We start from the raw sequence: 132,025 nt of genomic DNA, 5'->3' as shown, positions 1-132,025 counted from the left end.
TCCCATACCAACCCCTGTGGTACTCCACTGGTCATGGGCTTCCATTAACAGAACAACCCTCCACCCTCACTGTCTCCCTCCTGTTACCAATCCAATTTTGGATCCAATTTGTCCTGGATTCCCATGGGCACTAACCTTTCAGACCAGTTTCCCATGAGGGATCTCGTTGACGGTCATACTGAAGTCCATGTGGAAACATCTACCACCCCGCCCTTACCTCACAGACAGAAAGCAATGGGTGCAAGTAAATGGGTGTGACTTGGGTTGGCAGGCCATGACTGTACCCTCAGAGAAGAAGATGCAAAAAATCCGCCAGAAATCCAAGGGAAGCTGAGTCCAGCGAGAATGAGGAACTGAAGGAGATTAGTATTAGTTTAAAACAGAAATCACTGGAAAGTTGGGGAGAATGAAAGCTGATAAATCCCGGCGATCAACTTTCCAGAGTTTTAAAAGAGGCGGCTACAGAATTATTGGATGCTTTGGTTATCAGCTTTCAAAATTCTACAGATTCTGGTATGGTTGCTGTGGATTGAGGGCAGCAAATTTGATCTCACTTTTGTTTTTAGAAGGGGGGGGTGGAAGAGAAAACAGAGAATAACTGATCTTAATTTATGTGCTGAAGACTGCAGCAAGGTATTCATTCAGAGCCTTACACACTTCCTCCACCGTCACACATAGGTTACCTGTTGGTTCCCATATAGGCCCTACTCCTTCCTTCGAACTCTCTTTCTCCAAGTGCGTTGTCATTGAAAGGCAGAGCATGCTCAAGATCTGAGTGGCCTACTCCTGCTCCCAATTTGAATGTTCCAATGTTAGTTATTCTCTTGCTCCTTATAATGACAGTGAAGGCCATTCATCCCACTAATTAATACAATCCCATCAATCCCATTAATTCCCCATAAGCTATCCTCTACCACATGCCCATCAACTCCCACCCCGATTGTCTTCCCACTCACTTACACCAGTGATAATTTACAGTAGCTAATTAACCAAGTGACCAGCGTGTATTTGAGATGTGAGGGGAAACCAGAGCTCCCTTGAGAAACCCATGTGGTCACAGGGAGGAGGTGCAAACTCTACACAGCCACACAAAGGTAAGGACCGAACGTGGACTGCTGCAGCTGTGAGGCAGCAGCACCAACACTAGTCCGGTAAATCTCCCTCAAAGCCTCTTTATATACATTTTATCCTCTTTGCAACTCATTTACCCCATTTCATTGAACACCAACGAGTTCACTCTGACAATAGGCCTTTCCAATGTACCGACTGTGGGAAGACCTTTAAAAGAAATAATGACCTGCAGAAACACCAACAGACACACACAGGGGAGAAGCCGTATTCCCGCTCTCTTTGTGAGAAGGGGTTTGCTCGACCGTCTGACCTGGTGCGACACAAACGCACTCACACCGGAGAAAGACCATTTCTCCACTCCCTCTGTGGGAGGAGGTTCATTGATTTATCCTACCTACACATCCACCAGCAATTTCACACCAAGCAGAGTGGGTTCCCCTGCCTGGTCTGTGTCTTCCAGCCTGCTGAAACACAGGGGAGTTCATGTCTTACAGCAGGTGGATTCTGATGTAAGTCACAATCAGGACTGAGTCACATTCATTCCTGGCCCCAAGGATTAGATCCCCTGTATTAAGTCTTAGTTTACTCAAATGAAAAGGAGACCGATATCTTGGAATTGCCCTTTTTTTTTCCCTTTGGGCTTTTTTCTCCTTTTCTAATTCTGAATAATTTCAGTTCTTGTACCCCTGGTCACTCTCATGCGCCTGTCGCATTACCCCATCCCTTTCAGAGAGCCTCTTCCAGGCTTGGCATCAGGGAAGAGAACAGATGATGCCTGAAAATATTGAACACAGTATACAACTCCACTTTCATGGGCTTCACTTGTGCCTCATGATATCTGTGTACCATTAATATGTGAGCAGAGCAAACCTGGAAATCTGTTTTTAAATTTAAATCCTCTCAGCAAATATATTTAACTAGAGAAAAACAAGGGCACCCAATAATCCAACACAGCAATACAAACACCAGTAAGACTTTGTTAATCTGTTGATCAGCTCAGCAGGTATTTAAAAGAAACTCTGAAAGCTGATGAGCTCCGTGGCTGTTCATGTGATCCTCAGTTTTCCTTTGGAAGAAAATCGAGCACACGTTTACCCAATTTAACCTTTGCAGCCATGAACTATGTGTATTTTACATATCCTTCCTTGCCTCTACTACTATTGTGTAGAAAGTGAATGTGTAAGCAGATGACAGAGTGAAATAAGGAATCGGTGTCCATGAGAGATTGTGACATTGAGTCCATGGCACTGACGTGACAATGCTTAGATATCCTTGAACAGGTAATTTAGTAAATAAATGGGAGAGAACTCTGAATCAAGAACATCTCCTATGTTTTGAAGCCCTCAGTGAAAATGCCACTCCCTATTACTTAGTCATGGAAGCTTCTCAGGTCCCAATGCAACTCAACCCTGATAATGTCAACCGAAGGCAGTTCACAGATTTCCCAAAGGGATTTCTCATGGTAGATCTGAATGATTTGGTCTCTGGCTTTGACTTTTAATGGCACTCATGAGGAACTCTAAACCTTCTCCATACAAAGTGTGAAGAGTGCAGATACAAATGAAGAATTAAAAACTCTCCAGCAAGGCACACTGGTCACTCTGTAGTAGATCTCAGATCGTGAACAACTCAATACACAACCTGCAAATATAAAGGAGGCGCACCAGTGATACAGCACCTCTTGATGCAAGTGACTGACATGACCACTTATATTGTAAAAATTATATTATATGGTTGCTGCTCACAACTATATCCAGCAGTGATAAAGTACATTGGAAAACAAGGAGACACAAGAGACTGCAGATGCTGGAATCTGGAGCAACGCTGGAGGAACTCAGCAGGTCAGGCAGTATTTATGGAGGGAAATGGACAGTTGACGTTTCGTTTCAAGACCCTTCATCAGGACTGGTTTTCATTTGGACTGGTCCATCTGGATCTCCTTGGTCCCTTTTTTCTCCCATCTACATCCTGACCCATCCAATGTTACGTGAAAGCACAGGGTGCCAATGGTACCACCTGTGGCTGCTGTATCCAGGCGGGTCAGTCCCAGACCAGCTGCCAATCTGACATACTTAGTGACAGATGCCAACGCACCAAGACTTCAGCCTCTGGAGTCCAGCAATACAGCAGAGCCCACAGTGCTGGGATGTGAAGGGGGATTCCAACCTGAAGCTTAGGACGTAAAGGGTAAGTTTCTTTTATTTATACTCTTCTTTGTCAATGTAATGTGAAAGGTCATGGCTGTCACGTGACACCATTGAGCACTGGTCGAAAGCGACACCACTGTCAATCAAGGTCTGGCTCCACCCACTCATTAGCACACACTCTTGACCACTGGCTCCTGTACACACCTTTTGTACCTGGCCGTGCCCTATTGGACCTGTTGAATTACCTGAACTGGCTCCACCCCACTGTCTAGCACTATAAAGAATGCCACATGTGCGTGATTCTCTCTGATTGCTGCAGGAGTCCAAACCATGCCGAAGGGACCATTGGTAAGAGTGTGCACTTCCACAGGGGTTTAGGAGCATCCTGAGTAGATTCCCAGTAGCGTAGAGCTGATGCTTGTCCAGAGTCAGGGTGTTCAGGCATCGTATTGTGTTTTCCCTGATCATTTGTAACCAGTTTGCTGTGTGTGTGTGTGTGTGTGTGTGTGTGTGTGTGTGTGTGTGTGTGTGTGTGTGTGTGTGTGTGTGTGTGTGTGTGTGTGTGTGTGTGTGCGCGCACACGCTTCACCATTTCGACTTCCCCCACATTTCGCGATCACCCGTGTGCAAGTGTGCATCCATTCCCATTCATTCTGCTCCCACATTTGTCTTTGTGATTAAATCATTTTTTAAAAGCGCCAAAGACTGTGTCCAGAGTCCTCTACCTTTGAGATCCCAAAGAACCTTTTCTCACAACAGTCAATAACCTTAATTTTTTTCTTCAAAAGAACATTTCCATCTTTAACAGCATTTTTATTTTTTTTAAATAGTCAGACAGCACAAAATCAAGCCCTTCAGCCCAATATCTCCATGCCAACCATCAACTGGCCATCTATACTAATCCAGCAGTTGACTCTGTAACCTTCTATGCCTTGGCTATTCAAGTGCTTGTCCAGATGCTTTTTAAATGTTGTGAGTACCTGTTCCACTACTTTCTCAGGCCTCCAGGTTTAAATATTTCTGAATATGAGAAACATTTAAGAATTGCTAGAAGGCCTTTATATCCTGACAGGTGAGGCTTTACCAGGGCATCCCAGGGGCAGGGACTCAGTAGTCTGCTGCCTGAGGTCAGGTGCCACTGAAGTCTGCCCAGACACTTCCCAGGTGTGGAGAGTTGCCTCACTGGGCCCCTCTGCAATCACCCTTAGCTCTTTCTCACCATCCCTCTGGACCCACCACTGTCCCTGAACCAAGCAGCTATTCATTCAGGACTGGACGAGCAGGAGGTTCTTCCAAAGCAATTATGGGAAAGATTCTGTTTTAAAATTCTCATCTGTTCCAAACTCCTCCACAGTACCACCCATCCTTCTGCCTTACAGCAGCGCAGGAGGGGGCAGTTTGACCTATGCAGGCCAGCTCTCAGGGAGCAATCACATCAGTCCCAGTCCCTCCTTATTTCCCTGTACCCCTGCAACTTACCCACTCCCACACATGTTCATTAACCCTTCTTTGATTTTTTTTTGAAACCACTCACCTGCACTAAGGGCTAATTTACAGGAGCCGAATAACCTACCAAGCACAGCTCGGGGTGTAGGAGGAAACTCAGATGGTCGCAACGAGAACGTGCAAACTCTGTGAAGGCAGTGCCCAAGGTCTGGATCAAACCCACAGCCCCAGAAGCGAGGCAGTGTCACTAACTGCTGTGCCACCATCTGTGACCCTTCTCAGCACTAAAATCCTCCAAAGAAAACCTCTGCTCCGGTTCTGACTTATTGGTTATCCTCGAATTAGTGAATTAGGAGTCATCCACTCACACCTTTGGCGCCACCATTCAATGAGATCATGGCTGATCTGATTGTAACCTCAGCTCTGCATTCGCACCTGCCGCGTTAACCCTGCAGCCCTTTTGCTTATCAATTATCTATCTACCATTACCTGAAAAGACTACAAGACTGCCCTTTGAGGAAGAGAACTGCAAAGACACACAACCCTCAGGGAAAAGATTCTGCCTCATCTCTCTCTCTCTCAAAAATGGGGACTCCTCAATTGTAAACAGTGCCCTCTAGTTCTAGATTCTCCCATAGGAGTAAACATTGTCTCCACAGATACCCTGTCAAGACCCCTCAGAATCCTCTGACTCAATCAAGTCCCCTCTCACTCTTCTAACTCCAGCTGATACAACCCCAGCTTGTCTAACCCTTCCTCATAAGACAATTTGCCCATTCCAAGTATTAATCTGGTACATCTTCACTGAAGTGCTTTCAACACAAAGATACACCCCTCCTTAAATAAGGGGACTAATTGTGTGCACAGTACTCCAGATGGGGTCTCACCAATGCCAGACTCCCGAAACAGATAAAACACTCTGTGCACTGTTATTGGTTTATTACTGTCACTTGTACAGTGAAAAAACTTGTCTTGCATACCGTTCGTACAGATCAATTCATTACACAGTGCATTGAGGTAGTACAGGGTAACAACAATAACACAATACAGAGTAAAATGCCACAGCTACAGGGAAGTGCAGTGCAGGTGGACAATAAGGTGCAAGGTAAAACAAGGTAGATCGTGAGGTCAAGAGTCCATCTCATTGTATAAGGGAACTGTTCAATAGTCTTATTCAACAAAATGCTCAAAGCCTTCATGAAAATGAGCAACAATCACCACGAACCACAGGGAGGCTCTGGTCGACAACCACTGAAAGTGAAGAGGAGGTACTTGGGAGGGTGCTGAGATCCTTAAGACTGTGCATCAGGAGGAGGAACAGACCACCTCATAAACTACCCACTCACCCACCCCATTGGCCGTCTCCTGCCCTTTCTGCAGCAGAGTCTGCAGTTCCCACAGTAGCCTCACTGGCCACCTCAGAAACTCCTAAACTGGAGTGGAAGTGGGTCATCCTCAATCCTGCCCAAATGTCCCAGTTCCCCACACCGTGCTACAGTGTTAAAATGATAATATATGTCAGTTTTGGAAGTGTTAACATGTCAAAGGTACATAAATACAATGTCAATGCTGTCATTGACCTCATCATCCTGAGTGAGACCCAGTGGGCAGAGGGCAGTCACCTCAAAGAACCAGGAAGTGGCTACACCTTCTGGCAGGGCAAACAGGAAGAAGAAAGCCACCTAAACTTTTCACCAAGCTTCAAGTCCAGGACCTCTGTACCTCCCTCTGCAACTGGATGCTCCGTCAACTGCATCAGTCCAGTTCACTGAGAACAAAGTTGATGAACTAAGGGCAAGACTGACCGACCAAAGAGCTGAGGAACTGTTGTGTACTATGTCTCACTGAAACGTGGATCACACCTGCCTCACCTGACTGTGCTATTCAACCTGAGGGCTTCTCAATTCATTGAATGGACCGTACAGCATCTTCAGGCAAAGTTAAAGGCGAAGGGGTCTGCTCCATAATCAATAACTTATGGTGCTCGGACGTGACGGTCCTGGCGAGCTCCTGCTCACCCAACCTGGAATATCTAACAGTGAAGTGTCGACCATTCTATCTGCCAAGGGAGTTGACTTCAGATATCCTGACGGCAGTCTACATCCCACCACAGACAGGCATGAATCCTGCACTCAATGAGCTATATTCCATGGTCCACAACCTTGAGACAGGATACCCTGAGGCCCTCTTCATCATCGCAGGGGACTTCAATCAGACCAACCTCAAGAGTGTGTTACCAAAATACTATCAGCACATCTCCTGCTCCACCAGGGGTGCCAGCACCCTTGACCGCTGCTATACAACCAAAGATGCCTTCCGAGCCATCCCTCGTCCTCACTTTGGGAAATCAGACCACCAGGCTGTGCTCCTTCTCCTTGCATACAAACAGAAACTGAAACGGGAGGATACGGTACAGAGAGTTGTGCAGTGCTGGTCTGAGGAAGCAGATGAGCTCCTATGTTACTGCTTTGAGACAGTAGACTGGTCCATGTTCAAAGACTCAGCTGCCAGCTTTGATGAGTATGCCACCACCATCACAGACTTGATCAGCAAGTGTGTGGAGGACTGTGTACCAAAGAAGACAATACGGGAGTTCCCAGACAGAAAACCATGGATGAACTGGGTGATCCACTCCCTAATGAAGGCGAGGACTGCCGCACACAAATCTGGGGATCCTGATCGGTACAAGAAATCGAGGTATGACCTCCGGAAAGCTATCAGGGATGCCAAGAGGCAATACCAACTCAAAATAGAGTCCCTGACCAGCCATCAGTTATGGCAGGGCTTACCTGCCATAACAGGCTACAAGACGAAATCGGGCTGCAAAGTTAATAACAGCGCATCCCTTCCCGATGAACTTAACGCATTCTATGCGCGTTTTGAACAGAAGGGAAGTGGATTGTCACCATCCACCCTGACAGCCTCCGATGCAGCTGAACCTGTGATCACAGTGGAGGACGTAAGATCAGTCTTCCGGAGAGTGAACACGAGGAAAGCACCTAGCCCAGATGGTGTCCCTGGCCGTGTGCTCAGATCTTGTGCTGATCAGCTTGCAGAAGTATTTGCGGACATATTTAACGTCTCCCTGCTTCAATCTCAGGTTCCCACCTGTTTTAAGACGACCACTATCATCCTGGTACTGAAGAAAAGCAAGGTAACATGCCTTAATGACTACCGACCAGTGGCTCTGACATCCACCATCATGAAGTGCTTTGAGAGGTTGGTCATGGCACGCATCCCAGACAACCTGGACCCACTACAATTTGCCCATCGCCAGAACAGGTCCACAGTGGATGCCACCTCCCTGGCCCTGCACTCAGCTCTGGAGCATCTGGACAGTAAAGACACCTACGTTAGACTATTGTTTATTGACTACAGCTCTGCCTTCAATACAATAATCCCAAGCAAGCTTGTCACCAAACTCTGAGACCTAGGACTCAACACCTCCCTCTGTAACTGGATCCTTGACTTTCTAACAAACAGACCACAATCAGTGATAGACAACAATACCTCTGACATGATCATTCTCAACACTGGTGCCCCACAAGGCTACGTCCTCAGCCTCTACTCTACTCCCTGTACACTCATGACTGTGTGGCCAGATTCTGCTCTAACTCCATCTACAAGTTGGCAGAGGATACCACCATTGTAGGCTGTATCTCAAACAGCAATGAGGTGGAGTACAGGAAGGAGATAGAGAGCTTAGTGGAATGGCGTCATGACAACAACCTTTCCCTCAATGTCAACACAAGAGCTGGTCATTGACTTCAGGAAAGGGGGCAGTGTACATGCACCTGTCTACATCAATGGTGCTGAGATCGAGCGGGTTGAGAGCTTCAAGGTCCTGGGACTGAACATCACCAACAGCCTGTCCTGGTCAAATCATGTAGATGCCACAGCCAAGAAAGCTCACTAGTGCCTCTACTTCCTCAGGAGGCTAAAGAAGTTTGGTTTGTCCCCTTTGACTCCCACCAACTTTTACCGATGCACCATAGAAAGCATCCTATCTGGATGTATCACGGCTTGGTATGGCAACTGCTCTGCCCAGGACTGCAAGAAACTGCAGAGAGTTGTGGACACAGCCCAGTGCATCATGGACACCAGCCTCCCCTCCTTGGACTCTGACTTTACCTCTTATTGTCTTGGCGAAGCAGCCAGCATAATCAAAGACCCCACCCACCCACAACATTCTCTCTTCTCTCCCATCGGGTAAAAGATACAGGAGCCTGACGGCACGTACCACCAGACTTAAGGACAGCTTCTACACCACTGTGATACCCCACTGTATTGAACGGCTCCCTTATACGATGAGATGGACTATGACTTCATGATCTACCTTGTTGTGACCTTGCACCTTATTGCACTGTACTTTCTCTGTAGCTGTAACACTTTACTCTGTACTGTTATTGTTTTTACCTATACTACATCAATGCACTCTGTACTAACGCAATGTAACTGCACTGTGTAATGAATTGACCTGTACGATCGGTATGCAAGACAAGTTTTTCATTGTACCTCGGTACAAGTGACAATAATAAACCAATACCCACATCAATCAGCAGACCCCAATCAGTGGCGATTGGTAACATCTCCCCCTTGCTGACCGTCAACACAGGTGCCCCTCAAGGCTGTCTGTTTAGGCCCCTGCTCTACTCCCTATACACACATGACTTTGTGGCTAAGCACAGCTTCAATTCCATATATAAATTTGCCGATGACACCACTGCTGTTTGACAAATCACAGGTGGTGATGAGTCAGCTTACCGGACCGAGGTAGGACACCTGGTTGAGTGGTGTCGCAGCAACAACCTCTCACTCAATGTCAGTAAAATTAAAGACCTCATTGTTGTCTGCAGGAAGGGGAAGGAGGGAGAACATGCACCCATCTACACTGGGGGAATTGGCGGTGGAGAGGGTCAACAGCTTTAAATTCCTGGAAGTTAATATATCAGATGCAACCACAAGAAGGCAGGCCAGCGTCTGCTTTCTTAGAAGGGCAAGGATGTTTGGCTTGTCACCAAACGCTCTAACAAACTTCTACAAATGTACTGTTGAAAGTATCCTGACTAGTTGCAACATGGTCTGATACAGCACTATGAATGTGCAGAAATGTAAGAAGCTGCAGAGAGTAGTGGACTCTGCCCAATACATCACGGGCACGCCCCTCCCCACCATCGGTAGTATCTATATGAGGTTCTGCCTCAAGAAGGCAACATCCATCATCAAAGACCCTCACCATCTTCTTAAAGCTACCATCAGGCAGGAGGTACAGAAGCTTGAAGTCCCACACCACCGGGTTCGAGAACAGCTACTTCCCTTCAACCATTCTGTTCTTGAACCAATCTGCATAACCCTAATCACCACCTCAGTACAGCAACACTATGACCACTTTGCACTACCATGGACTTTGATTTTTTTGTTCTAATTGTGTTCTTTCTTGTAAAAATTGTGCATAATTTATGTTTGTTTTTCTTATCTGATGCTGTGTGCCAGTGATGCTGCTCTAAATAAGCTTTTCATTGTACCTGCGCATACATGTACTTGTGCACATGACAATAAATCTGACTTTGACTTTATCTTTATGAGGTGGATTCTGGTGACAAGATTAAATTAGTCTGGTGTCTCACTGACTCCTTCTATGACCCTCCAGTTCACAGTAATGCAGAACCAACAGGCTATGGTTACACAGCCTAACCTTTTGCATGAGAGACCCAAAGATGGCCATTGGGTAATCCCTGGCCAGAGACCCAGACAGAGGCAAACATATCCAGCTGGGCAACTTCAATGTATGGGTTGGAAAAGATGCAAACTTCTGGAAAGGTGGAATTGCCAAGGAAGGAATAGGGAAATCCAGCTCCAATGGAGTCTCCGGACCAAATGCTTGGAACACAACCTAGTCATAACCAACACCTATTATAACTAACACCAGCTCAGAGAACAAGTACAAAATCCCATGGCAATGCGTCTGACCCAGGCACCTGTGGAGATTATGTCATTTTCCCAGGGAGAGACTCCAAGTACATCCATGTCCCCTGGGCCACGACTGGCTTAATTCACTCTATTATTTCCACCAGAGGAGAGGCAGCTAAAGCCTGCAGGAAAGAGCATTCAAAGAACTCCTCACTTTAGATTCCGTCCTTGAAGTAACAGTCCTCGAACTCCATACATAGAAAACTATCTGGTTCACTTCTGCCGCAAGCCCAAACTGACCAGAAGTTGAAAAGGCCATTTGTCATCTGAAAATCAATTAGGCCTCTGGAGCAGGTAGTTTCCCTGGTGAATACTAAAGCTTGGCAGAGGTGAACATCAGATGAACAAATTCACAGTTTTGTATCCCCAGGTCTGGGATAAGGGGGATAGACTGGGGTGCCTCAGAGACATGGTAGTGTAGCGGTTAGCGTAACACTATTACAGCACCAGCGACCTGGGTTCAATTCTGGCTGCTGTATGTAAGGAGTTTGTACGTTCTCCCTGTGTCTGTGTGGGTTTCCTCCGGGTGCTCCGGTTTCCTCCCACATTCCCAAAAAAAGACGTACGGGTTAGGAAGTTGTGGGCATGTTATGTTGGCGCCAGAAGCGTAGCGACACTTGCGGCTGCCTACAGAACATACTACGCAAAAAGATATGTTTCACTGTGTGTTTCGATGTACATGTGACTAATAAAGATATCATCTTATCTAATCATGACCAAAAAAAGGAGATAAATCCCATTATAATGACTACGGAGGGATCCTACACCTTCCCTTTATCCCTTGCGTCCCTCTTCTTGCCATGGCCCCCGTGAGCACTGAAACAATAGAAAGCAATGAGACAGAATGGAGGCCCAAGCAGGCAGTTCCGCAAACCAACCAAAGTGTTAAAGGGGTGGCTGCGATCACAGGTAAAACTGATTTAGCTCAAACACCAGCTTTCTGCTGTGCCTTTCAACAGAAGGAATCCTCTGGTAAGAAGCAAGGTGCTATACCAAGTGGAGACTGTCCACCAATGCTGCCTCCACAAAATCCTCCAAACCTACAGGTGACCGGAGAAGGCTCTCTCTGCTGTCGACCAAAGGGAAAGCTATCACAAGAGTTCTCCACCGACCCTTTTGGCCGAAGAGCTGCTTCCCGAAGTCAACCTCCGCATGTGGTCCTTTCTGATCTTACATAAGCCTCTAATTCTGTCAGTCAAGTTGGACTGTGAAGAACCCTTCCCAATTACGGGTGCCCTCAAAAATTTACCTCCATTCAACATCTGCTACATGATAGTATGCAGGTGATGACTCTTGGCAAAAGGTCCACTACAAACCCAATCCCAGTGGAGAATGTGCTCCAATTGTTTTCTCAATCATCTCAGCCCAACATTGCACCTCGCCTCCATCAGTCTTCTCACTGTAAAGGAGCAGGATGAATACGAAATTATTCAGCCACGTTGCCTCCACTCCAGAACCAAACTCACTCTAAACTCAATCATCAAGCTGCATTATGTAGGCATCACTTGTATATGCCCATATTTGGAGGCCTTGTTCCAAATCATTGTTGACTCATCCACTGAAACTTGCAAGAGAATGGGCCTTACATTAAACATCTGCAAAACAAAGAACCTCTACCAACCTGTTCCCACTGAACAACAGTACCTCCAGGAATAATAAAGGTCATGGGTAAGACCCTGAAAAACATGGACCGCTTTCTTGGGAGCCACCGCTCAGTGAAGGCGAACATTGATGATAAGTTCTCCACTGTCTCCCCTGCACCAGCCTGGCTTTTGACAATCTGAAGGAAAGAATGCTGAAAGATTAAGACCTCTTATCTGGCACAAAACAGAGTCTATCAAGCAGCAATGATTCCTGCCCTTCGTTTGCTTCGGAGCCCTGATCTACTTTCAGTGGGCACCTTGCAGCATTGGAGAGGTATCACAAATCCTGTCTCTGCAAAATTCTTGAAATCCACTGACAGAAAAAGAGAGCCAACATCAGTGTCCTCTCTCAGGCCAACATAACCAGCATCTGCCAGACAGCAGACCCTCGAAACAGGAACTCTACTCCAAGCTCTGTCATGGCAAGAGATTACGTAGGAGAACAGAGCAAATGATTCAATGGTGTTGTCAAAGCCTCCTCAGAAACATGCAACTTCCTCACTAACTCCTGGTAATTCCTGGCGCTGCCCACGGTTGCTCAAACTGGAGGAGCATGTTAGCTGGCATTGAGCACCCAAAGTCTCTTCATCAGAAGCACACAGAGGTGCTTTACCTCCCACGCTATCCAGGTATCTGCTCTATTAAGTACCTCGTGGCCTACCTGTAGCAAACCCACACTGGGGTCATCAGCCACCTTGTACCCCATAGAACTGGAGTGGAAGTGGGACTGCATAAAAAGAGAATCTTCATATATATTGGACAAATAAAATGTGCAAAATAGTCTCAAGGATGAGTTCATGAAATATTTTTGGACCAGTTTCTTTGATGATGTTGTGGAACCAACTAAGGAACACAAATGCTTTAGATCTGGTCATGTGTAATGGGATTAATTAATGATCACAGGTAAAAGGATCCTCTGAGAAAGAGCGATCACAACATGATAGAATTTTACGTTCAGTTTGCAAGTGAGAAACTGTAGTCTGAAATTAGTGTTTTAAATAAAGGCAGTTATAAAGTCAGGTTTGGCTAAAGCAGACTGGGAAAATAGATTAAAAGGTAAGATGGTAAATAAGAAGTGGTAGGCATTTAAGGGGATATTTCACAATTCTCAGCAAAGATATATTCTATTGAGAATTACAAAATATCTCTTTAAACATCTACTACTTATCTAACAACTTACCTTTTAATCTATTGAATATATCTATATCTATTCTGTCTATACCTCTCGCTGCCTTGGTGAAGCAGCCAGCATAATCAAAGACCCCACCCACCCAGGTCATTCTTTCTCTTCTCTCCTATCAGGCAGAAGATACAGGAGCCTGAGGGCATGTACCACCAGGCTCAAGGACAGCTTCTATCCCACTGTGATAAGACTATTGAATGGTTTCCTTATAGGATGAGATGGACTCTTGACCTCACAATCTACCTTGTTATGACCTTGCACCTTATTGTCTATCTGCAATGCACTTCCCTGTAGCTGTGTCACTTTACTCTGTATTCTGTTATTGCTTTTACCCTGTACTACCTCAATGTATTGTGTAATGATTTGATCTGTAGAAACGGTATGCAAGACAAGTTTTTCCCTGTACCTCAGTACAAGAGACAATAATAAACCAATACCAATATATCCAATGCGGAAATTGTTACTGCTTCAGCAGCTGGGATTATAGGTGGGCAAGCAAAAGCCTTTCCCTAGCATGGGCACTGGGGTGTATATAAATCTTTTGTGGTTTTCTAGCTGCTCATGGTCAGAGTGTTTAAAAACACCCTTTGAACTTTTGTAATCTGATTCATCCGTATGCGAAGGCTGTTATTTCAATACAATGAAGGACTGCGCAAATTGCCTTAAGGAGCTGGTAAGTGGGAGCCAACATAGGTTTTTAACAGAGCAGATCAGGCCTAACGAACCAAACAATTTTTCTATAAAAAGGAAAAAGATTTGAATTCTTTCCGTGGACTATCAAGCATTTGTTTAAAACTGTTCCAGATAAAAGGTTGTTAGCTGATGACTCACAAAGCCAAAGTTTTGATGATATGAAAAGACCAGATGGGCAGAAGAAAGGGACACAAGGCACATATTCAAATTATGCTTGGAAATCAGTTAAGGTGTCCCATCATGAGCTCTGCTGAGATCTCACCTATTTGCTTGATGTATGGCCACAATACAAAAAGAACCATGTCACAGAGTCATACAGCATGGAAACAGGCCCTTCGGCCCAACTGGTCTATGTTGATCAAGGTACCAATCTAAGCTACACACACAAATTGCTGGAGGAACTCAACAGATCAGGCAGCATCGGTGGAAGGAAATAAACAGTCGACATTTTGGGCCGAGACCCTTCATCAGGACTTGAAAGAAAGAGGGCAGAAACCAGAAAAACAACTATTTCTCTCCACAGATGCTGCCCGATCTGCTGAGTTCCTTCAGCATTTTGTGCGTGTTGCTCCAGATTTCCAGCATCTGCAGTCTCTCTTGTGTCACCAATCTAAGTTAGTCCCACTTGCCTGTGTTTATCCCTCTAAACCTTTCCAATCCATGTACCTGTCCAAGTGTATTTTAAATGTTGTTATTATACCTGCCTCAACCACTGGCATATACAAACATGCCAGTGACATAAAGGTTAGCGGTGTGATAAGTTTCATAGACAGGAACATTAAGTAAGAGGAAAAGAAAACTAAGCAGCTGGATTTTGATTGCAGGTAAAGTGGAGGGCAGAAATGGAGAGCTCAGAATATTATTATAAAAGTGGAAAGTTGGGGAAAGAAGAGTCAAAGTGACAAGTAGCCAAATACACTTTTCAGTGTCAGCTAGTGATCAAGTACAAAAACTTCGAATGGAATATTGGCATTCATTTCTAGGGATCTAGAGTAAATGGAGATGTCTTATGTCAGTTATCTAAAGCCACGGTTACACCTTATTTAGAGTACTGTACAACTCCAGGCATCACATCTTTACAGGCATTAGATGGAGCTTAAGGCACATTTACTGGAATGAAACCTGACTCAAAGGCTTTGATCATGAGAAAAGATTACACAAACTGGGTCATTTTCCCTGAGTATCAATACTGATTTATTTGAGGTCCTTGTTTCAGAAGGAATCAATAGGGTAGATGGAAACTTTAAGCACTAGTCTGAGAAAAGGAAGTGAAGCATTAAAGTAAGAGTCACACCTACAGGCAGAAAAATTAAGAAATGCTCGGTCAGGTTAAAAATTATGAAAGTGTGGAACCATCTACCATGGAAGTCAATTGATGGCAAGATAGAGATCAATTGGTTTTTGCTCATCATAAGTTAGAATGGTGATGGCTCCAAAGCAGATGGAGTTAAGACATGGATCAGCTGCAACCTCACTGAGTGCTGGACCAGGCTCAAGGGGCTAAATCGTTGTCTCCTGCTCCTATGTTCAATCTCCTGGATCCGACAGCCTGCTCCAGTGTACTCAAGGAAATCATCTGCAGAGAAATTACTTCAACCCATCATTAGATTAGTTAAGCTCTTCTGAGTTAATCATAGGCAGTCAACACAGATTCATGAAGGTAGTGAAAAAGGCATTTGGTATGCTTGCCTGCATCGAGTATAAAAGTCCTGGTCACCACACAGCAGGGAGGATGGGGTACCAATAGAGAGAATGCAGAAGAGATTCACTGGGATGTTGCCTAGAATGGAGGGCTGTGGTTATAAGGAGAGATTGGATAAGCTTGACTTATTCTCACTGGAACATAGGAGGCTGAGAGGTGACTTTATTGAGGTTTATGAAAATATGAGGGGCACAGAAAGGAAAGATAGAATCTTTTTCCCAGGACAGAAGCATCTAAAACTAGAGAGCATGGGTTTAAAGTGCGAGGGGAGAAATTTAAGAGTTCTGAAGGGTAAGTTTTTCCACATAGAGGGTGGTGAATATTTGGCATCAACTGCCAGAGGAGGTAGTGGAGGCATTTAGTATTGCAGCATTTAAAAGGCATTTGGGACAGGAAAGGAAGGATACAGGCCTAATTCTGGAAACTAGGGTTATAGTGGATAGGCCTCACAGATGAAATGGACTATAAGGAGTTATTTCTGTATTGTATGTTTCTATAATCCTTTGATTAATGTTTGCCGAACTGACGACATTCTGTTTTTGAGATCATTAACAGACAATGCAGGAGTGTCAGTGGACTACCCAACAACTGACAAGGTTCAGCACAAGACTAGTAACAATAGTAAAAGCACTCAAAGTTCAGCATTTAATAAAATAAACAAATTGGCATTTCTATCATGCTTCCACAGCCCGAGGTCCTCACAAAGCACTTCACAGGTTTGAAGAGTAGGCACACCTGTAATCTGGAATTGTAGCATCCAAATGACCTTCTGGTCCCGTCTCCCTCTAACTATTCACCTCACCTACTCCCTGTGGTAGCGAATCCCACATTCTCACCTCACTGAGTAAATTTCTGATTTAATTTCTTGGTGAAAATCTTGATTCGATGGTCTCCAATTCTGCTCTTGTGCTGGAAGATCTCTCGTCGACTCTGCCAAACGTTCTGTAATTTTAAAAGCCTCCATTACAGCACCTCTCAACTTCTGTCTTTTAAAAAAAGGTAACTTAGCCTATGCTGACAGATTAATGGTAGGAAATACTGGCAGAGAGAACTTACTGCACAGAAGTGGGAGGTCATCCATATGGGAAGCAAGTATAATTAGTGAAAATTTCGTAACTGGTGGATCAAAGGCATTTGGACATAAATATTGCAAAGCTGGAGCATACAAACAAAAATTAGACAAAACCAAATAGTAATTCAGCCTCTCTCAAGTAGGTGGAATCATGCTCAAGACAGTGTTTAGGTCAAAGCCCTTCTGGAGAACCATGTTTGGTTCTTGAACTGATCCTCAAATGATACATTGGGTCCAGTGTAACTTTGCTAGATTGACATCGGTGCTTGAAATGTCCAACCTGAGGCTGTGATGCACTTGTGTTTGGATGGCAGAGCCTGATCCAGATACCCACAATGACCAAGTGATTGACAATGTGGTAATGTAAACAATTTTTTTGACATTAGATGGAGCTTAAGAAATGAAAACTTAGAGAATAAAAACACACAACTTTAAGATTAGAGTTAAATATGCCAGAAGAGAAACCAGTATGCATTCTTTCCACAAGAGTATTGGGGAAAGCTCTCCTGGATGAGAGAATTTTTTATCCAGACATCTTGTGGGCCCAAATTTTAACAAGCTGTGACATTCTGAGATAGAATATATCACAAGTCCTTAATCTTCAGGAGGTAAAGGACTAACATGCTACTGAAAGGAAAACCAATTTATTTCAGATGTACAGAGTATCAATAATAAACTTCTCAACAGTTTAACATCAACAGAATCAAACCCTGACTGTCAGAATGATAAGGGATCAACAACCACAACTGAACACAAATCCAGCAATCACTTATGAATTCGCTGGTGTGTCTGCAGATTGCATAAACGGGCAAATCCCTTCCCACACACCGAGCAAGAGAACGGCCTCTCTCCAGTGTGAACCCGCCGGTGCATCAGCAGGTGGGACGACTGAGTGAAACCCTTTCCACACACAGAGCAGGAGAACGGCCTCTCCCCAGTGTGAACTCGCTGGTGTACCAGCAAGTTGGATGAACAAGTGAATCCCTTCCCACACACGGAGCAGGAGAACGGCTTCTCCCCAGTGTGAACGCGTTGGTGAGTAAGCAGGCTGGATGACTGGGCAAATCCCTTCCCACAGATGGAACAGGTAAACGGCCTCTCCCCCGTGTGAATTCGCTGATGCATCAGCAGGTTGGATGAACATTTGAATCCCTTCCCACACATGGAGCATGTGAATGGTCTCTCCCCAGTGTGAACTCGCTGGTGTTTGAGCAGGTGTGATGACTGAGTGAATCCCTTCCCACACTCAGAGCAGGAGAACAGTCTCTCTGTGGTGTGAGCTCGCTGGTGCCTCAGCAGATCCTCTGAGCTCTTACAGCTCTTCTCACAATTAGAGCAATCAAAGGTTTTCCGGTCAGTGTGAACTCGTTGGTGTGACTTTAAGTGGGATAGCTGCGCAAATCCCTTCCCACAAACAAAGCAGGAGAACGGCCTCTCCCCAGTATGTGCTCGCTGGTGTGTCAGGAGGTTGGATGAACGAGTGTACTGCTTCCCACACACCGAACAGGTGAACGGCCTTTCCCCGGTGTGAACCCGCTGGTGAATCAGGAGGTCGGATGACTGAATAAAAGCCTTCCCACACACCGAGCAAGTGAATGGTCTATCGCCAATGTGATCTCGCTGGTGTCTCAGCAGATTGGAGGAATAAGCAAACCCCTTCCCACAGAGGGAGCAGGTGAATGGCCTCTCTCCGGTGTGAAGTCGCTGATGTGCCACCAAGTTGGACGACTGAGTGAATCCCTTCCCACACACTGAGCAGGTGAATGGCCTCTCTCCGGTGTGAACTCGCTGGTGTCTTAGGAGGTCAGATAACTGACCAAATTGTTTCCCACACATGGAGCAGGTGAACCTCTTCTCCTTGCTGTGAGTGCGTTGATGAGTTTCGAGATCAGATGGATCATTGAATCCCATCCCACAGTCCCCACATTTCCATGGTGCCTCCATGATCCAAGGTCCTTGTCTTCCTTCAGGAGACACAGTCAAATGAAGCCTCGATCACACACACACAGAACACAGTTTCTCACTGCTGTGAATGGTTAGATGATCTTTCAGGCTCTGTAACTGATGTCCTTTCCAACATGTGCATTAAATGTGTCTCAGTGTTTTTCCAGTAATATTGATGTCTGAAATCTTTTGCCACAGACAGAACAGATTAAAATTTCTCCTTTTATATTCAAAGAGTGATAATATTGAAAGACGGTCATATTTTGATGTGAAGTTTGGTTCAAGCTTCCCATCTGCAAATTCTCTGCTTATTACACCCTGTAAAAAGGAGTTAATGAAAGTCATCACTGTCCAGAATAAGAAATTAGAACAGACAAGCCTACATTGTATGGAACATTGTTACCTTGCATTCCCCTGTCACAATTAATCCACGTCTCATACATCTCCCTTCACCCTGCACTGAAATTCAAATTTCTTACATCATTTTCTCCACTCTCAGTTCACTTCCCACTGCCAAAGGCATGGCCTCTGGCTGGTTCTATTCCAAACACAGAGGTTCCCATCTAAACAGGCGACAGTTTGAGAACTAACAAAGGTATTCAGGAATGAGACCACAGTGCACATTGTCTCTCTCAGTACAAAGTGAATCAGACCATCAATAGTGATTAGGAAATGGATTTGTACTAATCCATAGAAAGATAGAAAACCTACAGCACAATTCAGGCCCTTCAGCCCACAAAGCTGTGCCAAACATGTCCCTACCTTAGAAATTACTAGGCTTACCCATAGCCCTCTATTTTTCTGAGCTCCGTGTACCTATCCAACAGTCTCTTAAAAGACCCTATCGTATCTGCCTCCATCACCATTGCCGGCAGCCCATTCCATGCACTCACCACTCTCTGAGTAAAAAATTTACCCTTGACATCTCCTCTATACCTACTCCCCAGCACCTTAAACCTATGTCCTCTTATGGCCACCATTTCAGCCCTGGGGAAAAGCCTCTGACTATCTACCCGATCAGTACCCCTCAACATCTTATATACCTCTATCAGGTCCCCCCTTATCCTCCGTCGCTCCAAGGAGAAAAGGCCGAGTTCCCTCAGCCCGCTTTCATATGGCATGCTCCGCATTCCAGGCAGCGTCCTTGTAAATCTCCTCTATGGCTTCCGCATCCTTCCTGTAATGAGGTGACCAGAACTGAGCACAGTACTCCAAGTGGGGTCTGACCAGGGACCTACATATCTGCAACAATACCTCCCGGCTCCTAAATTCAATTCCTCGATTGATGAAGGACAATACACCATATGCCTTCTTAACCACAGAGTCAACCTGCGCAGCCGCTTTGAGCGTCCTACGGACTCGGACCCCAAGATCCCTCTGATCCTCCACACTACCAAGAGTCCTACCATTAATACTATATTCTGCCATCATATTTGACCTACCAAAATGAACCACTTCACACTTCACTGGGTTGAACTTCATCTGCCACTTCTCAGCCCAACTTTGCATGCTAGCTATGTCCCTCTGTAACCTCTGAAAGCCCTCCAAACTATCCACAACACCCCCAACCTTTGTGTCATCCGCAAACTTACTAACCCACCCCTCCACTTCCTCATCCAGATCGTTTATAAAAATCACAAACAGCAAGGGTCCCAGTACAGATCCCTGAGGTACACCACCGGTCATCGACCTCCATGCAGAATACGACCCTTCAACAACCACTCTTTGCCTTCTGTGGGCCAGCCAGTTCTGGATCCACACTGCAATGTCCCCTTGGATCCCATGCCTCCTTACTTTCTCAATAAGCCTTGCATGGGGTACCTTATCAAACGCCTTGCTGAAATCCATATACACTACATCTACTGCTCTCCCTTCATCGATGTGTTTAGTCACATCTTCAAAAAAATTCAATCAGGCTCGTAAGACAGGACCTGCCCCTGACAAAGCTATGCTGACTATTCCTAATCATATGATACCTCTCCAAATGTTCATAAATCCTGCCTCTCAGGATCTTCTCCATTAGCTTACCAACCACTGAGGTAAGACTCACTGGTCTATAATTCCCTGGGCTATCCCTACTCCCTTTCTTGAATAAGGGAACAACATCCACAACCCTCCAATCTTCTGGAACCTCTACCGTCTCCATCGACGATGCAAAGCTCATTGTCAGAGGCTCCGCAATCTCTTCCCTCGCCTCCCACAGCAGCCTGGGGTACATCTCATCCGGCGACTTATCCAACTTGATGCTTTCCAAAAGTTTCAGCACCTCCTCTTTCCTAATATCTACATGCTCAAGCTTTTCAGCCCACTACAAGTCCCCACTACAATCCCCCAGATCTTTTTCGTAGTGAATACTGACGTAAGTACCTCCGCTATTTCTTCCGGATCCATACACACTTTCCCACTGCTGCACTTGATAGGCCCTATTCTTTCGCATCTTATCCTCTTGCTCTTCACATACCTGTAGAATGCCTTGAGGTTTTCCTTAATCCTGCCCGCCAAGGCCTTCTCATGTCCCTTCTGGCTCTCCTAATCTCCTTCTTAAGCTCCTTCCTGTTAGCCTTATACTCTTCCAGATCTCTAACATTACCTCACAACAACTCTTGTTATTCTCACACCTTTCTAGGATCTGCTTCCCTATATGCTCCTCAATATTCCTGTTACTACTGGGCAGTCTATAAAAAAACACCCAGTAAAGTTATTGACCCCATCCTGTTCCTAACCTCCACCCACAGAGACTCCGTGGACAGTCCCTCAACGACGTCCACCTTTTTCCACAGCTGTTTCACTATCTCTGATCAACAGTGCCACTCCCCCATCTCTTTTGCCTCCCTCCCTGTCCTTTCTGAAACATCTAAAACCCGGCACTTGAAGCAACCATTCTAGTCCCTGAGCCATCCAAGTCTCCGTAATGGCCACCACATCATAGCTCCAAGTATTGATCGAAGCTCTAAGCTCATCCACCTTGTTCACAATACTCCTTGCGTTAAAATAAACACATCTCAAACCTGCCTGAGCACGTCCCTTCTCTATCACCTGCCTATTGTACCTACTACTAGCTTTCTCTATTTGAGAGCCAAACACCTCTTCCCCGGTCTCTCCAGTTCGGATCCCATCCCCCAACAATTCTAGTTTAAACTCTCCCCAGTAGCCTTAGCAAACCTGCCCGCCAAGATATTGGTCCCCCTGGGATTCAAGTGCAACCCATCCTCTTTGAACAGGTCATACCTGCCCCAAAAGAGGCCCCAATGATCCAGAAGTCTGAATCCCTGCTCCTTACTCCAATCCCTCAGCCACGCATTTAACCTCCTCCTCATTCTGTTCCTATACCCACTGTCACTTGTATCCAGTGTAGGGTGCGAGCAGAATAATGTTCATGATAACTATACTGATAGCTTATTAATTAACCCTTATTAAACATGGAAGTACCGTTCTAAAATTGTAACATTACAACAGTCTGGAGGTAGAAAGGCACCAGTGAGGGATTCACCAGGAAATAATATAACCTTTTAAAAGAAAGTAACTGGCCACTCTAAAATGGTGACCACTGGAAGGTTAAACAAAGTCCAACACTTACATCACCACCTAGTCAATGAGAAAATTCACAGGAAATACACAAGGAGAGAAGGAGAACTAGAAGATGGCAACAAGGACAATTAATTTATTTTGTTTTTACATTGAGAGTTTAGAATCAGGGCAGTAAGACTCTAACTGGCACTGAATCAGTCAGACTTATGAAGGATTTCACTTGCAGCATAAAGAAAAATGCACGACAGTAAGGCACAAACAGAGAATGAAGTAATTTTACTGATCTTGTTATGCCAATAAGTCATTAGCAAAGCCTTTGGGTAAACAATTGAGTTATAATATTGTGGGTTCTCATTTGTTTCTCCTAGCTGGAGATATCTTTAAATCAAAAAGTGATGCAAGAAACTTGTGAAGGTCTCCTTCCAGAGTAAGGAAAAGCTAAAGAAATTACAATCAGAAATTGGATTCAAAGAATTAGATTGACCTAAACACTCAGACTGAATTTGTATCTTGTTGGAGTGCAATCACCATTGCTCTACATGAGGTTTTATTGATAGACAAACTTAATAAATCTGTGAACTTTGACATAAAATTAGTAAAGCTTTTGGTAAGTTAAAGGATAGAACACCTAATCATAAATTGACAACTACCTGCACAGTACTAAAAGTTCAGACGAGCAACTCCCATCACAGTAGTCAGGGAATCTGAATTCAGCTAAATAACAATCATTAAATCAATTGTTCAAGTTTTACCTGAACAAAAATCTATTATCTTGCCATTAAAATCACCTGGTTCACTTACATCTTTCAGGGAACAAAATCTATTGCTCTTGGCTAGTTGGCCCACATGAGATTCCAAGCCCTGGCTTACCAGAACGGCTGGTCTAAATGACCTAACAAACTACTCAGCATTGAAAACTGCTGTGACAAAACACAAAAAGAGAAACAAACAGAACAGCCAACACCAGTTTCAGAGATGGCAAAACCACTCCCAGCCAGTCAACCTTGCAAAGTCCTCCTTACAAACATCTAGAGACAAGTGAAGGTCAAAGTATCTGTTGATACTGCAAATCTAAAACGAAAACAGAAAATGCTGGCAGGTCAGGCCACATCTCTAGGAAGAGAAACAGGATTCACCAGGACCACTCAGTTCCAGGTCTCATTACACACTTGCTCCAATCATGGACAAATGAACTGAAACCTAGCTGCAAGCTGAGGCTGTCTGCCCTCAATATAGAGTGACAGAAAGCTTATCACGTGAGAGGCCATTCAGCCCAATGAATCCATGCAGGCCCAATGCATGAGAAATCCAACTGGCCCCAGTCCCATGCACTTTCCCGATAGAACTACAAATATTTTCTCTTCACAACTTTTGTTGTTCCACATGAATGTTTAACTGGACGTGTCTCCATTAAACCCCCAGCAGTGCAGTTCAGATCCTAATCACTTGCTGCATGGAAATGTTTCCCCTCATGTCACTTTTGCTTCTTTTGTCTTTCACCTTCATTCCAAGTCTGGTTTCTTGACCCTTGCACCAATGACAGCAGCTTCTCTCTATGTAGGCTACCAACACACCTCATGATTTTAAATACCTTCATCCGATCCCGTCTCAATCTTTTCTGTTCCAAGAGCAACACCAAGTTTCTCCAATCTGTGTAACTGAAGTCCCTTGTCCCTGGAATCATAATAGCAACATGGATTTTCTGAACTCTCTCACCCACCTGCACATCTCCCATAAATTCCACAATACAGCACAATTTTCTAATTTTCTTCCTTGCTCTTGTACTTGAGGCCATTGTTTACAAATCACAAGATCCCATTTCACGACGTTCTCCGTCACTTTCAACAATTTAAGCCCATTTACCTCTTTCTGATCAGATTTACATTGACTCTCTTTATTCTTCCTACAAATTATAACCCTTGCATTTTTCTTTCTTATCAACCTGTCTAAATCCTCCAGGTCTATTATTATCCCCCTCTCAGTCCTCTTGCCTTCAACATTACTGTTATATGAAGATTTAGAAACTGTGCCCTGCCAAACCCAAATCAATTACATCTATCAAGAAAAATTGTGGTTCAAGTACTGATCCCTAGGGAGATGGACCATTTGGAATAAGTACATGGATAGGTTTAGAGTGATATGGGCCAAACATGGGCAAATGGGGCTAGTCTAGTGGGCACCATGGTTGGCAGGGACAAGTTGGGCCAAAGCATCTATTTTCATGCTGTATTACTCAATGGCTCTATGAGCAGTGTAGACTTCCCTCCAGTCCAAAGACATTTCTTCACAACTACCCTATTTCCTGTCACTCAGGGCAATTTTCTGTGAATGCTACCACTCCCCATTTATTCCATATTTGTTTCATTACCTCTCTCAGCACCCCTCTTCTGTGGTTTCTCCTGATCTGAGGCACGTTCTTACTAAGACTTGCTAGTGCAGCCACACGTCCTTCCTCATTCTGCGAGTCCCATTTATTCCATGATGGGTTTACATGTTTACAGAAGATTTTTGTATTCCATTTATGTCTGTCACCAGTCTTTTCTCCGATATTCTCTTGAAGCTTTGCATGTTCATTTTTGATTCCAATTTACCCAGGCCAGATCTGACCTTATCCACTGAAATGAGCCCTTATCCAATAGGTCATACCTTTATTTCCCCAATCACAGAGTAGTCAAAATCCTTATCACAATGTTCAGAATAGCTGCGGACATCTCAACAGCTTTTTCCTACATCTTCCTCCACTGATACTTCATTCCCAAGGACACTTCCTTCCATACTAGATGAAAAACATACTGGTTAAGAATTTTTTTCTGGACACATTCAAAACTTCCTCCCCTATGACTTGTGCCTTACAGTGTACAACTTTAATAATCTGCTATCTAACTATTCAGAAATCCTGATGGCTCAGCATCTGGCTTACTGGGGCCCCCAGTGCCCACTCTCTCTTCTGACTCACCGAGGACCAGTACCCATGCTCCTCTCTGACTCACTGGGGCTCCAGTTCCCACACTCCCCTCCATCTCACCGGGACCTGGTTCCTGCACTCCCTTTAACCTTCCCTATTCACTTGTAAATTTTTTTTACAATACAATGTAACATCTAAAAAACTAATAGACACAAGAGACTGCAGATCCTGTAATCTGGAGCAAAAAAAAGCTGCTGGAGGAACGTGTAAAACTTCAGGAGCTAGGTACTCAGGTGTGCCACAGAAAGTGCGCCACAGAAAGTGCATGTTGTGTCTTTTGATTCAATGTTCTCTTTGCATAGGCCAAAGTCAGTTAGACCAATATGACCTTGGCGATCAAGTGGGTCAGGCAGCATCTGTGGAGGCAGAGGGATCATCGATGTTTCAGGTCAGGGTAGAAACCCAAAACGTCGACCATCCCTCAGCCTCCACAGATGCTGCCTGACCTGCTGAGTTCCTCTGGCAGATTGTTCTAAATTAAAAACCTGTTGGGATGCTTAATATGAACAACATACAATAGTCTGGAAAATCTGGTAGCACCTAAGTTTCAAGTGCTGGATTACTGGAGATCGGATTACTATTTCAAACTACATTATGAAATTTATAGTTCCACTACTCTTCAGCTTTTTTAACATTGCCTCTATTTCCCTGCAAATTTGCACTAATAGGCGGCACTTAGGATACTCTCATTAGTATAAAACTACCTCACTGCTTATTAGTTCTAACCAGATAGATTCATTCCTTGACAAAACAAAAAGGCTTCTGGAGCAGACGGTGTCTTTGGTGAAGTACTAAAGCTTGGTGGAGAGGAATTCAGTCACAAATTTATAGAGATAAAAGAGAAGGAGGCCATGGCATGAGACCTCAAATGTTATAATCATGATCACCTTCAGGAAAGGAGACAAATCCAGAAACAATAGATAGAAGGGACTTTTTTTTCTATAAATACTGGAAATATTAGGAACACTCAGCAGGACAGGCATCATTTGTGGAAACCAGTTAATATTTCAGGTTAAAGCCTCTTCATTCAAATGGAAAATACAGATTTAAAAAGATAGTTTTAGGCTGCAGAGAAGTGGCTATCCCTCCTTCCACCTCCTCTGCAGCTGCCTGTCTCGCATGCCTGACCTGCTTTTCAGCATTTTGTGTTTTTATTTCACATTTCCAACATGTGAAGTTTATTTTCACATTTCTAACATGTGAAGTTTTTTTTTGATTTTCATCTGAGGTCTCCTCACAGGGACAGTTTGATTTTCATCTGAGGTCTCCTGATACAGGGAAAGCCAACAGCAGTGTCCTCCCGAACTGCCTCCTTCTGATGGTCAGAGTTGCTCAAAGTGTAGATTCTATACACCTGAGGGCACAATGGACATGATCTTCATCAGTCATCACAAGCAGGGATTGGGGTCAACCTCCGTACCAATTGAGGGACTGTGAAACATCCTTCTCAAATTTGGTTGCCCACAGAAATTCTGCTCCATCCCACAACTGCTACATGATGCCAAGCAAGGTGTGATCTTAATCAACAGGTAGGTCCACAATCAGGCTTATCTCAGTGCAAGTTGGTGTCAATCAAGGCTGTGTCATTGCCCCAACACTCTTTTCAATCTGAGAAAATCCATTCCTCTATCCATGCCAATATATTACTCCTAACACTCTGCACTCTTACATTATGTGGTAACCTTTTATGTGGCACCTTATCAACTGCCTTCTGGAAATCTAAATACTCTGCATCTACAGGTTCCCCCTCACTCACCCTGTCTGTTACATCCTCAAAGACCTCTGGCAAATTTGTCAAAACACCATTTTCCTTTCATAAAACCATGTTACTCTGCTTCATTGTCTTATGATTTTCTAAATATCCTTCTAATCTTCATCTTAACTTTGCCACTGTGCCTAGTTTCCAGAATAAAGAGCTTCAGCCTGTCCAATTTCTCACAATGTCATCCCAATGAACCTTAAGTTGGACTTTTATCCGTTCCTTGTACCTTTTTTAACAACATGGAGGCTAGAACTGTGCTCTATGCAAGACCAAGACCCAACCAGCCAAAGTTGAGTATTGGGTTAGTGGTTTATTCTTTTATTAATGGTTCCTAATAAAAGCAATGTGATCAAAATACATAGCATGTAAGTGAGTTCCAGTAGGTGAAAAGGTGGTTCACATTTTAGGGGGGCTGTCTTGGGGGTGGGGGGGTGGTGGAGGGGGCACATCTTGGAACAGACTGCTGAGTTCAACCTATGATCGAGGGTTTGCCCTAAAGTATTGATACCTCTGTCTTGTTTTCTAATTTGATATTTCCCTTGGTGAGAATGTTTAAGAACAATCTGGATTCCTTCAACAGCAGAAGGGTGTTTGAGGAAAAACTATTTTATACACATGATCTGCCTACAGAAAGGTGGAAACCTTCAGAATCTTCAAATGAGGATTAAGTAAGCACCTGATGGAAAGTAATTGGCAGGGCTGTAAGAAAATAGAGGGAGAATGAGGAAAGCAGGATTAGAAAACATAGAAATAGAATCTGGAGTAGGCCATTCAGCTGTTCAAACTTGCTCTACTGATAATCTGCCTCAATTCCAGATTCCACTCATGGTTAGCTTGATTTTCCTTTTGTATTTTTACACCAAGCAAGAATGCATAACTATGGTAATGAACTTGGTAAAAGGCAGATTTTGTTCTTACAGTTTTTCCAGACTTTTTTAAAATCCTTTTATCAACTAGAAATAAAGTAGCTCCTGGTAACGAAAGCAAGAATGTGATCTGGCTTTTGTGAAATTCACAAACCCTTCAAGCTTTTCACTCAACAACCTACATTCATCTTGCATTTTTTTAAAGCATTAATTGGAGTAGTGTGCGGTTCTGGTCACCAGACTATTGGAAGGACAGGACCACACAGGAGAGAGTGCAAAGGAGATCTACCAGGATTATAGAATGTTTCACTTATGAAGGCAAACTGGATAGGATGGGTTTGTTTGCATAGAAACATCGAGCTAGAGTTATACAGCACGGAAATAGGACCTTCGGCCCGACCCATCCATGCTGACCAAGGCACCTTCCTGAGCGAGCCCCATTTACCTACATTTGGTGCATGTCCTTTTAAATCCAAGTGCCGGTCCAAATGTCTTTTAAACATTGTAATTGCACTTGCCCCTACCATTTCCTCTGGCAGTTTGTTCCACATATCCACCACCCTCTGTGGAAAAGCTTGCCCCTCAGGCACCATTTAAATTCTTCCCCTATCACCTTAACCTACGCTCTCCAGTTTTACACTGCCCTACTGTGGGAAAAAGACTGTGACCATCCACTTTATCTGTGCCCCTTGCAATTTTATAAACCTCAGCCTCCTTTGCTCCAGGGAAAACAGTCCCAGCCAATCCAATTGCTCCTTATGACAAGCCCTCCAGTCCAGGCAACATCAGTGTGAATCTTTTCTGCAACCCCCCTAGCTTAATCACATCTGTCCTGTAGTGTAGCGACTAGAACTGCAGCTAATATTCCAGGTACTGTCTCACCAACCTCTTGTACAGCTGTAACATGATGTCCCAACTCTTGTACTCAATGCCCCGTCTGATGAAGGCAAGTGTGCCATTTGCTTTCTTCACCACCTGTCTATCTGCTTCGCCACTTTCAGAAAAGTATGTACGTGTACCCCTAGGTCTCTCTGTTCTACAACACTCCCAAGGGCCCTGTCATTTACTGTGTATATCCTGCCCTGGTTTAACTTCCCAAAATGCAACACCACACAATTGTCTGAGTTAAATTCCATCTGTCATTCCTTTGCCTAATTTCCTAGTTGATCTAGAACTTGTTCCAAGCTTAGACGACCTTCTTCACTGTCCACCACACCACCAATTTTGGTGTCATCTGCAAACTTATTAGTTATGCCACCTCATCCAAATTGTTAATACACCCTTGGTGTGGAGGAAGTTGATGGGGACACCTGACAGAAGGTACACAAAACTATAAAGGGCATAAATAGGATGGATAATGAGAAACTTTTCCCCATACCGAAGATGTCTAAAATTAGAGGACGTAGGTTTAAGGTGAAGAGTAAAAGGGTTAGAGGGGATCTGGGGAATTTATTTTTCCCACCCAGTCTGGAATCTGGAATGCACAGCCTGATAAGGGGGTGGAGGCAGGTAGTCTCACAACATTTAAAGGGTATGTGGAAGAGCACTTGAATCATCAAAGCATTGAAGGCTACAGACAAAATGCCAGTAAGTGAGATTAGTAGTGATGGGTCCACGATGGTGGACAAAAGGGCCTGTTTCTGTGCTGTGTAACTTTACGACTCTAAAATCAAAAAACTGCAGGCGCTGGCAATCAGAAAATGAAACAGAAAATACCAGAAACACTCACCAGGTCAGGCAGCATATGTGGAAAGAGAAACAGTTAACTTTTCGGGCCTGAGACCTGGCGTCAGAACTGGGAAAGGCAGAAAAACGTTAATTTTCAGCAGGAGAGAGGGTGGGGGAAGGATGGGTAGAACAAAGGGAATATCTCTCACTGAGGAGTCCAAAATGGTTACTGGGGACAGTCCCAATCACATTATGTTTCTTTATCTGTGTAATGTGTTGTTAATAGTGAGGCTGTGGGACGTTCCCAGTGGGCCACACAATACAAATAAAGACAGAGTCAAATGTTGACAGGGAGAAATGGCCAATCCTGACACAACCTGAAAGAGTGAGCTACCTAAAGTTGGAGAGATGGCAACATGCCTGGATGGGAGAAGTGCTGTTTGTCAAGCTTGCATTGGGTTTTCTTGTGACCGTCCAGGAAGCCACAGGTTGAAAGGTCAGAGTCGAAGTGAGATGGAGAATCAAAATGGTAGGCAACTGGAAGCTCATGGTCACTCCTGCGGACTAAACACATGCTCTGCAAAGTGATTACCCAATCAGCATTTGGTTTCTCCGGTGTAAAGACCATGTTGTGAACACCAAATGCAGTCTAGTAGGTTGAAAGAAGTGCAACTGCTCCGCCTAGATGGACTGTTTGGGTCACTGCTTGGTGAGAAGGGGTGAAAGTTCCGAGGCTGGATCTCCTGTGGTTGCATGGGAAAGTGCCATAAGGTTAAGAGTGGTTGGTGGGCTCAGAAGAGTGGACCAGGGAGTGGTGAAGAGAGTGATTGCTTCAAAATGCTGAAAAGGCAGGGGAGAAGAACACGTCTTCTTTTCTTAATTTGCATCTTCTCAGTGCTGCATCTCAGCTCAACAACCTTCCCACTGTAGTGGGGCAAGTCTACAGTACAAATGGGAAATTGTACACTCCGGAACCTAGGTCACTTCAGCCTCAGTCACTGAGCTGCAGTATACACATGACATTTATGTACATGAAGGTTTAGAGGCTGAGCTCCAAGTCATTGTCAACTGTTTCATTCGAACATACGAGAGAATGGGCCTCACATTTAAATTCACTAAGTCAACAATCCTCCACCAAACTGCCTCTGACAATAAAGGTCCACCACAAGACTCTGGAAAACATATGGACAACCTTCCATTTGACATGAACCATCTCTCTACAAGGGCATACATCAATGATGAAATTCACCACTGCTTTCAGACCACCAGCCATCTGGGGAAAAGAACATTTGAAGAAGCCAGACACAAGGCTTATATCATGTTGCAGTGATCCTTGCCCTCTCTTATGCTTCCAAAACCAGGCATCTCATAGCTCTGGAAAAATGCTGCCAATGCTGTCTCCGTAAAACCTCCAGCTCTACTGTATGGGAAGAGAACCAAAGTCCACATCTCCCCGAGCTCAATATTCCCAGTACTGCCCCATACCTGGCTCAGTCTGCAGATCCCACACTGACTTCAACTCCAGTAGTTACATCATCTTCTACCCCAAGGGAATCCCAAAGAAGATGATGGATACTGCTCTCATTATTGGGGCACCTCTACCGTTTCTTAAGTTAATTCGTTCCTTAACATTTCTCTCTCCAGCAATGCAGTATTCTCTTGAATCAATACAGCTACCCCAAGCCTCACCTTTGTTCCATACCTTTCCCTGCATCTATTAACATTTACTACCACTCCTATTACTCTTTAGAAGTCAGGTCTCCATTACCAGCACCATACCACAAGTCCAAACAGCTAAATGCTCTTGCAGCTCTCCAACCCTGTTTAATATTCTTTGTGTACTTTCTTACATGCCATGCACTGTAAACTTATCTTACACATTCTTGCATTCTTAGTCTGCTCAAACCTAAAGTCGAAATATTTCTTGTCCCGGTGCTGTCACTCCCAATCCTTTGTGCAACTTTCCTTTCACCTTTTTAAACTGCATCTCCCTGCCCATTCTCATACCAGGTCAGTATAAACCTCAACCCACCCCATGGTATTAGTAAACTATAAGGACTTTGGTCCCAGCTAGGCTGAGGTGCAACAAGTCTGCATTGTAAAGTCATACATCCCAAAACTGATCCTGGTGCCCTAAGACTTAAAAGCCCTTTCATTTGTCCCATCAAGGCAACATTTGACTGCGTGTGCCATCAAGGTACCCTGGTGTAACTGAAGTTCATGGGCACCAAAGGAGAAAAATTTAACTAATTGAGTCATACTTCATACAAAACAGACGGCTAAGCTTGTTGGAGGTCTTGGCTCCAGAATATCACACAGTGTGCTACCCCCAACCACCCTCCCTGCTTCATCAGCGGCCTCCCTTCCATTGCAAGGTTATGAGCAGAAATGTTTGCTGACGACTGTAAATCATTTGATTTCATTCATGACTTGATATAAAATGAAGTTCTTATTGCTGGCATGCAGCAAGAACTAAACAAACAGTTATGGTGGCACAGAGATGCAGCAAGGGGACCTGCTGCCTCACAGTTCCAGTAATCCGGGTTTAATTCTGACCTTGGGTGCAGCCTGTCTGGAGTTTGTACATTCTCCCTGTAACCACATGGGTTTCATCCGGGTACTCTGGTCTCTTCCTCCCCCAAGATGTGCAGGTTGGTAAGTTAATTGGCCCTGGTTTGCAGGTGAGTGACAGAATCTGGGGGGAATTGGGAAGAATAAAAGTGGGATTAGTGTAGAATTAGTGCAACTGGGTGCTTGACGGCCAGTGAGGACTTAGTGAACAGAAGGGCCTGTTTCCATGCTGTATGACTATAACATTCAGACATCGCTGATAATTGACAAGTCCCATGCTGTGCATATCTCCAAAGAGAGAATCCAACCACCTACTCTTGATATTACCATTATTAAACGCTCATCATCAACTTCCTCAGACTCATTGTTAGCCAAAGACTTAACTGGATCAACTACAAGAACAGGTCAGGGACTGAATATCCTGTCACAAGTGACTTCCCCCCGCCTTCCCAAAGCCTTTCCACCATCCAGTCACAAGTCGAGACACTGCTGGAATACTCTCCACCTTAATCATCCACCAACAATACAGGCAGGGTAACTGCATCCAGGCCCAAGTAGACCACTTGTGAGTTTCCCCACCACCACTCCAAACAACTATTCCTTCCAGCAACAATGTACCCTGGTTGCAGTCTGAATAATCTGCAAAATCCACTATAAATAAATCACACTATCTGCAAATACTAAAGCCATAGCTCCCACCAAGAGACAGATGGATGGGATAACCACCAGCTGCAGCTCCCTCCCAAGTCGCACAAAATGCTGACTTCAGATCTACACTGCCATTACCTCATCATTGCTGGAACTCACTACCCAACAATGCAGTAAGAGGATCTTCAACTGAAGAAACACGAGGTTAAGAAAGGCATCTCGTCACCACACTCTCAAGAGCAGTTGGGGAAGGACACGAAACCTGGCCTTGCAGCAATACCCCATCCCATAAATGCAAACTAAAATATCTTCTCACACTTCCCACTGAACTCATCAATTCAGTTATGTCTGATAGATCTCCTTCACTACTTTCTCCCAGGTCTTTCACTTTTATACATTTAGCTTCCACCACCCCCCCCCCCACCCCACACACACAGTTTCCACCCCTAAAACCTTTACAGCTTGAGGTTTTTTTTCCTCTTTGCATATCCAGTCTGTCTGTGCTTTGCTTCGCTTCGTTCTTCCCCTTCTAACAAGCTGCCTTTTTCCAAAAGCTCCCAGTTCTGATACATTTTGGAATAATATATATCAGCGTCATCAACCTTGTAAAATGTTCCAAGAAAATTTAGAGGAACCAATTAAAATAAAAATTGACACCCAGCTGCATAAAGAAATACAAGAGCCATTTGAGAAAAAAATCAAAACGCTACGTTTTAAAGGGGAAGTTAAAAGAGAATGAATCAAAGTGAAGAATTTGGGGGAGGAAATTTTAGAGTTTTCGGAGTTCCCAAAATAGGAAAATTAGTATTCTTTTCTAAAAGCAAGAATAAGAGGTTTTATGGCCATTTACTGGATACAATTTCACCTTAATTCCCATACTCTGCCTGGTCCATCGCCATTCTTTTTTGATTTAAGGACGCTCCCTGCCCTCGTTTGCCTCCATTTAAGGACGCTCCCTGACGTTGAGGCTCCCGTTGCGCATGCGCCGTGGGAGCCAACGGTCGTTTCTGGGGATTCGTCAGGAATGAAACGGGAGAAAGGGAAAGCGGCGGCGGGCAATGGGGGAAATATTCATCGTTTCATATTGGGGTCCGAGGGTAAATAACCCAGTTTTATACTCGTCCTTCTGGTCGCATGGCTTGTTTATAGAACTGAAGCCCTGCTGGAGTTTGTTAACCGCCGTGCCCCTCTTACCTTCTGCGTCACTCATTGTCGCCACGGTCCGCGCATGCTCAGCAGATGTTGCCCCCTCCCCCTGTGAATGACGTGCCGGTTGGACCAATGGAAAGCAGGGAGAGGGTCCCGACGGCCAAAGTCCTCCTCCAACCAATCAGGATGGGGGAGGGGGCGGGATCCAGCCTGGGCAAGACCCGAGTTGGCACACACTCTGCAGTTCTGTTGCGGCTTTAAGCAGATGGAAGCTTGTTGAGTGAAGCAAAAAGTTGCATGGTGTTAGGACAGTGATCAGTGGAAAGTCCGCATTAAAACTGCCTGCAGAATCCTCCAAATGCATAAGTAACTAAAGAGGCTTCTCCTTGCTGTGTGTTCGCGAGGGTCCTCTCCTGCTTCCTCCCTGAATCAGAGTCATCATCTCATGACAGCTCCGAGAGAAATAAAGGGAGCAGCACCAACCATTGCATGGTCTTTAATGCCTTTGATTTTGTCAGTCAAGAGGGACTGTGGAGCAGCGTTCTGAAAATTGACTGCACTCAGAAATTCATCTCCATCCTATGTCTGCTACATTATGGCAGGCAGAACGTAATTCTAACCAATTTCTTACAATCGCTGGTTAATTCAGTACAGATCCTCCTCGGGTAACGAACGCCCAATTTAATCGGGCATTTGGGAGACGGCAGGATGGATGGGAGTGGATTTGTCGGCCGCTGCAGGGCTGCAGGTATCTTCTGCCGGATGAGAATGGGGCATTACCGCCTGCATTCTCTCTCCACCCGTCTTCCCCATGCAGCAAAAATCGGGGGCTGGGTCAAGCCGAGCAGAGCAGACTCAGTTGTGATTGAGTCAGTTGTGATGATATTGAGTGTACCCGTTCTAGAGCCCTAAACTTAAGTCGAGACCTTGTCTTATTAGTTATAGGTATCGATCAGTACCCTCACTTTAGGGAGATGATACTGTATTAACCTAATTTACTTAACTACTTTAGTCTCTTTTCTGAAGGAGTTAGCTGTCAATAATCATTATTTCCAGCGGTGCCCCCCCCCCCCCAACCAAGGAGGAGATACTTCCAGCTAACGAAGCAGATTAAACACAGTTATTCAAATGGGGCACGTTTATTAGAGGAGTAAATTCGAACAGAGGTTATAATTCTACAAAGGATTTCCAAACACAAGTACAATTCCTACAAACTAGACAAACATACCAATGAGTTGCAGACGAACAACTCGTCCGTCGCAAAAAGGTCGCTCTGGGAAGAGACCCTTCTCGGGTCGAGGCTGAGGAGCAGACTCTATGTCTTCATCTCTGTAACCCCTCCCCACCCTTACTGCCTTCTGATATTTATATCGGGTTTTTTTTGCCAGTCATCTAGTGAGGACCTCAACTGCATGTGGTGTTTTCTCAACTGTTTTGATCAGGTCAGGAGGCAGGAGGTTTAATTAGGTCAACATGGACAGTGTTGCTTCTGAAGAGGATGGGTAAATAGTACTGGTTAAAGATTCAACATTTAACAGTAAACATCTTGAACTTTAGACAGTTTCTTCTGCTGTCTTAAAAAGCTGAGTTTAGCCTCTGGGGCCTGGATAGTGAATATCCATCACACACCCCTCTTGCTAATCGAAGGTTTCTAGCCCAGCTTGTCCTTGCTGAAACTAGTTTCGAGATCGGTCTCCTGCCAGGATTCCTCCTGGGAGCAGTCTCTCACTTCATCAACTGTTCCAGTAGGCTACCGGTACGAGAGGAGCTTTTCTTGATCGGGTGCTCAGGGGACACATTGAGGACCTCCCAATAGAAGGGTTTCTGGGTGATCATAAATTGATTGCCTGTTCATGTCCTTGATCTCAGCTGTATATATCCCTAAACTCTTCACGGAGTATTAATCATCATTTACTCCATAAACGTGTGACAACAACGCAAGACACTCTCATATAATGTCCATTTTAGTCCATCATATTTTTCTTCTTCTTCTTCGTAAACAGCTCATGCTTATTCCAACTTTGAAATAGTTCAGGCTTTGGTCAGTGTCTTTGTGTATCGTTATTTCTTCTCGTCACCATGGTGACGTCTTACGCTAAAGTGAAGGTGGTCCGTTTCTTTTCAGAGGAGTGTTCATTTTTTTCTCTGAATGTTACACAAGATTCATTGTTTGAATTTTCTGAAAATAAGTCCTGTAAGCAAGTCCACTGATTCTTGTTCCGTTAGGCTGTGTATTGCTGTCTTCTCCTGTTAGGTCTTTTATGATAGTACAATATGTAAAGTCTTAAGAACCTTATTATATAGGTTACCCATGTCAAAAAGTATATATGCAATACCAAAATGGGTGAGCAGAAAATGTTTGTTGTCTCATCTTTTCTCGTGACTGTGTTGTTAGATCGATTTTTGGCAATAGATACATCAAGATCCCCCTCAAGATGAGTCGAGAAACATGCATATCTTTAGGCAATAATGGTGATCAGAATCAGGAAGAGGAGAGGAGCAAGGATGACGTGATAAGCTTATTCCGAGAGCCATCTCCCTCACAAAAATTAAAAAGGGGATGATTCTCTGACAGCGGTATTTCTGAACAGTTTCTATCATTGGAAATTTCCACCATTGGAGTGAACCATTCGGATCATATCAGTTCCATCACGGGAGTGACCTTTATCAGGGCGGGGTTGGACAGGTGGTTTGATTCTTATATCTATCAAAATGTCATGCAAATTATTACGGGAAGAATTGCCTTATGCCTTTTGATGATCGTACCACCCAAGTGAATACATAGCAGTAATTGGCGGCTTGACCTTGTATGGAATGTTATTTCTCTGGGGAGTGGCGTTATCAATGCAATCCCAAGAATTAGCACCATCAATTGGTTTCCAACAGTAAAACTTGTTTTAAGCCCCTTTGCCCCTTTTCTCAACTCGTAGTCGAAGTCTATCGGACATTTAGTTGGCTTCGGGTACGCACCAATAATTTGAGACCAGTTTCTGCTGTAAGATCTTATGAGCAAATAAACAGGAACTATTCTCCACTGTCTGATTAAAGGCGAATGGGAGGTCTGGGTAGATGCAATAGTCTTTGGGACTAAAATCTCTAAAAGTCCTATTAGAGTGGTCATTTTGTATGAAAACATTACCTCCTTCTTCAGTGCATCTTTCCATGTTACCTTGCCATGCAAAAACTGGATCAAGGGTTTCATTGAAACATTTAGAATATAAACCAGTGCTACAAAAAAAATCATCGTGTTACCTTTAACATTTGACAAAGGAGTGGAATAGTGGCCATAGTTGAGGAAACTAAAGCGTTTAAAATGAGAAGTATGGATACGTACTTGTTTTCCATAAAGAGAAAGCACAATGAGGTGTCCGTCTAAAGTGGAGGAATCGTCACTAAGATTTCTCATTATGCTCTAATTTAATGACGTCAATGTCATGTTTCCATGACTTAGACCATTCAACAACACAGCAGTGTCTTTCTTCATGTTCGGAGGGATCCACTTCAAGGGATTCCTCTATTAGCTTGCCTTAAATATCTGGGCTGGATTCCTTTAATCTAGTCATGGTGTCATTAATTATTTTTGTAAGGGATTCCTTTCATTCCCAGGTGTCTATGTTCATTTCTTCCCCAATACGGTCAGAGCGAATATTTAGACGGACGGGAACAATAACCTTGCCGGAAGCGAGAATTAAAGGCTCAAGCGTATCAGTCCACATAGGACCAAGAGGTAGTGGCCATTTGGTTACATTTAAATTAGAATGGTCATTGCTTACAGATCTCTTGGGTCTAGTATTTTCAGAGACATTAAGTTCATGGATATCTGTGCCAAATGAGGTAACCTCTGTGGTAAATACAGGTTCATCTGCTAAAAAGCGTATAGTGAGTAAACCAGCCCTGACTATTATTGTAATAAGCGTAAAGATTAAAAGAAAGGCATAGCATGAACAACACTTCTTTTTTGGAGTCTGAACCTTTCTTATTCCTAAAACAACCCTTCTTGGGTGTATCGCTCCTAAGCAATGCATCTAGGAGATCTTCTTCGAGTGAAAGGGAATTTTTGTGTTTCTTTTTAGACTTAAGCATGTGACTTACCTTCTAAGTCCACTTTACCCATGTCCCGTCAGGATGTGAGGGTTCCATAGTGGATGTATGTGTCGATTTAATATAGAAGTTCCAACTCATTCTGAAGGTATAAATGCCGCTGGGGCAGGTTTACTCTTGTCTACGGAGACAGATCTACCTGCAGACCCGTTTCCCCTACCAATCTCCATTACCACAGTCCCATCATTGATAACCTGGGTAATGAGACAAAGACGTTTCCATTTAGGACAGCAACTAAGATCGGAATTATTTTTATGGATTTTTTTCTTGAACCCAGTCACCCATTTTCGGTAACCGAACTTTCTTGTCAGGTTCTTTTATCATTTCGGGAATCCCCATAAGCTCCCTCAACTCTTGAATAGAGTTGAATCTGGTGAAGGAGATGGTTGGCCTGAATTAGCAATTAGGGGTGTATGCAAATGACCATTATACATTAAGAAGTAAGGTTTAACATTCCTATGCCCCCCTATTTTGTTAGTGGCATATTGTTTACAGGTAGCTGCACTTCGGGGACAAGTGTAGCCCACTTTAGACCTCTAGAGTAGACCAATTTTGCTAGTCTTCTTTTGATCTCCTGATTCCTTCTCTCCTGCACCCCACTGGATTGTAGGTGGAATGGAGTGCTGTACTCCATTTGTATTCCTACTTCTTCGCACATGGCTTGAAAGCCTTTCCCAATGAAGGAACACCCTCGGTCTGCATGGACACAGGCGAGAGTGCCAGCATGCGGGAATATCGAGTTCTGGAGTGCTGCGACGGTAGCGGTGTCACTACAAGAAGCTGCGGGGACGAACCGCGCAAATCCCGTACACAGATCAACTATCACAAGAATATACTTAACTGGTTTCCGATAAGGTGGGTTGCCAGAAATGGGCCTATATAATCATCCTGCCACACCTGCATCGCTGCCTTTGGCTTTATTTGTCTTTTAGGAGGCGGTCCTGTGACTGCTCCCTTATTATAGGCCAGACACTTTACGATTTGCAATAAGTCGCTTGCAATCAATCAACATATCGGGCCACCAGTATAACATGGCGAGTTTTGCATGAGTGGCTTGTCTGTCACTGTGATTGTGTCCAAGTCCTTGGTGGGCTCCTCGAATCAGTTCCTCCATCTTAGTAGCAGGATGTATTTGCTTCTCGTCCTTTTTAGCGCGGCATACCCAAACCTTGCCTTCACCACCAGCCTCCTATTTGTACTACGTTGGGAATCCTTTGGGATTGGGTTTAGTCGTATCTCGGAGTATTCGTAACACATCATCCTGGTTATTTTTTTTATTTGTTGCTTAGTTACTACCACAACCCTGGCCTTCCATACCCTAGCAAGGTCCATGTTGCTTAGTTACTACCACAACCCTGGCCTTCCATACCCGAGCAAGGTCCATCCCGACAGCTTGTTTTTGTTCATCGGCTAATTTATTACCAAAATCGTGTGAGTGGCGGGCAGTATGTCCCGGGATGTGTAACACTTGTACTAATTGGTATTGGTATTGGTTTATTATTGTCACTTGTATCGAGGTACAGTGAAAAACTTGTCTTGCATACCGTTCGTACGGGTCAATTCATTACGCAGTGCAGTTACATTGAGCTTGTACAGAGTGCATAGGTGTAGTACAGGTACAAACAGTAACAATACAGAGTAAAGTGTCACAGCTACAGAGAAAGTGCAGTGAAATAAGGTGCAAGGTCACAACAAGGTAGATCGTGAGGTCATAGTCCATTCATTGTATAAAGGAACCGTTCAATAGTCTTATCACAGTGGGGTAGAAGCTGTCCTTAAGTCTGGTGGTACATGCCCTCAAGCTCCTGTATCTTCTACCCGATGGAAGAGGAGAGAAGAATGTCCCGGTTGGGGGGCGGGAGGGGGGGCGTCTTTGATTATGCTGGCTGCTTCACCAAGACAACAAGAGGTAAAGACAAGAGTCCAAGGAGGGGAGGCTGGTGTCCGTGATGCTCTGGGCTGTGTCCACAACTCTCTGCAGTTTCTTGTGGTCCTGGGCAGAGCAGTTGCCGTACCAAGCCATGATACAACCAGATAGGATGCTTTCTATGGTGCATCGGTAAAAGTTGGTGAGAGTGAAAGGGGACAAACCGAATATCTTTAGCCTCCTGAGGAAGTAGAGGTGTTGGTGAGCTTTCTTGGCCGTGGCATCTACGTGACTTGACCAGGACAGGCTGTTGATGATGTTCACTCCAAGGACCTTGAAGCTCTCAACCCTCTTGACCTCAGCATCATTGATGTAGACAGGTGCATGTACACCGCCCCCTCTCCTGAAGTCAATGAACAGCTCTTTTGTTTTGTTGACATTGAGGGAAAGGTTGTTGTCATGACACCATTGTCACTAAGCTCTCTATCTCCTTCCTGTACTCTGACTCATCACTGTTTGAGATACGGCCTACAACGGTGGTATCATCTGCAAGCTTGCAGATGGAGTTAGAGCAGAATCTGGCCACACGGTCATGAGTGTATAGGGAGTAGAGTATGATTGAGTCAATAATAATTCATAGATAGTCTTCCACATGGACAAGGGTGGAAGTGATTTCCTTCTGTGTTTTCCATCCATTAGTTGACCAGATTGGGAGATGCCTTTCCACTGCATTTCTGACATAATTTGAATCGGTGCAGATCAAAACTAGTTCAACTGTATTCACCAGTTTCAAGCATATTTCTATGGCTCTAGCCTCGAATTGCACTGTATGGCTCCCTAAAGGATGAGCTTGTAACTCATGAGGTTCAAATTCTGTTTCAGATAGGAATCTATCTTTTATAATCCCTGCTTGTAGCCTCCGAGATTCACCTTTCTGGATTCTCATTGCCGACCCATCATAACACCATGTCTCAGAGAAGTGTTTTAAAGGATGTTGTGCCTTATTGGGCCGAGGAGGAGATGGTTCCTCATCATCCATGACTGGTAAGGATTGTAAATTATGACTCTCAGGAACATATTCCCATTGTAAAGTCTCATTTTGTAAGAGTGCTTGCCATTCTCCATACCTAACTGAGGGAGCTCAGTTGGTAATTTGTTATTATTTTTCAGAGATGCAAATAATAGGTTTTTCTCCTTGTAGTGGTCCTACTGCATTGTGAATGGAACACAATAGTGAAACAACATCCTAAAGTAGTAAGTTTTTGTTATGTCAGGGTGAAATTATATGAGACATACTGTATAGGTGCTAGTGTTTCTTCTCCTGCGTTGTAGCTGATGGCTATAGCAGATTTGGGAGAAACACGAATTTGCGGAACAAGAGATTTTGTGATGATTCTTGTCAGGAGGTCTATTGCTAGTTGAACTGCATTCATCGATTGTTCGAGTGCCTCATAATCGTCTGGAGTGAAGCCGCAAGCTTTTTTATTTTTTGGAATACATCTTTCAAATAACAGTTTGGCAAGTTGGACATATTCAGGGATAAAAGCTCAAGTGTAATTTAATAGACCCAAGACTGATTGCAAGGCTTTTAGGGTTTTTGGATATCCTACACGAGCGTTCTTCTATTTAAACTCAGGGGTTAAGCCACATCCTTCATTGGCGATTGTCATGCCTAGAAAGCTTGCTTCTGTCTGGCAGAGCTGAGATTTTTCAATGTTAATTACGTAGCCCCCATCTGCTAGTTTTTTGATGATATTCTCTGTCTGCGTTAGATGTTCTTCTAATGTGTATGATGAGCAGGATATGCCATCTACATATGCACAGATGTCTGGTATCCCCTGTGGAGTCCGAATAAGTCCTGCAGAAAATATTTGCGGACTATTTCAAGAACCTTGGGCCAGTCTGGTCCACTGATATTACGAGCCATCAGGAGCCGTAAAAGCAAGTAATGTCTGTCACTTTCAAGGACTGGATGTGACCAGAAGCCATTATCTGGGTCTATGCAAGATTTATATTTTTTACAGGTTAATCCTTGCAGCATTTGCCGCAATGACTGCTGTTGGGCTGAATTAGGCTCTGTGTGTTTGCTTAGGATGATACAGTTGATGACTAATCGCCATCATCCATCAGGTTTTCCCCACACCAAACATGGGCGAGTTAAACCGAGAAGGTTGTTCCATCAAGACTCCTTGTTTACATCGTGAGTCAACAGTTTCTTGTAGGGATTGTCTTCCTCTCAGTTTGGAAGTGTACCACTGCTTCTGACGAAGGAAAGGGTTGCATCCTAATCTAGTTGATTCAGCATCAACCATCCCACAGTGTTTAGGACGTTGTGCCAGGTGATCATAATACTTGTATAAAAGGTTTCTTAATTTTGCTCTGATCATTTTATCTTGGTGGTGATCTAATTGTTTCTGAATATGGATGTCTCTTTCATCGGGTGCAGTCGGCTCGGCTCCAGGTTTGGTAATAGGGCGAATCCAATGGGAGGCATCGGGTGTTGCTATCAGGAGGGCTGGTTTTGCATGATCTGGGAAAAGTTGATCTAGAGATTTTATAACTGTTTATATCGTCGTTCAATCCCATATATCTGTATGGACACTTTATAGGTTGGACATTCTTCCTTGTTTCTTGTATGCCAATAATTGTAATTTTCCGTGTTGGCTTCCCCAGTTCATTGCCTTTAATAATGTCTACCTTCAGGACAGAGATGTCTGTGCCTGTTTCAAAATGGCAGGGTCTTATTTTTCTAAAAATACAGGTCTCGGCATATGGAAAGGTGAGACTAGGTGTGCCTTTATCCTGATTCTCATTTTGGGCGTTCCCAATGGGGTCAATGCTGGAATTCTGCTGTTCGTTTTTATATTATGTTAACATTGGCCTTTCCTCTCTCCATGTTCTTTTGGACAGTACCTGTATTTACTTTTCCCTGTTTTGAATGGGATGCAGGGGAGGGAGCAGCTTGATGGGGTGAGCCCTGTCCTTTCATATCTTGTTTAGGGGGCTGTGAATAATGAGACGTACCCCGTGGTGACCCTTCAGTTTCGTCCCTGTAGTATCCATAGATCTCCGAAAGTTTCCTCTGTCTCTTAATAAATGTCTTGGTTTGAAAGTTTGTTCCTCAAAGGGTGGAGGCAAAGGTAAAGATCTCGGCCTATTTCTTGCATCTAACTGTCCGGTTTGTGGGCAAGTGTCCCTGCCTGAAGTGGGGGTTCCCTAGGGAATCTAGATCAGGAAGAAAACTTATTCAAAGTGGGCATCCTTGAAGAGACTTTGCAGTGGAGAATACTAGAGAAACAAAGGACTGCAGATGCTGGGAAGCAAACTTCTTCAAAGTGGGTATCCTTGAAGAGATGGAGTCTACAGTCCTTTGTTTCCCCAAAGAATCTGTCTGGGTTGTTGATTACCATGTCTCTGCTGAGGGGCTTGTGTGTTGGATCGCTGTGATTTCAATCGACCCAAGGTTTGAGTTTGATTGTAATTGCCTTGGTTTGACATTTTCATTACGGCTCCTGGGGGAGAAGGAGGTCCTCCACTGCCCCGTTGCTGCCCTGGTGTTGGGCCAAGTGGCAGTCCTGCTGCCGCCAAGTGGGCTTGTAGGATTTCTTCAACAGCCTGAAATCCTTCTTGTGTTGGGTGTTGGTTAAGGGCCATCTCTCACATTTTACGGAGGCGCTGATTGGGGTAAATGGGTAATAATATTGAATGAACTAAGCCCCAATCTGCTCATACCATTTGTTCTCCTTTACTGTAGACTGCTACTCAGCCTTGGTTTCTAACTATATTCCCCAGTACGTTTTTAAGTTCTCTGCAAATGTCACCACCATTTGTCCGTAAACCCAGGCACATATTTGATATGGACTCCCACACTTGTTTGGAGATGGTACCAAGGCCACAGGGAATAACATCAAAAAAATTGCTGGATTTGCTGAGGACTATGTCAGCCTTGAACACTTAATGGTCCAAAAACTTGACGGGGAGCTGGTGCTGGGGAAGCCGCACTGGCTCTGTGTATTGGAATGTGTCCTCATGTTCTTCTCCTTCCTGCTCTACTGGGTCTCACTGAGAGGTTCAGCACATAGTTCCAAGCTTCAGCTCCCCAGACCTCATTAGTACCTCTAGGGTCTGCTGGCTGTGGAGCTATTTGATTTGGTTCAGGAATAAGTACATGGTGTCCCCACCCATTGTTGTCTAGGGAGGGGTCACCTTGTTTCTCTACACAGGTGTGTGGTCCCCACCCAGGAACTTGATTTTAACTTAAAAATGGGCCAATTTGTTGTCTCCAAGCACAGATAATCATGGATCCAGTAGAAACTGTGCTGGTCTGAGTCCAGCAGGTACCAAACCAGGATTGGGTCATTCTAGTCGACATCCTACTCCCTCATCATTCCAGTCTCACACTTGGAGAATACAGTATTCATCATGCTCTATTTGAGGAGCATCAAATCTATTATTCCATTTTCTTCTGATGTACTATTAACACATTCATAATATCAACCAGCAATTGCCTGAGCAATTACTAGAACCAGGATGTCAGCCATTTATAGTACTAGGTGGTGTGTCATAGCACTTGTCGAGCGCACTCTGAATTGGACAACTACTAATAAATACCAACCATTAATATATCTTATAGATATCACTTGTCGAACATGCTCTGAATTGGACAACTGCTCATCAATACCAACTATTATTAATAATATATACTTTTAAAAAATATTTCCAGCCTCAGGTTGGGCACCAGATTGAGTGTACCCATTCTAGAGCCCTAAACTTAAGTCAAGACCTTAAGTCTTATTAGTTATAGGTGTCGATCAGTACCCTCACTTTAGGGAGATGATACTGTATCAACCTATAGTGCAAAGACTAATTTACTTAACTACTTTAGTCTCTTTTCTGAGGGGGTGCAGCTGTTAATAATCACTATTTTAAGGAGGAGATACTTCCAGCTCTGAAGCAGATTAAACACAGTTATTCATTTTAAGTGGGGCACATTTATTTGAGGATGAAATTCGAACAGTGGTTATAATTCTACAAAGGATTTCCAAACACAAGTACAATTCCTACAAGCCAGACAAACATACCAATGAGTTGCAGACAAACAAGTCGTTCATTGCAGAAAGACGGCTCTGGGAAGAGATCCTTCTTGAGTCGAGGCTGAGGAGTGAACTCTATGTCTTCATCTCTGTAATTCCTCACCACCCTTACTGCTTTCTGATATTTATATCATTTTTTTTTCTAGTCATCTAGTGAGGACCTCATCTGCTGTGATGTTTAAACAACTGCTTTGATCAGGTCAGATGGCAGGAGCCTTTGATTAGGTCAACATGGACAGCATTGTTTCTGAAGAGGATGGGTAAATAGTACCATTTAAAGATTCAACTTATTTAACCATAAACATCTTGAACTTTAGACAGTTTCTTCTGCTGTGATTAAAAAGCTGAGGTAAGCAATAAGCCTCCTGAACCTGGACAGTGACTTGCTAAAAAGCTGAGTTTAGCAACAGGCCTCTCAGACCTGGATAGTGAATTGCAGGGTTACAAATAGTCCTCAGGAACTGAACCCTGTCATGACCTGGGGTCTGCCTGTTCACACTGCTGTCAAGCAAAGCTGCACCATCCATCTGCCCATCAATCCCCACCTCACCCGATTCCACCTATCACCTACCAGTTCCCACCTCTTTATACTGTCCATCTTCCCTCTCAACTCTCAGTCCTGATGCAGAGCCTTGACCCAAAAGATCGACCATCCCTTTGACTCCACAGATGCTACTTGACACGCAAAGTTCCTCCAAGCATATTGACTTTTTTTGCTCCAGATTCGGCAGCCCCTTGTGTCTCAAGGCTGCATCATCGCCACAACCCTTTGCTCAATCTTTCTTGCTCCAATCATGCACCTCAGCTCAGAGGAGCTCCTGCTGGAAACAAGCCAATCCACAGGGCAAACCTGTTCAACCTACATTGCCTCCACTCCAGAACGTAGGAAGCTGCTACTCCAGTCATAAAGCTGCCATCCGTGTGATTGCATAAGCGCACATTTGGGGGCTGAGCTCCAAGTCACTGTAAGCTCATTCAGTGAAACACACAAGTAAATGGAGCTTACACAAAATACACTAAAACTTCAATAATTCACCATTCCATTGTTCAGAAATCCCAGTGGTTCAACATCCGGCTCACTGGCAGCCCATTCCCATTCTACCTTTAAACTCACTGGGGCTCCATTCCCATGCACCCTTACACTCATCACATTTTGTTTCCCACACGAACTTTCAACTCACCTGGTTCACTGCAAAATGTATTAGATCACTGACATTGAAAAAAATGTGAATTAAATGCATGTTGATGTATTCATAGAATCAGAATCAGGTTTATTATCACTGACATATGGCATGAAATTTGTTGTTTTGCAGCAGCAGTACAGTGCCAGGTCATAAAATCTATAAAATGAAAAAATAAATAAATATTGCAAACTAAATGGAATAATGAGGTAGTGTTCATGGACCATTCAGAGATCTGATGGCGGAGGGGAAGAAGCTGTTCCTGAAATGTTGAGTGTAGGTCTTCAGGTTCCTGTACCTCCTCCCCGATGGTAGTAATCTAAAGAGGGCATGTCGTGGATGGTGAGGGTCCTTAGTGATGGATGCCACCTTTTTGAGGCATCGCTTCTTGAAGATGCCCTTGATGGTGGGGATGGTTTTGCCCATGATGGAGCTGGCTGTCTATAACCCTCTGCAGTCTCTTGCGATCCTGTGCATTGGAGCCTCCGTACCAGGCTGTGATGCAACCAGTCAGAATGCTCTCCACCATACCATAGAACCATAGAACACTACAGCACAGAAAACAGGCCATTCGGCCTTTCTAGTCTGTGCTGAAATGGTATTCCGCTAGTCCCATTTACCTGCACCCAGTCCATAACCCTCCAGACCTCTCCCGTCCATGTATCTATCCAATTTATTGTTAAAACTCAGGAGTGAGCCCACATTCACTACATCAGATGGCAGATCATACATCTACAGAAATTTGCAAGAGTCTTTGGTGACACATCAGATCTGCTCAAACTCCTAACAAAGTAGAGCCGCCGGCGTGCCTTCTTCGTGATTGCATCAATATGTTGGGCCCAGGATAGATCCTCTGAGATGTTGACACCCAGGAAGTTGAAGCTGCTCACCCTTTCCACTGCTGACCCCTCAATAAGGACTGATGGGTGTTCTCCTGACTGCCCCTTCCTGAAGTCCACAATCAGTTCCTTGGTCTTGCTGACGATAAGTTCGAGGTTGAGTAATGGGAGTAACATCCAATAGTCTGGAAAATCTGCTGGTCCAACAAGATCCCAAGCATGCCAGCTTATCAGAGCTTTACTGTACCTGCAAAACAAAATGACTTGTTACAATTTTTAAAATTCATTTTCAGCACCCTGAACTGTACATAGTTGTGAATCCCTCGGCCTTTTCTTCAGCACTCACTTGTTGGGCTCCACCATCATTGAGAATGAGGAGATTCTTTGGTATTGGGATTAGTTCTTTGATATTGGTTTTAGAGGCTCTTCCTCCTGACAGCAGTTGGATGTTCCACCACCATTCGTGACGAGATGGAGTAGGACTGCAGAGCTTCAATCTGATTCATTGGTTGGAAGATCACAGCTCTGCCTGTTGCGGGCTGTTGTTGCTGTTCAGCACACACGTAGTCCTATGTCGCAGCTTCACCAGGCTGGGATCTCACCATTGCTCGCAGCATGCCCTTCTGCACTCCTCATTGAACCAGGGTTGATCCTCAGGCTTGACGGTAATGGTAGAGAGAGGGAAATGCTGGTTACAGATTGTGGTAGAAGACATTTCTGCTGCTGCTAATGCTCCTAGTGTCACATTGATGCATAGGTCTGAGCTGCCAGTTTACCCTGTTTAGCTCATTTGTGATGATATTGAGTGTACCCATTCTAGAGTCCTAAACTTAAGTCAAGACAAGTCTTATTAGTTATAGGTGTCGCTCAGTACCCTCACTTTAGGGAGATGATACTGTGTCAACCTATAGTGCAAAGACTAATTTACTTAACTACTCTAGACTCCTTTCTGAAGGGGTTTAGCTGTCAATAATCACTACTTCCAGCGGTGGGTCCCCCCTCCCAAACGAGGAGGAGATACTTCCAGCTAACGAAGCAGATTAAACACAGTTATTCATTTTAAATGGGGCACATTTATCGGAGGAATAAATTCGAATAGAGGTTATAATTCTACAAAGGTTTTCCAAACACAAGTACAATTCTAAAACTAGAAAAACATACCAATGAGTTGCAGCCAAACAAGTCATCTGTCGCAGAAAGACGGCTCTGGGAAGAGATCCTTCTCGGGTCGAGGCGGAGGAGTGGATTCCATGTCTTCACCTCTGTAACTCCTCCCCACCCTTACTGCCTTCTGATATTTATATCGTTTTTTTTGCCAGTCATCTAGAGAGGACCTCATCTGCATGTGATTTTTTCACAACTGCTTTGATCAGGTCAGACGGCTGGAGCCTTTGATTAGGTCAACATGGACAGCATTGTTTCTCAAGAGGATGGGTAAATAATACTAGTTAAAAATTCAACTTATTTAACTATAAATGTCTTGAACTTTAGACAGTTCCTTCTACTGTGCTAAACAGCAGAGATAAGCAATGAGCCTCCTGACTCTGGACAGTGACTTGCTAAAAAGCTGAGTTTAGCAACAGGCCTCTTAGTCCTGGATAGTGAATATCCATCAACATTAGTGGTGCTACACATCACAATGGATGGTCTCCACAAAGGCTGGGTGGTACTTTACATCATAGAAAGACACAGCACAGAAACAGGCCCTTCAGCCCACCGAGTCCACGCTAACCATCAACCACCCATTTACACTAATCCTACATTAATTCCATTCTTTTCTCTCCCCACATTCCCATCACCTTGCGCACCCCCCCCCCCCACCCCAAGATTCTACCACTCAGGGGCAATTTACAATGACGAATGAACCTACCAACATGCACATCTTTGGGATGTGGGAGGAAACTGGAGCACCCAGAGGAAACCCACCTGGTCACAGGGAAAAAGTGCAATCCCCACATGGACAGTACCCGAGGTCAGGATTGAACCCGGGTCTCTGACGCTGTGAGACAGCAGCCCTACCAGCTGCACCGCTGTGCAGTCCCCAGTGCTGTCATGGACTGACACATCAGCCATAGTAGTTTGGTGGAAATGAGGTCAGGTAGGTTTATCCCTGCTGTTGGTTCATTCAGTACCTGTGGCAGACCCAGTCTGACAGCCATGTCCTTTGGGGGTCAGATAGCTCAGTCCTGCGATGGTTCTACCAAGCCATTCTCAATGATGGACCATGAAGTCCCCCACCCAGAGTACATCCTGTGCACTTGCAACTTTCACTGTTTCTTCCAAATATCATTCAACACGGAGAAGCACTGTTTCATCAGCTGAGGGAGGATGGCGGGTGGTAATTCAATGCAAGTTTCCTTGCCTGTGTTTGACCCGATGTCATTACACTTTGTAGGAGCTGGAGCCAGTGTTGAGGATGCCTAGGTTGTCCCGCCTGTACACCACGGTGCTGCCACCCAGGTGGGTTTGTCCTGCCAATGGGACAGGACCTACCCAGGGGTAGATGATGCAGGAGTGTGACACATCAGGACTTACAAAAAAATTTGTAAAGGCTAAGGAAAAACAGCCGGGGAATGGGAATGGCAGGATTACTCTGCTTGGATCTGACTCCTGAGCGATAACAATCATATGAGTCTATTCCAACATTATGAAGTCGGATCTGCCATTACATGCACAGCTCTGGGCATCAACTCTTGTAACAGGAGTATGGGCCATGGAGGACAGCCCCCTGCACCAGGAGGTTAGGTCAGAATTGCACCAGATTTCCAAGGGGTAATTTACATTGTGAAGGTTACGTAAACCAGGCTTGTAATTACTGGATATCGATGCTGAGTTAACTGAGCTTTTTTTTTTACTGACTTTGGAAGGTATTGACAGGGTAGATGGAGGCATGGGAGTCTCGGACAAGAAGACTAAATATCGGAATCAGAGGCAGGTTCAATTCACATAGAAATGAGGAAACGTGGAATAAGAAAGGTGCAATCACTACAATGAGGCTCTAAGTTTTCAGATGGTTAAGACTGGATCTCGGGGGAAAGTACCTAAATTGGGAAAAAGGTAATAACAACAGTATTGGGCAGGAGCTGGGGACAGTATATTGGGAGCAGTTGTTATTGGGTTAGTCCACACCTGACATGTGGGAATCCTTTCAAGGCCAACTGGTCGGAGCTCACCACCAACATGTTCCTGTGAGGAAGAAAGACCAGGATGGCAAAGTTCGGGAACTGCTGCAAATCTACCCAAAAAGGGAGAGGAAGCGTATGTAAGGTCTAGGAAGCTGAAATCGGACAGGGCCTTTTGAGGAATGTAAAGGCAGCAGGAGAGAGCTTGAATAAAAGGCTAAAAGGGGGCCATGCAACATCCTTGATTAATAGGATTGCAAGAGAATCACAAGGCATTTTATACATACATTAAAAACAAGAGTGTAACTGGGGAGAGGGTAGAACCACTCAAGGACAAAGGAGGGAACTTATGCCTGGAGCTGGAGGACATGGGCAAGGCAATAAACAAGAAAGTACTTTACATCCGTATTCACCAAGGAGAAGGACATGGAAGATAGCAAGATCAGGGAGGGGTGTGCTGGTATGTTGATATCAAGAAGGAGGTGGTGTTGGGTCTCTTGAAGAGCATTAAGGTGGATTGGTCCCTGGGGCCTGATGGGATCTATCCTAGGTTATTGAGAGAGGCAAGGGAGGAGATTGCTGGGGCCTTGACGAGATCTTTGTATCCTCTCTAGCCACAGGCAAGGTCACAGAGGACTGGACAATAGCCAGTGTTGTTCCTCCGTTTAAGATGAGCAGTAGAGACAAAACAAGAAGTTATAGGCTGGTGAGCCTTACATCAGTTGTAAGGAGATTACCAGAGAAGATTCTTAAGGATAGGCTCTACTCGCATCTGGTAAAGCCTAGGGGTAGTCAGCACGGCTTTGTGCGAGAGAGGTCATGTCTTACAAACTTGATTGAGTTTTTTTGAGAAGGTGACAAAGATGATTGATGAGAATCGAGCAGTGGATGTTGTATACATGGCCTTTAGCAAAGCTTTCGACAAGGACCCTCATAGTAGGTTGATCCAGAGGATTAAGGCACATGGGTCCCGTGGAGATTTGGTAGACTGGATTCAAAATTGGCTTGGCCATAGAGGGCAGTGGTGGAAGGGTGTTATTCTGACTGGAGGTCTGTGACCAGTGGTGTTCCACAGGGATCAGTGCTTGGGCCTCTGTTGTTTCTAAGATATATCAATGACTTGGACGAAAATGTAGGTGAGCTGATGAGTAAGTTTGCAGCTGACACAAAAATTGGCAGAGTTGTAGATAGTGAGGAAGGTTGTCAAGGGATTCAGCAGGATGTAGACCAGTTGGAAATGTGGGTGGAGAAATGGCAGATGGAGTTTAATATGGACATATGTGAGGTGTTGCACCCTGGAAGGTCAACTGTAAGAGGAACGTACACAGTAAATGGCAGGACCCTCAGGACCATTGATGTACAAAGGGATCTTGGGGTGCAAGTCCACAGCTCCCTGAAAGTGGAAGGTCAAGTGGATCGGGTGGTAAAGAAGGCATTTGGCAGAGTTGACTTCATCAGTCCGTTTGCTGAATATAAAAGTCAGGAAGTCACATTGCATAAAGCTTTGATCAGGCCACATTCGGAGTACTGTATGCAGTTCTGGTCGCCACATTACAGGAAGGATGCAGAGGCTTTATGTAGGGTGCAGAAGAGGTTCACCAGGATGTTCCTTGGATTAGAGAGTAGAAGCTATCAGGAGAGTTTGGACAAACTTGGATTGTTTTCTCTGGAGCGTCAGAGGGGCAACCTGATAGAATTTTATTAAAAATAAGAGAGGTGTAGATAGGTTACAGAATCAGTCTTTCTCCCAGGGTGGAAATGTCAAATACTAGGGGAGATAGCTTTGAGGTGAGAGGGGGAAATCTTTTAGAGATTTACATGGCGAGTCTTTTACACAGAGAGTGTTTGGTGCCTGGAATGCACCAGAAGTGGTGGAAGCAGATATGATAGCCACACTTAAGAGGAATTCCGAGAGGCACATGAACAGGCAGGGAACGCAGGGATGTGATGATATTGAGTGTACCCATTCTAGAGCCCTAAACTGAAGTCAAGACCTTAAGTCTTATTAGTTATAGGCATCGATCAGTACCCTTATTTTAGGGAGATGATACTGTGTCAACCTATAGTGCAAAGACTAATCTACTTAACTACTTTAGACTCCTTTCTGAAGGGGTTTAGCTGTCAATAATCACTACTTCCAGTGGTGGATCCCCACTCCCAAACGAGGAGGAGATACTTCCGGCTAACAAAGCAGATTAAACACATGTATTCATTTTAAATGGGGCACATTTATTCGAGGATGAAATTCGAACAGAGGTTATAATTCTACAAAGGATTTCCAAACACAAGTACAATTCCTACAAACTAGACAAACATACCAATGAGTTGCAGAGGAACAAGTCGTTCGTCGCAGAAAGACGGCTCTGGGAAGAGATCCTTCTCGGGTCGAGGCTGAGGAGTGGATTCCATGTCTTCATCTCTGTAACTCCTCCCCACCTTTACTGCCTTCTGATATTTATATCGGGTTTTTTTTGCCAGTCATCTAGTGAGGACCTCATCTGCATGTGATGTTTAAACAACTGCTTTGATCAGGTCAGACAGCTGGAGCCATGGACAGTATTGTTTCTCAAAAGGATGGGTAAATAGTACTAGTTAAAGATTCAACTTATTTAACAATAAACATCTTGAATCTTACACAGTTTCTTCTGCTGTGCTAAGCAGCTGAGATAAGCAATGAGCCTCCTGAAGCTGGACAGTGACTTGCTAAAAAGTTGAGTTTAGTATCCAGGCCTTTTGGGCCTGGATAGTGAATATCCATCACAGGGATAGAGACCATGTGCAGGCAGGCGTGCAGTTTAAATTGGCATCATGCTCAGCACAGACGCAATGGGCCAAATGACCTGTCCCTGTGCTGTACTGTGTTGGGTTCTGCGATCATTGTACGAAACTGTCTCAAGTGAAAATCAGTGGATCACCTCGTGATGGTCTTAAATCTGGGAATGAACTTGCCAACTTCTGAGTTTGACAACAGTAAGATGGAAATAGGGTGCTGGGTGTGCGCAACCAATCAGAGGCGGGCTGGACAAAGAGATAACTGCTGGCAATTGATGCAGAATTCTGGCCTTAACCGAGGAGGAATGGTCTGCTTCATGGGAGAGTTAAGTACCTTTAAGCACTGTCCATGGGCAAGAAGAAGCAGAGTTCCTTCCTTCCAGCCCCAAACTACCTGCTTTCTTGTCCACCAGTGGAGCAACCCAATGAAATCGCCAAGCCAGACCTCCCGAACTAAGGACTTCACTCACGGCCAGATATCTGGGCATTGGACCCATCTCCCTCCAGGTCAGAGAAAGGGGCATCCTGTGTTGGCCACCCCTACCAGCGACTAACTCCACCACCCCAACCCCACCCCGATGTCATACTAAACCACACACCATATGCTCAGTGATCAGCTCCCACACAATACTGCGTGACCCCCAGGTATCCACCATTGTCCTACCGTAACTCCGGAGCCTGCAGGAAACCTTTCTGAAGGCTGTAACAGTGCAGAAATACATGCTCATCATGTCTGTCAGTGGGAGTCCCAAACAATGTAAAAATAGAGTTAGGTATTCCAAGACTGAATTCAGAAAGCAGTCTCCATTTACTTCCTGTAATGCAGAAGGCCATTTGGCCCATTGTGTCCATGCCAGCTCAATCCTATTGGTCCCATTGCCCCTTCTTTATTTCCCGATAGCCCGGCTGTACTCCTGCTGCAAAACAACAAATTTCACGTCATATGTCAGTGATAATATATCTGATTCTGATTCTTTCATATGTCTAGCAACTCCCCTTCAGATCTCTTGCCACTTAACTACACTGGGGAATAATCTACAGGAGTCATGAACCCATCAGCGTGTCTTTGGAATGTGGGAGGAAACCGGGGCACCAGGATGGACAAGTGCAGTAACAAGGGGAAACGCAAACTCCGTGCAGACGGCACCTGAGGTCATTATCAAAGCAGGTCTCTGGAGCTGTGGGACAGCAGCTCTAACCACTGTGCCAACACCCTGTCCTTTACACATATAGGACCCCTGCTCTTTGTGATTTTTTATAAATGACTTGGATGAGGATGTGGAAGTGTGGGTTAGTAAGTTTGCTGATGATACAAAAGTTGGTGGTGTTGTGGAGAGTGTAGAAGGTTGTTGTAGATTACAACAGGATATTGATAGAATGCAGACCTGGGCTGAGAAGCGGCAGATGGAGTTCAACCCGGAAAAGTATGAAGGCAGAATACAAGGTTAATGGCAGGGCTCTTAGCAGTGTGGAGGAACAGAGGGATCTTGGGGTCCACATCGATAGATCCCTCAAGGCTGCCGCACAGGTCGATAGGGTTGTTAAGAAGGCGTATGGTGTGTTGGCCTTCATTAGTTGGGGTATTGAGTTCAAGAGCCACGAGGTAATGTTGCAGTTCTATAGAACTCTGGTTAGACCACACTTGGAGTATTGTGTTCAGTTCTGGTTGCCTCATTATAGGAAGGATGTGGAAGCTTCAGAGAGGGTGCAGAGGAGATATTACCAGGATGCTGCCTGGATTGGAGAGCATGTCTTATGAGGATAGGTTGAGCGAGCTAGGGCTTTTCTCTTTGGAGAGAAGGAGGATGAGAGGTGACTTGATAGAGGTGTACAAGATGATAAGAGGCATATGTCGAGTGGACAGTCAGAGACTTTTTGCCAGGGCGAAAATGGCTAACATGAGGGGGCATAATTTTAAGGTGATTGGAGGAAGGTATAAGGGGGATGTTAGAGGTAAGTTTTTTTTACACAGAGAGTGGTGGGTGCGTGAAACACACTGCTGACAGAGGTTGTGGTACATTAGGGACATTTAAGATAGTCTTAGATAGCCACATGAATGACAGAGAAATGGAGGGCTATGTGGGTTAGATAGACATTACAGCAGGATAAAATGTCGGCACAACATTGTGGGCCGAAGGGCCTGTACTGTGCTGTAATGTTCTATGTTCTAAAACTGCTCCAGATGATTGAGTGGACCTCGTGAAATTGCAGTAACACACAGATAATCTGTTATCCTATTGTTTGAAATACCCAAAGATTCAGCAAAAAGCAACTGCTGGATGAACTCAGTGGATCCATCTTCACCCTTCCCTCCCCCCACCTCGCTCCATCTACCTCTTTTTTTCCCCTTTTTTGCTTCCAACTCTCACCCATTTGTCTCTGTCTCCCAACTCCATAGCACACATTCACCCCCCCACCCCCCCACCTGGCTCCTTCACCCCTCCTTGGTCCACCTCTCACCTGCATACAGTGAATGACAGGGCCGTGGGGAGTGTTGTAGAACAGAGAGACCTTGGGGTACACGTACATAGTTCCCTGAAAGTGGCGACACAGGTAGACAAGGCGGTGAAGAAGGTATACAAAACGCTTGCCTTCATTGGATGGGGCATTGAGTACAAGAGTTGGGACATCAAGTTACAGCTGTACAGGGCGTTGGTGAGACCACACCTGGAATATTAGGTGCAGTTCTGGTGGCCTTACTACTGGAAGTTTGTGATTAGGCTAGAGAGGGTGTAGAAAAGATTCACAAGGATGTTGCCGGGACTGGAGGGCTTGAGTTATAAGGAAAGACCGAATTGGCTGGGACTGTTTTCCCTGGAGCAAAGGAGGCTGAGTGGAGACCTTACAGGTGTTTATAAAATTATGAGGGGCATAGATAAGGTGGATGTCACTGTTTTTTTCCCAGGGTAGTGGCTCCAAAACTAGAGGACATAGGTTTGAGGTGAGAGGGGAAAGATTTAAAGGGATGTGAGGGGCAACTTTTTCACACAGTATGTGGAATGAGCTGCTGGAGGAAGTAGGAGAGGCGAGTACAATTACAACATTTAAAAGATATTTGGACAGGGACGTGGACGGGAAAGGTTCAGAGGGATATAGGCTAAACGCCGGCAGCTGAGACTGGCTCAGGTAGGCACCTTGGTCTGCATGAACGAGTTGGGCCAAAGGGCTGCTGTATAACTCTATGACTCTACCAGCTCATGTCTCACCCTTCTTCCCCTACTCTTTATACTGGCTATCTCTCCTTTCCACTGTCAGTCCTGATGCAAGGTCTTGACCTGAAACATCAACAATTCCTTCCCCACCCCCCACCCCCCGATTTATTAACATCTATCAGGGGAAGTCAATGGGTATGTGAGAGAGATTGGGTTACAGGGAAATAAGTGGGGGATGAGACTGATGGGATTGATCTGAGAGCTGTCATAGGCTCGATGGGCTGAATGGCCTCCTTCTATGTCATAAGAAAATACCAGAATGATCATGGGCCAGTTCTGGATGGGAACATAAGAAATAGCAATAGATATGCATATGTCTGTGCCATTCATCAAGATCATGGCTGATCTTCTACCTTAATGCCATCTTCCAGCCTATCCTATCATCATATTCCTTAGTATTTCATAAATCTATCCATCTCAGTTCTCAATTAGCTCAATCCAGCTCCTTGATGTAGAGAATTTCGAAGATTCACCATTGTCTGCCTGAAGAACTTTATCCTCAATTAAATGTATTTATTTATTTATCTGTTTTGGGAATCTGGGTGTTACTGGCAGGGCCAACATTTATTGCCCATCCATAATTACCCTTTAAGAGTGGTGAGCTACCTTCTTGAACTGCTGCAGTCCTGATGAAGGTGCTCCTACAGTGCTATGGCACTATGAATCCAAGTCGCAATACATTTCCAAGTCAGGATGGGACGTGACTTGATGGAAACTCGCAGATGGTGGTGTTCCCTAGCCCTGAATGGACTTCCACTTGTCCTAAGACTGTGACCTCTGGTTCTAAACTCAGCCAAGAGAATCATCCTCTCTGCATCCAGCCTCTCTGAATCAAGAGCCCATTCCTCAGGTTTATTAGTTCCGTATGATAACTGTTGGTCTACTGTTTGCTTCAAGCATCTTGTGCTGTTTCTGTTAGCAATATCAGTTTTCCAGTTCCATACACAAACACCAAATTCATCTACGCCAGCATTCCATTTAGCCCTTGCCTGATTCCTCATATTTCTAACCTGTTCTTTTCCTGCTGTTTGTCTCTCACGACCCACCATACACGTTGCTTCTTTCATACTTCATCCTTGTGCATAGGCCTCTGATAATAAAAGACAGTACTCCCAGCGAGGATCATCACTTCAGATTGCCTGCCACTCCGAGAGCTCTCCTCAATCCTCCCAATTTATCTTAATTTTCCGCAGCAGGAGTCCCTTCCCTTCCCTTCTGCTTTCTGCTCCGAGAATCCAAATCTTTCTCATTGTCTCGATACTACATGCTTGAGCACAAATTATTCAAATTGTTTAAATGATTGATTTTGCCTGTCCGACTCGACGACCGTTCGTTCGTGAATCGGACTATTCAATGGTGGTAAATTACCCAGAAGGCAGCGGGGGGCAGAATGTGCCCTATCAGTAATTACAGGAGCCCAGTGCGCCGGCGCAATGCTCCGAGCTTGCGCACTGCAACCAGTGAGTGTCGGACCAAGACAGAGGAGGCGGTTTTTGGGGCCATTCTGCGTCGAGGATGGACTGGCCTCATTGGTAGGTTTGCAAGGTTTCAGGACACCTGACGGTGCTGAGTAAACACTCAAATAACGCATATGAAGGCGTCCAGGCCCTGCGTTTCCATTCCAGTCACCGATCTGATCAGCAACCACTGCCTGGGTGAGGGGTAGCGGCCACCATCTTGGGACAGGCTGCGATCAGGGCGCATGTGGGGCACCGCGAGGTGGAGTGGGCGGGGCTTCGGGATCCCTGTTCCCACATGGTCCTAGTGCCCGCAAGCTGTTGTTGGGTGTACCGCCGAAATCGGATCAAGGATCGGGCACTCGGCTCCTCAAACCTGCTCCACCGTTTCATGAGATAATGGGGGATCCGACTACCCGTGGTAACCTTTCACCCCCTTGCTTATCGAATATTTATTATCCCTGTCTTAAAAGCATTCAAAGTGTAGAGGAAACAAGAGTTCAAAAGATTTGCAACTCTGAGAGAGGGGAAAAAGCCTCGTCTCTCAAGTGGCTGATTTGAATAGCGACCCGCAATTTTCAGAGAGACAATGTTGCTATTGGCTTATTATTGTCACTAACTGAGGTACAGTGAAAAACTTGTCTTGCATACCGTTTGTACAGATCAATTCATTACACAGTGCATTGAGGTAGTGCAGGGTAAAAACAATAACAGATTACAGAGTGAAGTGTCACAGCTACAGGGAAGTGCATTGCAGATAGACAATAAGGTGCAAGGTCATAACAAGGTGGATAGTGAGGTCAAGAGTCCATCTCATTGTATAAGGGAACGTTCAATAGTCTTATCACAGTGGGATAGAAGCTGTCCTTGAGCCTGGTGGTACATGCCCTCAGGCTCCTGTATCTTCTGCCTGATGGGAGAGGAGAGAAGAGAGAATGACCCGGGTGGGTGGGGTCTTTAATTATGCTGGCTGCTTCACCAGGGCAGCGGGAGGTATAGGCAGAGTCCATGGAGGGGAGGCTGGTTTCCATGATGTGCTGGGCTGTTTCCACAGCTCTCTGCAGTTTCTTACGGTCCCGGGCAGAACAGTTACCATACCAAGCCGTGAATGCATCCAGATAGGATGCTTTCTATGATGCATCGATAAAAGTTGGTGAGCATCAAAGGGGAAAAGTCAATGGGAACAGATCCTCAAGCTCAACAAGTTTGTGCCAACCAACAAACACGCATTTAATTCTGATTTTATTCTCCCCAGTCCCCTCAGCTCTCTCCAGATTCCCCACTCACCTGCACACCAGGGGCAAATTATAGTAATCAATTAACTTACCAAACCACACACCTCTGGCGTGTGGAAGGAAACCAGAGCACTGGGGGAATTGACAAAGGGAGAACGTCCAAACTCCATATAGACAGCACCAGGACACTGGAGCTATGAGGCAGCAGCTGTGCCACTGTGCTGCCTAGATTCTCCCACGTGATGATACATTCCTGTCCTGTCAGAACCCCTCCGGATATATATATATAGTTCAATCAAGTTCCCTCTCATTCTTCTGAACTGCAGCAGGTACAAGCTTAGCCTGCCCAGCCTTCTTCATAAGACAATAGCCCTTTCCAGGTATTAGCCTAATAAACTCTGAACTTCTTCCAACACGTTGACATTCTTCCTTAAATGAGGAGACCGCTACAGAACACATTACTCCAGCCGTGAGCTCTCCAGTACCCTATAATAACAGAAGCATAACCCATTTATGCTTGCAGTCTGTTTCCTGTGAGTCAGCCAAATCTACTATCACCTTTTACACACTTTTATTTTCCACAATGACATCTTGCAGCACCTAATCAGATTCCTTTTGGAATTCCAAGTACTTGCTTGCCCCTTACCCACATATTAATTCTTTAAAGACCTCCAATAAGTTGATCAAACATGGTTTCCCTTTCACAAAATCACGTTGACTGCATCTGATTACTTCGAATAGATGCAATTTAATCCCACACTTCAAACCAGTGGGCCCCTGGTGGAGATCGGGGCAGATACACTCTTGGTTCTACAACACCTGTTTTGGGGAGTGGCTAAGATTTGAGGCTGGTTTGTAATGATAAGGAGAGGGGTTGTCGGGGAGGGGCGGGGTGGCGGGAGGTGGTTATGGTGACGGTTGTGAGAGATAAACTTTGCAAGGGTTGAACAGTGCGGGTCAAGGTGGGGTGGTATGGTGAGGGGGAAACGAGTGGGTGGGGGAAGAATTGTGATGAGGGGTTTGGTGGGGACAGAATGGGGGAAGGAGGAAACAAAAACGGGTTGAACAGCATCTTGGAAGTAAAGGAATGGTCGATATTTCGGATTGAGACCCTGCATGGGGACTGAGGTGGGGGAGGGTAGATAGCCAGTATAAAGAGGTGAGTTGGGGGGAGAGGGGGGAGGAGAGGCAAGGGCTGGCAGGTGATAGGTGGAACCAGGTGAGGAGGGAGATGATAGACAGATAGGGCCAAGTTGTGGAGGGGAGGGGTGGAGTGGAGTTGGGAGACAGCAGCCGTGGGCGATAGTGGGGGACAGATGAGGAGAGAGAGAAAGGGGGCAGGTCGGGGAGGGGAGAGTGGAGGTAGAGAAAGAGGCTGAAAGGTGATAAATGGAAACACAGGCTGCAGATGCTGGAATCTCTGATAAGTAAGGAAGGCGATAAGTGGAACCAGATAAGGGAGTGAGTGACATTGGGCAGATGGACCCATTTGGGGTAGGGGAATGAAATTGTGTGGTGGGTGGGGGTGGGGAGTGGGTGGGGGGGGAACCACAAGGAGAAAGGAGAACTGGGGGTGTGAGTCAACTGGAATGGGAAAATCCAATGTTCAAACCATTGGGTTGGAGGCTACCCTGGCAGAATATGAGGTGTTGTTCTTTCAAAGGGTGTGGGGTAAAAATGAGGGAAGGTTGCGTGTGGCGTCTGTTGTGGTGATAGGTCTGTGTTGGGTGCTGTGGCTCCCTGTCTTCATTCCACAGTCTTGGCCATGAACCAGAAAGTGTAATGCCCACTCGTGCTCTCAGTTCCTTGTGTCATCAATGGGCTCTAAACTAATGTGTGGCGCAGTGGCGTAGCCGGTAGACCTGCTGCTTCACAGCTTCAGAGACCAGGGTTCAATCCTGACCTCAGGTGCTGTCTGTGTGGAGTTTGCCCGTTCTCCCTGTTAGGTTTCCTCCAGGTGCTCCAGTTTCCTCCCATATCCCAAAGACATGGGTTGGTAGGTTAATAGGGCGCTGTTAATTACATCTGGTGTATAGGGTCAGTGGTAGAATTCAATGGGAGTGATACACAAAACGTGCTGGAGGAACTCAGCAGGTCGGGCAGCATCCGTGGAGGGAAATAAACAGTCGATGTTTTGGGCCAAGACCCTTCATCAGGACTGGAAAGCAAGAGGGCAGAAGCCGGAATAAGAAGGTGGGGGGAGGGGGAGGAGCACACGCAGGCAGGGGAGAGGTGACTCCAGGTGAGAGGGGGAAGGTAGGTGGGTGAGGGAGGGGGAGAGGATGTAATCAGCTGAGAGGTGATAGGTAGAAGAGGCAAAGGGCTGAAGAAAAAGAAATCCGGTCAGAGAGGGCAGTGGACCATGGAATAAAGGATGGGGGAGGGGAGGAGAGGAGATGGGCAGGTCATCAAGGCAGGGGAAGGGAGCTACAGGAATAAGGGAAGACAAAGGGGGAGTTAGAGAAATCAATGTTGAGGCCGTCAGGCTGGAGACTCCCAAGGTGGAATTCAATACGAATTGATGGGAATGTGGAGCAGATAAAAAAGGGATCAGTGTAGGTTTAGTGTTTGTACATGGTTGATGGTTGGTGCTGACTCGATGGGCTGAAGGGCCTGTTTCTGTGCTGTAAGGTTCTGTGGCACAGAATGTTATTGATTGGGTTTGCTGGTTGGTTTTCTTTACTTGATATGGGATTTTGTTGCTTATTTTGCTGCTGTTCAGTTTCAGTTTGTTTCCTCTGTCACTGGTGCTCCACAAGGGTCAGTGATGCCGTTTCCCACTTCATGACCTCAGTCAGCTTCAGGATCACCCTCACTGATCCATTGTGAAGGCCCAATCCCCAGCAAGGAAAATCACCAATTCAGTCATTTTTATTCTCACAAACAGCTGGTCTGAAACTGAACTCAACCAAAGGAGAGGGAGGGAAGAAACCTTGGAACTGTGCAGGGCTTGTTTCAATGTAAAAAGTGCTTAATGAACAGAAATTGGTAAACTAAATTGGTAAATTACTGTCACATATACTGAGGTACAGTGAAAACCTTGTCTTGCATACCATCCATACAGATCATTGCATTTCAACAGTGTGTTGAGGTAGTACAAGGTAAAATAATAACAGAATGCAGAATAAAGTGTTACAGTTACAGAGGAAGTGTAATTCAGGTGGACAGTAAGGTGCAAGGTCACAACGAGGTAGATTGTGAGGTCAAGAGTCCTTCTTATCGTACTAGATTATCTCAATAGTCTTATAACAGTGGGATAGAAGCTGTCCTTGAGCCTGGTGGTACATGCTATCAGGCTTTTGTATCTGCTGCCCGATGAGAGAGAGGAGAAGTGAGAATGTCCGGGGTGGGTGAAGTCTTTGATTATGCTGGCTGCTTTACCGAGGCAGCAAGAAGTGTAGACAGAGTCCATGGAGAGAAGTGGAAGTAGGAGTGGGCTATTTTGCCCCTCTTGCCTGCTCTGCCAATCAACAGGATCATGGCTGATCTGTTACCTCAGTTCCACTTTCCTGCTCTAACCCATAGGAGAAATATATATGGGATAGGAATTGTGATTTGGAAGAACCAAGAATAGGAATTGCTCTGGAAGAACTAGAATTATTTATAGTGTCATAGAGTAATACAGCACGGACCAAGGTGTCTACCTGAGCTCGTCCCATTTGCCTGCATTTGGCCCATATCACTCTTGACCTTTCCCATCCATGTACCTGTCCAAATGTCTTTTCAGCATTGCAGTTGTACCCACCTCTACAGCTTCTTCCGGCAGCTCGTTCCCTATCCCCACCATTCTCTGTGTGGAAAAAGTTGCCCCTCAGGTCCCCTTTAAATCTTTCCCCTCTCAGCTTAAACCTCTGCTCTCCAGTGTTAGACTCCCCTACCTTGGGAAAAAGATCGTAAACTTGCACCTTATCTATGCCCCTCGTGACCTTATGAATCTCTATAAGGTCACCCCTCGGCCTCCTACTTCATCGTTGTCAATCTTTTCTGCACCCTTTTGAGCTTAATGATGTCCTTCCTTCAGCTAGGCATCTAGAACTGCGCACAATACTCCAAGTGTGCTTTCACCAACATCTTAAACAGTTGCAACGTGATGTCCCAACTCTTGCACTCAGTATCCTGACCGATGAAGGCAAGTGTGCCAAACGCCGCCTTCACCACCCTGTCCACCCATGTTGCCACTTTCAGGGAACCGTGTACTCGTACCCTTGGGTCTCTCTGTTCTACAACAATTCCCTGAACTCACAGAGATGACTTTAGTTGTCTTCCTTTACAGGGCACTGGAATGGCAACGTGTGCAGACCCGAAGCTCAAACCAATCATCCTCGCATCAAAGTCTGACACAGACTCTTGATTCCTCAGGATCCCACTCACCATCCAAAGCTTTTGAACGTGGAAGGAGAAAAGGCTGCCTGCACTGACAGTGGGAAGTAATTGAAGCATTAGTTCGACAGGAAACCACTGAGATGCAAACAAACTGAGAGCATCCCGGTGCACCAGCTCTGCCGCCTTCTGCAAAGACGTTGCATCTTTTATGGAAAAGAGTTGCACTGCAGGTTTCTTGGGAGGGTGACACTACAGCGGACTGTGCAGGACCAGAGAGTGACAAGAGGGTATGTGCCACAGGGAGCGAGGGAAGGGATTCAATTTACCCTCAGCTGGAAAGTTGGGCAAGGGGTTTTCGCTGCCTTCTCTTGAAGGGAATTTCCTCAGTTGTCTAGCATGCTGACTCGCCAGCAGGCTCGCAGTGAGGACAGCCTGTTCGTCTGCTCTGTGTGTGGGAAGGGGTTTGCTTGTTCATCCAACCTGTTAGCCCACCAACTTGATCATGCCGACGAGTGCTCTGAGTGCAAGAAGAGCTTCGAGAGCCCCTTGCGGCCGACTCAAGCGCAGCAAGGCCACGCCGATGAGAAACTGTTCAGCTGCTCCCACTGCGGCAAGGCATTCAGGGAATCGTTCAGCCTCGCCGAGCACCAGCTCCTTCACGCCCACGAGCGGCCGTTCAGCTGCGCTCACTGCGGTAAGAGGTTCGGTGAGTCACTGCGCCTCGCCGCCCACCAGAGCATCCACGCCAGGGAGAGGCCGTTCACCTGCTCTGTGTGCGGGAGGGGATTCACCCGTTCCGCCCATCTCTCGACGCATGAGAGCATTCACACAGGGGACAGACCGTTCACCTGCTCCGACTGCGGAAAGGGGTTTGCGCGCTCCGTACACCTTTTAACGCACCGGCGGGTTCACACCGGGGAGAGGCCATTCCCCTGCTCTGTGTGCGGGAAGGGATTCACCCGCTCGACTGACCTCTTGACACACAAGCGAGTTCACACCGGGGAGAGGCCGTTCACCTGCTCGGTCTGCGGGAAGGGATTCACGCAGGCGGCCCACCTGGCGACGCACGAGCGGATCCACACCGGGGAGCGGCCGTTCACCTGCTCCGTGTGTGGGAAGAGCTTCCCTCGCTCGTCCCACCTCTCGATACACGAGCGGAGCCACACCGGCGAGCGGCCATTTACCTGCTCCGTGTGCGGGAGGGGATTCATCTGCTCATCCCACCTACTGAAACACAGGCCCGTCCACACTGGGGAGAAGCCGTTCACCTGCCCCGTGTGTGGGAAGGGATTCACTCAGTCAGCCAGCCTGCAGAGACACCAGCGGGGTCACTCCGGGGAGAAGCCCTTCTCCTGCTCTGAGTGTGGGAAGAAATTTGCTCATTTACCCCATTTCATTGAACACCAACGAGTTCACTCTGACAATAGGCCTTTCCAATGTACCGACTGTGGGAAGACCTTCAAAAGAAATAATGACCTGCAGAAACACCAACAGACGCACACAGGGGAGAAGCCGTACTCCTGTTCCCTCTGTGAGAAGGGGTTTGCTCGACCGTATGACCTGGTGCGACACAAACGCACTCACACCGGAGAAAGACCATTCCTCTGCTCCCTCTGTGGGAAGAGGTTCATTGATTCGTCCTACCTACACATCCACCAGCGATTTCACACCGGGGAGAGGCCGTTCACCTGCCCGGTGTGTGGGAAGGGGTTCACTCAGTCTTCCAGCCTGCTGAAACACAAGCGAGTTCATGTCTTACCACAGCAGGTGGATTCTGCTGTGAGTCACAATCAGGACTGAGCCACATACCTTCTCATTAGGGTTCAGCTGTACTGTGTTGGTTTACTCTGTGAAAAAGGTTATCTTGGTATCAATTGTCACTTTTGGCTCATTTTCTCCTTACTAACCCTGGTTCATTGCCGTTCTCGTGGACCAGTCCAATACACTCCAGAGCACCTCTCCCATTCTTGGTATCCAGGGAAGGGATAAGGAAATTGCCTGGAATTACTAGACACAAATCCCAACCAATGAATCTCTTTAACTAGAACTAAAAATCACGGAAATAACTCTGGATCAGGCAGCAACTATGGAGAGAAACACTAAGTAGTTGCTTTAGGTCAGAACTTGCTGTATAAAACACTTACATGAGCTTAGCATTCTTTCCACAGCATGTCTCTCCTAGTGACATGTGGAGAGAGCATTATGCCATTTAAATCTTCTCAGCAAACATGTTTAACCACAGCTCAATAGTCCAGCTCCACGTATGTGGCAGAAAATGTATTGTCAAACTCTTTGAGCAAACCAGATAAAGAAACCCCTGCAAACCTCATTTTACATTTCAATTCATTCAGCAAATGTATTTTAAAAAAAAATCCTGCCAGCTGTTGAAGCTCCTTCTGCGTCCAAGTTGTTGTCTGTAATGGTAAATAACTGAACACTTGCTGCAGTGTAACCTATGTGGCTGTGAAATGTGTGTGCGTTACAAAGGGCATCGTCTGCTTTCACATGGTTGGCTTCAATTGCGTAGAAAGCAAATGGTGAAACTTGTGCTAGGAGTGAAATGGGGAATCAGTATCCATGTGAGATTGTGACCTCTAGGCCATGTTAATGTTATGACAATGTTCAGATATCCTTGTAGTTATGGTTCGAATAAGTTCAGATCACTACTGTCGTAATTAGTTTGAATATAAATAGCTCTCATTTACAACAGAGCTGGAGGGAAGCGAGAGCTCTATGTTATATCTCCTCCATGTTTGGAAGAGAGGCCCCATTAAGGATCACTGCAAGCTCTTCAGGTTTCAAGTGCTTAACACCATGACCCTGCTCTGAATGTAGTTGATGAGAATTCCCAAACGGACTTCTTATGATAGATCTGAGGCAGTAGGTCTCCGACTTGGATCTTTTGCAATAATCCTAGGCAGCTTGGAATCCTTTCCGCACAAGTCAGGAGCAGTGGACAAATGGAAAAGGTTAAACTCTCCAGCAGTGCGCACTCTGGTCACTCAGAGCAAACTCAGAATGTAAGCCATACAATGCACAACCCACAAATGTGCAGCAGGTGCACCAGTGATACACTGCTCTCCTGATGCAAATGTTGCACTATACTATAAAACTTATGATCACTGTTCTACATCTCTATCCAACTTCAATGCTGAAGCACCTTGGCAAACCTTGTGATTTCACCCCCAGCAACAAGCACTTCATCGTTGAGCCCATCGTGGAACCTGTTGAATTGGACCCATGCTGGTAAGACTGTTTGAGGACATCTTGAGCGAGGTGTGGCCAAAACACTTCAAATGGAGAATGAACCAAGCACTTCCAGGTAACCTCTCACCCTGCTGAAGTGACAGACCCGTCACCTCCGAGCATCCTCTTCCCTCATTCAGTAGAGCATCTGGCAGCTCGCTGCAGTGTCTGGGTTCTGGGTATCAAGTTCAAAAGATCTGTTTTTGGTCCAGTAACTGAAGCTTGTATTTTGGTTGTGCTGTTAGTAAAGTGAGAAGAAGACAGTCTGTTGTGATTTGTTTATCTGGAGTCAGAAACAAGACTCCCTATTCAGAGTCTACAAGGTGAGAAAGCATATCCCAATATTCCAGACTGTAAGTGGATCCCAACATTTTAGAACATTGATTCGGCTTGGTGCGTTTCTGTAAGTCCTGCCTTCACTCCCTCCCACTGTGTCAAAGTCAAGTTTATGGTCATATGCATAAGTACATGTGTGCGCAGGTGCAATCAAAAGCTTACTTGCAGTGAGGAGGTGTAGGATTAATAAACTATAACTGTATTGATATCTTAAGACGGATGAGAATTATGGCTGCTCGAAATACTGATTTAAAAAGTGTCCTTCAGGCCAGAACAGCCACACCACTGCTTACCTGGGCTGGGTGCTATGTGGTAATTGCTGTGTCTGGAACTTAATTGGATTCCCATTATGCTTGACTATGGAGATGATGGTCAATCTTAACGGGAAATGGGAAGGCTGTCTCAAACAATGAAGGTGATACCTGCCTTTGTCTCACCCGATTGCAAAATGATTAACTGAACCTGTGGTGTGAGGCTGCTCTTTGTCCATCTGCAGTAGCCTTTTGTCCGTTTCCTGCTCAACCAAGAACTCCGGCACCTGACTCATTAAAGTGTGCGTGACAATACCTGTATAAATCTCTGTCTACCCCTTTGTACTGGGAGAACTCGGGAAGCGACTCTTAGTGAGTGCTGAAGAGAATTCTCCTAGCGGTGCACTGCTAATAAAGGTATTTGTTCGAATCGACCTCGTGGCACTGTGTTATTTACAGCGGACGGAAAGGGAAATTGATTTCAGGATGACAGCAGCAGCATCAAAGGCACAGAGCATCATATAAGTGGCATTCTCAAGAAAAACAAATATAAATTATACAATTTTTAGAAGAGGAAAAACACAATTAGAACAAAAAAAAGTCCATTTTAGTGCAAAGTGATCAGAGTGGTCATAGTGTTGCTAAACTGTAGTGATTAGGGTTTTGCTGGTTGGTTCAAGAATTGAATAGTTGAAGGGAAGCAGCTGTTCTTGAACCTGGTGGTGTGGAACTTCAGGCTTCTGTACCTCCTGCCTGATGTTAGCTGCGAGGAGATGCCATGGCCCGTATAGTGGGGATCTTTGATGATGGATGTTGCCTTCTTGTAAGAGTGCTCCTTAACCTCTCACACGACCCTCTTGCCACCAAAATCTTGATCGCACAATTCAGCTAATGTTCTTCACGGTTTCATTTCAGCTATTGTTTTCCACCTTCAAATCAGCCACCATCAGCTCTCTCTTAAAAAACAAGCAACCCCGGCTCCTGTCCTTGCGAATTATTGGCCCATCAGCAAACCCTCTTCATTCCAAGGTCCGTGAATGTGTTATCCCCTTCCCAGCCTGTGTTGCTCATCTATCCCACACTTCCTTGTCATTATCCCTCCAAGAGAATTCGGCATGTGCCACAGCAGTGAAATGGCTGTTATCAACATTAGTGGCATCTTCTTTTGACTAAGGTGACGGTAAATAATGTCCTCCCTGTCCTTCTCGACCTGTCTCCAGCCTTTGACCTTCTTCCAAACCTCCTCCATTGCTCAGCTGGGTGGAAGTGTACTTGGTTTTACTCCAGTTTTCTGAATCATAGGGAATCCCAGTGATGGTTTCTCTTCCTCCCTCTGATCCATTACCTCTAGCATTTCTTCCTACCTCTACCCCTTCCCATCCACAGCCTGACCCTTCCAGTAACATCCGAATGCACAGTGGCCCAATTGTACCAGCTGTGGCCACTCTATCCAGGTGAGTCAGTCCTGATCCTGCTGCCAATCCAACGTTCTCAGTGACCGATGCTAATGCGTCAGTGATTTTGCTGTGTTGTCTGAGGCTCGAGCCAATGGTGCTGTGTTATGAATGGGAATTCGCAAGCTGAAGTTTAGAGTGAAAGTAGTAAGTTATGGAGTCAGACAGCAAGGAAACAGGCCCTTCAGCCCAACCGGTCCATGCCAACCAAGATGCCCATCCAAGTTAGTCCCATTTGCCAGTGTTTGGTCGATAACCCTCTAAACCTTTCCTATCCATGTACCTGTCCAAATGTCTTTTAACAGTTGTTATTGTACTTGCCTCAACCACTTCCACTGGCAGCTCATTCCACATACGTACAAGTAAACATGTAAACAAGTTGCCCCTCAAATTCCTATTAAATCTTTCCCCCCTCACTTTAAACCTATGCCCTCTAGTTTTTGATTCCCAATCTGGGAAAAAAAAAATGAGGGGAATAGATAGGACATATTTTACACATGATTTTTTACACTTCTTTAAGATCACCTTTCTGTCTCCTGCACTCCAAGGAAAAAAAGTCCTAGCCAGTCCAACATCTCCCTATAACTCAGTCCCTCAAGCCCTGGCAATATCCTTGTAAATCTTTTCTGCACTTGTTCCAGTTTGATAACATCTTTCCTATTGCAGGGTGACCAAAACTAAGTGTGGCCTCACTAGTGTCTTGTACAACCGCACCATAATCTTCCAACTTCTATACTCTGTGCCCTGACTAATGAAGGCCAGTATGCCAAAAGCCTTCTTCACCACCCTGTCTACCTGTGACTCCACTTTCAGGGAACCATGAATTTGTACTCCCAGGTCACTCTGTTCTACAACACTCTACATGGCTCTGCCATTCACTGTGAAAGTCCTGCCTTGATTTGATTTTCCAAAATGCAACAACTTGCACATCTGAATGAAACTCTATTTGCCATTCCTCAGCCCACTTGCTCAGTGATCAAGATCCCTGGGTAATTTTTGATCATCATCTTCACCGTCCACTATACCACCTATTTTAGTGTCATCTGCAAATTTACTAACTTAAGTTCTCATTTACTTTTTAATTATATTAGTAGTTAATGATGTCTTTGTGTTTTCAATGCATTTTATTTTTTCTTATACAAGTTTTTGCAGTAGTTTTAAATATGCATGAATGCAAGGCCTCAACAACTTTGGTTGGAGGCTTTGCATGCCACCAGGGCACTCTGGAAGTAGGGCCCCAGTGGTAAACTGGCCATGCCAGATGTCTCCTGGTTCAGTCCTCACATCTGCCCAGGTTTAGTGGAATCCAGCTCATTTCACCCCAGTAGATTCCACAATCACACTAACGGTGTTGAGCTCTTTCTACCCTCATTCTGGACCCTCCTCCTCAACAAATTCAAACACAGCTCCTGGAAGGTCCAATGTCTTATGAGCAGAAACAGCTTTTAGTGAACAGGGAGGACTTGAAATCTCCAGCATTTCCCCCAGTTTTACCCCTCTACCTCAGCTTTACCCCTCAGCTTTTACCTTGTACTACCTCAATGCACTGTGTAATGAATTAATCTGTATGATTGGTATGCAAGACAAGTTTTTCACTCTACCTCGGTACATGTGACAATAATAAGCCAACTTCAATAATCAATTCCAATTCCCTCTGTCAGCTCACTTCCACAGCACCCAGGTAACGGCTTTCGAGTTCTGACCCTCTCTTCATCCTCAGGTTTATCACTCCACTATTGATGCCTTCAGCTGCCAAGGCTCACAGTTGTGGGACTTCTTCCCTAAGCTATAGATTCCTTTATAATTACTACTAAGAGCAGAAAGTGAGATATGGGCTGAAATCAGCACTGGAGATATCCCACAAAGATTTGTGCTGAGATATGAACTATTCATTCCCTCAGGAGCTATATTAATACAGAGTGAGGTGTGTATTCAAACCTGCCAGTGGAAAATGTGAAATGCCATGTGTCCAGGACAGTTTTGTTAGGTAATATCTACTTGGCCCAACTAGAGATGGAGCAACACTTGACTTCCTCTTGGGAAATGAGGCTGGGCAAGTGTGGCTGAAGTGTCAGTGGGAGAGCACTTTGGGAGCAGTGACTATAATCCTGTTAAAATAGTTGTGGATAAAAAATAGGACTAGTCCACAAGTTCGTCCTAAATTGGGACAAGGTTAATTTTGATGCCATTAGACAGGAACTTTCAAAGGTTGATTGGGAGAGGCTGTTTGCAGGTAATGGGACATCTGGCAGGTGGGAGGCTTCTAAAAGTGAGGAGCTCAGGGTCAACATGTTACTGTTCGAGTGAAGGATTAGGCTGGCAGGATTTGGTAATCTTGACTAGGGATACTGAGGCTCTGGTCAGGGAAAAGAAGGAGGCATATGTCAGGTGTAGGCAGCTGGGATCAAGTGAATCCCTGGAGGAGTATAAGGGATGTAGGAGTACACTTGAGAAGGAAATCAGGAGGGAAAAAAGGAGACATGAGAAATCTTTGGCAGATAAAGGAGAATCCCAAGAGATTCTATAAGCATATTAAGAACAAAAGGGTAACTAGGGAAAGAATGGGTCCCCTTACAGATCAGTGTGGTTGTCTATGTGTGGATCCATGGATGATGAGCAAGGCCTTAAATAATTATTCCACCTCAGCTACACCTCTTCCCACTCTGTCGCTTGCAAGGACACAATTCCCCTTTCTCAGATCCCCCATCTCTGACACATCTGTTCTCGTGATGAGGCTTTCCATGACGTTCGAGATGTCCTCCTTTTTCACAAAACAGGGATCCCCCCACTGCTATAAATGCAGCCTTCACCTGTATCTCCTCCATCTCCCACACATCTGCCCTCACGCCATTCCCCCCCGACATAACAGGGATGGGGTTCCCTTTGCCCTCACCTACCACCCCACGAGCCTATGCATCCAATATATTATTCTCCACAACTTTTGCCTTCTCCAACGGGATCCCACCACCAACACATCTTTCCCTCACCTCCTCCCCTCCGCTTTCCGCAGGGATCGCTCTCTTTGTGACTCCCTAGTCTACTCATCCGTCCCCATCGATCCCCCTCCAGGCCCTTATCCCTGCAACCGCGCTTTGTTCCACCTGGCCCTACACCTCCTCCCTCACCACCATTCAGGGCCCTAAACAGTCCTTCCAGGTGAGGCAGTCTTTCACATTTGAATCCACTTTTGTCATTTATTGCATCTGGTGCTTCCAGTGTGGCCTCGTCTACATCGGTGAGACCCAGCGCAGGTCGGGGGTCCGCTTCGTCGAGCACCTTCGCGCCGTCTGCTGTACCCGCCAGGATCTCCCGGTGGCCAGCCATTTTATTTCCACTTCCTATTCCCACACCAACATGTCTGTCCACGGCCTCCTCTACTGCCAAGTTGAGGCCAGATGCAGACTGGAGGAACAGCACCTCACATTCCGTCTTGGTAGTCTCCCTAACTTGATTTCTCTAACTTCTGGTAACTACTCCCCTCTGTCCTCTTTTTCCCTTATCCCACCAGCCCCCCAACACCCCATCTTTTCCCTCCCTTGCCCTCTAAATTTGCCCATCACCCACACATTCCTCCCTCCGGTTCCCCTCCCCACCTCCCTCCCTTTATTCCATGGTCCACTGTCCTCTTCTATCAGATTCCATCTTCTTCAGCCCTTTGTCACTCCCACCTATCATCTCCCAGCTCTTGCATCATTCCCACTCTCCTCCCTCCCTCGCCTGCCCATCACACCCGTCACCTGGATCCACCTATCACCCACCAGCTCTTGCTCCAATCCTTCACCCCACCTTTTTATACTGGCTATCTCCCATCTTTTTTTCTAGTCCCGACAAACAGTCTCAACCCAAAACATCGACTGTTCATTTCCATCATAGATACTGCCTGACCTGCTGAGTTCCCCCAGCTTTTTGTGTGTTGCTCCAGATTTCCAGCATCTGCAGTCTCTTGTGCCTCTCTTACATAATTACTTCTCGTCTGAACTTACCATGGAGAAGGTCACGGAAGCTAGGGAATTTGGGGAAGAGAACACTGACCTGAAACATATTGACATTATGGAAGAGGAGATGTTGGCAGTCTTGAGGCACATAAAGGTGGATAAATTCCCAGGGCCTGACCAAGTGTATCCGAGGATGTTGTGGGAAACTAGAGAAGAAATTGCTTGAGGTCCTGGCAGAGATTTTTTTATCTTCCTTCGCCACGGGTGAGGTAACAGAAGACTGGAGGGTGGCTAACATTGTGCATTTATTTAAGAAAGGCTGCAAGTTCAAGCTAGAGAACTACAGGCTGGTGAAACTAACATCAGTGGTGGACAAGTTACTGGAGGGGATTTGGAGAGACAGAATCTATCTGCATTTGGAAAGGTAAGGACTGATTAGGGATGGACAGTATGGCTTTGTGTGTGGGAAATCATATCTCACAGACTTAATTGAGTTTTCTGAAGAGGTGACCAAGAGGATTGATGAGGGCAGGGTGGTCGACATTGTCTACATAGAATTTAGTAATGCTTTTGATAAAGTCCTGCATGGTCGGCTGGTCTGGAAGGTTAGATCACATGGGATCCAGGGTGATCTAGTCAATTGGATACAAAATTGGCTTGGTGGAAGTAGTGGAGAATTGTTCTTCAGATTGGAAGCCTTTGGCCAGTGGTATGCTGTAGGGATCAGTGCTGGGTCCCTGTTGTTTGTCATATATATTAACTAATTGGATGAGAATGAAGGTGGCATGATGAGAAAGTTTGCGAGTGACATCAAAATTGTTTGTGTGGTGGACAGCGAAGAAGGTTGTCTAAGGCTACAACAGGATCTAGATCAACTGGGATAGCGGGCAAGGGAATGGCAGGTGGAATTTAATGCAGTCAAGTGCGAACTGATGAATTTTGGGAAGTTAAACCAGAGCAGGACATGCTCAGTGAATGGCAGGGCCTTGGGGAGTGTTGTAAAACAGAGGGACCTGGGAGTACATATACATAGTTCCCCCAAAAGTGGTGGCACAGATAAACGAGGTGGTGAAGAAGGCGTATGGCACGCTTACCTTCATCAGATGGGCCACTGAGTACATTGACTTGTTACATCACGTTACAGTCGTACAAGCTGTTGGCAAGACCACACCCCTGGAATATTGTGTGCAGTTCTGGTTGTCATACCATAAGAGGGATGTGAGTAAGCTAGGGAGGGTGCAGAAAAGATTCACAAGGATGTTGCAGGGACTGGAGGGCTTGAGTTATAAGGAGAGACTGGATAGGCTGGGAGTGTTTTCTCTGGAGCGAGGAAGACTGAGGGGTGACCTTATGGAGGTTTATAATATCACGAGGGGCACAGATAAGGTGGATGGTCACAGTCTTTTTTTTAGAGTAGAGGAGTCTAAAACTAGAGGGCGTACATTTAAGGTGAGAGGGGATAGATTTAAAGGGTTCTTGACGGGCAAATTTTTCACACAGAGGGTGATGGGTATATGGTACATGCTGCCAGAGGAAGTGCAGAGGCGGGTACCATTACAACACTGAGAAGACATTTGGGCAGGTTTATGGACAGGAAAGGTTTAGAGGGATATGGTCCAAATACAGGCACACGGGACTAATTCAGGAAGGCATTTTGGTCGGCATGGTCGAAGGGCCTGTTTCTGTGCTGTACAACTCCATGACTCTGGGCTGGATAATAACCCGTGCAGATAGGAGCATAAAATTTCTATGTTGGGGGAAAGACTCAGCAGCTGAATTTTGACAATGGGTAATCAAGTAATTATGGACCTGAAATGGAAAAATCAAATGGGAAAGAAATAATGTGTCACTGTGCAGATCTCTATAAACCTAGTGATCAGGTACGAACATTACTAAATTCTACTTCAACCTCATTTGACAAACCCAGCATTCCAGGAATCATTGCAGTAAATCTTCACTCCTTGAGTAGGAAAACCAGACCTGCATGCAATGTTCTAACTGCAGTCTCACCAAAGCTCTGTAGAACTGGAGCAAGACATCTTTTCTCATCAAATTCTCTTGCAATAAAGGCCTTTTGGTCAATTTGCCTTTCTAATTACTAGCTTTACCTGCAGGCACAGTAGTGTAACGGTTGGCGTAATGCTTTACAGCACTAGCGACCCGGGTTGAAATTCAGCATCTGTCTGTAAGGAGTTTGTACGTTCTCCCTGTGTCTGCCTGGGTTTCCTCCGGGTTCTCCGGTTTCCTCCCACATTCCAAAGACGTACAGGTTAGGAAGTTGTGGACGTGCTATGTTGGTGCCGGAAGCGTGGCGACACTTGTGGGCTGCCCCCAGAACACTCTATGCAAAAAAGATGTATTTCACTGTGTGTTTCGATGTACATGTGACTAATAAAGATATCCTATATTAACTTTAAGTGATGTAAACAAGGACACCCAGGTCCTTCTGAACATCAACACCTTTCAATCTTTCACCATTTAAAATATACTCTGCCTTGTTTTCCTCCAAATTTGGATAACCACACATTTTTTCACATAATATTTACAATGCCATGCCCTTTGGCTGCTCCCTAGCCTGTCGGCCTCCACCCGAAGCCTCCCTGCATTCTCACAGCTTACACTCTCTTAGAGTTTTGTATCAACAGAAAAGTTAGTATGCTTGATCACCTCATTCAAGTCATTGTTATAGACTGTGAACAGTGGGGGCTCCCAATGCCTATCCCTTCAACACTCCACTATTCTCAGCCTTACAACACAAAAAGGACCCATTTATTTCTACTTTCCGTCTATCGACCATTTCTCCATCCAGACCAGCTTATCACCGTAACACCATGCACTCTAACTTTCTTTTATAACCTCTTGTGTGGCATCTTGTCAGTGGCTTTCTGAAAGTCCAAATACATGAACAGATTCATCTTGTTTACCCCCATCTGTTCTGCTGGTTACAGCCTCAAAAGAGAAACTCACAGATTTGTCAAATGTGATTTCCCTTTCATAATTCTATGTTGACTTTACTGAGTCCTATTATTTTCCAAGTGCTCCATTACTAGTTAATAATATATCCCAACATTTTCTACTGACGCCAGATTAACTGGTCCAGAGATCCCTGTTTATAATCTTCTTTCTTAAGTAGTATGGTTATGCTTGCAACCTTCTATCCTTTGAGAACTACTCTAGACTCTATATAATTCTGCAATATTGAAACACTTGCTGGAACGTTGTTGCCAGTTTGGTGGAGGTCCTTGTGACACTGGAAGGAATTAAAAGCATAGATTGAAACATTTACTGCTGCTGTGGAAGTCTCAGACAAGGAGGCAAAGCAATAAAATGATAGATGCATTGCAGAGAAATTAGGAAACACTTTATTGCATTAAGGGTGGTAGGAATGCAGTATTGTTTTCTGCAAAAATCAATGCACTGATTTTAAATCTAAGATCATTTGATTTTTTTTCAACCCAATAGCATAAAAGTAGATGGTGCAAAGGCTGTTAGAATTAAGATATAGATCCCTGAATGCTAAAATATTCCTGAGGGATCTGATCCTAACTCCAGTCATCAAGATTTCATGGAGCTTTCACTGGAATACTAAAAGAAAGTTGTCACTTTAACCATCAGTTATGGAGAAGGTACCGCAATCTATCTTCAGAGGAAATAATGGTTAACCCCTTCATGTTTGATTTCATCACAGGAAGTAAACGTGGATTCTTGAAGGGTGTGATCAAATTCTGACGAAATGTCCCATAATTTAAATGTTAACCTCCTGAGTGGTTCCAACGTTTTCTAGTTTTATTTCGGATTTCCAGAATTTGCAGTTCTCTTTTGGATTTTCATTTGGTCAAGTTTGCCTGGCTGACTAGATTTTTGTTTTTGAGTTCACCAGCAAGGTTGATAAGGGAATGACAATGGATGCCCTCTGAATGGACTTCCACTGTCTGAAGCGATAGAGTTCTGCACAAGGCAATTAACAACAGCAAAAGCAAAAAGGTCAGCAAACTTGAATTGCTATCGTGCTTTCATAGTCTTAAACCCTCACAAAACACCTTACTGTGAGAAGGCACACTTATAATCTGGAACTGTACCATCCAATTGACCAGCTGGTCTCTTCTCCCTCTGACTATTCACTTCACCCACTCTGCAGTAGTGAATCCCACATCCTCAGCTCTCCGAGTAAATTTTGTATTTAACTCCTTGGTGAAAATCTCGAGCTGGTGGCCTCCAGTTTTCCTCTTGGATATCTTGTCAACTCTGCCAATCCATTTGCAATTTTAAAAGCCTCTATTAAAGTGCCCCACTTTAGCTTTGTCTTTTAAGAAAAGGAACCAAGGATGTACTGATAAATTGATTGGGAAATACTGACAGAAGGAGTTCAGTACAGGGAAGTGGGAGGCCATCCATTTGGGTAACTTGCTCTTTTATTAGAACTGGCCTGTTCTGCCTGTCATCCATCTGAGCTCAGTTTTTATCTTTCCATTAGTATAGTCTCTGTCCATCAGTATATTGGGTACGTCCCACAGCCTTGCTATTAGCAACACACAACACAGATGAAGGAGCATAATCTGCTCCTAACTGCCACATCACGTCATTTGGTCTTGTCCTATCAGGGAGGTTGCCTTTGTTCTGTTCATACCTTCCCTCCTTCTCTGCAACTGAAGACTAACTTGCTTTCTCTTTCTCAGCTCTAACAAAAGATCTTGAACCTGAAGCATTAGAACATAGATCATAGAACATTACAGCACAGTACAGGCCCTTTGGCCCACGATGTTCTGCCTACCTTTTAACCTACTCTAAGATCAATCTAACCATTCCCTCCCACATACCCCTCCATTTTTCTATCACCCATGTGCCTATCTAAGAGTCCCTTAAATGTCCCTAATGTACCTTCCTCTACCAGCACCCCGGCCATGCATTCCACACATCCACCACTCTCTCTGTAAAAAAACTTACCTCTGATATCCCCCCTGTACTTTCCTCCAATTATGCCCCCTCGTGTTAGCCATTTCTGCCCTGGGAAAAAGCCTCTGTCTGTCCACTTGATCTATGCCTCATCATCTTGCACACCTCTACCAGGTCACCTCTCATTCTTCTTCGCTCCAGAGAGAAAAGCATCAGCTTGCTCAACCTTTCCTCATAAGACATGCTCTCCAATTCAGGTAGCATGCTGGTAAATCTCACCTGCACCCTTTCAAAAGCTTCCACATCCTTCCTATAGTGAAGCGACCAGAACTGAACACAATATTCTAAGTGTGGTCTAATCAGGGTTTAACATTACCTCGCGGCTCTTGAACTCATTCCCCCAACTAATGAAGGCCAACATGCCATACGCCTTCTTAACAGCCCTTTCAACTTGCGCGGCAACTTTGATGGATCTATGGACTTGGATTCCAAGATCCCTCTGTTCCTCCACACTGCTAAGAATCCTGCCATTAACTTTGTATTCTACCTTCAAATTCAACCTTCCAATGTGTATCACTTCACACTTTTCCAGGTTGAACTCCATCGGCCACTTCTCAACCCAGCTTTGCATCCTATCAATGTCCTGTTGTAACCCTCGACAACCTTCTACACTATCCACAACACCACCAATCTTCATGTCATCTGCAAATTTACTAACCCACCCTTCCACTTCCTCATCCAAGTCATTTATGAAAATCACAAAGAGCAGGGGTCCCAGAACAGATCCCTGTGGAACACCACTGGTCACTGACCTCCAGGCGGAATACACTCCATCTACAACAACCTTCTGCCTTCTACGGGCAATCCAATTCTGAATCCACACAGCCAGGCTTCCCTGGATCCCATGCCTCCCGACCTTCTGAATGAGCCTATCATGGGGATCCTTATCAAATGCCTTACTCAAGTCCATGTACACCACATCCACTGCTCTACCCTCATCAATGTGTTTTGTCACATCCTCAAAGAATTCAATCAGGTGCGTGAGGCATGATGTTCCCCTCACAAAGCCATGTTAACTATCTCTAATCAGACTATGCTTCTACAAGTGCTCATAAATCCTGTCCCTAAGAATCTTTTCGAATAATCTGCCCACCACTGAAGTAAGACTAACTGGTCTATAATTCCCAGGGTTATCCCTACTCCCTTTCTTGATCAAAGGAATAACACTTGCCACCCTCCAATGAGCTGGTACTATGGCCAGTGAGGACACAAAGATCATCGCCAAGGGCTCAGAAATCTCTTCACTCGGTTCCCGTAGTATCCTGGGATATATCCCATCCGGCCCAGAGGACCTATCTATCCTAATGTTTTTCAAAAGTTCCAGCATGTCCTCCTTCTTGACGTCGACACGTTCTAGCTTATCAGCCTGTTTTACACTGTCCTCACAAACGTCAAGGTCTTTCTCACAGGTGAATACTGAAGCAAACTATCCCCTACCTTCTCTGACTCCAGGCACGTTTCCTCCTCTATTCCTAATTGGTCCTACCTTCACTCTAATCATCCTCCTGTTCTTCACATATGACTGGAATGCCTTGGGGTTTTCCTTAATCCTACTTGGCAAGGCCTTCTCATGCCCTCTTCTAGCTCTCCTAAGTCCATCCTTAAGCTCCTTCCTGGATACCTTGTAACTCTCTAGAGCCCTGTTCTGATCCTTGCTTCCTAAACCTTAAGTAAGCTTCTCTTTTCCTCTTCACTAGATATTCCACATCTCTTTTCAACCATGGTTCCTTCACCCTACCATCCTTTTCCTGCCTCAAAGGGACAAACCTATCCAGAACCACCTGCAAGTGATCTCTAAACAACCTCCACATTTCCATTGTGCATTTCCCTGAGTTCACCTGCTCCCAATTTACAATCCTAAATTCTAGCCTAATAGCATCGTAATTCCCCCCTCCCCCAATTAAATACTTTCCCATACAGTTTACTACTATCCCTCTCGAAAGCAAGGGTAAAGGTCAGGGAGTTGTGGTCACTGTCTCTGAAATGCTCACCCACCAACAGATCTGATACCTGACCAGATTCATTGCCTGGTACCAGATCCAGAATGGCCTCTCTAGTCAGCCTGTCTACATATTGTGTCAGGAGTCCTTCTTGGACACTCCTCACAAATTCCACTCCTTTTGCACTAAGGAGGCGCCAATCAATATTAGGGAAGTTGAGATCACCCATGAAAATAACGCTGTTATTTTTGCACCTTTCCAAAGTCTGCCTCCCAATCTGTTCCTCAGTGTCTATGTTGCTATTGGGGGATCTATAAAATACTTCCAATAGAGTGATTGCTCCCTTCCTGTTTCTGACCTCCACCCACACTGATTCAGTGGACGATCCCTCCAGGATGTCTTCCCTTTCTGCAGCTGTGATACTATCCCTGATTAGCAATGCTAGTCCCCCACATCTTTTACCTCCCTCCCTGTCCCTTTTGAAATATCTAATCCCCGGAACATCCAGCAGCCATTCCTGCCCTTGTGACAGCCAAGTCTCTGTAATAACCACAACATCATAGTTCCATGTACTGACCCATGCTCTAAGTCCATCACCCTTGTTCCTGATACTTTTTGCATTAAAAGACACACTTCAACTCTGTTTCTTTCCACAGATGCTGCCTGACCTGCTGAGTGTTTCCAGCATTTTCTGTTTTTATAGCAGATTTCCAGCATCTGCAGTTTTACTTGGTTACTTGCCTCATGCCCTCTCATTTCCCTTTGTTGCTGTAGTTTGTGCACATTCAGATGTTGCCCTGCCCACTGGCCCTGGACAAGTAGAAAGTGACAGTGGGAACAAGAGACTGAACAGAAAGCCATTCCTCCAAGATAAGAGCTGGAAATGTTGGAAACACTCGGCAGATCAGGTACCATCTGTGGAGGGAGAAGCAGAGTTAATGTTTCAGGGCGATGGCTGTTCATCAAAACTGGAAAAGTGAGAAAAACGAACATGAGTTAAGTTGTGGAGAAGCAGGAGGTGTGTCCTTCAAGGCCGTTAGTGCCAGAACCCATTTTGTTTTTGCTTTTGGCATACTGAGATTGTTTCCCCTACTCATTTCTGGTTAAAGATCTGTGATTTTCAGAGGGTAGTGACTCATTAGTAGAGCTCAATCAAGTTCTCATGGATCTATGTAAATTCATCAAGTTCAAACCTGGGCTTGTGTGAGGTTGGTTTTCAGAAACTCAGTTTGTGTGCCTTTGAACTGGGAAGACTGAGGATTGGTCTGATCCAGGAATTCAAAATGATAAAAGGGTTTTAACAAAGTAGATATATAAATTATTTTCTCTGGAGGTGGATTCCTGAAAGACAGAACATAACCTTAAAATTAGATTCCAATATTCTAGGAGTGAAATAAGCAAGCATATTTTTCGCAAAGGGCTGTGGAAATCTGTTGTGGATGTTTAGAAAGATGCCTGTGATACACCAATTCTTTCTTTCCCATCAGACTTGTACATCCTGTAGATTCATCTTTTAACAAGTTGCAGGTATACAGTTGGATTCCACTCACATCATATATATGCCAAGGTCTAAACTCATGTCTTTGAAGGAATGCATACTTGATTTGGAATATATTAACCTCAACAGAATCAGATACTGTGAGAATGATCCTGGTGTACATGATGATACAGCCACAGCTATAGTGGACTCTGAAGGTCATAGAGACACGGAAGCCATAGGGTCATACAACATGGAAACAAGCCCTTCAGCTCGTCCAAACTGACTACCAAGTGCCCAGTTACACTAATTGCACACTAATTTCATTTTATTCTCCTCAAATTCCCATCAACTCCTCCCAGATTCTACCACTCACCTACACACTCCGGTCAGTTTACAGCAGCCAATTAGCCTACCAAGCTGTATGTCTTTGGGATGAGGGAGGAAACTGGAGCACCTGGAGGAAACTGGAGGAAACTCCACCCGGTCACTGGGAGAACGTGCAAACCACACAGACAGCGTCAGGGTGAGGATCGAACCCAGGTCATTGTGAGACAGCAGCTCTACTAGAGCTGCACAACTTATTTGTGAATTTGCTGGTGTGACCGTAGATTGGATGAACAAGTGGTTCCATTCCCACACACAAAGAAGATAAGCAGCCTCTCCCAAGTGTGAAGTCACAGGTGTAGTTATAAGGAGAGGTTGGACAAACTTGGATTGTTTTCTCTGGAGCGTCAGAGGCTGACTGACGACCTGATAGAAGTTTATAAAATTATGAGAGGCATAGATAGGGTAGACAGAGTCTTTTTCCCAGGGTGGAAATGTATAATACTAAGAGGGTATAGCTTTAAAGTGAGAGGGGTAAAATGTAAAGACTTACAAGGCAAGTTTTTTTTAAACACAGTGAGTAATAGGTGCCCGGAACACACTGCCAGGGAAGATGGTAGAAGCAGAGCCGATAGCAATCTTTCAGTGCATTTGGAGAGGCACATTAACAGGCAGGGAATAGAGGAATACATGAACCATGTGTACACAGATGGGATTAGTTTAAATTGGTGGCACAGACATCGTGGGCTGAAGGGCCTGTTCCTGTGTTGCACTGTTCGCTGTTTTATGGTGTCTTAGCAGGTTGGATAACTGAGAGAATCCCTTTGTAAGCACAGAACAGAAAATGGCCTCTCCTCAGTGCCATGCACCAGAAGATTGAAAGAACAAGTGAATATCTTTCCACACACTGGGAATGACTGTGGTGTCTCCCATATGTTAACGCATCGGTGCATCAAAAGGCCATATGTCATTGTGAATCCCTCCCACACACAGAGCACATGAATGTCCTCTGGCCAGGGTGAACTCCTCTGTGGGTTGTCTGAGTGGATTCTTTTCAACACATGGTGCAGGTGAATGATCTCTCCCTGCTGTGAAATTGCTGGTGTTTTGGTAGATTGATTGAATGTGTTCTTCGCTGGCAGGACTTTGGGATCAAGGATGGCTTACTTCTTTCCAGTTTTGTTGGTTCTGTGAGTTCCTGGCTGATTGAAGGAGGGTGTACAGGGAGGGATGGTCTTAAAGCCACAGTGGAATGTAGGCAAGTTTTATATCCATGTCTTCTGTCAGGGGAGGTGAAGGGGCAACCAAAAGGTGGGACTCCAAGATTGAATGCCTTGAGAGGGAGGTGCCCGACCTGGGAGTCTTTTCTAGGTCAAGCCCAGGACACTGCTCGGTGGCAGATTTACTGAGATGGGCAACTTGTGGGGTTCCAAGGAGGTCGCAGATCCAAATCCTGCTCCCTATACACCCATGACTGCGTGGCCAGATTGTGCTGTAGCTCCACCTATAAGTTTGCAGATGATACCACCATAGTGGGCCGTATCTCAAATAGCAGTAAGTTGGAGTACAGGAAGGAGATAAGAGAGTTTAGTGGCATGGTGTCATGACAACAATCTTCCCTCAATGTCATCAAAAGAGCCGGTCATTGACTTCCGGAAGCGGGGTGGTGCACATGCTCCTGTCTACATCAATGGTGCTGAGTTCAAAGGGTTGAGAGCTTCAAGCTCCTAGGAGTGAACATCACCAATAGCCTGTCCTGGTCCAACCACATAGACGGCGTGGCCAAGAAAGCTCACCAGTGCCTCTACTTCCATAGGAGGCTAAGGAAATTTGGCATGCCCCCGTCGACCCTCACCAATTTTTATTGATGCACCATAGAAAGCATCCTATTCGGATGCATCACGGCTTGGTATGGCAACTGCTCTGCTCGTGACTGCAAGAAGCTGCAAAGAGTTGTGGACACAGCTCAGTACATCACAGAAACCAGCCTCGCCTCCATGGACTCTATCCGTACTTCCTTCTGCCTTGGTAAAGCAGACAGCATAATCAACGACCCCACCCACCCCAGACATTCTCTCTTCTCCCCTCTCCATTGGGCAGAGGATACAAAAGCCTGAAAGCATGTACCACCAGGCTCAAGGACAGCTTCTATCCCACTGTAATAAGACCATTGAACAATTCCCTGGTACAATAAGATGGACTCTTGACGGATGGCCCTGGATTACCTACTTGCTGCGGACAGTGGTACGTGTGCAGTGATTAGTAAGGAGTACTGCACTTTTACCCCTGATGAATCCAGCAACAACACCAGCCTGGCTGCTCATGATAGGGACTCGGTGGCCAAAATTCAAAAAGCGAGGGACTAGCTCCTCCAACATGACACCTCATGGGGAAACAGGTGGCCATTTGGGTCACTGGGGGGATAGTGGGCAACTGTCACCCACTGGGCCACCGCTCCCGTTCTAGTTGTTATAGTTCTTCGCCCTCGTTTCAGTTGTTATAGTTTTTTGTATTTCGTGCTGTGCTTGTCAAGTTATTAGAGCCACTTCTGCCTTCCATTAGTACTGCACCCTGATGTATATTTCTTAGTTCTAGTTATTCCCTTGGTTGGTGTGTGATGTAGCTTTCGAGGGGTGGAATGTAGTGTAAAAGGTCATGGCTGTCATGTGGCATGATGACACTGGCTGGGATGACACCATTGAGCACATGGCCGAAAGCGACACCACTGTCAATCAAGGTTTGGCTCCACCCCATTAGGTAAACACCTTTGTCCTTGCTGGACCACTTGGATTGGTCTTTGCAAGCACCTTTGTTCCTGGGCACACCTAACCATTGTCCTTGCTGGACCACCCAGCCCCCCAGTAGTATAAAAGTACTGCATATTCGGTTCTCTCTCTCTCTCTCTCTCACTGTCTCTCCGAGGATATTGAGGTAAGCTGTGCACTACTCCAGGGCAGTTAGTTAAGGACTCCCAAGACCAAAGAACCAATTTTTGTCCAGAATCAAGGTGGTCAAACATTGTATTGTTTATTCCTTGATCATTTGTAACCAGTTATTTTGTGTGTGTGTGTGTGTGTGTGTGTGCGCACACCTCACCCCGTTGCGATTCCCTTCACGTTTGCGATCTCCTGCTTGAGAGTGTGTGAGTGTGCATTTGTTCCTTTCCATTCTGTTCCCGCGTCTGTCTTTGTAAATAAAATTCTCCTTTTTGAAGTACAAATACTGTGTGTCCAGATATCTCCATCTTTAAGATACAAAAGAACCTTTCTCAGAACAGAGGGGCAAGTCTCCTGGGCTGGATGGACTTGATGTGGAGTTTGTTGGGCCGTTCCAGGATGACTTGGAGGGCGTGGGTCAACAACATACAACTGCAACAAGCAACTGCAAGGGCAGGCACTGTAGTGTAGCGGTTAGCGTAACACTATTACAGTGCCAGCAACCTGGGTTCAATTCTGGCCACTGTCTGGAAGGAGTTTGTACGTTCTCCCTGTGTCTGAGTGGGTTTCCTCTGGGTGCTCTGGTTTCCTCCCATATTCCAAAGACATACGAAGTTGTGGGCATGCTATGTTGGCGCCGGAAGCGTGGCAACACTTGCGGGCTGCCCCCAGAATACTCTACGCAAAAAAAGATGTATTTCGCTGTGTTTCTCAATGTACATGTGTCTAATAAAGATATCTTATCCTGAGGGAAATCCAGGTGACCATTAAAATATCTCTCACAGTTATCAACCTGCTGCTTAAGAGAGGTGATCTTTCTTCCTACAAAAAACATGGCATCCGTCTCATCTCCTCAGCATGGATTATAAGCTCTTTCCCCTTGCTACATTGACATGGCCAGGCAGTGTGCTGCCCAGCACTATCCACCCTGAACAATCCCGCAAGGTCCCAGCCCAGCACACTCAGAATATCCATCTGGTCCATGATCTGATCCACCATTCCCAGAGGGACACCTTGTAGATCCATCTTTTAAAAGGTCTATTATGGATTCCACTCATTGCAGCTTGGTTTGGATATATTTATTTAAACAAGGCTGATTTATTTAACACTTATGGAACATTCGTAAAATTTAGGTCCAATTTGCAGTTCATTAACATCAGCAGAATTAAACTCCCAACTATTGGAATGGCTGAGAGTCAGCTCTGGATAGGCAGTCAGTGTGGAATCTAAACCCCCAGCAATCACTTGTGAACGCGTTGGTGTGAATGCAAGTTGGACAATCGAGTGAATCCCTTCCCACACACGGAGCAGGAGAACGGCCTCTCCCCGGTGTGAATGCGCCGGTGCACTAACAGACTGGACGAGCAGGTGAATCCTTTCCCACACACGGGGCAGCAGTACAGTCCCTCTCCGGTGTGAACTCGTTGGTGTCTCAGCAAGATGGATGAAGAAATGAATCCCTTCCCGCAGACGGAGCAGGAGAATGGCCGCTCCCCAGTGTGAACCCGGCGGTGCACCAAAAGGCTGGATGAAGAGGTGAATCCCTTCCCGCAGGCAGGGCAGGTGAACGGCTTCTCCCCAGTGTGAACCCGTTGGTGCGTCAGCAGGCTGGATGACTGCGTGAATCCCTTCCCACACACTGAGCAGGAAAATGGCCGCTCCCCAGTGTGGACTCGTTGGTGTATCAGCAGGTGTGATGACTGTGTGAACCCCTTCCCGCACATAGAACAAGAGAAGGGCCTTTTCCCCGTGTGAACCCGCTCGTGCACCAGAAGGTGGAATGAACGGGTGAATCCCTTACCACACACAGAGCACGTGAAAGGCCTCTCTCCGGTGTGAACTCGCTGGTGCGTCAGCAGTTGAGATGACTGGTTGAATCCTTTCCCACACACGGAACAGGTGAACGGCCATTCACCAGTGTGAACCCGCTCATGCACCAGCAGCTTGGATGAATGAGTGAATCCTTTCCCACACACAGGGCAGGTGAATGGCCGCTCACTCGAGTGAATTTGCTGATGCCTCCGCAGATACTGAGAACTTTTAAAGCTCTTTTCACAATTAGAACAACTAAATGTTCTTTTATCAGTGTGAACTTGGTGATGTGCCTTCAGCTTGGATGACTCGGTGAATCCCTTCCCACACACTGTGCAGGTGTATGGCCTCTCCCCAGTGTGAATTCGCTGGTGTGCTAGCAGGTGGGATGAACGAGTGAATCCTTTCCCACACACGGAACAGGTAAATGGTCTTTCTTTAGTGTGAGTGCACTCATTAGTTTCCAGCTGGGGTGGGTAATTGAACCCTTTCCCACAGTCCTCATATTCACATGGATTCTCCATAATCCAAGTGTCCTTCTGACGCTCCAGCTTGGACAATCAGCTGGAGTCCAGTCCACACACAGAACAAGTGCACGGTCTCTCCTGTATAAATGGTTAAATCAATCTCCACAGAGGGCACTTGGACTCTCTCCCAGTGTATGTGTGTCTCTCCCAGCATGTGTATGTCTCTGTGACTTTGCTAGTCTTGTTTGATTTTCCCCATCTGCAAATCCGCCATTCAAAATACCCTGTAAAAGGCATGTGCGGGAATCATTATTGTACATACAAAACACAAATTCAGATCAGGCAATGTTAATTTCATCTTCTCCTCCCACAGCTGCAAATCTCCATCCCGCACACTCTTCCTTCATGCTGCACTGCACTAACAACACCTCCAACACTCATTCCTTCACACTCAGTTTCCTCCCTCCTCTAAAGGCACTGACTTTGTGAGGTGGAAAACTATGGGTGTGAATCTGCTTCCAGCTACAGTCACGTAGGGTGTTGGGGAAACAGATCACGGACCGCTGTGCAGCAAGTAGCTGCGCTTCTTCAAGGGCAAGTCAGATTGACAGCAGTGATTGGTAAACAGACTTGTAGTCATTTCAAAGCATGCTAACACACAAATTTCTTTCGTTATAGTCATACAGCACAGAAACAGGCCTCTGGTCCATGGAGTCCGCACTGCCCATCAACCACCCATTCACACTAACCCAACACTGCTCCCATTACTTTTATTCTCATCAACTTCCCCCAGATTCTACCACCCAGCTACACAAAAAGGCTATTTACCGTGGCTAATTAACCTACCAATGAGGATGTTTTTGGGATGCAGGAGGAAACCGGAGCACCCAGAGGAAACCCACGTGATCACAGGGAGAATGTGTGAAATCCACATGGACGGGACCCAAGGTCAGGACTGAACTACGATCTCCAGTGCTGTGAGAGAGTGGCTCTACCAGTTGTAGCATTGTGCAGATAGTGGGGGGGCACTAATTTGATACTTTATTACCTCAGCCTCTGTTCAACAGGGAAGCGTGATTCTAGAGCTGTAAAACAATTACATTCAGTTATCTTTTGCCTTAAATGCAGGAAAATGTCACAAAGGGTTTCCCAGGAGTTCATGAGGTAAACTTTGACAGAAAGACACATGATGAGATATTAAGAGAAGCCAAAACTCCACTGAGGAGTTTTAGGTAACATCTTAAACCAGTACATGAGGTAGATATGTTTCAGGAGGGAATTGTAGAGGAAAAGCTGATGGCAGAGATGCCTATTGTGGTGCAGAAGAAATCACGTGACCACGAGCCTAGAATTGTTACATTACAGAGATTCTCCAAGGGCTTTAAGGTTGGAGGGGAGTTGATGGGGAGGGTCAAGCCCATCCCATGGATTGAATTCAATAGAGGGTGAGAATTTTCAGAAAACTCGCATTTATATGAACACCTTCAATATTGTTTTACCCTGAGCACTGTCAAAATAAAAATCTGATGTCCAGCCAGAAGAAATCATTAGGACTGATAGACAAAGGTAGACTGCAGGGAGAGACTTTTAAAGGAGCAGAGAGGGTTGAAAGGATTCAGGAAGGCATGGTCTTTACAGCTTAAAGCACAGTTGCTGGCACTGCTGCAACTAAAGTGATTCCATGCATGCCAGGATTTGGGCAGTGCTGAGATCTCAGGGGGCTGCAGATATTATAGAAAAAGATTCTAAAAACAGGAAGGAGAAATTTTAATGTTGTGACTGTGCATCCTTTCTCAACCAGCACTGCCTGGCACTTCAGCTCTTTGTCCATAGCTTGTCCACATCATGTCTGCACACAACAAATAGTTCTGCTTCCACTGCACTTTCAGGCACTGAATTACAGATCCCCAGTAAAGATATTTCTTCAAAACTTCCCTGTAATCCTTCCACTATTTACCTTAGAATTACCATGTCCCCAAGTTATTGACTGTTGCGCTAAGGGAAATAATTCATTACTGCACAAGCCATTCACAATGTTTTGCACCTTGATTAAATTTTCCCTCAGCTTCCTTGGTTTCCTAAGAAACCAATACCGGTCCAGACAGCCCACCTTCATGATAAACATTCTCTAGTCCTGGCAACATTTTCGTAAATCTCCTCTGCACAGGTATCACATCCTTCTTGCTCTTACAATGCACGCTGCAGCTGATAAAGACAAGTATCCAAATGCCTTCTTAACTATCATATCTGCCTATCTTGCTACCTCCAGGGATTCATGTACATGCACTTCAAGCTTCCTTGTTCATTTATATTTCTCAGTGTCTCACCCATTAATGTCCATTCCCTTGACTAATTCCCTCCACCCTAGATGTATTATCTCAGGCTTCTTGGCATTGATTTCCACTTGCCCGTGTACCTTTTTGCAGCCTTTCCCCCCCTGTTACCGACCACAAACAAACTTTGGTGACAACCAGATTATTAATACGTACAACAAAATTAAAGAAACTGATTGTAGATTTGTTACAACACAGAATGAGGCCATTCAGCCCTTCAAATCAATGGCAGTTTCTAGTAGAGCAATCCCATGTCTCTTCCCACCACTCTTTCCCCATTGTCCTCAGTCAAGTGTCTTTCCAATTGCATTTAGAAGGCACTGACTGACCCGTAACTCCACTAACCCCAGAGACAGTGAATTCCAGGTCCTAATTATTCTCCATATAGAAGGCTTTTCTATATAATTTTATATAAATTGTATAATTTGCTTAGATTCTTAAACGGGTCCATTGGTTCGCGTACCTTCCACTATTGTCATGATTAAGGGGAACATCACGGCAGTAGTCAGAGATGAAATTACTTAAGGATCATGCAGTGAGATCTTATGGGTGGAGCTGAGAAATAAGAAGGGGATGATCACATTGTTGGGGCTGTACTATAGGACCCCAAATAGTCAACAGGAATTAGAAGAATTGCAAGAATATTACGCTTGTTGTAGTAGGCGATTTTAACTTTCCTAACATAGACTGGGACTGCCACAGTGTTACGGGCTTAAATAGAATTTGTTAAGTGTGTTCAGGAAAGTTTCCTCAGGGAATAATGTGAGGGCCCTACGGGAGAGGGCAAGGCTTGACCTACTCTTGGGTAATAGGTCAGGGTAAGTGACTGAGGTGACAGTGAGGGAGCACTTTGGGACCAATGACCATAGTTCTACTAGCTTAAAATTGTGATGAAAAGGGACAGAACTGCCCCACAGGTTCACATTCTAATTTGGGGCAAGGCAAATTTGATGGTACGAGACAGAAGCTTGCAGAAGTTGATTGGAGTAGGCTGTTGGCAGGCAAAGGGGCCTCTAGTAAGTGGAAGACTTTTAAAAGTGAGGTAGCAAGAGTCTGCACGTTCCTGTTTGAGTGAAGGGCAAGGCTGCTCCTTAGGGGAACCCTGGATGACAAGAGATATTGAGGCCCAGGCCAGGAAAAAAGAGGCATGGGTCAGGTACAGGCAGCTGAGATCAAGTGAATACCTGGAGGAGGATAGAGGATGCAAGAGTGTACTCAAAAAGGAAATCAGGAGGGCAAAAAGGGGGCATGAGACAGCTTTGTCAGTGAGAATTAAGAAGAATCCAAAGAGAGTAAAAGTATATTAAGGGAAAAAGAGTAACTAGAGAGAGAAAAGGCTCCTCAAAGACCAAAGTGAACATCTTTGTGTGGAGCTGCAGGAAATGGGCAAAGTTCCCAACATTTCTCCTCCGTTTTTACTGTAGAAAAAGATAGAAAGACTTTGGAACTAAGGAAAGTAAATGGGGAGATCTTGGGGATAGTCCTCATTACTGCAGAGGAGGTGCTACATATCTTAAGATGTATGAAGGTAGACAAATCTCCAGGGCCTGACCAGGTATATCTAAGAACACTGCGGGAGGCTAGAGAAGAAATTGCAGTAGCTCTGGCTCAGATATTTGCATTATCATTAACCACTTGTGGGGTGCCGGTAAACTGGACAGTAGCGAATGTTGTTCCTTTATTTAGGGCTGCAAAAAAACCCTGGGAACTATAGACCAGTCAGCCTAACAGCTGTGGTAGGTAAGTTACTGGAGATGATTCTGAGATAAGATACACCTACATCTGGAAAGACAGGGGTTGATTAGAAGTAGCATATATGGACTTCAGTAAGGCCTTAAATAAGGTTCTGCATGGTTGGCTGCTGTGGAAAGTTAGATCGCGTGGAATCCAGGGAGAGCTGGGTAATTGGATACACAATTGGCTTGATATAAGGGAGCTGAGGGTGATGGTGGACAATTGTTTCTCGGACTGGAGGCCCATGACTAGTGGTGTGCCTCAGGGATCAGTGCTGGGCCCATCGTTGATTTGGATGAGAAAGTGAAAGGCATGGTTAGTAGGTTTACAGATGACACTAAAATAGGAGGTATCGTTGGCAGTGAAGAACGTTATCAAAAATTGCAGGGCATCTTAATTAGCTGGGTAAATGGGCCAAGGGAAGACAAATGGACTTTAATTCAGATCAATTACAAGGTGTAGCATTTTGAAAAGTCAAATCAAGGTAGATATTTCACAGGGAACAGTAGAGCCCTGGGGAATAGAGGGACTTTGGAGTTCAAGCACATGGTTCCCTAACAGCAGGGTCACAGGTAGACAGGGTGGTGAAGAAGGCTTTTGGCATGAGGGTCTTCATTGTCAGAGCACTGCGTATAGAAGTTGGGAGGTCATGGTGCATGGTTAAAGTTATGGTTGTACAAGAAGCTGGTGATGGTGCACTTGGAGTATTGTATTCAGTTTTGGTTGCCCTGCTGTAGGAAAGATGTTATTAAACTGAAAAGGGTGCAGCAAAGATTTACGAGGATGTTGCCAGCACTCGAGTGGCATAGGTAGGGTGAATCCACTCAGCCTTTTTCCCAGGGTTGGGGAATCAAGAACTAGAAGGCATAGGGTAGGCACGATAGTGTAGTGGTTAGCATAACACTTTACAGCGCCAGTGAACCAGGTTCAATTCCAGCCACTGTCTGTAAGGAGTTTGTATGTTCTCACTGTGCCTGCGTGGGTTTCCTCAGGGTGCTCCGGTTTGCTGCCACATTCCAAAGACGTACAGGTTAGGAAGTTGTTGGCATGCTATGTTGGCGCCAGAAGCATCGCGACACTTGTGGGCTGCCCCAGAACACAGTATGCAAAAGATGCATTTCACTCTGTGTTTCAATGTACATGTGACTAATAAAGATATCTTTCTCTTATCTTATAGGTTTAAGGTGAGAAGGGAAAGACTTAGTTGGAACTTGAAGGGCAACATTTCTTTTCCCCACAGATGGTGGTATATATGTGGAATAAGCTGCCACAGGAAGTGATCGAGGCAGGTACAATAACAACTTTTAAAAGACAGTTGGACAGGTACATGGACAGGAAAGGTTTAGAAGGTTATGGGCCAATAAGCAGGCAAATAGGACTAGCTTGGATGGGCATCTTGGTTGGCATGGACCAGTTGGGCTGAAGGGCCTGTTTCCGTGCTATATAAATCAATGACTCCATGGGTTATACAGCACGAATACAGGCCCTTCAACCCAACTTGTCCATGCAGACCAAGGTGCCTTCCTGAGCTATTCCCATATGCCTGCATTTGGGCCAAATCCATCTAAACCTTTCCTATCCATTTTCTAAATGTCTTTTAAACATTGTAATTGTACCATCCTCTACCACCTTGTTCTTTTATTCTATTGTACCTGCCTATACCCTTTGCTCTGGCAGCTCATTCCATATACACACCAACCCCTTGTGAAAAACTTGCCCTGAATGTGGTCAGAATAAAAAGTGGGATTAACATAGAATTAGTGTAAATGGTGGTTGATGGTTTCATGGACTTGATGGGCCGAAGGGCCTGTTTCTGTGCTGTATCTCTCCCTGACTATGAAATCTTTCCCCTTGTACCTTAAATGCATGCCCTATTGTTTTAAGCTCCCTTATCCTGGGAAGAAGACTGTGTGACTATCCACCTTATCGATGACTCATAATTTTATAAACCTCTGTAAGATCACACCTCAGCCTCCTTCACTCCTGGGAAAACAGTCCCAGTCTACTCAGTCTCTCCTTATGACTCGAGCCCGCCAGTCCTGGCAACATCCTTGTGAATCTTTACTGCACACTCTCTAGCCTAATCCCATCCTTCCAATACCACAGGGACCAAAACTACACCTCATATTCCAGGTGCGATCACACCAATGTCTTGTACAGTTGTAACATGATGCCCCAACTCTTGTACTCAATGCACAATCCTAAAGTCCGAAGGCAAGCGTGCGATATGCCTTATTCACCACCTTGTCTATCACTGTCACCACTTCAGGCAGGTATGTACTTGTACTCCTAGGTATCTCTGTTTTACAACATTCCCCAAGGCTCTGTCACTTACTGTGTATGTGATGCCCTGGTTTAATTTCATAAAATGGCGCATTTCACACTTTTCTGAGTTAAATTCCATCTGCCATTCCTTTGTCCACTTTCCCTGTTGATCTAGATCTGGTTGCAACCTTAGACAAACTCCTTCACTGTCCATCACACCAACAATTTTGGTGTAGGTATTGGTTTATTATTGTCACTTGTACCGAGGTACAGAGAAAAACCTGTCTTGCATACTGATCGTACAGGTCAATTCATTACACAGTGCATTGAGGTAGTACAGGGTAAAAACAATAACAAAATACAGAGTAAAGTGTCACAGCTGCAGGGAAGTGTACTGCAGATAGACAATAAGGTGCAAGGTCATAACAAGGTTGATTGTGAGGTCAAGAGGCCATCTCTTCATATAAGGGAACCGTTCAATAGTCTTGTCCTTGAGCCTGGTGATATGTGCCCTCAGGCTGCTGTATCTTCTGCCTGATGGGAGAGGGGAGAAGAGAGAATGACCTGCATGGGTGGGGTCTTTGATTATGCTGGCTGCTTCACCAAAGCAGCGAGAGGTATAGATAGAGTCCATGGAGGGGAGGCTGGTTTCCCTGATGTGCTGGGCTGTGTCCACAACTCTCTGCAGCTTCTTGTGGTCCCGGACAGAGCAGCTGCCATACCAAGCCGTGATGCATCCAGATAGGATGCTTTCTATGGGCATCGATAAAAGTTGGTGAGTGTCAAAGGGGACATGCCAAATTTCTTTAGCCTCCCGAGGAAGTAGAGGCGCTGGTGAGCTTTCTTGGCTGTGGCGTCTTCGTGGTTGGACCAGGACAGGATATTGGTGATGTTCATTAAAGGAACCCTCTCAACCACAGCACTATTGATGTAGACAGGTGCATGTACACCGCCCCCTTTCCTGAAGTCAATGACCAGCTCTTTTGTTTTGCTGACATTGAAGGAAAGGCTGTTGTCATGACACCATGTCACTAAGCTCTCTATCTCCTTCCTGTACTCCAGCTCATCGTTATTTGAGATACGGTCAGCTATGGTTGTATTATCTGCAAATGTACATGGGGTTAGAGCAGAACCTGGCAGAATCATGAGTATATAGGGAGTAGAGGACTGAGGACGTAGCCAATTTTGGTGTCATCTGCAAATTTACTAATCATGCTACCTACATTCTCTTCCAAATTATTAATATATATGACAAACAACTGGGGACCTAGCACTTATCCTTGCAGCACACCACTGGGCAAAGGCCTCCAATATGAAAAACAATCATCCACTATTACCCTCTGCCACCTTCCACCAAGCCAATTTCATATCCAATTGGCTGGCTCACCCTTGATCCCTTGTGAGCTAACTTTTCTGACTAGCCTACCATGCAGAACCTTGTCAAAAGCCTTGCTAAGGTCATGTGCACATTTACCGCCCTGCCCTCATCAATCCTGTTGGTCACCTCTTCAACACAATTTGCGAGATAAGCACAAAGCTATGCTGACTATCCCTAATCAGTCCTTGCCTTTCCAAATACAGATCGATTTCGTCTCTTAGAATCCCATCCAGTAACTTTCCCACCACTGATGTTAGACTCACTGGCATCGAGTTCCCTGCTTTGTCCTTGCAGCCCTTCTTAAATGAAGGCACAACATTAGCCACCCTCCAGTTTTCCGGTACCTCACCCGAGGCTATGGAAGATAAGAAAAAAAACAAAATCACTGCCAGGGCCCCTGCAATTTCTTCCCTTGCTTCCCACAACAGCCGAGGATACACTTGGTCAAGCCTTGGGATATATCCATCTTTTTGCAGCTCAAGACCGCCAACAATTTCTCTTTCATCATGATGATATGTTTCAGGGTATCACTGTTCTCTTCCCTGAACTCTCGCTTCCATGAACCTTTTCCTCGGTAAACAAAGATGAGTATTCATTAAGACCTCAGCCATCTCCCATGCCTCCACACATAGACAACCACACCAATCCTGAAGGAGACCTATTCTCTCTGTAGTTACCCTTTTGCTCTTATATACTTATAGAATCTCTTCGGATTCTCCTTTACCTTATCTGCCAAGCCTTTCCCTTCACTCTAACAGGAATGTATTGGCCCTGAACTCTTCCCATCTCACCTTTACAGGCCTCCCAGACATCCCTTTACCTGCTAATAGCCTCTCCCAATCAACCACTGCTAGTTTCTGTCTAATGCCATCAAAGCTAGCCTTGCCCCATTTTAGGACTTTAACTTGTGGACCAGTCCACCTCTTTCGATAAATATTTTAAAACTAAGAGAATCATGGTCTCTGGTCTGCGCTTCCCCAGCCTCCTTTCCCAAGAGGAGGACGTGTTGCCCCCTCTCTAGTGTATACTGCTTGAGAAAACTTTAATGGACTTTGATAAGATGGACTCTTGACTTCACAATCTACCTTGTCATGACCTTGCACCTTACTGTCTACCTGCAGTGCACTTCCCTGTAGTTGTGACACTTTACTCTGTACCCTGTTATTGTTTTACCCTGTACTACCTCGATACACCGTGTAATAAATTGATCTGTATGAACGATATGCAAGACAAGTTTTTCCACTGGACCTTGGTACATGTGACAATAATAAACTAATTCCAATTCCTGGGTCCACTTAACAAATTCTACCCCATCTAATCCTCAGCACTATGGCAGTCCCAGTCAACAGCAGAGAAGTTACAACTCTATTATTCCTACAACTATCTGGTGTTCTCCCTGCATACTTGCTCCTGTAATTCCCACTGACTATTGGATGGCCTGTAGTTTAGTCTCACTAAAGTGATCATCCCCTTCTTATTTTTACGTTCTACCCACATAGCCTCACTGGACGTTCCCCCAAGAATATACTCTCTTTTTGACTGTGAACAACCTCCCTCTACTTGCCCCATTTAAAATTGTCCATCCCCATTAAATCTCCTTTCAACCTTTTCTCCAAGGAGAACGAGCTCAGCTTTCACATTCTAACCTTTTCGCTGACATCCCTCATCCCTGGAACCATGCCGACAATCCTTTTCATCACCCTCTCTCAGATCTCCACTTCCTGCCCAAACTGGAAACAACTTTTCAGTTGCAGTCCAATCAGCGTTCTGTGTACCATCGCCATCACCCCTGTTTTTGTTAACTCCCCCTACCTCTTGATGCTGGCTTCTCAATATTAGTCATACCCTGCAAGCGCCACCCCACCAGCTTTGCAGACACCCCGTGCCCAGTCACCATTTCACCTTCACTCTTTTGACTTCTCCCAGTCCATTTGCCATGTGATTTAGAGACACCCCTGCCCCATTTCCCCTTGATTTAAGGACGCCCCCTAGGGCTGGCACAAACTGCGCACGCGCGTTGGACCCCAACAGCTGCTTCTGGAGATTCGCCCCGAGCGAATTGAGAGAAAGCGGCAGCGCGTCGAGGGGAGAATATTTATCGTTTCATTTCGGGCTCTGGGAATCAAATTAGCAGCTTAAAGTTCCGCCTTGGAGCCCACAATCGGCGTCTGTGAAACCGACGACCACCGCGCAGTTTATTCAACCCCCTCCCTCACGCTCTTACCTGCTACGTGCTTGCTTGTCGTCGCAGTCTGCGCATGCTCAGGCGCCCGATGCTCGGGTGATGGGCGTACGGTATAAACCAATAGGAAGCTGGAAGGCTCGTGGTCCTCCGATCACTGGAAGGGTCGGGGGTAGGGCGGGCGTAGTGTCCTGGAGTTCGCAGTGCTGCGCCCGGATCTCCCGCATTGTCTCAAACTTAAGAAAATACTGAATTTTGCAACGTGGCTGTCAACAGATGAAACTCTTGGCGGGATTAAACATTGCAAAATGTGTTAGTAAAATGGATTAATTCAATGCGGCCAACGGGGATGATTTGGAGCAATAAACCAGGGCAGTAATAAAGGAATCGCAGCCAGTGGTGTGTCGGGTTACCGGGCTACGAACACCCGGTTTAGGGTTATACGAACGAGCCCCCATAATATTATTGAATTCAAAGGTCCAACGTACATACGTTCCTACGGACGTTCTAACTAGCCTCTTCTTTCCGCTTTTAGTAATTGTCATTTCTTATGTCTTCTGTGCTTTTGATGCCATTCATGACAATATTGTAGAGGCATAGTTGCCAATATTAAATGATTTTTGTGTCTTTTCTAATTTAAGGGTAAAATCAACTTATGGAAGTTGGTAAAATTGGAATCTGTTGGTTACCCAGAGACATCCTGTAGATTGGGAATGGTGGAAACGTTGTACACAGGTCAGGCAATATCTGCGGAAAGAGAAACAGAGTTAATGCTTTAGGTGGAAGACCCCTTTTCAGACTTACTGGGTATTTCTAATTTTATTTCAGACTTGCAGCATCTGCATTTTTAAAAATGTTTCGATTGCCCGAAGGTGTTTGACCAGATGTCCCACAGGAGAATTGTGGAGAAAAGCAAGACTCACCATGATTTTAAGAGTCAGTCCATGTGCATGGGAAGCTACCAAAGACAAGGAATAGAGTCATGGAATCATACAGCAAGGAAGCAGGCCTTTCGCCCCAACTCGTCCATGCCAACCAAGATGTCTTTCTGAGCTGCCCTGCATTTGGCCCATATCCCTCCAACCTTTTTTTTATCCATGTACCTGTCTAAATGTCTTTTAAACATTGTAATTGTAACTGGCTCTGCAGCTTCCTCCTTATGGTTCCTTCCACATACCCACCACCCTCTGTGTGGAAAAAGTTTCCCCTCAGGTCCCTCTTACATATTTCACCTTAAATCTAGGTCTTCTAGTTTTAGACTCCTCAACCGTGAGAACAAGACTGTGACCACAATAGAAGCATTGAGTGGTTATGGCACAGAATATTTTGTAGATGTCATGACCAGCAAGTCTGTAAGGAAGAATAGGCAGGAGCAAGGTAATAGACACGATGGGTTGGACGGGTTGAAGTGTGCTTATTTTAATGCTAGGAGTATTAGGGCAAGGGTGATGAACTTACGCATGGATCAGTACATGGAACTGTGACGTTGTGGCCATTACAGAGACTTGGTTGAGGGAGGGACAGGATTGGATGCTTAATGTTCCAGGATTTCGATGTTTTAGAAAAGATGGAAAAGGAGGTAAATGGGGGTAGGAGTTGCACTATTAACCAGAGACAATATCACAGCTACACTCAGAGGTGACATACTGGAGGGCTCCCACTGAGTCTATATGGGTAGAACTCAAAAATAAGGAGGATGCAATAGCCATTGGGACATTGAGGAATAGATATGCAGGCAGATTAGGGAAAGGTGAAAACAACAGGGTTGCTGTCGTGGGTGACTTCAACTTCTGTAATCTAGACTGGGACCTCCTTAGTGCAACAGATTTAGATGGAGCAGAATTTATTCGGTGCATCCAGGAAGGTTTCTTAAATCAGTGTGTAGATAGTCCAACAAGCGGAGGGGCCATACTGAACCTGGTGTTGGGAAATGAGCCTGATCAGGTGACTTACCTTTCAGTGGGAGAACAGTTAGGGAGCAGTGACCACAACTCAAATTTTAAGATAGCTATAGATAAGGATAAATATGCACCTTGCAAGAGAGTTTAAATTGGAGCAGGGCAAATTACAAGAGTATTAGGCAGGAACTAAGGAGAGTTAATTGGGAACAGCTGTTTTTGGGCAGGTCCACATCTGACATGTGGAGGGTGTTTAAAGGCCAGCTGCACAGAGTACAGGACAGGTATGTTCCAGTAAGAAGGAAGAACAAGGATGGTAAGGTAAGGGAACTTTGGATGTCGAGGAAGGCGGTGAATTTAATCAAGAAGAAAAGGGAAGCATATGAAAAGTTTAGGAAGCTAAAATCAAGCTGAGCCCTTCAGGATTATAAAGAAGCAAGAAAAGAACAGAAGAAAGGAATTAGGAGAGTCAGGTGGGGCCACAAAAAGTCCTTGGCAAGTAAGATTAAAGAAGATCCTAAGGCATTCTATATATGCACACCAAGAGCATGAGGATAACTAGGGAGAAGGTAGAACCACTCAAAGTTAATGGAGGGAACATATGCTTGGAGGCAGAGATGTGGGATAAGTCCTAAATGAGTAATTTGCATCCATTTACCAAGGAGGAGGATGGGGAGGATAAGGATGTGGAATGTGCTAATATGCTCGGGCATTTGAGATGGAGGAGGTGGTAGTGTTGGGTCTCTTAAAGAACATTAAGGAAGTCCCCAGGGCCTGAAGGGATATACCCCAGTTTGTTGATAGAGGAAAGAGATGAGATTTCTGGGACCTTAACCAAGATCTTTGTGTCCTCTCTAGCTACCAGCAAGGTCCTGGAGGACTGGTGAATAGCTCACGTTGTTCCATTATTGAATAAGGAAAATAGGGATAATGCTGGAAACTATATGTTACTGGAGCAGATTCTTAGTGATAGGATTTATGAACATTTGGAAAACCATGGCCTAATTAGGGACAATCAGCATGGCTTTGTATGGGCAAGTCATGTCGTACTAATTTGATTGAGTTGAGAGGTGGTGACAAAGGTGATTGATGAAGGTAGAGCTGTGCATGTTGTCTACATGGATTTTAGTAAGGTGTCTGAGATGGGAGGCTCATCCAGATGATTAAGATTCATGTGATCCACTGTGAATTGGCCACTTGGATTCAGAAGTGGCTTTCCTATAGAAGACAGAGGGTAGTGGTCGATGGGACTTATCCTGGCTGGAGGTCCGTGACTAGTGGTGTTCCGTAAGGATCTGTGCTGGTACCTCTTCTGTTTGAGATATACATAAATGACCTGGATGAAAATGTAGATGGATGTTAGTAAGTTCTCAGACAATACAAAGATTGGTGGTATTGTGGATTGCATAGAAGATTTCCAAAGGATACAGCAGGATATAGATAATTTGCAGATATGGGCAGGGAAATGGCAGGTATAATTTAATCCGGCCAAATGTGAGGTATTGCACTTTGGGAGATCCAATGTAAAGGGGCAGTACACAGTTAATGGCAAGACCCTGAATAGTGTTGCTGTACAGAGGGATCTTGGCGTCCAAGTCCATAACTTCCCAGTTTCTCCAGCCTAATCCTGTAGGCAAAATTCCTTGCTCTGAGAAATATTTGTGTAAACAGTTTAGTGATTATTGGATGGTCTTTATATTGTAAACAATTTGTAAACTGAAGGGGGAAGATATAGTTTCACAGACACCTGAATGTAGAGTTCCAGCAAAGTAACTTGCAACTTAAAAAAATCGTGTGCAAAAAGTGCAGGAGATCAGCAACTTGCCAAGAACTATGATATACCTGGACTTTTCAATGCTGTCCTTAACCTATTGTGTCTTTAGAAGTTTGGATAAGAGCCAGAAATGGAGGAGGGATCATCAAGGACAGTGAAACTGTCAGTGCCCACTGCAAGGAGCACTGTAAAGATTTTGGTGCCAAGTGTCCTCGACTCTGTTTCAAGCACTCTATCTACTATAATCTCGGCACAACCCCATCCCGTGAAGAGCTTGAACAATGGCTTCCAACAGCTGAAAGACAACAAAGTTTCTGATGCAGATGTAACCCCTGCTGAAGAGGCAAAACCTGGCAGAGAAGCATTTCTGGTGCAAATTCATGACCTCATCAAGAGAAGAGTACGCAGGGGAATTGCAGAGATGCCTTAGTCTTGACCGTTTTCAAGAAAGGGGATGCGACCGAACTAGAGTTATTCGGTGAATACATCATTGAAAAACCTGGGAACTTAAAGCTGGCAGATCAGCCATGATCATATTTGAATGGCAGGGCAAGCTTCAAAGGTCAGATGGCCTACTCCTGCTCCTAATTTCTTGTGTTCTTATGTTCCTGTTAATGCAGTAACTACAGAGTGTGGTCATTATTGTTTGCCACAGGAAAAGTAACTGCAAAAGTCCCCCACAAACAACCCTTTCCAGATCCAAGGAGAACTGCTCCCAACGTCAGTGTGGATTTCATCTAAACAGCACAATGGATGTGACCCTCATTGTTCAACGAATCCAAGTGTAGCAAAGGGCATCAACTACTATAAATGGCCTTGTTTCACCTCACAGAAGTTTTCAGACCCTTCACCAAAGACGCATAATGAAGTATCCTTGTCAATTTTAGCTGCCCTCAAAAATTTGTCACCATCCCTGTCCATTCCATCATGACATGCAGCACACAATCCACTGCAGACCCAAACCCAATGTAAAATGAATTCAAACAAGGTTCTTTCACAGAAATACACAAGAACATTAGAAATAGGAGGAGTAGGCCATTTGGCCCATCGAGTCTGCTCTGCCATTCAATAAAATCATGGCTGATGTGGCTGTGGACTCAGCTCCACCCACCTGCCTTTTCCCCATAACCCTTAATTCCCTGTATGCAAAAATCTACCTAACTCTGTCTTAAATATATTTAATGAAGGAACCTCCACTGTTTCCCTGGGCAGAGAATTCCACAGATTCACTGCTCTCTGGGTAAAGCAGTTCCTCCTCATCTGTGTCCTAAATCTACTCCCCTGAATCTTGAGGCTATGTCCCCTAGTTCTAGTCTCACCTACCAGTTGAAACAACTTTCCTGCCTCTATCTTATCTATCCCTTTCATAATTTTATGTTTCTGTAAGATTCCCTCTTTCTTCTAAATTCCAGTGACTATAGTCCCAGGCGACTCACTCTCTCCTCATAGGCTAACCCCTGTCATCTCCAGAATCAACCTCCTCTGCATCACCTCCAAAGCCAGTATATCTTTTCTCAATGAGACCAGAACTGCATGCAGTACTCCAGGTGCGGCCTCACCAGTACCCTGTACAGTTGCAGCATAACCTCCCTGCTCATAAATTCAATCCCTCTAGCAATGAAGGCCAACATTCCATTTGCTTTCTTGATAGCCTGTTGTATCTGCAAACCAACCTTTTGCACAACACTCACAAGCCCCTCTGCACAACAGCATGCTGGAATATTCACCATTTAAATAATAATATGATCTTCTACTTTTCTTTCCAAAGTGGATGTCTTTGCATTTACCAACATTGCACTTCATCTGTTAGACCCTTGCCCACTCACTTAACCTATCTATATCTCTCTGCAGACTCTCTGCATCCTCTGCGCAATTTGCTTTTCCACTCAATTTAGTGTCGTCAGCAAACTAAGATACACTACACTCAGTCCCCTTTTCCAAATCACTAATGTATATTGTGATCAGTTGCACGCCCAGCACCGACCCGTGGCACTCCGCTCACCACTGATTGCCAACCAGAGAAATACCCATTTATCCCAACTCTCTGCCCTCTATTGGTTAACCAATCCTCTACCCATGCTAATACATTACCCCCAACACCATGCATCCTTATCTTATGGATAAGTCCTTTATGCAGCACCTTATCGAATGCCTTCTGGAAATCCAAGTATACAACATCCACCCATTCCCCTCTATCCACTGCGCTCATTATATTCTCAAAGAACTCCAGTATGTTTGTCAGACAGGACCTACCTTTCCTGAATCCATGATGTGTCTGCCTGATGTAACCACTTCTATCCAGATGTCTCACTATTTCTTCCTTGATGATAGCTTCAAGCATTTTCCCGACTACACATGTTAAGCTAACTGGCCTATAGTTACCCACCTTTTGCCTACATCCTTTCTTAAACAGTGGTGTGACATTTGCTGTCTTCCAATAACTCTGTATTTTTCTCCATGCAATTAATCACCTTCCTTCCAACCAGCTTGCTGCTGTGTTGGAATTAATCTTCATAATAAATGGAAAACTACCCAACCTTCTGTATCTCTGACCAAAAACCAAAATCACTCCAACTTCAGTCATTGAATTATAGAAAATAGGCGACACTTACACACGTGCACACTTTTTCGCTGAGCTCCAAATCATTGATTCCTTCGAAGTGGAGGAGAGGATGGGCATTAAGCTGAATGTTCAGAAGACAAAGTCCTGCCCCCACTGCAGATCTACCCCCACCCAACATTAAAAATCAAGCTTCATGAAGAGATCCACTTTCACTGCACTTGTAATACTGGTTAGGTCTCCATAAGAAGGACGCGCTTGCAATAGCAGGAGTACAATGAAAGTTCACTGGATTGATTCCGAAGATGGAGGGATTGTCATGCGAGGAGAAATTAAGACTGAGCCCATACCCTCACGTTCAGAAGAAAGAGGGATGATATCATTAAAATATAAATAATGGCTGGGGTCACAGTCCCAAAATAAGGGAATTGGTCATTCAGAACTAAAATAGGAAGAAATTTCTTCACCCATACAGTAATGAATCTTTGGAATTCTCTTTCCAAGATGACTATGGAAATCAGTCACAATAAGACAGATATCAATGTTTTTGGATATCACGGGAATGAATGGAAATTGAGTTCACATGGCTGAGCAAACTCCACACAGACAGCACCAGAAGCTAGGATTGAACCCAGGTCACTTTCTGAGGCAGCCACTCTACTAACTGTATATGAATGGGTTGTCTCCGTGGTCAGCAACTAGGAGACATGGAAAAGTAGAGATCTGGGAGACTACGTACAAAAGTTACCATTATTTCCCGGGGGTGGTGTTTGGACAAAATTGGAGGTAAACTCAGGCCACTGTTTCCTTGGAATGATAATTTGGCCTTGGATCATCAGAATAACATTGGAACCAAAGTGATCCTGTTAAGACGATCAGTGGATCATACTTGTATTACGTTGATTATAGAATATTACTAGTGATCAGAGGTGAAAGTACATGTAATTGAGGATAATATGCTGACGTGGATTGAGAATTGGTTGTCAGACAGAAAGCGAAGTGGGAATAAATGGATCATCCCAAGGCTGACAGGCTGTAACCGTTGGGGGTACCGCAGGGATTAGTGCTCAGGTTCCAGCTTCCAATAATTCAGCTGAGGGACCAATTTGCTGGCAGACAAATGTAGGTGGAGTTGTGTGAATGGAGGAGGATGTAAAGAGTCTTCAAGGGGACAGAGGCAACCTGAGTGAATGGGTGCAAACTCAGCAGATATAATGCCATGAGGAAAAATGTAAGGTTATCCTCTTTGGTAGACATAATAGAAACATGGAGCAATTTGATAAATGATGAGAGGTTGGACGGCGTTGATGTTCAAAGGGACCCAGAGTGCCTTTGAACACAAGTCACTCAGTGTCTCTTCTATTTGACCATCCCTCAAGATTGGAGATGACTTGCTTCTCCTCTGGTTTTGTAGGTACTAGGATGGCTAATGAGGAAACTGCAGACTTTTCCCCACAGATGGGGAGGTAGTGGCTGACAGGGCAGGTGGTGGTCCATTTGCTCCTTCCACTCCTTATAGAGGGCTTCTGTATGCTCTCAATGCATGGCCTTGAGGTTCTCAAATACCATTCTGAATGTCCCTTCTCCACTTCGATGGTCCAGACATTCCCAGCAACCTTTGGGAATGTTGCACTTCATGGAAAGCTAGAATACTTATTTTCTTGCATGCCTGCCTGATAATCTCCTCCCATGACAGAGCTCAGAAAAGTGTGTCTGGTTTGGGAGACTGACGTTAAGCATGTGAATGATATGGCTCGCCTCACGTAGAGTAACCAATGCTAGGCACATTGGCCTGGGAGAGGATTCTGCCATCACTTCATTTACCCTTCCAGTAAGTTTGGTGGAATTTATTGAGGCAGTATTGATGGTATTTTTCCAGTGCCTGGAGGTACTTCCTGTAGAAAATCCAAGTTTCAAATGCACGTAGGAGGGTTGAGATCGCTGCTGCTCAGTAGACCATGAGTTTTGTGCCAGATCTGGAGATCTTGATCTTCAAATACCCTTTTCTTCAGTCAACCAAAGGCTGTGCTGGGGTACTGGAGGTGGTGGTGAATTTTGTCATCAATGTCTCCCTTCATCAAGTTTTGACTTCCGAGATATGGAAAGTGGTTCACACTTTCCAGGGTTTCATTGTGAACTTTTATTGTCAGCAGGGGCAAATTGGTAGATGACCTTGATATTGAACACGAGGCTTACCTTCTTGTAATGTCTCAGTGAACAAGTTGATGATGCCTTGGAGTTAACCTCTGAGTATATCCAAATGCATGCATTGATTGCATGCTGCAGCTCAACCACTGAGGCTTGGGTAACCTTGGTCTGGAATGTAGTCAGCATAGTTTGGAGTTTCTCATTAGTTCTGATTAACTCCACTCCCACTGCAAATCTGTTGGAGGTGGGGTGCAGCATTGTAGTGAGTAAGATTGAGAAAATTGTTGGGGCCTTGTTTGACACCAGTTTTCAGAGATTGGTTCTGTTGTGGGCTCATTAATTAGAATCGGGGCTGGCATGGCTAGCAAGCCACTGTGGAGCAAATGTGCAATGGAGACAAATTTCTGTGCTTATTCGAATTTGAAGAGGGTCTTCCGTAGTCCCTCTCAACTGATGAAGTAAAAGGCTTCAGTGAAATTGAAGACTATGCATTATAGCTGGAGCTGTTCCCTGCATTTTTCTTGGAATCGTTAGATGAAGATCATATCCAGTTTCTTTCGATGGATGGAATCCACATTGTGATTGGGGAGCAGCTCTTTGGATGTGTTTGAGAAGGACTCTGGCGATAACTTTCCTGTGGCAGACAGCAGAGTCCCTTCTATAATCATCATATTTGGATTTGTCTCCTTTCTTGAAGGATGCAGCATCACAGAGGTCCCTTGGTGCATCTTCCTCTTCCCAGGATGTGGATGGTGAGGTTGTGGATTTGTAATTGAAACTGTTCACCAGAGTTTGGATTTAAGTGGAAATACTGTCTGCTTCTGAGCCCTTGTTATTTTTGAGTTGGAATATGGCCTTCTTGTTGGTCAGGAAGGTCAGCAAGGCTGGTCTCAATAGGTTGCTGACAGATGGAATCCAGGGTGCTTACATCAAGAACAGACTCACAGTGAAGTAGTACTTGTAGTGTTCCTTCCACAGACATTGACTGCCTCTCTGTCCCTAGGAGTTCACCACTATGTTTGGTTCTCAGCAGAACATCATCAGCAATAGGTTGACTATGCTGTTAGTTCTGAAGATTGTGGGAATTTGGGCCACAGAGTTTTACAATGCAGGGAAAAAAAAATCATACGTCATGGCTCTCAACCAATTGCTGAGCCTCCTGCATGGTTCACCTGCCATCTGTTCTTTAGGTCACAGCTTTTCTGCTGGACTTCTGCCAATATGCAAGTGCACCCAAAAATTAAGTGGGCAAGCGGTATGTTAGCCTTTATAATAAGAAGATTTGAATGCAGGAGCATGGAAGTCTTTTGGAATGGTCTAGGGACTTGGTGAAACTGCATCTGGAGTACCGTGTAGTTTTAATCTCCTTGACCCAAGAATTTTTCAAAGATAAAAAGCCATGAGGGGTGACGAGAGAGGTGGAACGACTTGTTAGGGAGAAGGTGGTAACATATGTGAGGTATAAGCAGCAAGGTTCAGACAGGGCCCGTGAGGAATATAAGGTAGTGAGGAAGGAACTTAAGAAAGGGCTGAGGAGAGCTAGAAGGGGACATGAAAAGGCTTTGGCTAGTAGGGTTAAGGAAAATCCCAAGGTCTTTTTCAAGTACGTGAAGGGTAGGAGGATGGTTAGGGTGAAGGTAGGTCCAATTAAGGACAAAGGTGGGAGAATTTGCCTGGAGGCGGTGGAAGTGGGAGAAGTTCTGAATGAGTACTTCTCTTCGGTATTCACCAGGGAGAGGGGTCTTGATGATGCGGAAGGGAGTGCTGGTAGGGGTAATGTTCTCGAGGTTGTTGATATCAAGAGAGAGGATGTGTTGAAGTTGTTAAATAATATTAAGACAGATAAATCTCCAGGGCCTGACGGGATTTTCCCCAGGCTGCTTCGAGAGGCTAGGGAGGAGATTGCTGAACCGCTGGTAAGGATCTTTGCGTCCTCGTTGTCTACGGGGGTGGTGCCGGAGGATTGGAGGATTGCGAATGTGGTCCCCTTGTTCAAAAAAGGTAATAGGGATAGGCCAGGGAATTATAGACCGGTGAGTCTCACGTCTGCGGTGGGTAAGCTGTTAGAAAGGATTCTAAAGGATAGGATTTATGAACACCTAGAGAATCATGGACTGATTAGGGACAGCCAGCATGGCTTTGTGAAGGGAAGATCTTGCCTCACAAGCCTGATAGAGTTCTTTGAGGAGGTGACCAGGAAGATTGATGACGGCAGTGTGGTGGATGTGGTTTACATGGATTTTAGTAAGGCATTTGATAAGGTTCCTCATGGTAGGCTTCTTCAGAAGGTCAGAGGCCGAGGGATCCAAGGAAGCTTGGCTGTGTGGATTAGGAATTGGCTTGCATGTAGAAAGCAGAGGGTTGTGGTGGAAGGAGTGCCCTCGGATTGGAAGGCAGTGACTAGTGGTGTCCCACAGGGATCGGTTCTGGGACCTCTACTTTTTGTGATATTTATAGATGACTTAGATGAGGGGGTGGAGGGCTGGGTTAGTAAGTTTGCGGACGACACTAAGATAGGCGGTGTTGTGGATAGTGTGGAGGGCTGTCGGAGCTTACAGAGGGATATTGATAGGATGCAGAGCTGGGCTGACAAGTGGCAGATGGAGTTCAATCCAGAGAAGTGCGAGGTTGTACACTTTGGAAGGACAAACTCCAGGGCAGAGTACAGGGTAAACGGCAAGGTACTTGGCAGTGTGGAGGAGCAGAGGGATCTGGGGGTTCATATTCACAGTTCGTTGAAAGTTGCCTCACAGGTGGAAAGAGCAGTTAAGAAGGCCAATGGGATGTTGGCTTTCATAAGTCGCGGGATTGAGTTTAAGAGCTGCGAGGTTATGATGCAGCTTTACAAAACTCTAGTTAGGCCACATTTAGAGTACTGTGTTCAGTTCTGGTCGCCTCATTATAGGAAGGATGTGGAGGCATTGGAGAGGGTGCAGAGATTTACCAGGATGCTGCCTGGATTGGAGGGTATTGAATATGAGGAGAGGCTTAAGGTGCTAGGGCTTTATTCACTGGAAAGGAGGAGGATGAGAGGAGACATGATAGAGGTATATAAAATATTGAGAGGAATAGAGTAGACAGTCAGCGCCTCCTTCCCAGGGCACCAATGCTCAAGACGAGAGGTCATGGCTTTAAGGTTATGGGTGGGAGGTTCAGGGGAGATGTCAGAGGGAGGTTTTTCACCCAGAGAGTGGTTGGTGCATGGAATGCACTGCCTGGGGTGGTGGTGGAGGCAGATACATTGAACAGGTTCAAGAGTTTGTTGGATAGGCATATGGAGGAACGTGAGATAGAGGGATATGCGGGAGGAAGGGGTTAGGTAGTGTGAGGGTGGTCTGATGGACGGCACGACACGGTGGGCCGAAGGGCCTGTTTTGTGCTGTATGGTTCTGTGGTATGAGGATTCAGAAGACTGGTTCCAGAAATGCCAGGCTTGCTACGTGAAGAGAGTGAATAGACAGGGACTGCATTCTCTAGAGTTTTGCAGAATTAGAGAAATTGGAAAATACAGAATTCATAAAAGACATCACAGCTAAACACGAGGAAGATGTTCAGTTAGATGGTGGTAACCCATTGAAATTCACTACCCCAGACAACTAAGGAGCCTCAGTTGCGTTAATTCAAAAAAACTTCTGGACAATAACGCAAGCAAGGAAAATGCTGCCGACGTAGAAAATCAGCTACAATCGTGGTGAATGGCAGAGCAGGCTTGGCTGAGTGGTCTACTTCTGCCCTCATTTCTTACGCCATTATGTGTCAGCCCCCCTCTGTGCCATGCCAATTCTATTCTAACTGAACAATGCCCAAGTTACCCTACATCTGGATACCATGCCCTCTGGATTTGCAAAGTATAGGGGGAAATGCACCACAATTCGACAATATTGGATCTCCAAGTCTTTGGAAGTTAAATTATGGAGGAAAAAAGCACGAGCCATGTTTGTATTCTCTGGAATATAGAGGCCGATTTAGACCACAGGACATAGAAGCAGAATCAGGCCATTCAGCCCATCAAATTTCCTCTGCCACTCAATCATGGCTGATTAATTTTTCCTTCTCAATCCCATTCTCCTGGCTTCTGCCCGTAATCTTTGACGCCCTTGCTAATCAAGAACCTATCAACCTCCACTTTAAATATACCCAATGACTTGGGCTCCACAGCCAGATTTAGTTGAGGTTATGACTTTGACAAGGTTGATTTGAAACCACTGGTTGTGCAGGAATCTAGTACAGAGCAAATATTAAAATCAGAGTCAGGCCAATTGGAAATGAGAAACCACTTAACCTCATTAAGGATGGTACAAATTTGAAAGTCTCCCGTGAAAAAAAAGATCAGTGGATGCCCAGGAGTTTCACCTTGCAGAGTCGGGAGTTGGAGCCAGATTTGGAGTGAGAGCTTTGAAAAGAGGCAAGTCTCTGTGTTCATGCTCGAGAATTTCACCTTGCAAGTCTAAAAGAGGCACATTTGCAAATTGTTAATAGTTGACTGGCTAATTAACAGCAGTGAATAAAAGGTAGGTAGGTATAAGTGGAGCGTCCATTGTTGGAGTGGGCCAGGGTGGAGCACTTGAGGCTTTGGGTCGAGGCTTTGGCGAGAGGAGGCAGAGGCTAAGGCAAGTCTCTGGTAAGTTTCTCTCTTTCTTTCTTTGATTTTTCCTTTAATACCAGGCTAGAGTATTTAGAATGGCTCCACAGGCAGTGGTGTGTTCATCTTGTGAGATGTGGGAGTTCTGGGAGACATCCAGTCTCCCCAACAGCTACATCTGCATGAGGTGCATCCAGCTGCAGCTCCTTAGTGTTAGGGAACTGGGGATGCAGCTGGATGACTTTTGGCTCCTACAGGAGAACGAGGAGTTCATAGATGAGAACTACAGGGAGGCAGTCACTCCCAAGCTACAGGAGACAGGTAGGTAGGTGACTGGCAGGAGAACAGGCAGGTAGTGCAGAGTACCCCTGTGGCCTTTCCCCTCAATAACTGGTATACTGCTTTGGATACTGTCGGTGGGGCAGGAAGGGGAAGTGACCTACCAGGGGAAAGCCACAGTGACGAGGGAAGAAGGGGCAAGAAGAGGAGTGCATAGTGATAGGGGATTCAATAGTTTGGGGGGGGGGGGGGGGGGGGGGGGTTCCAGACAGGAGATTCTCTGGAATGTGAAGGAGACTCTGGTCCACAGCATTCTGAAGGGAGAGGGAGAACAGCCAGAAATCGTGGTACATATTGGTACCAATGATGTAGGTAGGAAAAGAGATAAGGTCCTGAAGGGGGAAATATAGGGAGTTAGGAAAAAAATCAGGACTTTAAGGGTAGTAATCTCTGAATTGTTGGGATTGCTGCCTGTCACGTGCCAGTGAGGGTACAAATAGGTTGATTAGGCAGATGAATGCGTGGCTGAGGAATTGGTGCAGGGGGAAGAGAGTTTCAGATTTGTGGATCATTGTGATCTCTTCTAGGGAAAGTACGACCTGTACAAAAGGGACAGGTTACACCTGAACTGGAGGGGGACCAATATTCTTGCGGGCAGGTTTGCTGGAGCTTTAGGGGAGGATTTAAACTAGTTTGGCATGGGGATGGGAACCCGAGTGATAGGTCAGAAGTTGGTACATCCAGTGTACAAGTAGGCACAGAGTGTAGAAGGACTGAGGAAGGATAGGCAGTTGAAAGGGCAAAATTGCAGGTCAGTTGGATGGGCTGAAGTCTGTCTACTTTAATGCAAGAAGTAACAGGAACAAGAGTGATCAACTTAAGAGCATGAAACTACAGTGTTGTGGCCATTACAGAGACTTGGCTGTCACAAGGGCAGGAATGGCTGCTGGATATTCCAGGATTTAGATATTTCAAAAGGGACAGGGATGGAAGAAAGAGGTGGGGGAATGGTTTTGCTGATCAGGGACAGTATCACAGCTGCAGAAAGGGAGGAGGTCCTGGAGGGATTGTCTACTGAGTCAGTGTGGGTGGAAGTCAGAAACAGGAAGGGAGTGATCATTCTATTGGGAGTATTCTACAGACTCCCCCGCCCCCCAATAGCAGCAGAAACACTGAGGAGCAGATTGGGAGGCAGATTTTAGAAAGGTGCAAAAATAATAGCGTTGTTGTCATGGGTGATTTCAATATTAGTTCCCCAATATTGATTGGGACCTCCTTCGTGTAAAGGGGACAGATAGGACAGAGTTTGTTAGGAGCGTCCCAGAAGGATTCCTGACACAGTATGTGGACAGGCTGACTAGAGAGGCCATACTGGACCTGGTACTAAGCAATGAGCCTGATCAGTTTTCAGATTTCTCAGTGGGAGAACATTTTGGAGATAGTGGCCATAACCCCTTGACTTTTACCATAAACCTTGGAGAGGGATAGGAGCAGACGATATGGGAAAGTATTTAACTGGGGGAGGGGGAATTATGATGCTGTTAGGCAGGAACTTGGGAACACAAATTGGGAGCAGATGTTCTACAGGAAATGCACAATGGAAATGTGGAGGTTGTATAGGGAGTACATGCATGGTGTTCTGGATAGGCTTGTCCCATTGAGGCAGGGTAAGGATGGTAGAGTGAAGGAACCGTGGTTGACAAGAAACGTAGAATATCTTGTCAAGAGGAAGAAAGAAGCTTACCCAAGGTTTAGAAAGCAAGGATCAGATAGAGCTCTGGAGAATTACAGGGTAGCCAGGAAGGAGCTTAAGAATGGACTTGGGTATTGGTATATTGTCACTTGTACCAAGGTACAGTGAAAAACTTGTCCTGCATACTGATTGTACCAATCAATTCATTACAGAGTGCATTGAGGTAGTACAGGAAAAAACAATAAGAGTACAGAGTAAAGTGTCACAGCTACAGAGAAAGTGCAGTGCAATAAGGTGCAAGGTCACAAGGTAGAGCTAGAAGAGTGAGAATGGATTTAGGAGAGCTAGAAGGGGACATGAGAAGGCAGGGTAGGATTAAGGAAAACCCCAAGGCATTCTACACATGTGAAAAATAAGAGGGTGACTAGAGTGAGGGTAGGACTGATCTGGGATAAAAGACAAAACGTGTGCCTGGAGTCAGAAGAGGTAGGGGAAGTCCTTAATGAATACTTTGCTTCAGTATTCACCAGTGAGAGATGTTGACGTTTGTGAGTATGGCGTTCAACAGGCTGATATGCTAGAACATGTTGATGTGAAGAAAGAGGATGTGCTGGAACTTTTGAAAAACATTAGGATAGAAAAGTCACTGGGGCCTGACGGGATATATCCAAGGTTATTACGAGAAGCGAGGGAAGAAATTGTTGTGCCTTTGGTGATGATCTTTGCATCCTCACTGGCCACAAGAGTGGTGCCAGAGGATTGGAGGGTGGCAAATGTTCAAAAACAAAAGGGAGTAGGGATAGTCCTGGGAATTACAGGCCAATGAGTCTTACTTCAGTGGTGAGCAAGTTACTGGATAACATTCTTAGAAACAGGATTTACGGGCATTTGGAGAGGCACAGTCAGCATAGCTTTGTGAGGGGCAGGTTGTGCCTCATGAGCCTGATTGAATTCTTTGAGGAGGTAACAAAGCACATTGATGAAGGTGATGAAGGTATGCTTGACATCTTGTACACTTGACAGAGGTGTACAAGATGATAAGAGGCATAGATCAAGTGGACAGTCAGTGACTTTTTCCCAGGGCGAAACTGGCTAACATGAGGGGGCATAATTTTAAGATGATTGGAGGAAGGTATAAGAGGGACGTCAGAGTTATGTTTTTTTAAAAAATACAGAGAGTGGTGGGTGTGTGGAACGCACTGCCGGCAGAGGTGATGGAGGCAGATACATTAGGGACATTTAAGAGACTCTTAGATAGGCACATGAATGATAGAAAAATGGAGGGCTATGTGGGAGGGAAGGGTTGGATATTCAAGCAGGATAAAATGTGAGCACAACATTGTGGGCTGAAGGGCCTGTACTGTGCTGTAATGTTTCATGTTCTAATAATTTTAAACTTGAGATTGTCATTTTTGGCTCGTAAACAACTAAAAGTTGATGATGCCAAGAGACAAGACTGCAGATGTTGGAATCTGCAGCAACACACCAAGTGCTGGAGAAAGTCAGCAGGTCAGGCATATTCTGTGGAGGAAAATGGACGAGACCCTTCATCTGCCAATGCAGATGGAATTCAGATCAGCCTTCATCTCAAATACTGGAACAGGGTTGAGGGCCTGAATGATTTACTCCTGCTCCAGTGTTCAGTCTCCAGCACCTAATGGATTCTACTGCAAGGCAGTGAAAGAAATCTATGAGTTTAATGTAAATTTGTTGGGGAGGTAGAAGTTTACTGGAACCAGAGCAAAGAAATAAGCAGTTGAACAAGTTGAAACTGATCTCAGGAAATCAACTTGGATTCACAATGGTAGAGATATTTGATTAAACATGTTTTTTGGATCTCCTAAATAGGTGTATGTAGGATTATCAAGGGACATTGACTGAATGGACATTTGAACAGATTCAACAAGAGACAAATGAGCAAACATGAAAGCACAAAGAACCTCCTGCTTTTCTTCAAAATTACATAATGAAATATTTAACATTCACAAAAGAAAATAGTCTGGACCGAGTCAAGATCTTACCTACAAAACTGGACCACCACCACTGCAGCAGTCCCTCTGTACAGCGTGGGTGCATCTGACAAGATTTTTGTTCTGATGTTTGTTGTGAGCCCTAACTCAAAAGGCAAGACTGCCATTGAGTCACAGCTGACTCACATGGTTCAAGTTGGGACATAACAGGGAACTGAGAAACTGGTTATTCATACCAACAGGGCTATGCTGAGCTTTATACAACATGCAAGCTTCTCTCAGTATAACCCACAATTCATACTATTCACTTCAACCATCCCAATAGTATCTTCCACATTTCTACCACCATACAGCGATTTCCTCAACTCCATAATGAGTTTTATGGTGATCATTTTCAGTTCCATCCTGGGCACTGAATAAAAAAAAATTCGGCCTCCATGTGGGTACAGTTAAGATTCAGCAAAAGAGATAGAATTGAACCTCTCAATCCCCCCCAAGTTGGATCGTGTAATTTTAACTTTTGTGCCCTTAAGTTGGATGGAAGAACACTGGTCTCAACCATGTGGCCCAAATGATAAAGGGTTTTGAATGATTTTCTGATGTTGGCTCAGCAGTTATGACAAGGTTTACATGCTATAGCGGGCTACAAAACAAAGTCGGGCTGCATAGTGAACAATAGTGCATCCCTTCCTGATGAGTTTAATGCATTATGCGCATGTTTTGAACATAAGGGAAGTGGATTGTCACCACCCACCCTGACAGCCTCCAATGCAACTGAACCCTTGGTCACTGTCGAGGACATAAGATCAGTCTTCCTGAGAGTGAACCCAAGGAAAGCATCTGGCCCAGATGGTGACCCCAGCTGAGTGCTCAGATCTTGTGATCAGCTGGCGAGAGTATTTGCATACATATTCAACCTCTCCCTGCTTCAACCTCAGGTTCCCATCTGTTTTAAGAAGACCACAATCATCCCAGTACCAAAGAAAAGCAAGGTAACATGCCTCAGACTACCAACTAGTGGCTCTGACATCCACCATCATGAAGTGCTTTGAGAGGCTGGTCATGGCATGCATTAACTCCAGCCTCCCAGACAACCTTGACCCACTGCAATTCACCTACTGCCAGACCAGGTCTACAGTGGACACCCTCCCCTGGCCCTACACTCAGCTCTGGAGCATCTGGACAGTAAAGACACCTGTGTTAGACTATTGTTTATTAACTACAGCTCTGCCTTCAATACTATAATCCCAAGCAAACTTGTCACCAACCTCCAAGACTTGAGACTCAACACCTCCCTCTGTAACTGGATCCTTGACTTTCTGACCAACAGACAACTCCTATCAGTGAGGATAGGCAGCAACACCTCCAGCATGATTATTCTCAACATTGGTGCCCCACAAGGCTGCATCTTCAGCCCTATACACTCATGACTGTGTGGCCAGATTCTGCTCTAACTCCATCTAAAGTTTGCAGATGATACCACCATAGTAGGCTGTATCTCAAATAACGATGAGTCAGAGTACAGGAAGAAGACAGTGAGCTTAGTGACATGGTGTCATGACAACAACCTTTCCCTCAATGTCAGCAAAACAAAAGAGCTGATTATTGACTTCAAGAAAGGGGCAGTGTACACGCACCTGTCTACATCAAAGGTGCTGAGGTCAAGAGGGGTGAGAGCTTAATTCCTAGGAGTAAACATCACCAGAGGCTAAAGAAATTTGGTATGCCCCCTTTGACACTCACCAACTTTTACTGATGCACCATAGAAAGCATCCCATGTGGGTGCATCATGGCTTGGTATGGCAACTGCTCTGCCAAGGACAGCAAGAAACTGCAGAGTTGTGAACACAGACCAGCGCATCATGGAAACCAGCCTCCCTTCCATGGCCTCTGTCCATACCTCTCACTGCCTCGGTGAAGCAGCCAGTATAATCAAAGATCCCACCTACTCGGGTCTTCCTCTCTTCTACCCTCTCCTATCAGGTGGAAGATACAGGAGCCCAAGGGCACATACTACCAGGCTCAAGGACAGCTTCTATCCCACTGTGATAAGACTATTGAACGGTTTCCTTATACGATGAGATGAACTCTTGACCTCAATCTACCTTGTCATGACCTTGCACCCTGTTGTCTACCTGCAAAGTACTTCCTGTAGCTGTGACACTTCACTCTGTATTCTGCTATTGTTTTTACCCTATACTACCTCAATGCACTGTGTAATGAATTGATCTGTATGAACGGTATGCAAGACAAGTTTTTCACTGTACCTCAGTACAAGTGACAATAATAAACCAATACCAATAGAGCAATAGGATAACCTTCAAACTGGAATTGGATCTTTGTACATTGAAATTTGTTTTACTCTAAAATGATCATTATTTGTCCTGTAAGATTCTGAACTTTCATAAATGTTTAATCTTTATGACTTAAATCTGCCTGATTTTTGGGATAAAGAACCAAATACACATTAAAAGAAAGCCAATTTATTTAACACCTGTGCAGAAGATTACTAAATCTTCTATCCAATCTGGAATTTTGTAACATCAACAGATTCAAAGATCAACTATCAGGAAGGTCATGGGTCAGCCGTGGATGTGATTGGCAGCCGTAGCCACGGCACAATCAAAACCCTGACGTCATTTGTGAACCCGTTGGTGTGACTGTAAGTTGGACAACTGAGTGAACCCCTTCCCACAGACGGAGCAGGAGAACGGCCTCTCCCCACTGTGAACCCGGCGGTGCACCAAGAGGCTGGACGAAGAAGTGAATCCCTTCCCACACACGGAGCAGGAGTACGGTCTCTCTCCTGTGTGAACCCGGCGGTGCACCAAGAGGCTGGATGAACAAGTGAATCCCTTCCCACACACTGAGCAGGAAAATGGCCGCTCCCCAGTGTGGACTCGTTGGTGTATCAACAGGTGTGACGACTGTGTGAACCCCTTCCCGCAAACAGAACAAGAGAAGGGTCTTTTCCCTGTGTGAACCCGCTCGTGCACCAGTAGGTTGAATGAACGGGTGAATCCTTTCCCACACACAGAGCAGGTGAAAGGCCTCTCTCCGGTGTGAACTCGCTGGTGTGTCAGCAGGTCAGATGACTGGTTGAATCCTTTCCCACACACGGAACAGGTGAACGGCCATTCACCAGTGTGAACTCGCTCATGCACCAGCAGCTTGGATGAATGAGTGAATCCTTTCCCACATACAGAGCAGGTGAAAGGCCTCTCAGTTGTGTGAATTTGCTGATGTCTTCGCAGATACTGAGAGCTTTTAAAGCTCTTTTCGCAATTAGAACAATTAAATGTTCTTTTATCAGTGTGAACTTGGTGATGTGCCTTCAGCTTGGATGACTCGGTGAATCCCTTCCCACACACTGAGCAGGTGTACGGCCTCTCCCCAGTGTGAATGCGCTGGTGTGCTAGCAGGTGGGATGAACGAGTGAATCCTTTCCCACACATGAAACAGATAAACGGCCTCTCCTTGGTGTGTGTGCGCTGATGGGTTTCCAGTTGGGAAGGGTAATTGAATCCTTTCCCACAGTCCCCACATTTACATGGATTCTCCATGGTCTGAGTGTCCTTCTGGCTCTCCAGAAATCTAAGAAAACTTTGTCCTCACACAAAACACGTACAGATTCCCTCTTGTGAATAGTTTTTCAGGCTGTGTAACTGGCTAAAGCCCTGCTGGGGCACTCTCACCTGGATATGTACTTGTCTTGTTTTTTTTAAACCAGCCAGACAGGGTTGAAATCTTCTCCATAGAACATGCAAATCTTTTATATTCGATGATATTCAGGTTTCAATACATCAAATGACCGTCAAAACTTGATGTGGTTTGGTTTGAGTTTACCACTTGCAAATCCTTTACTTGCAATACCCTGTAAAAGAGTTTACAAAAGCTTTACTTAGTACAAGATAGAACTTCAGAATAAATAATATCCATGGAACATTCTTTCCTTTTGTTGCCACAAAGCTGCAAATCCCTGTCCCATACATTCTCCCTCCACCCTGTGCTTCAATTCACTTTTCTTACAATATCTCCAACACTCATTCCTTTGTTTTCAGTCTCCTTCCCTTGAAGGTACTGAATCTGGCTGGGTACAGTTTTACACTCACTGATCCTCACTTAACAGACTTACAGTCTAAGAATGATTGAGGAATTATTGAGGAACAAGTGACAAGAATTTCTTCAAAGGGTAAATCAGACAACAAGCAAATCTAAATATAGAATACTATTATAGAAATAAAACATGAATGATTTAAGGATGTAACTTAGCCTTTCCAAAATAGAGACATAGCTTCTAGAACTGTAATACAACCACAGAATCATATTCTACCTTTAGTGTGAAGAAACATGCTAAAGGGCTTCACAGCATGTTATCAAACTGGATATAACAGACAGACAATGATACATTAAGTTGGATAACCAAAAGATTGATCAAAAGTTTTTGAGCAGAATCCTAATGTAGACAAAGTAAACGAGGGGAGCAGTTTCAGGAGGGACAGTGCCAAAGGTATGGTTGCTGAGAACGGTGAAGGAAATTGTACGTGACCAAGAGACTAAAAATGATTTATCACCCAGTCTGTCGGAGCTTGCATTTGAAGAGTGATAAGGCCATTACTGACTGCAACACAGGGATGAGAATTTTAAGACAACTTTCATTCACATTACTGTCTTTGATATTACAATGGTGCTCTACAACAGCAATAACAAAAGGAAACATTAATATAGGTGACTGATAGTTGGTGAAAGAGGCAAACTTTAGAATCTTAAGAGCAGAGCAACCAAGTGTAGAGGTGGTTCCGGCAAAACATTCCAGAGCACAAGATGTAGCAGCCGAAGGCACGGTGGCCAGTGGAACACAACTAAAATTATGATTCCATGTGTCCCACTTTCAGCAGTAATAGGATTTGAAAACAGGAACAGAAATTTTGCGAAAACAAGAGCTTGTCCCCAATCAGTTTCTCCTTCATTTATTCATACTCCCTTGTACAGAAACAATTTCATAGAATCATCTAAATTTAGGACATTGAAGCCCAAAGTGTCTACGTCAGCCAACCTTAAACCCATGCTTCTTCGTTCTTAGACCTGCGTGTTATTCATTTTGTTTTTATTCATTTTCATTATTTATGGCTCAATCTCAATTGCCCTTGCTGGTGAGATACCTTCTTGAACTGATGCCGTAGGATTTAGACCCAGTGATGAAGGAATGGCAATACGTTTCCAAATGAGCATGGTGTGCTACTTGACGTTCCCATGTACCTGCTACCCTTCTTGCTGGCAGAGGTCACAGATTTAGATGGCACTGTTGGAGTAACCAGTACACACACCACAGCCATGGTGGTGGAGGGAATGAATTGTTTAGTGTGGTGAATGGGATATCATTCAAGCAGGCTGCTGTGTCCTGGATGGTACACATCTTTTTGATAGTCATTAGAGCTGCACTCATCCAGGCAAGTAACTTGTGCCCTGTAGATGGTGGAAAGGCCTTGGGATGTCAGGAAAGTACAAAGCATCTGACCTTATCTGTAGTCATGGTACTTGTCCATTTGAGTTTCTGGTCAGTAGTGACCTCCAGAATATCAGTGGTGAGGAACAATGTTTTCTGTCTCATTGGAGATGGTCATTGTTTGGCACTTTTGTGGTGCAAATGTTACCTGCCACTTATCAGTACGTTGTCAGAACTTGTTGCTTGGGAATTGGAAATGAAATTGAGTACTGTGCAATCATCAAACTTCTGACCTCATGATGGAAGGTCATTGATGAAGCAGCTGAAGAATGAATAGGTCTAGCACACCACCCTGAGGAACTCCTACAGTGATGACCTACGACAACTGACCTCAAACGATCACAATCATCTTCATTTGTATAGGACAGGACTCCAACCACTCGGGTGTTTCCCTTTTTTGTCCATTGAGCTCAGTTTTATCAAGGCACCTTGATGCCAAGCTCACATCTCCTCTGGCATTCAGCTCTTTGGTCCACATTTGAACAAGTTGGTGAGGTCAGGAGCCAAGTGGTCTGGCAAATCCACCTTGTATCTACTTATTACCCACTGTGTAAGGGAGAAAAGTCTTTACTGCTCATCCAATCTGGGTCATTCATTGTGTTATACACCATGATTAAATCTCTGACAACTCTATTGGTTCAAAAAAGAAACCTTCAACTAACCCCTCTCTTGTTATAACATTCCCTAGGCCTTGCACCACCCTCTTAATTCTCCCCCACGAACTCTGTTATGGCAACCCAGTGGCAACCAAATCTGAACACGTCACTCTAACTGTGGTCAAACTAATGTTTTATACAGATCTGTTGTGACTTTCCTACTCTCATCTTCAACACCAATTATGGCGAGTATCCAACTGCTTTCTTTACACCCAGTTAGCTTCAGATCCCATTGTTCTTCACACTTCAATCCGTCATTATTAGCATGTTCCTTGACTAATTTGCCCACCACCGCCCTAATCATACTTCTCAGGATAACTCCATTTGCCAAATTGCCTGTCCACATGACAATGATCTTAATGCCAGCAAATTTCTTCCACACTACACCCCATTGCTTCATCTGCAAATTTAAGGCCAATAACACAATAAAGAAATACAAGGAATCTGGAAATGACTTATAAATGCATTTATCCCTTTTATTCAGGCACTTCGTGCCCAGTGACCACTGTTACCTTGGTTTAGTGGCGTTGTCAGAATCATTCGTTTTTCATTTACAGACGCTCCCTAGGTGCCCTCATCTTTTCTCCTCGATTTAGGGCCATTCCCCGAATTTGCAGCCGGCGGCGCGCATGCGCGTTGGATCCCAACGGCTGTCGGCGGAGATTCCTTCGGAGCGAGGCGGAGAGCAGCAGCGAGTGGTCGGGATAACGTTCATTCATCCTTCCATCCTGCGGTTTGCCGGTAACGTTCACAGTTTTACATTCGACTCCAGGGCCACACTCGGTGTCCGTGAAACCGACACCGTCCCCGGGAGTTTATTTATCCGTCCGCCCCGCGCGCCCTCACCGTCCGCCTTCTTTGTCGCCTCCACCGGCGCATGCTCAGCAGGCTCTGCGCCGCTGACTACCTGCGGGATGGACCAATGGAAAGCGCGGTTAGGGAACGGAGGACCAAGCGGGCGGATGGTCCTCCAACCAATCGTAATGTGGAAGGCGGGGCTACCCGGAGCCCCCTCATTGGCTAACACACTGCATCATTCTTGAACCCCGCTGAGACCCCCCCGGAGTTACACAGCCCTTCGGCCCATCGCGTCCATGCTGACCAAGCGAGACGTATTTGCCTGCATTTAGCCCATATCCCTCCAAATCCTTCCTTTCTATGTACCTGTCCAAATTACTTTTAAACCCTGTAATTTGTGGCTTATCTCCAAAGGAAGAAGTGTCACCTTTCTGTTGTGACTTTAAAAATATAAAACATGTGGGAGAAGCAAAATCTCTGATCACAGGTCAATTAGTCAGTGCACAAAATGTCATAGAAGATAGAATAGTACAGCACCGGAACAGGCCCTTTAGCCCACAACACCTGTATTGGTATTGGTTTATTATTGTCACCTTGTACCAAGGTACATTGAAAAACTTGTCTTGCATACCGATCGTATGGGTCAATTCATTACACAGTGCATTGAGGTAATACAGGGTAAAAACAATAACAGAGTACAGACTAAAGTGTCACAGCTACAGAGGAAGTGCAGTGCAGGTAGGCAATAAGGTGCAAGGTCATAACGAGGTAGATTGTGAGGTCAAGAGTCCATCTCATCATATAAGGGAACCGTTCAATACTCTTATAACTGTGGGAATAGAAGTTGCCCTTGAGCCTGGTGGTATGTAACCTCAGGCTCCTGTATCTTCTGCCTGATGGGAGAGGAGAGAAGAGAGAATGACCCAGGTGCGTGGGGTCTTTAATTCTGCTGGCTGCTTCACCAATGCAGTGAGTGGTATAGACAGAGTCCATGGAGGGGAGGCTGGTTTCCGTGATGTGCGGGGCTGTGTCCACAACTCTGCAGTTTCTTGCGGTCCTGGGCAGAGCAGTTGCCGTACCAAGCCGTGATGCATCCACATAGGATGCTTTCTATAATGCATCGATAAAAGTTGGTGAATGTCAAAGGGGGTATACCAAATTTCTTGGCTGTGGCATCTATGTGGTTGTGTCGTCCCGAAATTAATTTTCCCCTTCTGTCCGCTGTAAGTAACACAGTGCCACGAGGTCGATTTGAACAAATACCTTTATTAGCAGTGCACCGCTAGGAGAATTCTCTTCAGCACTCCCTAAGAGTCGCTTCCCGAGTTCTCTGCACAAAGGGCAGACAGACATTTATACAGGAATTGTCACGCACATCCCATGCAAACGGCGCCGCGAGTTTCAGTCAAGCTATAGAGATCCAAAGACAGCTATCACACCTCTTGTCTTAGTATAATTGAGTTATAATCAAGGCTTTCAAAGGCAGGTATCACCCTTCATTGTTCAGACCAAGCCTTCACCTCGATGTTAATTACACCCAGTATCGCCACCGTCTGACATATCAGAATGGTCCGTTACCCAAAACAAAGGCAGTTAACATACTTAACATTCCAACCTAACTAGTGGGTCAGCAGCTTGCTAGTCCTTGCTAGAGAAATATAAATGCATATATATATTTTGTCTACCAGTTATAGGTATGGTTGCAATTCTTAACCCTTCACTTCCTCAGTTGGACCAGGACAGGCTATTGGTGATGTTCACTCCCAGGAACTTGAAGCTCTCAACCCTCTCAACCTCAGCACCATTGATGTAGACAGGTGCATGCACATCGCCCCCTCTCCTGAAGTCAAAGACCAGCTCTTTTGTTTTGCTGACATGAAGGAAAGGTTGCTGTCATGACAACATGCCAATAAGCTCTCTATCTCCTTCCTGTACTTTGACTCATCGTTATTTGAGATACGGCCCACTACGGTGGTATCATCTACAAACTTGTAGATGGAGTTAGAGCAGAATCTGGCCACGCAGTCATGAGTATATAGGGAGTAGAGTAGAGGGCTGAGGACACAGCCTTATAGGGCACCGATATTGAGCCAAATATGATGCTAAATTAAACTAATCCTTTCTGCACATGGTGGATATCCCTCCATTCCCGGCATATTCCTGTGCCGATCGAAAAGCCTCTTGAATGCCACTATTGTATCTGCACCCACTACCACTCTGGCAGTATGTTTCAGGTACCAAGCACTCTGTGTGTAAAAACAAACGTCCCACAAATCCCCTTTAAACTTTTCCCCTCCCTACTTAAAGCTATGCTCTCTAGTATTCGACATTTCTACCTTAGGAAAAAGATTCTGGCTGTCTACCTTATCTCTGCGTCTCATAATTTTATAAACTTTTATTAGGACTCCCCCAGCCTCCGACGCTCCAGAGAAATCAATCCAAGTTTCTCCAACCTCTCCTTTTTGCTCATACCCTCTAATCAGGCAACATCCCGGTAAACCTCTTATTTACCCTTTCCAAAGCCTTCACATCCTTCCTGTAATGGGGTGACCAGTAGGGCACACAATATTCCAAGTGCGGCTGAAACAAAGTTTCATACAACTACATCGTGAATATACAACGTCACACTTAACAAACTCTGCCCTGTCTAAACCTTTGGCACTAAGCAGGTGCCAATCAATTTTTGGGAAGTTGAAGTCTCCCATGATTGCAACCCTGTTATTCTTGCACCTTTGCAAAATCTACCTCCCAATCTGCTCCTCTGTATCCCTGCTGCTACCAGAGGGCCTACAGAATACTCCCAGTAGAGTAACTGCTCCTTTCTTGTTCCTAACTTCCACCCATACTGACTCTAGAGAGGATCCTTCTACATTATCCACCCTTGCTGCAGCTGTAATAGTATCCCTGACCAGTAACGCCACCCCTTCCCCTCTTCTCCCCCCCCCCCCATCCCTTTTAAAACACTGAAATCCAGGAATATTCAATATCCATTCCTGCCCTGGTGACAGCCAAGTCTCTGCAAGAGCCACAATATCATAGTCCCATGTACTTATCCAAGCTCTCAGTTCATCACCCTTATTCCTGATACTTCTTGCATTTAAGTAAATGCACTTTAGCCCATCCACCTTTCTACTTTTATACCCTGTACTCTGTTTCTCCTTCCTCAAAGCCTCTCTACATGTTAGATCTGACTTTTCCACATCCACTTCTCCCTCTGGTTCCCATCCCCCTCGCAAACTAGTTTAAACCCTCCCGAACTGCCCTAGCAAACCTGCCTGCAAGGATATTGGCGCCCCTCGGGTTCAGGTGTAACCCGTCCTCTCTGTACACGTCCCACCTTCCCCAGAAGAGATCCCAATGATCCAAAAATCTAAAATCTTCCCTCCTGCACCAACTCTTCAGCCACGCATTCATCAAGTTAGATAAAATTTGTGTTAGAACTCCGTGAACCATTTGCTCTGTGTTTGTAAATGAATGATAATTGATGATGTGCTAATATTATTGGAACAGGAAGAACATGATGTTATGAATATATTGACTTAAATGTTCTGTATTACAGGCAATTGATTTTTTTAATGAATAAAGTATATTTTGAAATTTTTAAAAATGCAATATGTTTGTGAAGTACTTCAGTCAGAACCAGTCCTGGTGCACCAGAAATTTTGTATGAATTTAATAATGAACTTTGAAAGTTGCCCCCTTAGATTTGGAAAGATATCAACTTTTTCCAGAATCATGATGTGGATGTTCATTGTCAGGAGGTGGCAGATAGATTACCTTTGACCCCAAGGTGTTTTGTGTAAGATTCCCTCTAACCACCTCCCCCCCCACCCCGCCCCCCACCGGGGAGTTTTAACAGTTCAACAAAGTCAACAATGACTTGGATAAGCAAAGACCCCACCCAGCCCGGATATTCTACCACCACCCCCCACCCTCCAAATGGGCAGAGATACAAAAGCCTGAAAGCACGTACCACCAGGCTCAAGGACAGCCTCTAACCCACTGTTACATAGAATGTAGAACATTATAGCACAGTACAGGCCCCCCGCTCCCCCTCCTCCCTCCCCCCTCATCCACCTCATCCACTTCTTTCCCCCTCCCTCTCCCCCTCCTCCCCCCCTTTCCCACCCCTCCTCCCCCTCACCCCCTCCCCCTCTCCTCATCCTCACCCGCTCCTCCCCCTCACTCCCTGACCCTCACTTCTCTCCCCGTCTTCCCCATCCCCATCCCTCTACCCTCCCCCTTCATCCCCTCCCCTAACCCCTCCCCCTTCCCCCCACCCCATCCACTCCCCCTACCCCCTACATCCCCACCCCAACCCCCACCCCTCCCCCCTGCCCCCCCACCCCCTCCAACCCCCTCCCTATCCCCCTTCACCCCTCCCCGCACCCCCCTACTCCCACCATCCCTCTCCCTCCCCGTCATCCCCCTCCCCTCCCCATTCCCAGCCTCCCCACCCCCTCCCCCTCCTCCCTCTTCCCCCTCCTCCCCCTCCTCACCTCCCTCCCCTTCGCCATCCTTCCCCCCTCCCTCACCCCCTCCCACCCCCCACCTCGAGTTGTTCACTTCTCCTGTTTGTAGCCTAACGCAAGAACACAAGAGCAGGACTAGACCACCAGGCCCCTCAAGCCTGCCCTACCATTCAACATGATCATGGCTGGCCTGTCCCCAGCTTCATCTTCTCTCTGTCAGTTCCCATCAACTTTCACTCCAAATCCTTCTGAAGTCTTATCTACCCCCCCGATAGAATTCATGGGTTTACGGACCATTTAGAGATCTAATAGCAGAGGGGAAGAAGCTGTTCCTGCAACGCTGAGTGTGGGTCTTCAGGCTCCTGTACCTCCTCCCTGATGGTAGTACCGAGAAGAGGGCATGTCCTGGATGGTGAGGGTCCTTATTGATGGATGTCGCCTTCTTGAACCACCGCTTCTTGAAAATATCCTCAACGGTGGGGAGGGTTGTGCCCACAATGGAGCTGGCTGAATCTACAACCCTCTACAGCGTCTTTCAATCCTGCACATTGGAGCCTCCATACCAGGTGGTGATACAACCCACTGTACATCTGTAGAAATTTGCAAGTTACCAAATCTCCTCAAAGTCCTAATGAAGTAGAGCCACTGGCGTGCCTTCTTCATGATTACATCAATGTGCTGGGCCAAAGATAGATCCTTTGAGATGTTGACGTCCAGGAACTTGAGGCTGCTCACCCTTTCCACCGCTGACCCCTCAATGAGGACTGGTGTGTGTTCTCCCAACCTTCCCTGCCTGGTCCACAATCAATTCCTTAGTCTTGCTGATGCTGAGTGCGAGGTTGTTGTTGTGACACCAATCAACGAGCTGATCTATCTCACTCCTGTATGCCTCCTTGTTGCCATCTGAGATTCTGCCAACAATAGTGGTGGTGTCATCGACGAATTTATGGATGGCGTTTGAGCTGTGCTTAGCCACACAGTCATGAGTGCAGAGAGAGTAGAGCAGTGGGCTAAGCACGCATCCTTGAAGTGCGCCTGTGTTGATTGTCAACGAGGAGGAGATGTCACTACCGATCCGCACTGACTGTGGTCTCCTGATAAGGAAGTCGAGGATCCAGTTGCAGAGGGAGGCACAGAGGCCCAGGCTTTGAAGCTTGTAGTAAGGGGACTATTTCTCCAGATAGAGAGATGAGACCTGTACACAGTAATTCAGATACGGTCTCACCAGGACCCTTTAATTGGAGCAATACATTTCTGTTTTTGTACTCAACACCTTGCAGTCAATGCCAACCTACCTTTTGTAGGATACGGGTATCGGGAATATTATATGTTCAAAAGTATCTTTGCTGACATTACAGTAACCACTGGCAACACAATGAAACTGCACCATCACTGACATCAAGTGATACCATAGTTTGCATCATCACTGATGTCAGTCATGATGCAGACAGATTGACTGTGATATCGTCTTGAATTATGATTTCATTGATGATGCAGCTTGATCCTGTGATAAGCAGCTTTATGTTGTCAATGATTGAAAAGTCCGTTGCAGGTAAGCAGCTGTTAGTTTTACTTCCCACAGACCTGGCAGTAAATAAAAGGGAGGTGGTCCCTCACAGAGTGGCCATTTTGAGAAGGGCTGCTTTGAGGTGGAATTGCTGCTGGTAGGTTAAAGTGCAGGCTTCATTGAGGAGGACAGGCAGCACAAGGTAAGATCTTTGTTTTTTTTGTCCTTTCCTTGGCTCCACGAGTTGTGAAAGGGAGCAGTGATGGCATTCTGTGGAGACGGGAGTGCTCCTCCTGTGAGACGGGGGTGATCAGGGAGAGTTCAAGCACCCCTGACGAATATGTGTGCAAGAAGTGTGTCCAGCTGCAGCTCCTCTCAGACACATGGATCGGTTGGAGCGGCAGCTGGACTCACTGAGGAGCATACAGGAGGCAGAGAGTATTATAGGTAGGAGTTTCAGGGGGGCAGTCACACTAAAGGCTCAGTCAGGATAGATGACCAGCAGAAGGGGCAGGCAGGGAGTGCAGGATTCTCCTGTGGCTGTGGCTGTCCCTCTCTCAAATAAGTATACTGCTTTGGATAGTGTTGGGGGGGGGGGTGGCATCTCAGGAGAAAATGAACCAGATTGGAGGCCCAATGACTGGCTCTGTTGTACAGCAGGATAGGGCAAAATCTGGGCAAGCAAAGGTAATAGTGGACTCCATAGTCAGGGGCACCGATAGGTACTTACGTAGCCACAAGCGAGACTCCAGGATAGTGTGTTGCTTCCCTGGTGCCAGGGTCAAGGATGTGTCTGAGCAGGTACAGGATACAGTGAAAGGGGAGGGTGAGCATCCAAAGGTCGTGGTCCATATTGGTATGAATGATACAGGCAGGAAGAGGGATGAGGACCTGCCAAGAGAATTTAAGGAGTTAGGCAGAAAGTTTTATAAGCAGGACATCTCAGATTACTCCCTGTGCCCCGTGCTTGCGAGGCGAGAAATAGGAAGATGGTAGAGATAAAATGCTTGGCTTAAGGAGGTGGAGTAGAGAGGAGGACTTCAGGTACATGGATCATTGGGCTCTCCACCTTCTGCACAAGAAAGACGGCTTGAACCTAAACTGGAGAGGCAGCAATATCCTCACAGGGCGATTTGCAGATGCTACTCAAGGAGGGTTTAAACTAGTGTGGCAGTAAGTCAGCAAGTGGAGGGATTGAGGGGAAGGTAGAGGTGAGGTCAAGTAAGGCTGAAAGGAAGGACAGGCAGGGCCAGGTTAAAGGGCACGGTGGGACTGATGAACTGAAGTGTATTTGTTTCAATGCAGGTCAGGGAGATGAAATTAAGGCCTGGATTAGTACATGGAACTACCTTGTTGTAGCCATCAGAGACTTTGTTGAGAAAAGGACAGTACTGGCCACTCAATGTTCCAGGGTTTAGCTGTTTCAGTTGTGATGGAGAGGGGAGTTGCATTACTGAACAAGGGAGAATGTCACCGTGGCACTTAGAGAAGCATCCTATCTGGATGCATCACAGCTTAGTATGGCAGCTGCGCTGCCCAGGACCACAAGAAACTGCAGAGAGTTGTGGACACAGCCCAGCACGTCACAGAAACCAGCCTCCCCTCCTTGGACTCTGTCTTTGCCTCTTGCTGCCTTGAAGAAGCAGCCGGCATAATCAAAGACCCCACCCACCCGGGTCATTCTTTCTTCTCTCCTCTTCCATCAGGTAGATACAGGAGCCTGAGGGCATGTACCACCAGACTTAAGGACAGCTTCTACCCCACAGTGATAAGACTATTGAATGGTTCCCTTATACGATGAGATGGACTCTGACTTCACAATCTACCTTGTTGTGACCTTGCACCTTATTGCACTGCACTTTCTCTGTAGCTGTGACACTTTACTCTGTACTGTTATTGTTTTTACCTGTACTACCTCAATGCACTCTGTACTAACTCAATGTAACAGCACTGTGTAATGAATTGACCTGTACAATCGGTATGCAAGACAAGTTTTTCACTGTACCTCGGTACAAGTGACAATAATAAACCAATACCAATAGAGAGGATATTCTGGAGGGTTCATCCACTGAGGCAGTATGAGTAGAGTTCAAGAATAAGAAAGGTGCAATCACTATGATGGGCTGTACCATAAACCTCGCAATAGCCAGCAGGAGATAGAGGAACAGATATGTAGGCGGATTATGGAAAGATGTAAAAAAGCAACAGGGTAGTTGTAGTGGCTGACTTTAATTTGTTTGGTGCACCCAGGAAGATTTCTTGAAATAGTATGCAGATAGTTCAACTGGAAAGTGGCTAGGAGCTGGGGAGAGCAGATTGGGAGCAGCTGTTATTGGGTAAGTCCACATCTGACACGTGGGAGTGTTTAAAGACCAGCTAGTCAGAATTCAGGACCAGCATGTTCATGTGAGGGTAAAAAGACAAACTTGACAAGGTTTATGAACCTCAGATGATGAGAGATGTTGCAAATTTAGTCAAAAAGGGAAAGGAAGCGTATGTAAGGATTAGGAAGCTGAAATCGGATGGGGTCCTTGAGGAATATAAAGGGATGCAGGAGAGAACATAAACAGGGAATCAGGCGGTAAAAGGGCTCTGAAGTGTCCTTGGCCGGTAGAATTAAAAAGAATCCCAAAGCATGTGGTACGTGCTTTAAAAATGAGGGTAAGTAGTGAGCAGGTAAGACCACTCAAAGACAAAGGAGGGAATTTATACCCGGAGATGGAGGATGTGGGCGACGTACTGAAAAGGTACTTCATGTTGGTATTCACCAAGGAGAGGAAATGGACATGGACGATAGCGAGGTCAGGGAGGGGCATGCTCATATCAAGAAGGAGGAGATGTTAGATCTTTTGAACATTAAGCTGGATAAGTACCTAGGGCCTGATGGGGATCTATTCCAGGTTATTGAGAGAGGCAAGAGTGGAAGTTGCTGGGGCCTAAACAGAGACCTTTGTATCCTCTGTTAAGCCACAGGCAAGGTCCCAGAGGACCAGAGGACAGCTGATGCTTTTCCTCTGTTTAAGAAGTGCAATAGAGACAAACCAGGAAATTATAGGCCCATTAGCCTTACATCAGTGGTAGGGAAATTATTGAAGAAGATTCTGAGGGATAGGATCTACTTGCATCTGGACTTGTTGGGGACAGTCAACGTAGCTTCGTGTGGAGGAGGTCATGCCTTACAAATGATTGAGTTTTTTGAGGAGGTGATTAAAATGATTGTTGAGGGCAGGTCAGTGGATGTTGTCTACATGGACTTTGGTAAAGCTTTCAGCAAGGTCCCTCATGGTATGCAGATCCACAAGATTAAGGCACATGGAGACTTGGTAGATTTGATTCAAAGTTGGCTTGGCTATAGAAGAGGGCAGTGGTGGAGGGGTGTTATTCTGTCTGGAGGTCTGTGACCAGTGGTGTTCTGGAGGGATCAGTGCTGGGACTTCTATTGCTTGTGATTATATATAAATGATTTGGATGAAAATGTAGGTGGACTTAAGAACATAGAACAGTACAGCACAGTACGGGCCCTTCGGCCCACGACGTTGTGCCGACCTATATAAACCTCATCCACAGTCAATCTATCCCCCTCTCTACTTCACCTGCCATAATCCCCTATTTTCCTTTCATCCAAGATTAATATTAGTATAGGGCTGATTAATAAGTTTGCAACCAACACAAAAATTGGTAGTGATGTGGATAGTGAGGAAGGTTGTCAAAGTTTCAGCAGGATATAGATCAGTTGCTTGTATTTATTACCTTAAACTATCTATACTGTTGAAAAAAGATTTTTTTCTACTTGTTTGTAGATTTCCTGGTTGTCACATTACGCGCTAGGTATTGCATTCTTAACAGCAGGTTGAAAGTGACAATTGTTATCTGCCTCTCTTGCTCTTTTCTGTATATACCAGTAAGAAAATTATTTGCTTTAAATTCCTTGTATTTATCTGCGCTGTTGTCTGGTTACAAGGATTGGCTTTGTTCCTATGTGAAATAAATCAGCTGTCTTTCTTGTACAAAGTTTGGCTGATGTAGCAGGGAATTCCTGGCATCTAAGCCCTGGATTACCACTGCAACGGCAACAATAACTCATAAATATAAATTGCCTTCACTGTAGCAATGTCCTCAACGTTCTTCACAGGAGCGTTTCTAGCACATGGGAGATGATCATCTTCAGGTTGCCTTCAAATATGGCACACTATGCATTATTGTTGCTGAGTCCAAATCCTGGAGCAGTGCGGTGGGAGTGTTTCTGCCAAAAGGACTGCAGCACTTGAAGATAGTGTTGTAGGGGAAAGAATGGTGAGGGCTAATAACTAGTAAATAGGGAGGTGGATTGTGCTAATGTGGTAACAGGGAACTGCAGACAAGTCTAAGAGTAGAAACATGGACTGCAGCAGTAATAACACCAAAGTTTCAGGAGCTTCATTAATTATGCTATAGCGTGCACCCACTGTTGTAATGGAAAATTGGATTTACTGTTAGACTTGTGGATGATCATTTTATTCTGTAATCAAGGCTTCATTTGTTACCTAAGTCTTTCAGTAGTCACCATTGTGTTATCCAAACCTATTTACTATTAATCAAGTTTCTGTACAATCTTGTCAGCTGAGAATGTAAAAGCTGTACCAAATTCGTGGTCAGGTAGATCAGCTTTGACTGGTCTCCTGGTGCGCACCAGTTTTTAATAAATCGTCTGTTATTTCAAACACCAACTCCGTGTGGCGTTTCCATTTGCTCCGACAATGGCAACTTTTTACCACCTCCTGTTGTGCAATTTCAGCTGACTGATAAATACTTACTTTGCCAGTAATGCCTATATCCCACAAAAAAAATACAAAAATTATCAAACAAAATTTGACATTGAGCAATATTTTAAAACAAGAAGGTTAGCTGCCCAAAAGCATGGAACTTTTAAGCAGTGTTCCTAAGGAGGGACTTGCACCTGAAATCACAACAGCTAATTGAGAAGCAATGTACAGATGATTAGGAGGCTGGAATTGGAGGAGCACAAGTATAGCAGAGGGTTTTGGGGCTGGTGGAAATAAAAATATAGAGGGACAAACCCTTGCTGGAGTTTGAAACAGCTCCATGGACCCAAATTCAATTCTTAAATTGAGTGCAGTGTGTGGAGTTTGCACATTCTCTCTGAGGTGGGTGAGTTTTCCCTGGGTGTTCCAATTTCCTCCCACAAGCCAAAGTTGTTCAGGTAGATTAATAATCAGTGTGAATTAACCATTAATGTAGATTAATGGAAAATAAAATCAAAGGGGAGGTGTTGGACATGTGTGAGAGAAAATAAATTGCAGGGATACAGAGAAATAAAAAGAGGGGAATTGGACAGTGATTACTCACCTAGAAGCCAAGTGGTCTTCCTCTATGTCCTGAAAGCATAAGATTAAACTGCTTAACTGGGAGTCATTGTGAACCAGCAAGAATGTGGATGGTAGATAACTAAGAAGATGTGAGTCAGGACATAAGCTGGAGAGCTTTGTGTGATCTTGAATGAAGGTAGTTGGTTTAGGGTGCGTTGGAATAGTCAATTCGTCAGAGTACAGGAAGGAGATAAGATATTTATTAGTCACATGTACGTCGAAACACACAATGAAATGCATTTTTTTGCATTACTGAGAATGTGCTGGGGGAAGCCCGCCAAGTGTCGCCACGCTTCCGGCGCCAATATGGCATACCCACAGCTCCTAACCTGTACGTCTTTGGAATGTGGGAGGAAACCGGAGCACCCGGAGGAAACCCACGCAGCCACACATGGAGAACATACAAACTCCTTACAGACAGCGGCGGGAATTGAACCCAGGTTGCTGGTGCTGTAATAGCGTTATGCTAACCAAGAGCTCAGTGACATGGTGTCATGACAACGACCTTTCCCTCAATGTAATCAAAACAAAAGAACTGGTCATTGACTTCAGGGAAGGGG

At 45.2% G+C, this 132,025-nt stretch overlaps 3 protein-coding genes across 7 annotated transcripts; 1 reads left to right on the top strand and 2 right to left on the bottom strand.

Moving 5' to 3' along the window:
- Nucleotides 1-17,553: 17,553 nt before the first annotated feature.
- On the bottom strand, nucleotides 17,554-35,790 carry LOC127576362 (zinc finger protein 229-like). Of its 2 annotated transcripts, XM_052026864.1 has the most exons (3): nucleotides 34,074-35,790; nucleotides 32,217-32,355; nucleotides 17,604-19,189 (listed from the first exon to the last, which is right to left on the bottom strand). In XM_052026864.1, exon 3 carries the CDS (start codon nucleotides 18,869-18,871, stop codon nucleotides 17,693-17,695), a length of 1,179 nt encoding a protein of 392 aa, XP_051882824.1. In that variant the 5' UTR covers nucleotides 18,872-19,189; nucleotides 32,217-32,355; nucleotides 34,074-35,790; the 3' UTR covers nucleotides 17,604-17,692. The 2 variants fall into 2 exon arrangements, with proteins under 2 accessions (XP_051882825.1, XP_051882824.1); XM_052026865.1 differs by lacking the exon at nucleotides 32,217-32,355 and having other exon boundaries at nucleotides 17,554-19,189.
- Nucleotides 35,791-52,447: 16,657 nt separating this feature from the next.
- Nucleotides 52,448-119,979, bottom strand: LOC127576371 (zinc finger protein 271-like). 4 transcript variants are annotated; one of them, XR_007957234.1, is made up of 5 exons: nucleotides 119,835-119,979; nucleotides 116,856-117,034; nucleotides 96,299-97,003; nucleotides 74,561-74,793; nucleotides 52,472-53,920 (listed from the first exon to the last, which is right to left on the bottom strand). XR_007957234.1 is itself a non-coding variant. In XM_052026890.1 (4 exons), the coding sequence occupies exons 2-4, from the start codon at nucleotides 116,721-116,723 to the stop codon at nucleotides 85,327-85,329; spliced, it is 1,599 nt and encodes a 532-aa protein (XP_051882850.1). In that variant the 5' UTR covers nucleotides 116,724-117,034; nucleotides 119,835-119,979; the 3' UTR covers nucleotides 85,155-85,326. The 4 variants fall into 4 exon arrangements, 1 of the variants encoding a protein (XP_051882850.1); XR_007957235.1 differs by lacking the exon at nucleotides 52,472-53,920 and adding an exon at nucleotides 66,576-66,714; XR_007957236.1 differs by lacking the exon at nucleotides 74,561-74,793 and having other exon boundaries at nucleotides 52,448-53,920.
- Nucleotides 57,670-65,038, top strand: LOC127576361 (zinc finger protein 135-like). Its single transcript, XM_052026863.1, has 2 exons — nucleotides 57,670-57,747; nucleotides 63,181-65,038. Exon 2 carries the CDS (start codon nucleotides 63,627-63,629, stop codon nucleotides 65,028-65,030), a length of 1,404 nt encoding a protein of 467 aa, XP_051882823.1. The 5' UTR covers nucleotides 57,670-57,747; nucleotides 63,181-63,626; the 3' UTR covers nucleotides 65,031-65,038.
- Nucleotides 119,980-132,025: the final 12,046 nt, after the last annotated feature.

This window comes from Pristis pectinata, chromosome 12, assembly GCF_009764475.1.
Source record: "Pristis pectinata isolate sPriPec2 chromosome 12, sPriPec2.1.pri, whole genome shotgun sequence".
Taxonomy (NCBI): domain Eukaryota; kingdom Metazoa; phylum Chordata; class Chondrichthyes; order Rhinopristiformes; family Pristidae; genus Pristis; species Pristis pectinata.
Note: the sequence above shows the minus strand (reverse complement) of the source record. Positions and strands in the feature narration are given on the sequence as shown.

Bases quoted from the DNA above. Each gene is read 5' to 3' on its own strand.
- LOC127576362 (XM_052026865.1), bottom strand. From the start codon at position 18,871: ATGGAGGCACCATGGAAATGTGGGGACTGTGGGATGGGATTCAATGAT.
- LOC127576361 (XM_052026863.1), top strand. From the start codon at position 63,627: ATGCTGACTCGCCAGCAGGCTCGCAGTGAGGACAGCCTGTTCGTCTGC.
- LOC127576371 (XM_052026890.1), bottom strand. From the start codon at position 116,723: ATGGAGAATCCATGTAAATGTGGGGACTGTGGGAAAGGATTCAATTAC.